Source organism: Rhododendron vialii, chromosome 2a (genome assembly GCF_030253575.1).
Source record: "Rhododendron vialii isolate Sample 1 chromosome 2a, ASM3025357v1".
NCBI classification, from domain to species: Eukaryota; Viridiplantae; Streptophyta; class Magnoliopsida; order Ericales; family Ericaceae; genus Rhododendron; species Rhododendron vialii.
In genome coordinates, this window is record NC_080558.1 from 22,944,395 (window position 1) to 23,088,573 (window position 144,179).

The window sequence follows — 144,179 nt, forward strand, 5'->3', positions numbered from 1 at the left end:
CATTTGTGTGTATGAATTTTGAAACCGCAATGTGGCCGGACTTGATAGCCCATTGTGTGTGTTGCTAATGGAGCCGGACGTGGTAGCCTCATTGGTAACGTAGCATGTCTAAAAGGTGTTTGGAAATGTTGATTTGGTAAATGAAAATGAGACACGGTCTACGATGAGTCGCGTAGGAAAAACACAGATATCACAGACACCAACGATAATTGAATAACGAATGTGGATTTGTCATTGTGAAGTGCTTTATTGAATATGCATGTGCTATTAGAAATTCCTAAGTGGCATATTATTTCTAGGGAAAATTTCAGTTTGACCCCTTATGGTTTGGGCCGGGTGCAGACACACCCCTCCTGCTTTGAATATCACCACATAACACCCTGTGGTTTGTGGACTAATGTGCACAGTTAGAGTTTCTGTCCAATTTAATGGGAGGTGTGCTTCACTCGCCAATGTGCTTCACTCACCGGTGAAAGGGTGGGGATGGCAGTGACAAGCAGGGTAAAGAGGGCATTGGGGCTGAAGATGTTACGACGGTCGCAGTGGCGGACGAGCTCGTTGGTGTTGGGCAGCCATGGTGGAATTGACTGAGGCTGCCGATTCGGATTTAGGGGCTACCGGAATTTATTTTGTGTGGTGGGGTGCAACGGTTATGGCCGGGTGGTGGCAGGTATGTGTATGGTGGTGGTGGTGGTGGTGTGAAATTTAGGGTTTTGATAGGAGTTTTGGGGAAGAAGACCTGGTGTTAAATTTCACAAGGGCATTAGAGTCATTTCGCAAGTTCTGTTAACAGAGTTGGATGTGCACATTAGTCCACAAACCACAGGGTGTTATGTGGTGATATTCAAAGCAGGAGGGGTGTGTCTGCACCCGGCCCAAACCATAAGGGGTCAAACTGAAATTTGCCCTTATTTCTATGATCTATTGTTTGTAAATTTATTGGTTAGCGAGTATAAGATTATTCTGCTAAGCTCTCGTAGCTCATGGTGTTACTTTTGGTGACCCTGATATATTATACCGGAGGCGACGCTGATATAATGTGTCAGACTTTGTAGATGATCAGGGTGAGCTGTACACCTTAGAGGCTTTCGGAGCCGAGGAGCTGGTTAAGATGGAGAAGCAGGCAGAGCTGTAAATAAAAACCCTAGTTTCCATCCCTTATGTAATGAAAGTACTTTTATGGAGGTTGTGATGTAATAATGAGTTAGACTCTATTTAGATTTTTAATAAACATTGTCTATTTAACGTTTCCAAAATTCGGGGCGTTACAAGCATAAACGACAAAATAGCAAGGCCTAATTTTTGTCGTGTATACCCTCGCCCCAATTTGAAAGTTGTGATAATTTTAAATTCAAAAATCCGTTTGCGTTGAATTGGTTAATGAAAATCGTACGTAGGTGCGAATCTCATTTTTGATTCTAACGACAGCTTACTAACTTTGACAGCCGTTAGGACCCTCAATGTAAATAGATTTTTGAACAGGACTTATTTGTAAAAAAAAGTTTTTGAAAATATAAAATCAATTTGCATTGAATTGGTTAATGAAACACATATGCCAAGGCATGAATTTCATTTTCGATACCAACGGCAGCTTACTAACTTCGACGGCCTTCGAGACCCTCAATTCAGTGCAAATAAATTTCGAACGAGAATAAGGATAATTATCTTGTGGAAAACTTTCAAGAATTCGAAGTCGATTTGCATTGAACTGGTCAATAAAAAACGTGCCAAAACACGAATCTCATTTTTAATACCAACAACGGCTTACTAATGAAATAAAGACAACAACATAAATAATTTCTTCTGAAAAATGAACTTGTATTACCTTGTTCACGGATTACAAATACGAAAGACTAATGTTTACCAAAAAATGAAACCATAATATGAGATAGCAAAAATTAATTACTATCCTGAACTATGCTAACACTAGCATATGTCCATGCCTGAAGGCACGACTCGAACAATCAGCACACAGAAACAAATACTGAACTCACGTGCAATATATGGCTCAAACAATCACAACACGCAAATTAATGTTGAACTTGCGTGTAATATACCAACCCGTATCCAACAAATTCATCTATGCTATAAACAATAACGCAACATATCCATTGATAAACATCATAATCTTAATGAAAGGGAAATAGGTTGCAAATATACAAAAAATAATGAAAGAACTCACCTAGGTGGTTTTGGTGAAGTAGATTTTGGTGGTATTGAAATTCCCAAGAGAGAGAGAGAGAGAGAGGAGGAGGGGAGAGGTAGAGAAAGTAAAAAAGAAGAATGTGAAAATCATATGAACAATGTACAGAAAATTCTATTTTCAGTGATTTCCATGATATACGTTTGATAGCCTAGAAATAGGAAAGGAGGATGCTACGGATACTGACCAAAGCACAGAAATCGTACGTACCGATCATTCGCGGGGTCCACTCCGGACCCACATGGATGATCCAAGCCGTTCAATAATTTTAAAATAAAAACTGAGTCAAATTGTGAAAAATCAGCTCCAGCCAATATGTACAAGTACTCAATCCAATCTTCTCATTTTTCATCCAATCTTTCCATTTTTTTTTCCAATTTTTCAAAAATGAGAAGATTTGATCAAGCACTTACACATATCAGATCGAACTGATTTTTCATGGGCCCACTCATTGTTGTTTTTTAAAATTATTGAACAGGTTGGATCATCCGTGCAGGGCCCAGAGTAAGCTCTATGTACCGTCAGTGGCCATGGTCAGTGTGGTTGGGTTGGTATCCATAGAGTTTTGAATAGGAAAATGAATGTTGGCTTTGATTTCGGTGATCTCAATGGCTTTGATTTCGGTTTTGTATAAAGGTTATGTATGATTTTGGTTCTCATTTGAATAATGTCTTAATGGGTGGTTTTGAATACAATGTCTTAATTGGAGTAATTTATGGGAAGAGAGAGAGAGATTCATTCTTTTGATCCAACAGCTATAACTTTATCACAAAGTACAATCGAACAGCTGTAGATGCATATATATTTGTATGCGTAGACATTTTTACAGAAAACCGTACTATTTTATAATATAGATTATTGTGCACAAAGCCATTCTCGAAGACTAGAAATAATCCTAACTCGAATTTGGAATACAACTGGAAGAACAACCTGGGCTGGGATTCCATCTCGGAATCCACTGTTCCCCCTCGGAACCTCCTGGGATTCTCTCCTACGGAATATAACTTTTCCTGAGAAAATCGCTCACTCACAAAAGAAAACTCTCGCATCTCTCTTCTCCTCTCTTTAGAATTCTTCCTCAGAAAAAGAACCCCCATCTTAGAAGCCAAAGGGGTTGTTTATATAGATGCAAATACGTATCGACTTATGCGCCGCATCCGCCCGTACTCCATCGCAACAACACACACAACGCAGCTGAATGTCCAACGTTTTTGTCACGCGCCTTTGGGTCGTCGCCCCTGTAGGCGCGACTGCCCATATGGGTCGCATGGACATGTCCCTTAAGCTGCAACACAACTTCTAAGAGCATCTTAATTTTACAAGTCCCAAACCCGGCCAGTGTCATTTTACCAGTCCCAAATGCGGCTGACGACTTCCCACGGCTGCTCACAAGCCTGCATCTCGTTAATTCCCTCCAGTTCCAAAGGCTTTGTTCGGTGCTCTCTTCATTTTTTCGGATTCCTTATAAACTGAAGCAAGACTTGATATAGGGAGATGGGGAGCTGCGGCAACATTGACGTGGAAAATTAAACTACAATTCCAATGCAACTTGGCCTTTAACTCATACACCAGAGTACCAGACAAGTCTCATGGCTTTGTTTTAGCAAGATTGGATCCGGTGCATTTAATTAATTGATCAGCATGCATTTTTGGAATGATAGAAAGATTGACGTCCGCCATCCGATTGCGTCACGAGACATGGCATTTTTCTTGTATTGGCGCGCATTACAATGGTGACGTCGTCGGATTTTGAAATATCCTTTCGTGATGAGCGACCCGCGGATCATTGCAATTGAAGTTGAAAAATATCCCTTTCCCGTGCATTGCTTCATCAGAACTTGATTTGTGGAACTTGTAATTAATCCGGAGCAGTGGGGCAAAAATGGTTATTAACATTATGCCTTCGATACCCTCACGGTTCGACTCCTTACGTTATATATATATTAACCACTCATCACGTTCTCCTCCTTACGATACAAACGGATACAAGAAAACACATAAGTAGTAAAACCCCAGTAAAAGTTAAGTTATGAAAGTCCTGCTTTTTCTCCGTCGAATCAAATGCAAAAGTAAGAACTGTAACGTGTAGACACCCCATTCTGGACTGTCCAGATAACGTTATTTGTCGATTTTTTATTACCCCAATGATGATTACAGTCGAGAACAGTCTGAGGACGAAGGTGTGTTTGAGCTTTGAGCGTCCCAAACCCCTTTTCAAACCCATTGCAAACCTTTCGAACCAGAGCTAAACAGCCCCAGCAAAACCCAACTGGCACACGCCAGTGTATTGGACGCGTACGCCAGTTATCTGCCACGTGTCAGTCATCGACCGTTGATTCAGCTATCACTGGCGCACGCCGGTCTATATGTGGCGCACGCCAGTCAAACCCAGTCAAATCAACTTTATTCAGCCACATGGACGAGACTTTTGTGCCATCCTGATGTCGGCCACAGTAGCCCCTGATGATTATATCGGCCAGGCCCGCTCCCCCTCTCTCCTACACCCCCCATCAACTAGTCCCATGCATTTAATGCATGGGAAGGCTCTCTTCTTGACCCAAGCCAGCCAAACAAGCCCTAGCACCAGACTGATCTCAGTCTCTCTCCCTTATAAATACCCCCCTTGCATTCATTTGCAAGGGGTTAGCCTCATTAAGAAGAAAAAGCTCTCTTCTTCCCTCTTTCTTGCTCTCCATCTCTTTTCTTCCATTGAAAGAGAAAGGAAAACAACCCACTTCCACACACCCTACTGATATCCAGTCACCATCTAAGCTTCCATCTCCAAGTTTTAAGTTCAATACCACCTTCAATCCTCAAACAAAAAGGTATACCACCTTTGTGTCCCTTTCTGTTTTTGGCCCCTGAGGGGAACCAGTAAGGCCCAGGCTAGTAAGTAATACTAGTCCTGGCCTCAAACTGGTAAAATACGACAAACGTATAAGATGGACTCTGGCGCACGCCAATATATATATGCTGTACGCCAGTCATGGCAGTACGAGCACTACTGGCGTGGGGATCATGGATCCTCATTTCTGTTATCTCTCATTTCAGTCGATCACCTTAGCATGCTAAATAACCAGTTTACTGCTTTCTGTATATTTAGAACTGTTTAGATGTGATAGTTATTGCCTACTCTTTGTCTATTCAAAAGGCCTCTGGGATCCTTCTGGTCATGTTCCAAAGCCCAGATGATGCAAAAGCCAAGCACTGGATTAGGGTCAAACGTGCGTACGGCAGTCCATGACTGCCGTACGGCAGTTAAAACTAGGATCCAGTGACTGGCCCTTGCATCTTAGTTTACGGCAGTTAAAACTAGGATCCAGTGACTGGCCCTTGCATCTTAGTTTAATCTTGGCCCCTTTTATATCCCCACACTGTTTTTGGGGTATTATGCTACTTTTCTTGGCTTGAAGCCATCTCTCTTGTCTGTAAATGTATATGTTATGTTCTATTAAACTGCATGGTTTGTCCTGGGTGTGCGCTGGTCCTTTTCCAGAGCCCAGAGGGTTGCAAACAAAGACTGTGAAACCAGATAAGTGGAGTACGCCAGTCTTGCTGTGGCGTGCGCAAGTCTAACCAACATGCAGTGGCTCGACCAGTGCATGCTGGTAGAACTTGCTCATGCCCCTGCGGGGCAGCGTACTGCAATTTGTCCAGTTTGCTCAGTGCTTGTTCTCAATCTATATTTAGCATTGTAATCAAGTCATCCATAAACATTTTGCCACATAAATCACAACTTGTTATAGTTTTAACCCCCGTTAACTGTTCCCCCGCCCTAACTGGCGAAAAAATGATCAAATGAGAGAAAAATGCAAACGTTTTATAAAATGCCCGAGTAGAGACCGATCTCCGGATTGGGCGAGAGGGGTGCCATAAAACCCTTCCCCTCTCGTAATCTGGCTCCCGAACTTCAGATATCGAAGGTGACGACGGACCAGTCTACAAGCCTTTTTCAAAATCAAACAAACGTGGCAAACGTTCTCGAGTTCGGTTCCTTAGGTGTTTTCACCGCTAAAACCCGAGTGGCGACTCTGAATCGAGGCGTTTCGCCGCGCTTTTCCAAACACAAAAGGGCCGCATCCAATTTCACAAGCAAAATTTCCGGGGTGGCGTGCCCACATAACGTTGAACGACTATGACACCGAGGGTAAATTTGCAAGTGAAAAATAAATACCCATCATGAATTAACAGAAAGTATACTTCGAGGGAGATAGAGAGACTTTACCAATGGTAGGAGAGAGGTGTACAATTAATAAGAGAAAATTAATGGACAGAGGGAGAGAGAGAGAGTGTGTGTGTGTGTGTGTGTGGAGACCCATGTTTATTTTTAATAATTTGAATGTTTATTAAGTACTTGAGATGTACTGAAATAGGAAAATAATGTGGATAATTGATTTAAGTGTGGTGATTTTTGTGTTTGGGAATTTGTGTGTTGTGGTGATAGTGGGAAGGTTTGAGGTTGTAAATTGGAAGATATGTATATAGGGGTGTGTGTGCGTGTGCGGCGGGGGGGTGGGTTTGGGGGAACCACACAATCATCTTTTCCTCCTCTTTCTCTCACACAATCCACTCCCACATCTACCTCTCTCCCACGGCAACACCTCTCTCTCGCTTTCACACTTTTTCAAGTCCTTGCACCTCAAACCCATCAAGATCCTCCACAAATTCATCATAAGCGCGTGTTCTAGACCTCGGATTTTGCTCGCTCAAGCTCGGAGAGGGGCGTTCTTAGTCAATTTTAAGATTTTGGAAGCTAGGGCTTATTCAATCTCTTGGGTTTGCACTTCAAAGTTTGAGGTAGGAATTCTATACCCTATTTATGTGTTTATGAGACATTTTAGGTGCTTTGATATGTTTTTGGTCCTTGTTTGAGTTCTTGCGAAATCTGCCTTATCTATACTACTTCTTTTAAATGTACAAAGGTGTTTCCTACTTTTCACCTTCCAAAATTACCCTTTCAAACCACCCAAAATAACAAACCAACCTTTGACAACCGAAGCTACACGTTTTTCCGTTTTCAGTTCTTCTGACATTGTGAATCGTTGCCACCCTAGGGCCTGTTGGTAAAAGTTGTAGCCTTTCATATTTTGGTTTTGCCTTGGAAATTCCCACCGCTTGGCATAAGTTTCAGAGAAACATCAAGTTGTACTCCCACAAGCCTTCCTCTTCCGCGATCCCACCCCCAGGCCTCCGCCGCCCCCCTCGACACCATTAGTCAAAAAAATAAAGCGGCACCGATATGCCGATTTCTATTTCCGCTGCCATCCTCTCTCCCTCACGCACGCTGTCCCCTCCTACCTACCGACATATACTTCGACTATCAATTGACCATACTTCTGCTAGTCCAATTCTGTAGACCGGACGAAAATTCTGTAGAGTGAACGGAGACGGCAAGGGTGAACAGTGGGTTTTCTTAAAATGTCACCATTACTTTAATTTTTGGATTTTCCTACTGCTTACCTTTGAAAACTACAGACCCCTCATACAAAGTTCTAAACGAAGTTCTTATTTGCCTACTAACTGTTCGATACAATGTTCCAATGGCAATTTGAAATTAATTCAACTCGATATTGCACAAATGATTCTAAAAGAGATAGAGACATGGTTCCTTTACTCCTGTGGAACTAAATGATACTTAAAATGAATGGAAAAGAAAAGGATAAGTAAATTATTCATGTTGCACAAATGATTCCTGCTGATTATGGAATAAGTAAAAATTAGATATGCCTATGCTCCTGTGGAACTAACGATTCTTACAAAGAATGGAAAAGAAAGGGACTTGGGTTATTCTTTCCTACCTTGAATGGATGACTACGTTGTATGGACTGCCTTTTGTGAATTTGTTGAATTTGGAGCGAAACAGTTGGTTTAAGAGGTTTTGTATTAACTAATTTTCACGACCAAAACTCCAGTTATTGGTAATCTAACAATATAGTTGGTTATTGCTATGTTTATAATCTAAAGTGTACAATGATGGAAATAATTCTTATGTGCACTGTCCTATCTTTCTGTATAGGAGCGGTGAAAAATGATGCAATGTTTGCCAGAAGTTTCAAGCGTCGGCGTCCAAAACTTGCCTAACAAATTGCCGTCGACCTCTCATTCCAAATTTCCCACTCCGTCAACACGCATAGCCGCCGAGGAGGAGGAGTCCACAGTACCCATAGAAGTTCCACAACCAGACTGCCAACGAACATTGTCGAGGTAATTTAAAGTTGTTAATGATTGAGGTATGGTAACGAATCAGGTTAGAACTAAAATTCATAAAATTTATGTCATGTGTTTCCAACAAACATACGTAACGTAAATAGCATTTGAAAAATATGTATTCATTTAGTATAAATACTCTGGTTGGTTACAAAGAGATTTAAATTGGACTGTTGTGATCAACACATGATACTTGATAGGTGCTTGAACCATGTTTGCCGAAATGTTCTAAAGAGGGAAAAAAACAGCTACTCCATCATATGAATATATCATTTTTTTTGAAATATTGGCACACAAAACTCTTATGCAAATGCACCACCTCTTTGATTCGTGGACATATTGTTGCAAGTAAGGTGTTTGACATATTGATTCTTTCGGGGTTGGATACAGATTTCCATTTTACTTATATATTTTGTGTTGGAACTTCATGTATTTTTTTCATAATTTTCCTTCCCATTCAATAGAGACCATAAAACTTCAGACCTCTTCTTCTTTGACCAAAATTGATTCGATCAAGTATAACCTTAATATCATATTTGTACGTATTTGTCGATTACTGCATGATTTTTAGTTCAAGTATGTGGTGTGTTGTTAAGCCTTGTGGTCTTCGTTGGGTGGGTGGATCATTATCATCTAAAAACTATTACGGAAGTTTTCTACATTAGGCTGTGTTTGAATTTTCCTTTCTTTTTCTCTCGATATTTGAAGCTAGAAATAGTCTGGACTTTGTGGTTACCACTTACCGACAAACATGAGTTTCATATTAGTATGATAGTATCTACAACCATCTGGTTATATTTGGGTTGACACCCTCAGTTTTGTAAGGCATTTTGGAGAGCTATGAATCTATGATGGGTGGAAACGAAATAACCATCATGCTCTTTGAGATTGTCTTAATAGTGTATTAGTTACTATGTACGAAAAGGTCTTGTTTAGGTTTGACTGATGTTTTCTCTCTTCAAACTGGTGACAGGAAATAGGGTAAGAGAGGTATAAAACACAATTGTGAAACTTCAATATGGGAATCATTATTTGTCAAGAGAGTCATGCATATGTTGATTTGCATTTACCAAGACTGTAGCAATTAATTGTTCTTTACTATATTGATAGTGATACTTGAATGTAAGTCAATTGTACGTGTTTTGCTGATAATGTGTTATTTTTTGCTACAGCTGATGATAAAAGCTATGATTCTATACTTGAAACCATGTAACCTTTTTGGAAACTTCTGGTCAACTCATTAATTACCATTAAATCTAAAATGTTTATTTCTCCCAATGTTAATAGGAGAGTAGCTAAGGCTTTAAGCAGAAAATGTAGCATCCCTCTCACCTTTGACCTAGAAGCTTATCTTGGTGTCCCTCTGTTGCATGAAAGAGTTTCTAATAAGCACTATCAATTTATTTTAGTAAAGAGGCAGAAAAAATTATCTGGCTTGAAGGCTAGCTCAGGATCAACCACAGCTCTTTGTATTCATGTTTGGGATAAAATTGATAAGCTTATTAGGAATTTTTTGTTGGTGAGACACTAATGATTAGAAGAAAGTCCACCTGGTTAAATGAGAGACTGTTTGCAAACCTAAAACTGTTAGTGGACTTAAATTTAATAAAGCTAACTTTGCTTTTTTGTGTAAACTCAATTGGAGGATTGATAATGAGAAAAAAACCCACGTGGAGCCAACTTATTAGGAAGAAATATTTGAGTAACCAATCTTTTCGATTTGGCCTCTGAATAAGAAAGCATCTCATGTGTACTATCAAAAAGAAAAAAAAAGAAAGCATCTTATGTGTCGAACAACATTATCCTCAGAAGTGCTATCATCATTAAGGGTATTGAATGGGTTGTTGAATTTATGGAAGATATCCACATGTGGCAAGGTTGCTGGTGTGGTGAGAAAACTTTAAAGGAGGCTTGTACAGATCTTCATGGGAATATTGATAAGCTTGGTAGGTACATTACTACTGAGAAGGCCTGGGATGTGGCTTTGGATGGTATCTTCACCCGGCGGATTTGGACCTTGTTACTATTGTTCTTTTACCTCAATTTTCTCAACAAAATGATACTCCTTGCCAGGTTGATAATGGGAATGGACAATTCAGCATCAAGTCAACCTATAATCTAATCACCCTCTAAATTGACCAGGATCCTTCGACATGTAGCTGGCTTTGGAAGCTTCATCTCCCTCATAAATTATGGCTTTGCCTTCACGCAATATGGAGGTTGAGGATCTTGATCATTTGCTTGTTAGTTGTTCGCATAGTCTTGAGATATGGGCGCATTTTCCTAATCTTCAAGTGTTGGATGAGTATGACTTTCATTGTTTAGATTGGATTGCTAAGAATAGTAAAATAAAAGTTATGGACAACATTGGATGCCCATGGAATGTTAGGTTTATTGGGTTTTTATGGTTCTTTTGGATTGGCAGAAGTATAAAAGTTTTTTTTATAACATTGACCTCCTAATTTCCATGACCGCTGGGAATATCCAGAAAAATACATCTCAAATTTCTAAAGCCTTTAAATCTGCTGTTAAGATTTCCCCGGCATGAAACTGATTAGTTGGACCTTTCTAGGTTGTGGTAAGATGAAAATGAACACTGATGACAGTGCTCAAGGAAGCTCAAGCCAAGCAGGTTTCAAAGGGTTAAACCAAGAGGAATGAGGTCTATGGGTGGTGAAATTTTATGGGCTTCTCGAAGATTGTACCAGCCTAGAAGCAAAACTTTTGGGGATTTGGACATGAAATGCATGGTGTTGATCTAGAATCAAATCCTCAGATTGCGTCGACTCTCATAAATGAAGGAACTCCAGAAAATTCCCCATACTCTTCAACAAGGAAATCGAGTAGCTGAATGTTTAGCTAAAATGCATGGGAATCAAGCAGGAGACTTGGCTGGTGACGCTGATTACTCTTCCTTCCAATCGAGGTTTTAGACAAGTTAGCCACAGATGTTCAAGAAACGAAAGTTATAGAGTATTTTATTTGTAGCATGTTTTAAAATATGTTCTCAATCTTGCACTTTATCCTCAAAATTTTAAAAGATGGTCAAGATCAATATGGTACATCCATCCAAAAACTCATATGAAGATTTGAATCCTATTTTGTGGAAAAAAATACAATATGTTAATACCAAACCGAACCTAAAATCCCAAATAAATGGGTCAATGAAACAAATGGTTTGTTTTGTTTCAATTTAAAAAAATATATATGTCTGCACAATTACATCACTACATCTAAGTGGATGTCTAGATAACGCAAAGGAAGAGCAAATGGTTCGTTTCGTTTCAAAGTAGAATTTCTTTTAATTGAAAGAACTCCACGTGCAAAGCACGTACACATCTACTAGTTTGTGTAAAATACTGAAAAATTCCCAGGTTCTACTGATAGATCCTTTTCTCCTATCGCTAGGTTTCCGGTATTGTCTCCGGTGTCTAAAATGTTGACCCTTCTGGAATCGATTTGTACCAGTAGGATCAACATCCCTATCAATAGGTCTTCTGTCATGGTTCTGTTTTAGGTACTGGGACCTTGTGTTGTGTTTCCAATAAAATTCCTTACTTCGCCTTTGTTTGGTTTCCATTTTTTAGTATTTTAATTTTGATAGTTGGTGGAGAGAGAAATAAGATAATGATTGAAAAAATGGGTAATGAAAGAGAGATAGAGAGATAAATGAAAATAATAATTGAAAAAGTAAGATAATGATTGAGGGAGAAATAAAATAATGATTAGAAAATAAAAACAAAACAAAGATAAACTTGAAAACGAACAAAGCTGAGTCAAATAGCATCATTGTATGTACGGTATCTTACACACAAATTGTTGAACTTGTATGATTCATCAAATCTTAACGCGAGGATTATGATATGTTTTGCATGAATTTGTGTATGAATAGGACACTTGAACACATATACAAAATGAGAATATTCTAGATCCACTGACGGGTTATGTGCCAGGCGGGGGTATCGGAATTCCTTAACAGCCCCAACAGAAACAATCGTTCGTAATGTATTCAGGATCCACCAATGGGTGAGGTGTCTTGTAGGGGGTATCGGAATCTCTTATTAGGCCCGGCAGGAGCATTCACTTATGACACATAACTAAAAAAGAACTTGAGATACGAGATTGATTAAATGATTGCTAATATGAGAGTATGATAGAAATGGAAGACTGTGGGATATCAATTCATCGGCTTATGATTGTTTCACTTACTAGAGTTGTTGTATCTTATTTTTCGTTCATTTTATTTGTCATCTCATTTACATGTAAGGTTAGTGTGGAATTTTTTACTAGGCTAGTGTAGCTCAATCCTTCATTATTTTCTATTACTAATCAAGGACAGTGACATAAGGTGCCGTGCACGCACGTGATCACATCTTTTTTTTTTTGGGTAAATCAGCTTTTGATCACATCTTTTGAAAGCTGACTTAGAGGAGTTACCTTTGCATCTTTGTAAATCATACTTTTGGAAGATGTAATAGTAACTATATTTACATTTCTTTCATGATGGATTATTGTAAACACTTAACCCTTACTTGGTATTGAAACCCTAGTAAAAGTTAGGTTTTGTAAGTCCTTTCCTTCATCGAATAAGCGCAAAAATAAGAACATGAACGATTACGACACCGAGGGTAAATCTGTGAAAAATAAATACCCACCATGAATTAACGGAAAGTATACCCCAAGGGAGATAAAGAGGCTTACCAATGGTGGGAGAGAGATATACAATTAATAAGGAAAAAAAATTAATATATATATATATATATAGAGAGAGAGAGAGAGAGAGAGAGAGAGAGAGAGAGAGCATTAATATGATAAATGAGAGAGGTATAAATATAGTTAGAGGGAGCATGACCCAACCCATGATGCTGACGTGGCGGCTGGGTCCCACGCTATGTCAGCAACAACCCAAAATTTTAAAAAAAAACAAAAAAAAACTCAAACCTGTTGAAAATAATTCCCCCATCTGAATCAGAGAGAGAGAGAGAGAGACAGAGAGAGAGAGAGAGAGAGAGAGAGAGAGAAGGAGAAGGAGATCACCCACCACCTCTGGCGACACCCACCACCACCAGCGTCACCCACAACAACCACCACCGGATTCACCTCCGACGACCAACCCTCCACCCATCACCCCCACATCCATAACGTCGTCGCCGCCCTTCTTCACCACTACCACATCCACCGTCGGTCCACCCTCATCTTCTCTTCCTACCTCTGCTGCTGCCTCCACCAAAACCCTAACAACCCCTGCACCTCCTCAATGGACAACGACATAACACTCCCTCAAATGCCGATGCCAACGACAACCAAAATGCCGTCGGCCTCGACCCCACCGTCATCAACTCTTCCTTAAGGGTAACAAAAACAGAGAGAGAGAGAGATGAATCTGGTGATGGTGGGTGAGTCGGTGACGACCTCATCCTCGTCCTCTCTCTTCTCTTCCTAAGATAATATCATAGTTTGAATATTTATACATAAAATTATGTGTGCTTATTCTCAAATAATTAATCACCTGTTAATACCAATACAATAAAAATACAGGTCTCTACATATGCCATGTTGTTAAAATGTTCTAACATTTATATAATGACTTTAATTAATCATGTTTTTTACATTAGTGTATGAAGACAATGCATTTATCATGTTGCAAGTCTAGTCCAAAAATATAACAAATTAATCACGTTTGTTGTATTTGTTGTCACAAATTTACCTTGTTTAGTCAAAATGTTCTCACATTCGTGTGATGCTTGTGTAGGAATATAAGATGATATATCATGTTTTTCATACTTGTCGCCAATATTGTGCATAATCGTTTATTGTTCCTGCTTTTAATAATTTGATGATAATATTTTCCTGATAATTCTACAAAAAACATAACATTTGGAGTATGATTAATTGGGATTATCTATATGATTAGGATTAGCGATTTTTGAATCTTATATATAACCAACAGTAAAGATTTATTACATAAAGTTTACAACTGAAAAACCTTTAATATTCCAATGGAATACACGATATATAGATTACCATTTAGTTTTTTAAATTTTGAAACATTACCAAGTATAAACTCGTTTTTTATTAGGTCTAGAGTCTAGAGACCCAAACAAACATGGATCAATTTCATACTCCACGGATTGAGTTCCACCGTACAAATCCATTTTTAATGGGTTAAAAATGGGTTTAATATGAATTTACATGAGTTTAGAAATAGGTTCAATATGGGCTGGATCAAAACATGGTAAGAATGAGTGAAAACGGTTCCGACCGTGTGGCACATGGAAAATCGGGTCAAGCTCTCACACCACAATTCTTGATGTATTGGGACACGTCACACTGCTGTGGTGCGTGCGTTCCATGAAGGAGCATGACTCAGCCTACCAGCCCTATCGTTCCCCAAATGTTTGGTTTCTCTCTATCAGCTCGCATGTGCGTGCAACACTGAATCATTTTTCTGTTGACAACTAAAGTACACTTCGCGCTCTCCTGTTCTACCCACCTACTCCTACCAAGCAAAGTAAAAAAAAAAGGAAGTAATTTTGTCCTTATTTAAATTTTAGCTTTTGTTAATTTTGTACCAAATTTTTGTGAACTACTGATTCGTCTCAACGAGAGAAATCAAAAAACATAAATTTTTTTACTTTTACCCAAATATTTTAGTAAATATCCACTTTTAATGCAAAAAGTCACTTTTCCCCAAAAAAAATTGTGTAATTTTTCTAATTTCTCTCGTCGAAACGAATAATAATCCACAAAAAGTTTAGTGCAAAACTAACAAAAAAACAAGTCGGGTTGGGTATGGCTTGACCAATATTTGACCCGACCCATTCCAACCCGCCTACATTTGACCCGTATTCAACCCATGACCCGTTTCAACCCGTCCAAACCCGTCCATTAGCAACCTCTAATATTTTCGGTTGACCGATCCTGTCAGAATTTCCACCAAAACAGTGCAAAACTACAGTATATTAGTTGGACACAATTTCAAACCAAAAGAGTGGAAAACCAAAAGAGTGGAAAATCAAGCTCCATTTGCATGAAAACCTGGGCATCTGTGACCTCACTAACTGGAAGGGGATGATGAAGTCATTTTACCTTCTTGTGATTCGAACTTGCAACCTACAATTACCAACAAAAGGGCAGTTAAGTATATGCGAAGCGACACTAAGGAGAGAAGGAACACTGGATAACCACAGGTTTAGAAGAAACACATGAGGACTATGCTAAACCAATTACACAGAAGCATACGTTACCATTGAAGCCCAAGATTTTCATGTAAAAAACACAGGTACAGATATTTTTATCACACACACACACACATACTAAAAAATGTCTTTTCCTCTATTGAGAAAAGAAGCCTAAGATTCAAGATACAAATGGGAGAAAAGTCAGAAGATTATAAAGTTCTTACAAGAAAATAAGATTCATCGAGTGTCGCCACTATTAATGACCTGTCCTAGTGAGCTTTTGTCCTGTGTGAGCTTTTTCATTTTCCCAAAAGAAGCAATAACAGCAATGGGAACTGCACAAAGCAAGATCAGAAGATAACCAACTTCGTAAGTTAAAAGCAACCTAGGAAGATATTAACACTTGTATGTCTTTAGTGTTTACATTCTGAAATCAGAGCACTCTGTTACCTACCTAAAAAGCAACCAACCAAATGGGTTAACCATTTGAGTAGAAACCTAACCCTCTACTCACACGACACCCGCAAAATATCCCTCTTATGAAGAGTACAATGACAATAATAACAAGAAGCTTAAGTCTGTCAACATATTTATAGATCATGAATCGCCCCTCATGATACAACAAAATGACAGGAATGTCCGACCACGAAAGTCCCAACAAGGGGTGACCCAAAAACATCTAATTAAGACTTGTAAAGCTAAGTTAAACGAAGAGAGAAGGAATAAGTCAGCAGTTGGTTGCATAATCACTCAGACAAAGCCCATAAGTTCAGCACAACTGAAACTAGCTGCACCAGGAAGAATCCAGGCTAAGCAACATGTCAGAAGTACCTGCTATACTTAATCATTTTCAACATCTCTATTCTATTTTCACGACAAAAAAACTTTAACCCCATTGCGGATCAAGTTAACATTAAACAGCACATTTGCCACTCAGTAAACCCACAATGCAGTTGAAGAACGTTTTTGTGAGTCTTCATAACTTTCAAGAACACTTCACATGAAAATTGAAGTCATATTTGTTTCCCTCTACAAAGAAATATATATGAAGCAAAAGCATAATTGGTTTAGTTCAAATCTCGTATTGGTGTTCAAGCTCTCTTTGGTAAAATCCCTCCATCCTCCCATAAAATTAAGGAGTAACTTGTTTCCCCAGGGTGGTTTTGTTCTATCCAAATACTATACACCTTATACACAATACCCACAGCATAGGATTACTTACCATACTTTAAAGTTTAAATATACTCCACCTAATCCGATATTCGTCTCCCAAGAGCATTTAACAATCGCATTAATTCCTTTTGACTAATTTAATGTGCTAGCAATCTGATTCAGTAAACTAGTTAATTAGGTGTGGCCTACTCCCATACAGGCTTAATGGGCTTTTTTTGGTGTCAAAATGGATATGCATATAGGTTACTCAACATATCCGCTAGTATTGCCCTCAACACATGGGGATCCTATTGCACCTATGTCAGGGCGACTATGGACACTTGAACTCAAGCATTGAGCGAGGAACCCCAAGTACTTGCCCCCTCAATCAGCCACATGGGGGTATACCGGCTTATTGCACAAGTACTAAACAATGTTAACAAAAAGGATTACCATACATCATTCAACATGTGCTTATTATACCCACTAGGTGGAGCGCGCGTGCTAGCACGCAAAAATCTCATGCCTGTGAAGTTTGTTTAGAGGGCAATAACTTGTATGACAGATTGGACTAAAAAGACTGGAAGTTGATCCAATGGATGGAAATTATACAAAGCAAAAGATTTGTGAATAGGTGAGCGCCTCGTGTTTGCCCGAGAATTGTCGTGCCCGTTGTCTAGGTATGTGAATATATGGTTGATAGTTTCTATTCACATTGATTTAGAGTTTAACAAACTTTAGAAGTCAAGAAGCAAATTATACAAACCAAAAGATTTGCTCTGAATGTTATGGTTTGATACTCTGAGAAAAATAGACAAATCACACACCAAAATCAAAGTTACGAAAGAGGAACGAGATCCATGTCTATCTTTTGGTATGAGTGATTATTCAGTGCTCTTGGAGCACCTCCACGACTGTATATTCAAGTGGGGTTCGTACACTTGATCTTGGGCCCCGTGCAAATGTGTGGTGGTTAAGGCCTTCGGAGCACCAAGTGGCATTGCTCCAAGAGAATAAAACAGATTGTAGAATAAAATACCTTTGATGTACTTTAGAACGCTCAATAAATTCAGTTCCTATTCTCGTCCTTGATAACACGCCAATACTGGTCATATATCAGCTGGTGGATGGCAGGCAACATCTGCATCAAACTCAGATTCAATAATCTATAAGCGTTATACAGAATACAAAAAATATATAAAGAGTACAATAATCTGCAGAAGCAAAGCATACTGATCAAAACCATATTTGAACAATGCACACTCGAGAAATGTAATAAGATCCACGAGTGCAGTATCATCTGCCTCAAGCTTCCACGGCTTGACAGGAACACAATTCTCCGGCTGGAGGCTGGATTCTAGTGCATGTCCACTCACATACAGAATTCTTGAAGAACCTCTCTTCAGCTTTGAGAAGTCCTGCCAGAATAATTCATATTCAACATAACCACATTGTACAATTGTATCGTAATAAGTTTGATGCACGTAGTCTACACAACACAGTTAATGCTGTGGGAACCTGAACAGTAACTTCAAGAACATATTATCCTTTCCAATTGGAGTTCAAGAACATGTTATTTCTTGGCATAGCCCATCTATCAAGTTTTATAGAGCATGTTTGGAAAGTATTATAGAATTTCCAGCCAATTTAGTTCTACTGGTAGATGACATCATTACCGGGCATTTCTAATTAGTCAAAGGCAAAATGAGCAGATATATTAAAAAAGTTACAGTAATTATCAGGTAACATTGGAAAAAATGAACGAAGTCAGAAAATACATGCACAAGGGTAAAATGCTAAAAACAAACCGTTGTGTTCGGTTCACATTTTAGTTTAGTTTTAGTTTAGTTTTCCAATCATTACCCTATTTCTTTCTAATCATTACCTTATTTCTCCAATTATTACTTTCTCATCTCTCTCTATCTCTCTCCAATCATTACCCCTCTCTTCAATCATTACCCTATTCTCTCTCCACCCACTACCAAAACTAAACTAAACTCCCAACCAAACAAAGCCCCATGTCAACATAAACAGTCAAGTGTTGTCAATCACCAACACATAATAGGTATGCCATGGTCTGTTTAATCTATCTTACCCTGTAATGCTTTCCATCTCAAAAGTTAGTTTCAGTTTTAGACAATCTGTAATGACAAACGTAAGTAGCAGAATACATCATTCACCTCTTGATGATTGTTCAAAGAACTCAGCATGAAAATAAATGAACCGATGAAAAAAGGCCGTGGAAATTTCAAGGACTTGAACAGTTCAAGGGAATTTAAAAACAAAGCTAATCTGTTGAACCAATGGTGTGATCATGAGTTAACTTATCAACAAAAAGTATGCTCAAGGAATAGTAGTCAGCCACATATTTGTGGATGGGACACTATTGTATGGTGACTGAAAAATAAGCTTTTGCAATGAATGTTATAGACACAACAAACACAAAGAGAGAAGGGAGGCGGAGGATGCAAGAGCAAAGTAGGGATCAAGAAGAGAGTACCAAGGTTCAAGATCTCACCTGTCATTGCAGCAACATGAAGAAAACCTTGAAACCTCTACAAGGAGGATAAAGGAAAACATCAAAACAACATTGTTATGTAAGAGAAATTCCCATCAGAGTTCTAAATAGAATACTACACACTTTTCTATGAACCAATCCTATTCACACAAAAAAAGGCTTTTTCCTCTATGTACTTTTCTCGTGTGGACAGTAGTCGTACACAACTAGGAAGTAGGAAGCACTTCTTTATTTTCATCTAATCAAGCAAACAGGGTCCTTTTATTTCCAACCGAAGCAACAAGCAAATTTCTGGATCAATAAAATTGAAACAATTCTTGCAATGATGGCAACATTAATTCAAGGCAAGAAATACTCATTGGATCTAGTACGTAAGCTTTGATTCTTATCAGACCAACACAAAATTGATTCGAGGCAATAAATACGTTTCGGATCTAGTATGTAAACTTTGATCGATAACTGATGTTACATTGTATCAAAACTTTCAGAGGTCTTATTACTTAGTGATCAGTAGTCTTTACACCTACTAGGAATCACTATTTGTTTTTCACATAACTAGTAGTCAAAACACCAACTAACCATTGTGTGTTTACCACTATTTTTCCTTCACACGTGACTAGTAGTCTAAACACCTAACCATCATGCATTTTTCTCGTGTGGACAGTAGTCGCGAAGTTCTAGGAAGTAGGAACCACATCTCTATTTTCATATCATCAAGCAAACATGGTCATTTTATTTCCAACCGAAGCAACACGCAAATTTCTGGATCATTAAAATTGAAACAATTCTCTCAATGATAGCAACATTGAATCGAGGAAACAAATACTCATTGAATCTAGTATGTAAGCTATGATTCATATTAGACTGACACAACATTGATTCGAGGCAACAAGTACATTTCACATCTAGTACGTAAACTTTGATCGATATTGAACCTGCGTTACTTCGAATCAACACTTTCAAAGTTCTTATCACTTAGTGATCAGTAGTCTTTACACCTACTAGAAATCACTATTTGTCTTTTACATGACTAGTAGTCCAAACACCTACTAACCATCATGTGTTTACCATTATTTTTCCTTCACGCATGACTAGTAGTCTAAACACCTACCAACACCTTCATGTATTTTTCTCGTGTGGACAGAAGTCGTACACTACTAGAAAGTAGGAACCACTTCTTTATTTCCATCTTATCAAGCAAACATGGTCCTTTCATTTCCAACCAAAGCAACACATAAGTTTCTGGATCATTAAAATTCAAACAATTCTTTCAATGATGGTAACATTGAATTGAGGCAACAAATACTCATTGAATCTAGTATATAAGCTATGATTAATATTAGATCGACACCGATACAACAATGATTATAGGCAACAAGTACGTTTCGCGTCTAGTACGTAAACTTTGATCGATATTGAACCGGCGATACTAAGAATCAACACTTTCAAAGTTTTTATCACTTAATGATTAGTAGTCTTTACACCTACTAGGAATCACTATTTTTCTTTCACATGACTAGTAGTCCAAACACCTACCAACCATCATGTGTTTACCACTATTTTTCCTTCACACATGACTAGTAGTCTAAACACCTACTAGCTATCATGTATTTTTCTCGTGTAGACAGTAGTCGTACGCTACTAGAAAGTAGGAACCACTTCTTTATTTCCATCTCATCAAGTAAACATAGTTCTTTTATTTCCCACCGAAGCAACACACAAATTTCTAGATCAATAAAATTGAAACAATTCTTGCAATGATGGTGACACTGTTTCAAGGCAACAAATACTCATTGCATCTACTATGTATGCTATGATTCACATTAAATGGACACAACATTGATTCGAGGCAACAAGTACGTTTCGTGTAAAAAATGTAAACTTTATTCGATATTAAACCGGCGTTACTTCGAATCTACACTTTCAGAGCTCTTATCACCTAGTGATCAGTAGTCTTTACAACTACAAGGAATCACTATTTGTTTTTCACATGACTAGTAGTCCAAACACCTACTAATCATCATGTGTTTACCACTATTTTTCCTTCACACATGACTAGTAGTCTAAGGTGGTGTTCCGGTTTACCCCCTTAAGAAATAAGTACTTATTTGTAATTTTCAAGCTTAAAAATAATAGGCTTACTGAAATAAAAAAAATATGCAATATGAATCTTGTTTGATAATGAGATCTATCAAACCTTGCAAAAAAAATTGAAAAATAATTTTCGTAAATCCATTATTTTTAAGTTTGAAAATAGGTCCTTAATTTTAAGTACTTATTTTGGAACGTGGAATGGGACCTAAACACCTACTAACCGTCATGTATTTTTCTCATAAGAATTAATTCTGGTACGGCTGGATTGACAAGAACAAAATACTACCAGCTTTGAAAAACGCGGGGTGCAAAAATATCAAACGAGCCCCGTTTGACATGACACTAAACTTGTCTGGAGACCTTAAAATACCATAATATAACTGTGCATGATGTTTGGTGGGGTCTAGAAAAGATTTGGCTTGATCAAGATATTTTGAGTTCAAATCAGGTGCTTTATCGGTAGGCAATAAAGGCCTGGTGACAATCCAATGGTGAAACGCCATTGAATGGCGACAAGACTTGGCACATCACCTATGAACGACAAAATAAGCACATGTGACGGTGCCGATATTGGTTTGGATGTTCCAAAGTATATTCTGATTTTTTGGCCCAGATTAGGGTTATCAAGACCCACTTTCTGACCGTTAGCCAGAGAGGAGATTATTTTAGTCCAGAAATGGCATGCCTCATCGCTAGGCTATGCATATGCAGATGGTTTATGATACTTACCAAATGAAATGACCATGTGAATCTTCGTGAGAAAACCTCGTCCATTCGATGTTGTTTTTGTACTTATCGGGACCTGCGCACTCCTTTTTGGTATCGATTACATCAACATGATAAGGGCTGATGTTCTTGTTCCATAGAGTAGTGAAACAAAGGGTGGGGCAAAATTTGGTGTTTACACATATTGTGGCAAATAGTGGCAAGTAGACTTATTAACCTACTAGGAACCACTGTTTCCTGATTTTATAATTGAAATGCACACTTTCAGAATTCCTATCACGTACTTATCAGTAGTTTCTACACCTACTAGAAATCACATTTTTCCTCACATAACTAATAGCCTAAACACATACTAACCATCATGAGTTTATCACTATTTTTACTTCACATAGTAGTCTAAACACCGACTAACCATCATGTGTCTTTCTCGTGTGGTCAGCAATCATACACTATTAGAAAGTAGGAACCATTTTTTTAAGTCTAAACATGGTCCTTTTATTTCCAACCGAAGCAATACACAAATTTTTGGATCTATAAAATTGACCAATTCTTTAAACTAGGGCAATATTGATTTGAGGCAACAAATACTTAATGGATCTAATACGTAAGCTTTGATACATACTAGACCGAGGCAACATCGATTCGAGCCAACAAATATGTTTCAGATCTAGTACGTCAACTTTGACTGTATTAAACCAAGGTAACATCGAGTCCACATGCTCCAAAACCAAACGAGGCAACAAATCAATGATTAAATTGGCACTTGTAAGTTGAATAAGAAATCAAGGATCCACTCAGTACTCCTATTTTGAGGTTAGAAAAACTCAAAAAGGAACGGTTTCATGCTTTTAGCTTTTTTTGTTTTTTTAATATGTTCATTTTTGCCAAAAAGCTCTTGTAGCATTTCCCTTTAAACAGACTTTTACCATGAAATGAATAGCCAGCAGACCAAGTACCAACTTTAATAAAATTTTCAGACACTAAGCAAATATGAGACATTGAGCAAATATGATAACTCCTGACCAATGTTGTCAATTTCGAACCCTACCAGCCAGTACATACCGGACTGGACATAAAACGGTATGCATAAGTAGGTATTCCATACCGTCCTAGATATTGGTCTGTACCGGTAGATATTGGATTTTTACCAAAATCTTGGACGGGAAAAAAAAATTGTGCATTTTTTCTTTTGCATAAAAAATGCTTGAATTTTAAAATAATTCAACAAAACTTGGAGTCTATATGTTAATCATCTTAATTTATTATTAGGACCAATTTTAAGGTATATCAAAGTGTTAGAATTTAGTTTATATCTTTACTTTTGAGTTTTTTTGGGTTTTTTTACATATATAAAACTAGATAAAATATATATTACGGTCAATCCGGAACGGTACCGAGAGATATACACCTGTACCAATATGTAACGTTCCAGTAGAGATAATCGTATGCTTGCCGGTACGGGATTGATAACTTTGCTCCTAACAAACATGTGTTAGCAAGAAAACCAATGCCAGCAAATAAAATTCTAGTGCAACCAAATTGCTACACGTTAGAGATCATCTAATTTGAATTCTTACCTTAACACTCAGCAGCTTCTCCGCTATTATGTATTTTTGCAGCTCTCTAACAGCACGTGGATCACGGATGCAGATATTCTTTATGCTGAAATTTCAAAATCATTCGAAAGCTGTTTAAAATAAATGTATTAATTGGAGAAGGATTTAAAAAAAAAAAAAAGACAAGGCAACATGAGAAAGAAACTGGGAAAATAACACATACTTTCCAGCTTCGCCAAATATTCTTTGAATATTTTCTGTTGACTGATCCTCTGGTAGATTTTCCACCAAAACAGTGCAAAACTACAGTAGACTAGTTGGACACAATTTCAAACCAAACGACGTCAGAGTGGAAATTCAAGCTCCATTTGCATGAAAACCTTGGCATGTGGATCACGGATGAAGTCATTTTACCTTCTTGCGATTCGAACTTACAACCTGCAATTACCAACAAAAAGGCGGTTGAGTATATGCAACGGCGACACTAAGGAGAGAAGGAACACTTGATAACCACGAGTTTAGAAGAAACACATGAAGACTGTGCTAAACCAATACACAGAAGCATATGTTACCATTCTATGCCTGTATCTCACTTACAATAAGCTGTAGTCAGAAGCCCAAGATTTTCATATAAAAAACACAAGTACAAATATTGATATCATCAAATACTAAACACACACACACACACACACACACGTGTGTGTATATATATATATAGAGAGAGAGAGACACACACATACTGAAAAATGTCTTTTTCTCTGTTGAGAAAAGAAAAGTCATAAGATAATAAAGTTCTCACAAGAAAAGAAGATTCCTCGAGTGTCACCACTATTAATGGCATGTCCTGTGTGAGCTTTTTCATTTTCCGAAAAGAAGCAATAACGGCAATGGGAACTGCACAAAGCAAGATCAGAAGAACACCAACTTCAGAAAAAAGCAAGTTGAAAGCAACCTAGGAAGATATTAACCCTTGCATGTCTTTAGGGTTTACTTTCTCAAATCAGAGCACTCTGTTACCTACCTAAAAAGCAACCAACCAAATGGGTTAACCATTTGCGTAGAAACATAACCCTCTACTCACACAACACCCGCAAAATATCCCTCTTATGAAGAGTACAATGACAACAAAAACAAGAAGCTTAAGTCTGTCAACATGTTTATAGATCATGAATCGCCCCTCGTGATACAACAAAAAGACAGGAATGTCCGACCATGTAAGCCCCAACGAGGGGTGACCCAAAAACATCTAATGAAGACTTGTAAATCTGAGTTAAACGAAGAGAGAAGGAATCAGTCAGCAGTTGGTTGCATAATCACTCAGCCAAAGCCCAGAAGTTCAGCACAACTGAAATTAGCAGCACCAGGAAGAATCCAGGCTAAGGAACATGTCAGAAGTACCTGCTATACTTCATCATTTTCAACATCTCTATTCTGTTTTCACAACATAAAAACTTTAACCCCATTGCGGATTAAGTTAACATTAAACAGTACATTTGCCACTCAGTAAACCCACAATGCAGCTGAAGAACGTTTTTGTGAGTTGTCATAACTTTCAAGAACACTTCACATGAAAATTGAAGGAACAGTCATATTTTTTTCCCTCTACAAAGAAATATATATATGAAGGAAAAGCATAATTAATTTAGTTCAAATCTCGTATTGGTGTTCAAGCTCTCTTTGGTTAAATCCCTCCGTCCTCCCATAAAATTAAGGAGCAACTTGTCTCCCCAGGGTGGTTTTGTTCTATCCAAATACTATACATCTTATACACAACACCCACAGTATAGGATTACTTTCCATAAGTTTAAATATACTCCACCTAATTCGATATTCGTCTCCCAAGAGCATTCAACAATCGCATTAATTCCTTTTGACTAATTTAATGTGCATGCAATCTGATTCAACAAACTAGTTAAATAGGTGTGCCTACTCCCATAAAGGCCTAATGGGCTTTTTTTGATGTCAAAAAGGATATGCCTATAGGCTACTCAACATATCCGCTAGTATTGCCCTCAGCACATGGGGATCCTACTGCACCTATGTCAAGGCCGAAACCACAAGCACAAAAGAGTATTTTTAGCCCCACGAAACGGCTATGGACACTTGAACTCAAGTATTGATCGAGGAACCCCAAATACTTGCCCACTCAATCAGCCACATGGTGGTATACAGGCTTATTGCCCAAATACTAAACAATGTTAACAAAACGGATTACCATGCATCATTCAACATGTGCTTATTATACCATATAAGTCTGCTCATTTAGATAACTCGAGAAGACAGCAATAAGATTGTCCACAATGACTCCATTGACTTCCATAAGTTGAATATCCACATTTCAAAACCTACTTAAGTAGATTAACCAGCGGAGCACGGTACTTTTTAATTGCACTGAGTCGTGAGGTAGGGTTAGCTAAATTTTGATAATGGTCATGCATTGCCTTGCATGTGAGCAATAGAAGACACAACAGATAACAAAGGAGAAGAACACATAAGCAGTTGCAATCCCCATTGTAGCTACCCCTTTTATAAATATGATTTTTTCACACAAAATCTACTAATCAAATTAAGAGGGCTCTTTACGGGAAATACAAATATTTTCATATGAGTACTCCCATGTTAAAACAAGGAAAAAATGGAACAGAACGACGGCACCATGCAGACAAGAGGAACACCAACAGGAGGGTCCAAGTTAACATTGCAGAAATAAAATACAGCCTCTTATTAAAAAAAAAACAAACAAAAATATATATAGAAATATATATATTTGGGATTTGAAAATGCACGGATTCCTATAGGGGACATTTAAAGTGGGACGAAGGGAGAAACATAAGAAAGATATGGCCAAAAATAGTACCGATATTCTAGTCTAAAAGTACAAAACCAATTTACTGACCTTAACACTTTCATAACCAAACGTATACAAAACCTCCAAAACAGTAAACCAAACCAGACAACTGAAATACTTACCAAACCCTTAATCATTTTGGGTCACATACTTCATCAGAAACTTGTCAGTTGGAAGGATTAGCTGAAGTAATACTCAACCTGCATGACGACAATTATAGTACTAAAATTAGAACCTTTTATACTCATTTAACTGGCGTATATTCTAAAAGCCATAAGCAGGAGGAAATATTGTATCCACTCACGGAACATATCATTGGTGGTGGTTATGGAGGTTGTGGTGGTGGAGGAAAGCAATGACTGGATTTTTAGAATAATGAAGGGATAAAAAACTCCCCACACAAACTATCATCAGCTAAAAAGAAGACAATCTTACTTATCAACACACCACTACCGGCTGGATTAAACAGACAAAAGAGAACTGCAAGTATGTATGTAAACAAAGCACAAGCATATGCGAAAATCACCTGAAACATTTCAGCAAGGTTCTTCTGTTTCCCACCCAAGTCCTAAGCCAAGTAAGCCAATCAGTACATAACCACCCCACTCCGATGAAACACGGGCTTTTTCCAACTCACTCTCACTCTCTCCTTTTCTCAAAACCAAACACTAGGGGCTTTGAAAACTGTGATCTTCCACCACCAACGCTGACGTTCCAACTCAAGCTTTGATTCATATTAGACCGACACAACAAATATTCAAGGCAACGAATTCGTATTGCATCTAGTACGTTTGAATGATTCAAAGCAAGGAGTATGTTTTGCATCTAGTACGTTTGAATCGATATTAAACCGGTATTACATCGAATCAACACTTCCAGAGTTCTTATCACTTAGTGATGAGTAGTCTTTACACCTACTAAGAATCACTATTTTTCTTTTACACGACTAGTAGTCTAAATACCTACTAACTGTCATGTGTTTACTACTATTTTTCCTTCACACATTACTAGTAGTCTAAACACCTACTAACCGTCATGTATTTTACTAGTGTGGACAATAATCATACACTACTAGGATGCAGGAACCACTTCTTTATTTCAATCTCATCAAGCAAACATAGTCCTTTTATTTCCAACCGAAGCAACACGCAAAATTTCTGGATCAATAAAATTGAAACAATTCTTGCAATGATGGTGACAATGATGTGATGCAGCATATACTCATTGGATCTAGTACATAAGCTTTGATTCATATAAGACAAACACAAAATTGATTTGAGGCAACAAATACGTTTCGAATCTAGCACGTAAACTATGATCGATATCAAAACCGACGTTACATCGAATTATTTCTTTCAGAGTTCTTATCGCTTAGTGATCAATAGTCTCTATGCCTACTAGGAATCACTATTTTCCTTTCACCTGACTAATAGTCTATATACCTACTAATCGTCATGTGTTTACCACTATTTTTCCTTCACACATTAGTAGTAGTCTAAACACTTACTAACCGTCATATGTTTTTCTCGTGTGGACAGTAGTCAAACAGGAAGTAGGAACCACTTTTTTATTTCCATCTCATCAAGCAAACATGGTCCTTTTATTTCCAACCGAACCAACACACAAATTTCTAGATCAATAAAATTGAAACAATTCTTGAAATGATGGCGACATTGATTCGAGGCAACAAATACTCATTTGATCTAATATGTAAGCGTTGATTCATATCAAACCGACACAAAATCGATTTGAGGCAACAAATACGTTTCGGATCTCGTACATATACTTTGATCGATATTAACCGACGTTACATCGATCGACACTTTCAGAGTTCTTTCTTATCATTTAGTGATCAGTAGTCTTTATACCTAGGAATCACTATTTTCCTTTCACATGACTAGTAGTCTAATACCTACTAACCGTCGTGTGTTTACCACTATTTTTCTTTCACACATGACTAGTAGTCTAAACACCTACTAACCGTCATGTGTTTTTCTCGTGAACAGTAGTTGTACACTACTAAGAAGTAGGAACCACTTCTTTCTTTCCTTCTCATCAAGCAAACATGGTCTTTTTATTTCCAACTGAAGCAACACGCAAATTTCTGAATCATTAAAATTGAAACAATTCTTTCAATGATGGCGACATTGATTCAAGGCAACAAATATTCATTGGATCTCGTACGTAAGCTTTGATTCATATTAGACCGACACAACAATGGTTCAAGGCAACTAGTACATTTTGCATCTAGTATGTTTGATTCATATTAAACCAGCGTTACATCGTATCAACACTTTTAGAGTTCTTATCACATAGTGATCTGTAGTCTTTACATCTACTAGGAATCACTATTTTCCTTTCACGTGACTAGTAGTCTAAATACCTATTAACCATCATGGGTTTACCACTATTTTTCCTTCACACATGACTAGTAGTCTAAACACCTACTAACCATCATGTGTTTTTCTCTCGTGGACAATAGTCGTACACTACTAAGAAGTAGGAACCACTTCTTTATTTCAATCTCATCAAGCAAACATGGTCTTTTTATTTCCAACCGAAGCATGGTCTTTTTATTTCCAACCGAAGCAACAAGCAAATTTCTGGACCATTTAAATTGAAAAAATTCTTTCAACGATAGCGAACATTGATTCAAGGCAGCATATACTCAATGGATCTAGTACGTAAGCTTTGATTCATATCAAACCGACACAAAATCGATTCGAGGCAACAAATACGTTTTGAATTTAGTACGTAAACTTTGATTGATATCAAAACCGAAGTTACACAGAAACATCACTTTCAGAGTTCTTATCACTTAGTGATCAATAGTCTTTACACCTACTAGGAGTCACTATTTCCCTTTAACATGACAAATAGTCTAAAGACCTACTAACCGTCACGCAGGGGAGGCTAAGGTAACCACGGTTGTGGGTCAGAAACTTTGCGCGAGGGTAGAGTATAAAGAGGAGGAATGAAAGAGTACATAACTGTGGTAGAGACAAGCAGAAAGGGGGTAAGGGGGAAGAGGACAAAATTAGGCAAAAGAGAAATAGCATTGATTGGGTAAGGAGTTCCAAATCAATGCTCGAAGTAGAGTGCAATAACTGACTTACCATTCAATGGTCTTTGTTGATGATGAAAACATCAGAGGGAGATGAGCCATGCCCTTGAACAATCGCCAATCATACCTAGAAAAAAATATTGGTGTCAAGAGCAAATTGTTTCATAAATTTCCCCTCAAATTACATGTGAAATAGAAATATCAACAACACACTCAGCAAGGGAATAGAAAAGGGGGTCATAACTTTGGTTGGCTACCCAAAAACAAAGGCTGAATCGCCTCATCAAAACGAGGCAATGGACACCAATTTATATGAAATTTTGACTAAATGTCCTTCTATCAAAAAATTTAGCCACAAACCCAGGAAAAAGGCATAGTTTTATTACAATATCTATTGAAGTTCATGATAAAACAATAGTTGTCAAAATCGTCCGATCATGATACGATTCGCAATTCGATTCACGATTCACACAAAAACGATACGAATCTATAGGTGAATCAAGGTTTATATAGAATTGGTGGTGAATCGTACGATTCACGATTCACGCAAAAACGATACGAATATATAGGTGAATCAAGGTTTGTCACAATTATTGCGTTTGACTAATATGAAACCACATTTGCAATTCACCTTTGCTAGATGGTAATTATAAAAGTAATTGTGAATATTGTTAAGGATAATATCTATATGGATGTGCTGTCTCACAAATCGATCTTTTTTCAATTCATGTAGGCAGCTGATTTTGCCACTCCCTTTTTTGTCAACGCCACTCCCCTGCAAGTGTATTTTTGTGCAAAAATACACTTGCAGGGGAGTGGCGTTGACAAAAAAGGGAGTGGCAAAATCATTTCCCTTCATGTATCCTCTAAATCATAGATCGGGATAGGCTTAGAGCTTTGAACCAACCCACATATGTTGCCATACAAGCTATAGTTTAGTTTAGTACCTACGAAGCTACAAACTTTTTACTTAGTTAAGGCTAAACTTTCATTTTTGCAATGAATCATTAACACCTATACGCACATATCCATTTTACTATAGTATCTATTTTCAAGTTATGCACAAGTATTTCCTATTAGGCCATGTGATAATCAATTAATAGTAGAAAACAAACTTTAATATAGATTTAAGCTTAAATTTCTTAATGTTACAATGTATATTTATTATGTAGGTGCATATATATATTTTTTAATGTATTTTCGAAATTTGGACCGAATCATTACGATTCATGATTCAATTCGATTCACGATTCGGAAAAGGGTCAATCTAATTCTTGATTCGATTCACGATTTGACAACCTTGATAAACATGCAAAGTGCTAACCATAGTTTGATTAACTTATATAATAGAGCTTAGCTCAACCAATTTTGAAGGTGAAAGAAGCCTTGAGATCATCCTTTCACCCAGATCACCCCTTTGGCCTTTTCTCCCACAATAATAATCCTTTTGCTCTAAGTAAATAAAATTCAGTCCTTCTTAGGGACAATTCCACCTGCACATTACTTTGTAACAAACCACAGGACATAAAATATATATTCAGCCATTCAGTTGTTTGTCAGTGCAGAGCAAAAAACATGCCTATTGGTTGGTGGAACCGAGAGTCTTGCATAGCGTTATGGGACCGGGAGAGAGGTTTGAGATCCAACTTTCTTGCAATTTCCAAGTTCTTACACCAGCAAAATGAACATCTTTGAGTAGCATAGTGGATCCAAATGGATGGAGCACGTGTAAATGAAAGTAGATGATGGGTTTTTGAATGGTATCCGAATTATGGTTGTTGTGTCACTGTGTGCTTTATCATGTCTTAGGAATGTATACCTTTTTGGTACTGATTCTAAAACCCAAAAAATCAATACAGTTTTAGCTCATTAATCATTATACATGCCATTTCTAGCATCGAGCACTTTAGGGGGCAACTGCTGCCATTGCAGTCTTGAAGTTATTACAGCTACTCCAAAGTATTATCGCAAGTGACAGTTGTTGCCTTTGATCGCAACCTCTTCAGCTCTCGGGAGCCTGCTCTATAATTGACCAAACCAACCAACTTAATATGTAGGTCATCTCAGTGCATGAGCCTCCATCCCTTAACAATAACAATAGTTAGTACTTAGTACAGTTGGATTGACCACAGTTTGTAAAACACCATTGATTCCTATACCTTCATATGATCAGAGAGGAAATACAAAGCAGATTTTCCCATTTGGATCATGCTGGCTTCATACTGAAAAAAGAAAAAAGAACATTAACTATCAATTGAGATGCATAAAACAAAGAATACAATCAATCTGACCTTAAGCGTCCAGTAACAAAAAAAAACCATACATTAAAATCTGACCCAATAACAAATTAGATGGTTAGGGGCCTCTACAAAGTCTGACCCTGAAGGCACCGCACTATGAATGATAGTGAACAACTGAATTCCAAACCAAATATTAATATATATTGTTCGTAATGTAGAACTGTTTCATTGTGATCTCATTTCCAAGTTAAATGCGTTTCATTCTTTCAAATATCAATGTGACCAAACCTTGAGTTCTCTAAGAAAGCTAAGCATTGAAGAGGACAGTTACACAATTAATAAAAACACTATCTTATGTGAAAGCCGAGTTCGAATCCGTTACTTTTATGCTCTCCTTGTTGTCCCCATGAACTTCCTATCCTTGCAATCACGGAACTTTAGCAAACTAACTTGTAGAAACAACACCTAATAGAGAACAAATGAGTTGACAAATAGGTTCTCAAATGTGAGCGTTTGATATTAAAAAAATACAGCCAAAGAGGGGGAAAAGATTAAAATGTTGAAATTGTTACCTTTGGGCTATGCGATATGGAAGAGTGGGTTGTGGTGAGAGAGAGAGAAAGAGAGATTCCCTTCAGAATATAAAACCCTAAAGCCATAGTAACCTAACCTATGAAACAAAATCGCAGTGAAAAATCTAATGAAAATCCCATGAAAGAGAGCCTGAGATATCAAAAGGCAGCGAAATCGGCAGCGGTTGGACTCACCAAACGCACTTCACTCCCACAGCCCTCTCCATGGATGGGTTGAGACTGCCTTGTAGAGAAGAGGGATGTGGAGTGAAATTTGAATACACCAGTTTTGAAATTGGACCAGAAATGTGTGTAATAAATTTAGAGCTGCATCGAATGCTGACATAGGGACTCAACTGACCACAGCTTGGGAATCAGAATCTTCTTAATTATGAGGGTGAAGGTCGGCGGCAGCAGGGATGGAGGGTGTAGGTCTGCGGTGAGCGATGGCTGTGTGTGTGTGTGTGTGTGTGTGTGAGAGAGAGAGAGAGAGAGAGAAAGAGGAGAAAGCTACGCCTGAAACCAGCAGTACCGGAAGGAAGAGAAATCGCCAACGAGAGAGGGAAAACAGAGGGGAGAGAGAGAAATCGGAAAGGAGGAGAGAAGAAAGGCGATCGGCCGGTGAGGGCTGCCAGTGGTGGGAGAACGATGGTGGCAACTAGGTTTGGACAAGCAATGGATGAGCAAGCGCCGAGATAAAAGCGAAGCCGGGGAGAGATGGGCAGCGCTGGGAAAGAGCAGAGAGGAGAAGAGGGGCGAAGGAGATGGGAGCAGGCGGCCGGCGAGAATCGCAGGTGATGGACGGCAGCAGATGGCGGCTAGGATTGGGGGGTTTGAGGGGGAATCGCTTCTCATGGTTTGGGGGTTTGAAATTTGAATGCTTATGTTTACAACAACACAAACATGATTTCCAAATAACCCTAACAAATTAAGGTAGAGAAAAGGCACGGCTTCACATATAGGGCCCCTTACCCACGGTGATTTCATTCCAGTTCTCAAAAGTGCACTAGTATCTACACACAAAGGTTGAGGAATCAAAGTAAAAAACAGGACAAAACTCAAATTACGTCCCCATAGTTCCGGATTTTTTTAGGGTTTTCTTACAATCAAATGTACATTAAGGAAGAGGGAAGCAACAGACTCAAACCTGTGATAGAGAATCCGGTTGGAAAGTACGAAAGAGAGAGAGAGAGAGAGAGAGAGAGAGAGAGAGAGAGAGAGAGGAGTTGGTGGTGGGGCGTCGTTGGTAGGGAAAAATCCAGTGGAGGTGTATCAGTGGTTTTCCATCGAGTTGTGGTGCGGTGGTGCTGGGCCGGTCAATCGGTGGGGGCTCCGGTGATGGTGGGCCGGCGTATGTGGGAGCTCCAGTGGCAGTCGATCGGTGGTGGTCCGGCGTATGTGGGAGGGCGTTGGTGCTGGATCGTGGCGAGAGAGAGAGAGGGGGGGAGGGAGAGAGACAGTGCACTCCACTGAATCCCAATTTTTTTGAAATGGGTTTATTATTTTCTTTTCGCAAAACTCGCGCACGTTTGGGGAGCAAAAATGTTTTCCACGCAAAAACTCACACATCTGCTGGCATCGTGATGACGTCAAAATGACATCGGTTTGCTAAAAAAAAACCACAGGTGCCTTCTCGTTTCCACAATCACCCGCGACCACTACAACCCAACCCTATAGCAAACAACAGCAGTAGTCAACAACAAGACAAGTCCGAAAAACCAGAAAAATGAAACCATAATTTTCAAATTCAAACCCTAATGAAGAAACCCTAATTTTCAAATTAGGGTTATTTTCCCATCAACTTAATATAGAGAGAGAGGCAAAGATGATACATGTTAATCCTTAATCCGGAAACGACTTCAATATAATATTGAAACAAGTCCCGATTTCAATATAATATTGAAAACTACGGTTTCATATTTAGGCAAGAGATGATACCCCAATTTTCGAATTCAAACAGGTCCCGACTTCAATATTTTTTGTCTCTTCTCTGCAAAAAAACGAATATTTTCTCTCTACCTCGGACTTTATTCTTCTTCCTTAATCATCTCTACTATGTTTTCTTCCCTTGTTTTATTTAGAGAGAGAGACCATCGTGGTGGTCAAAGTGCCCAGAAGCCCGGTGGTGGCGGCGGTCAACGGCGGTGGGGGAGCGTTGGGGTTGGGTTGCGGTGGTCGCTGGTGATGGTTGCTATGATAATAATTTGAATAGTTTTTTTGAAAAAAATTAATTAAAAAAAAAAGATTTTAGTGAAAAATATTAAAAAAAGTTTTTCAAAATAACAGCTTTTTTAAACTATTTTTTTAAAGTTTCTAAAAAAATAGTTTAAAAAAATTATTTTTTGAAAACATTGTTGAGAGAGAGAAGGTTTTGTGTAATGATAGGTGTACTTGATTAAGAAAATGTGGCGACCATTAAATTTGATTATATTCAAATGTCAAAATTTGATGAGTTGCTAAGAGATTGCTAAGTTTTTTTTTTTTTTTGAAAGGATCAAGGGAGCCACAAAACCAACAACGAGAGAAAGAAAACTACAAAGAAAGGGACTCTCTATCTAAGAGAGACCTAAGACCGGGCGGAATACAACCCGTATTAACCAAAATTTTCCTATTTAGACAGTTAGAAGCTAGCCAGTGAGCACTCCTATTTTGTTCCCGGCAGCACCACACGAAGGCCCATTGTCTCGTTGCAGCCCAACTCTTAATATCATCTACCAGAGCAGCAATCTCCCAAGGGCACAACTTCTTTGGCTCGTTGATGCAATTTATCAGAATTTTGCAGTCCGATTCGAACGTAACCACCGTAAAGCCCAGCTCTAATGCCATAGCACACGCAATACGCAAAGCCCAAGCTTCAATGACCAAAGCTGACCTTACCTCCACTTTACCGAAACGCCAAATGAGAGCTGTTCCACCACTATCTCTAGCAATAATGCCAAAGGCAGCCTGGCTGCGGGAGGAAGAAAAAGCTCCGTTGATATTAAATTTGATAGCAGAAACAAGGGGGGGAACCCACCCCATCACACGACTCACTCTGTCTTGGTTCCCATTAGTATTTGGCACCATTGCGCGTAGGTAGTCTATATTAGCGCCATTGGCTTTCCGAATTGTGTCTTCCGGATTAGGTGGCTGCTTATTGAAAATAAAGCCATTCCTTGCCTTCCAAATCGCCCAGCAGAGTTGAAAAATCAAGCCTACATCTTCCATACTTGATTCTTTAGCAAGATCCCCACATAAAAGCTCCTCCATCCATTTGTCGGCTGCTCCAATATCTTTTTCCAGAACCCAGTATCCTTTTCCACTCCCAAACCAAACAGCTTTTGTCCAAGGGCAACGAAATAGAATGTGTTCGATAGATTCTCCTTCGTTATCACAAATTGGGCAAAGGGGGTTGGAGGCACACTTTTTTCGATAAAGGTTTGCTTTACAAGCCACCCAATTGCGAACAACTTTCCACATGAAATGCTTGACCTTTGGAGCAGTGGGGATAGACCACAGGCTGTTCCACATCTTCATTGGAGGGGCATAAGAAGAGGATGGGTGAGGCTTCTTTCGTTTAGAAAAGTTCAGAACCCATTGAGCGTACCCAGATTTGACAGTATACTTCCCAGAGTTATTGTGGCTCCAAATAAGCTCATCTTCAGAATTGGTTAAGCTAATAGGAATTTTACGAATGGACTGGACCTCTTCCTCAGAAACACAACTCCGTAGCTTAGCTTCATCCCAAGACAGGTTCTTCATATCGATGAAATGAGCCACCTTGGACTCGTCCCCTAGATGAGGAGAAGAAGAACTAATCTTGTCACCAAGAAGGCCATATACCCATTTATCCTTCCAAAATTGCAGAGATTGCTAAGTTTGGTTATTACAATGTGAGCACTTTTTTGAGCAAACATTGCTAACTTTAACAACCTTTTGGTTTTGATTATTACATTGCGGATGCTCTAAGGCCGCGTTCTACAACGGGAAAAAAAATCCTTATTTTTTAAGAAAGCAATTTCAAACTCAAAAATTATGGACTTATTGAAATCTAAAAATATGCAATATGGATCTTATTTGAAAGATTTCATCGAGATCTTTTATATGATGTAAAAAAATTGAAAATTTATTTTTCATTTACATTATTTTTGAGTTTGAAAATATAAAATAAGCTGCTTATTTTTTAAAAAAGTTTCTGAAACGGGGTCTAATACTTCCAACATAAAGCCACGTGCACACACAGCACAACAAAGTCCTTTTTTACAACAAAGCATTTGTAAACCCACAAACAAATAAAAGAAAGGCTTAATTGCAAGATCACCCCATAAACTATCACTTGTTGACAACTTCACCCCATTAAGTTCAAATTCGAGCAACTTCACCCCCTTAACTACCAAATTCGAGCAACTTCACTCCCTCCCCCTTTCTCCGTCCAATTCTGTTATGAATTTGGATGGAAAATTTCAGAATTGGATGGAAAAGTAAATCAATGTACAAAAATGCCCTTACACCCTTTTTAAAAACTCTCTCCTCTACACCTCTACACTAGATACACCAGATAAAACTCTCTCTCTCTCTCTCTCTCTCTCTCTCTCTCTCCATACACGATCTCTCTTTCCTCTCCTCCGCACCTGACCTCTATAACTTCACCAGAAAAACCCTAAACCTAAAACCCATTTATACTCCTCCTCCTACCCTAGATTACCCCTTCTCATCACACTACCCCACACCAACACCACTTCCACGAGATCTAAACCTCGTCTTCCTCCTCCCTCCTACTCCCTCCTCCCCTCACCACCCAGGTACACCACCCGATTACCCTCTTCTCTCCTCCTATTGAAACTGATTAATTTGTCCTCCTCCTCATTCTCCTCCATTTCCTCTCCAACACCTAGATACATAACAAAAACAAAAAAAAACAAATTATCCTCTGTACACCCAGATAGTTGTCAAAAAAAATGATTATTCTTTTAAATCCCCAACCCAAAAAAAAAAAAGAGTAGCAACTCTAATTACACCAACAACTACTTGCAGCACAATGGAGATGAAAGATGTGATTGTGGACGGAAAGCAGTAATGAGACCCTCATTAACTGTGAAAAATCCAGGTAGAAGGTTCCTTGGTTGTGTAAACTACAAGGTAATTTAGTTGAATGTTTTGTTGTTTGTATAATTTGTCATTGCTAATAAAAAGCCTAAATGCTATTGTTTTGTATATTTACTGATATTTCTATCTAAAAGGCCTAAATGCTATTGTTTTGTATATTTACGAATAAGTTCGAATTATTTAGAAAAACAATGGCTGCAATGTCTTCATATAGGTAGATCCACCAACATGCGAAAGAGGGTTAGAATATGCTAAGATTATGCAAGCGGAAAAGGAAGAACTCGAGAGACAAATTGAAGATGATGAATAAAGAGTTGCGAAGAGGAAACCAAAAATTGGAAAAAGTAAATGATGTGTTGTTCGTGAAGATAATAGAGTTGACTGAGATTAATGTCAAGTTAGCAGCACAGACTGGGCCAAGGAAGACAATAAATATGACAACACTTGTAGTACTAATAGTAGTCATTGTGTTTGTGGTTTGTGTGCTATTGTCAAGTGTACAGCACACCCATGGTAAAAAAACTTTGTATTTGGTCTGAAGCTATGTTATGAAATGCATGAGAGTATTAGCATTATAGCCATTGTAATAGAGAGTCCATAAATCTACTGTAATATATTCTTTAAGTATAGTCTTTGAAGCTTCAAAAACTATCCAAGAATTGCAATTTTGAATCACAATGCCATGCAGTTTTGAAGGAAAAAAACTTGCTCTAGAACAAGGAAGTTAACAACTACAAGCTTTGATCGAAAATAAGAGCTTCTATCTATTCACAAACTGAAATATAGCTCTAGAACAATAGAACTCATTAAAACAACTAACGACAAAGCCATTGGAGAGTTGAGGGTGAGGAATAAAGCCGTTGCAATCCCACTGATCTGCAGAATCTGCAGAGAATTTGTGCTACCGGTCGTCCGCCCGGATGTCCGGCTCTCAGCCAGTCTTGTCCAGTTGTCATGCCCTTCTGTCCAGATAGCCGGCCTGTCAATCTGTTCGTCAACCTGTGCCTCAAAACTTCATCTCAATAAATACTTTAAAGCATGTTTTGAGCTAGCTAAATCTTTGTAAGTATTAATCGTTGAATCCAAGAGACTATAAGCAAAATTTTCAAGGTTGAGAAAATTAGTCCGAAAATGACATTGCACAGATTCTGATCTCTGGCTACGGGTAGGGATTTTTGGGCATTACGGGTAGCAACCGGGTAGAATTTGGTTCTTGCTTTGCATCCCCCGAATCCACTTCCAACCATTTCTAACACATCCATAACACTCCCAAACCACCTCACAACATTAAAAATTGCACTTTTGAAGGTCCCCGTATAGCAACTTGGAAGCTTTAAAACAGTTCACAAACTACAGTTTTGAAGCACAAAAAAACCTACTCTTTTTTAGCAAAAAAATCTGCTCATTTTCAGGTCCAAAAACAACACATTTAAAGCTTCAAAAACTGAAGTTTTAAATCACAATGCACTGCAGTTTTGAAGCTAAAAAACTCTATTTTTTTAAACACCATAACCTTGGTGTTTGTAACCACCAAACTGAGCTCTTTTTAAGCTTCAAAGCCTGCATATTACACAAATGTATTTCCAGATTACACAATGTATTTTCAGATTACACATTTAGTCCATAATACCTATAAGGCACCCCAGAAATAATGAAGGACACAATTCCATTGATTCCAAAATATTACAGATTGTCAACAAAAGATATCCACAAAAGATTAATACACAGTACCCATTCATTACATTAAGAAGAGCAGTGTTTGCCTATAATTTCTGCGCTGCATTTGCAAATACCAAATGAGTACTTTCAAATAAGTCAATATAAAGTTACAACTACTATTGCCAAAGTAAGATAAAGGTTCCGAAAGACTACTAATAAGTCAATAAGGTTCCAAAATACTATTAAATTTGGTTTTCAAGTGTTAGACTTCTGGGTACTGCCTGGGGTTGATGATTCTCCTTGGGATAACTGCCTGGGGCCAGTACTTGGCATTGTTGGGCTGCTAGTGGTACTGTAGAGACCCTTAAATTTCTCTTTATATAATTTTAATGTTTTGTAAAGAGATAAATGATGGTTTAATGTGAAAATTGTGGTTGTGGGTTAATGTGCAAGAATGTAGGAAATGTGGGTGTTAGTGTAATATAGTGCATGTGTGTATATGTGTGTGCCAGGAGAGAAAATCTCATTTTTCTCCCTCTCTCCATCTCTAGGTCTCTCTCTCCCTTCTCTCGGCTCTCTCTATCTCATTCACTCCTTCTCCCAAAAACTCATCTCCAAATTCAAAACCCATAACAATCAACCTCCACTCCATCTTCTACTTGCGTATTGGAGCTCGTGTCTCGTTGGATAGAGCTTAGTTCGGTGTATTTAGCTCGGTTTGAATTCTGGAAGCTAAGGCTTGCTTAATCTCTTCGATTTCGGCTTGGATACTTGAGGTAGGAAATTCTACCTCTTTTTATATCTTATTTGAGTGTTCTTGTGCCATCTTTGAACTTGTATTGGTTGTTATTGAGATTGGATCAAAATTTGAAAATTTTGTCAAAATCACCAAAAAACGTGCTTCCCCTACCGGTAGGAACTTTTCATCTACCGATAGGACAAGTGAGAAATTCTTCATAACCAGCTCAAAGTTACTCATTTCCTACCGGTAGGCATTTTTCTTCTACCGGTAGGCCAAGTACCAGATTTTTACATTCAAAATGTTGGCCTCTCTATTTCCAATTTCTACTGGTAGGAACTTTCACTTACCAGTAGGTCAAGTGTTGAATTCTTCTCTTTTACTGGTAGGACTCATTCACCTACCGGTTGGCACAATGTCTATGAGTTGCTTTTCCCATGTCTTCCAAATCACTTTTTGGAGCTTCTCACCGACTCTAATGTGTTTGTTTATGCATTCTTTCAAGTGTTTTGGAGAGTATTATTTGTTTCACACTAAAGTGGTATCCGATGGACTTGAATGGATTCGTTGAGTTAAGAAATGAGAAATCTAAGTTATTGCACGTTGAAATATGAACGATACACATGAGTATGTGAATAACGCGTGAACACTCGGGGCCCATCAACAGGTCGGTGTCTGGCAGGGGATATCGAGACCCCATAATTAGCCTGGCAGGAGCTAATGCTCATATTGAACACTTAAGGCCTAACCTACAAGGTGAGTGCTTGGCAGAGGATATCGGGATCCCATAATTGGCCCGACAGGAGCTTCGGCTCAAACACATAAAGGATACGAGATGTTGTGACACGAATAGAATTAACAAGACTTAAGAGTATGTCGAGAAGAGAGATTGGTGATAGTTGGACACTTTGATCATGATAAGTTGTGCTTACATCCGTTGTCGTTTGATTTCTATCATTTGTTCATCCATATTGCTCATTTGCATATAGAGTTTATGTAGACTTTTCTACTGGGCTAATGTAGCTCAAGCCTTGTATCATTTTCAGGTGCTAACCCAGAACCGTAGCTTGCATGACTGGAATGCTTGGAGAGTGGACATACTTTTTTGAAAGCTAACCAAAGGAGTTACTTATTCATCTTTGTAAATTTCTTTTTGAAAGATGTATTTGTAACTTAAGTTATAATTCTTTTGACTATGGAATATTTGTAACTCTAAACTCTCTTGAGACGTGACACTTGTGTTAATTTGGGGCCGTTGAGCTGATGATGTAATATTTGGAAATCTAATGGACTTGGAAGCATAATTATGGGAATGGAAGTACGGTAATCTTTTGGGTTTCGTACGGAATATTGTGAGGGTTTATTTGTGGAAATTCTTTTATATTTATGTTTAAAAATCGAGGGCGTGACAGGTAATACCACTCCCACAAGATGTTGCAGATGACCCTGCTGGTTGACTTCAAAAAATAGCATTCATTATCCTTGTCGATCTCCTCCATCCCTACATTTACACACATGTACATGCACCTTTTCAAATTTTTATTCATGCATAATACTATGGACAAATTTGTAAACTATTCCACCCATTCACACATTCATTACTTACTCTCTCCCCCTTTTCATCAACAACTGGTTCTTCTACATGTTCAAGTCCCCTTAATTCACCTTCTCTTATTTGTAAGTCACCTCCTAATTTAGTTAATGAGCTTGGGTCTGCAGTAGTATTTCTATCTCTACCTATCACCTCCACCTCTGGCTCACGATCCTCGTCAGACTCTACCACATTGGGACAATCAAGATATACATCAATAACCATATACTTCTTACCACAAGAATGCACTGCAAACATTTCAACCATGTCATAATGAGAAGTCAAGTTAACTAATCCATCATTCATGTCATACATTGGAAGTTTATAAAACACAGTTACGTGTTCTGTTATTCCATTATTATCTATTAGTCCATACCCCATTTGCCTAATTATATCCATCAATCGATAAAAGTTGAAGGAATCTGGATTTACCTTCGTTTCTGCAATAACCTCATTCAAGTATTTAGACTGCGAATCCCTTACTAGTTTACCACCTACGCGTATGAACAATGTACACTTGAGCTCCACCATGGTTTCTGTGCAACAAATAACTTAGATTAATAACAGGAGAGGTATAATTGCATGTGAGACTCATAATATAGCTTATAATATCTCCATACAATTAAACTGTCCTAGCGTTGTGCCCGGGCAATAGAAAAAGTAGGTTCACATTGGTTTTTTTTTCCGTTTTCGTGCATCAAACGGGCACAATGCTAGAACGAGTTAATAGTATGGAGAATGTCCACGATTAACACATCACGTATGTTAATCTTGCCCGTGCATGTTAGTTTTGCCCGTGCATAGAACGGGTTGAACGCTAGTTAGAGAAACGAAAATGGAAAAATTGGAGGATGTAAGTTAGAAAGAAAACACGACCAAGGGGATAGAATTCAATCAATATGAAACTTAGTCTGGATTCTGGAACTTGACTACTTAAATCATTCCTCTACTATTGCTTTTATTCCAAGAATCATAGACAGTAAAATGCTTACAAGAGCTCAATAACAATGAGAAGAAAAATATTCAGTAACTGTTTCTCTTTTCCTTTTAAAAATCCTAACCAAGAATTGTTATAGCTCATAATGGCATTGGATTTGTTTTTCCTTTTCTAAAAACAAGGTGAAACTATAAATGCCTACAAGAAAGCTCAATACACAAGCAGAAAATGGTCAGTAGCTGAATCTCAACCATGAACAACAATATTTTACTCTACCACTACAACACAAGAATTTTTTAATCCCTTAACTGAATACAACTATTTTGAACCCTACTTTACTATATTAACAACAATATTCTACTATTAAATGACAGGAATTTTTAAATCCCTCAATTGAATACGACCTTTGTAAGCCCTAATTTACTATATTAGCCGTAATCCCTAATCCCCAATTCTTTTAAACCAAATCTCTCAGACCTGCAGATTTGTAGGGGAAATCTATCTTTTAGTATTGAGATCTTGAAAATTTAAGGCATATTAATTTACAATTAATAATTTTTTACACAGATTTCCCCTAGATGCATGTCAATAAACAACAATAAATATCAAAACACCCAATTTTTTAGCCCTAAAATGCGGAAATTTAGGGCTTATTAAATTCAAAAACAAGAAACAACAATAAACAATTTTTTAGCCCTTATGCATGTCAATAAACATCAAAACACCCAATTATTATGTCCTAAACCAACTTAACTAAATAGAGAACTTACAGATGGGGAAGAAGCAGGTCGTCGACATTGTTCTCTGGCGAATCAGGTTGGCGTCGATATCATGCAGGCCGTCGTCGACGTCATCTGGATGAGATGTCTGGATGGAGGAAAGGAGAACGAGGAGAACTACATTGGTTGGGTTTTGATCTCTGAGAGAGGAGGGAGACAGAGGTGGAAGAAAGAGAGAAGAAAAGATGAAAAATATCGAAGGAAGAGAGAGAGAAGAGATATCAACGTATTTTTTAACGGAGAATGGGTACGTACGTAATTTTTTTTTTAAAAAAAAGGGTACATACGCAATTTTGTTGGTCTCCGTCCATTTTTTTAACGGAGAAAGGGAAAGGGGTGAAGTTGCTCGAATTTGGTAGTTAGGGGGGGTGAAGTTGCTCGAATTTAAACTTAAGGAGGGTGAAATTGTCAAAAAGTGATAGTTTAGGGGGTGTCTTGCAATTAAGCCTAAAAGAAAAGAAAAGAACTCTTTTTAATGTTCTACTTCTTTTTATTACAAGAGCTGGGTCTCACACCTTCTCCAAAGTCCAAACCATGCACTCATCCTTGTGAATATCATTTTTTACCTCTCTTTTACACGCAATCGGAATTTGTGATACAACATGCATGCACAAAATTTAAGATCACATTGGCCAAATCCGAACAAAAACGGCAAACATGTTATGGGTTTTGTGCAGAAAATATATCAGATATTAGTAAAGCTCATGGCAATTACATAATTGGACAAAAATATGACAAGGAACATACTATTTTACTACAAAAGGTGTGAAAATCATTATTTTTTTCCACATTAACAACTCCTATTCAAATACATGATGATGAAGAAGGGGGCTTTAGTTTATGGTGCAGCCATGCGATCTAAGGTTTTGCTTGGTGGTACATGTTCTGGATAACCAAAAGATTAACCTAGATATATTAATGTGTCAATAGATTGCTTTTTTTTTCGGCATGGGAGAAAGTAAAACTTTTATTTGCCATAAGGTACATCAATGTAAGCTATTGCACAAAGTGTGCGCTTCTCATTGAAGTAGTGCATTCCTTTTCAATCTTGAAGAAAATGTTCATTCCCACTTTCATCCCCTTCGCTTGCACTCACAAGGAGCTATACATTGGAGTTTTGCCCATTTGATTTGTTTTAGTAGATAAATCTCTAATAAGGCAAGCTCTTAGAACTTGAACTAATAACCAATGCCTTTAGCTTAGAACACGAATTCTCAGCAGTATTGGCTCGTTGAGTAATCGTTTCCATATTCTTGTAAAGACTTTGCTTCACCAACTTCTTCATCATTTTCTTCCCTTCATTGGCCTCTCTCTGAGTCACCGGTGACCCTATAGCAATCCGTCTCGTTTGTGGCCCAGAATGAGGCCCCATTTTCATTTGTCGTTCATCTTTAAACCATTGGAGTAGTTTCAGTGCCCGTTTTTGAGCTAATGGGCTACTCAATAACGCGACTTCAAGAAGTACAGGGACAATTCCTGAATTAGCCATTTTTTGTCTCTGGGTGGAACTCTGGTGTGCCAGAATCATCAAAATGTATGCAGAAAGTTCTTGGGATTTGGGTTTTTCCTCCCATGCCAAAATCTCTATAAAGCTTTCTGGCACCATGGAATTGCTTTCCATTGCTTTCTTTCCCTGGAGGGTCACCACCACATTCCCTAATGTTGCGAGGGCTTTATCCGATGTTTGTTCTACGGAAGAAAGCCTCAAGAGGATGTAAACCACCTCATTGGTAGCCAAGTTTCCTGCATTTTCTAGCATGGTCGAAAGATTGTACAATGTGCACAAACAAAATTCTTTGGTTTCGATGCTTGAATTAGACTCCAGAATCCCAACGAGGAATGGAAGAATTTGCGGTGAGGAGAGAGGGAAGTTGCTGTTCGCTAGTGATGATATGGATAGGAACAATTGTGCCAGTTCATGCGTTGTTGATTCGTCCAATATGCTGATGTTTTGGGGTAATTTTGACAAGATCCCAGCCTCAACAATCAGTACCTTGTTCCTGAAAAAGAAACACACAGATTTAGAATAGGCAAACCCAAGAAATAGTTGAATTTATCAGATATGATCGACATGTAATCTGACTTTGAAAGCTCAAAGTGGTGAATCAACTAAACAGAGACGCTAAATTATGTTTAGCTACAGAAAGAAGAGTGACATTTCATTGCTTTGACTATTTGCTAAAGAATGGACTAAAGGGACCAAGACATTCTTGATGGGTCCAGTATTTTAAGGGGAGCAAAACACCAAATAGTGCCATTTCGTTGCTCTGACTGCATGCTAAAGAGTAACAAACTAAAGGGAACTACTTTATATCAAGCAGTTGATGGGTTCAGTTTTTTAAAGGGCACCGAACCAAAGGGAGCCACTTTTATTGCCCTTTCTTTTTTCTTTTTTTCTTTTCTTTTTGGGTTGCTTCAAAAAACATGGCAATTCCTACATCTAAGCTAGTTTAGGAGGTAAGGGGAAGGTGGGAGTCGAATCAGGGCCGAGCCAAGAAATTCTGCTAGTGCAGTCACAATCTCATCTGAAATCATCTGTAACATTTTTTTTGTGTTAATTATTCGGGATACCATTTAATAAAAAAAAAAAAAGTACAAACACTTGAAATACACATAGAGAAGATAGAAATTTGACTTAAAAAATACACATATAGAAATTTGACTTGAAATGCGAAAGAGTAAGATGTCTTTTTCATTATGGATGGGGAAGGAATTATTCATCACTTTGTTCAACTTTGTAACAATATTGTACACAATCTACATAGGTCCTTCTTTGGGACTCCAACTTCGTTTTGAGACATAATGATTACATTGTACAAATTTTTACTTTTCAGAATTGCCCTTAGCTTTTATTTTTTTACTTGGTTGTAAATTTGTTTGGGTGCTAAAAAAAGGGTAGAATGAGAAATGTATCAAATTTTAGACTTTGAATTCCGTAAAGGGACATGAATTATGAGACATCCAAAAATGGAATAAGAATAATAGTATGATAGAGTGCTAGTTTCTTTTGTATTAGGGTCAAATACTTGGAGCATTATTTAATGGGTACAAAGCCACTAATTAAGTTACAAACCTTCAACAATATTAGGGATTTTAATAAAGTAGTCCCACCTGCAAATATGTCCCCCGTCTCTAAGCCATTCATGTTCACTTTAAGGGTATTTTCTTTGTCCATTTTCTTTGCACTTAGCATTTCTCTTTATACAATGCTAGTATCACAAACACTAGTGTGTGAAGGCCCTACACTTGATGTGAGTGGTTTGTGTGATTGCATGTGTAAGTGTTTGTGGTTATAAAATAATTGCGATTTATAAAGGCATGCAAAACCATGCATGCCGGACCTCACCATCTGTTTTCTATTGCTTTGACTACCTTGCTACATAACAGAAGTGACACAGCCATTTCATCAAGAAGTTTATCGGTTCAACTAACCCCAAGAAATTGAATACATCATGCCAAGGGAAGGTGAAGATGATCCTGAAACTAGAGTCTTTTTAGGTCAATTATTGGGTACTTCCCGCAAATAAAAGATCGTCACCACACAATGTGTGTTATTTTTTGTTTTCCAATCCACCCAAAAAAAGTGAACGAGACCCATAATCTGTCGCTATGTAAATGGTAGAGAGTATCACGTAATCAATGCCACAAAGTACGTACCGTTACGTGGTACTCCGGAAACGCTAAATAATTACAGCTGTATGAGATTGTAAGGTCAACAAAAGAAGGCTATCGCCATTGGTATTTTCGAAGGATATTTCAAATCTGAACAACTGCGTGATGATATCTCATGGGACCATCATTCACATCTACAATGCTTCACTAGTAGTATTATTATTCCACTACCCAATTAGTCTTAACCACCATTGGAGTCTAGTGGACAGTCAACCCACCTTCAGGCCTCATTATTGGATGTGGTTTGGTCACTTGGGTCTCGGCTTGTTCTGTTGGATCCTGACCGTGCTAACTGCTAAAGCTTCAAAAGTCAACAGAAAATAGTGAAGTCAACAAGAAAAATATATAGTTATTCTTCTTTAGAGCAAGGATCCTCAGAGATAACAAAATTTGAGTTGATCCTGGTGGATGAAGTATTCGATCGATTTGTACACAAAATTTGGGGTTCACTGATCCTGACTTACAGAAAAGGGTGTTTGGGAGAGATTGTAGACCCTAATTCTAGATTGTGTTTTTGGATTATGGAAGCGTTTGGCAAGAATTCGGAGAATGAATTCTGGCTAAATATGCACTAAAGAAAGAGAGTCACTCTCTATCAGTTCCATACTTTGGTTAACTCATGGCCTGAAGTTCGAGACCTGAAACTTAAGTCCCAATTTCAAATCGTTCTAGGTCTTGTCAATTATTGTTCATACGAGCCTTTGTCCAAACTTTAGTCGGATCCTACATTTGAACGGTGAAATTGTTTTTGTTTTTTTTAAATTAGTGAGGGTACGTGTAAGCTGATTTGAGAGGTTGTATTTTATTTCTCGGTGTCTCTTAAAATGTCTATCAACCTCTTCTAGATATGCAATTATGAAACATATACGAATTCTGATGGAAAGCATTAAACAAGTAGGTTCACAGTTCGCTATAGTTTACCGTTGCGCTCGGTTCCCAATAAATTTTCTTTATTTATCTCTGTCTACCCATTACTCTCAAAAAACCTCCCTCAAACCCAAACGCAAAACAGGGTAAATTCTCCAGTTGACTACATAGGGGCCATTTCAGTTTTGTTGTGTTTTTTTATTATTATTAGTTATATATATAACTTGATGGTGCGATTATTTTAGCGTGAGAGACTTGATTTTCGTACTAATGATCCATTTGTCATACTCGATTCGAACAGCCAAGGTGGGGACTGACTGGACAATCTAACCCAACTGGAAACAGGAGATGAGGAAGCTAAGGAGCAAGGATCATCGTGGAGTTAAAATTGTGGTAGATTCTATTTTGCGTTACATACGGTAGGAAATCACGCCAGGAACCTTCTTCACACAGGAGCTTGAGAAGTGGAGAAATAGAGAGCTGTTTCTCTCATCATGGGGACCTCTCTCTCTCTCTCGAGAGAGAGAAAGAATAAATTAGGATTAGCTGTGTACCACCAGTAGTGGGCAAGAGTCGGTTAAAGGGTAGATACTTTGGACATACAAAATAGACAAGAGAATCAGGGGGCCCCCGAACCCGACCCCGATCCTGCCTATTTCTGGCAGAAAACCAATTGCAAATGGGGCGGCCTATATATATTTTTTTACTTTTTGAAATTGAATGCGCCATATTATACTTTCATAATATATTTAATTCTCTGGACAAGTCAACGGTGGCCTCTGAATTCCATGTTGGTTAGATTCCACTATTAGCTACTTTGGTTAGGCTCCCATCCAAATCTTGCCACGTCATTAATTAACTAATTGGCAATTGTTGCTTCTTCGATTAAATAGTTTTCACCATACAGATCAATAACATTTTATTATACAAAAAATAAATGACTTCTTTTGGATATTTTATTATTTGACTTATATTTCAAAATGAATGAGAATGAACGAAAGTCTAACTAAATTTGGATAATCAAATTGTACAACCAGACAACAAAAATAAGCTTAGCCCAATAATGAAGCTATAAACTCAGTATCGATAATTTTGAGAAAAAAAAACATATTTAGTGGTGTTGATAATGAAGCTATAATTTAGAGCTTTCAAAATAGGAAGATTCAACGATGATCTATGAGTACAAAAGGGTTATATGTTGGAGTATATTTTCGTGAAACAGTGGAATAATAAACATATTTTCCTTTTTTCTTATAATATATCTCGCAACACTATTTTTTTTTTTTATAGAGTTTTATTGTCATTAACACTATATTTTTGTCACCCAATCCTGAAGTCACCCTTGGATATCAATAAATAAATAAAAAAACGCAAACAAACTACGAAAGGAGAAATCTTAAAACAAAAAACATGAAAAATTATTTATTTTTGTAATATATAACCACCAAAACTACGCAAATATATATTTTAAGGCAAATCATGGAAAATCATTACTCCTACTGAAAATCAAACTTACGTGTAACTTCCATTAGCAAGCTCGATCAAAGCCTGAACCGCCACCGTCCGCCGCCGCCCGCCGGCCTCCAAACCAACCATATCCACCAACGGCGGCACCACCCTGAGCTCCGCCATCTCCTTCTTCATCTTCGAATCCATTCTCGCCAACCTCCTAATCTCCTCCGCCGCCGCCTCCTTCTCTTCCCACCCCCCAAAGTGAAGCCTCTTCACCGCCCTCTGCAAAGTTACCAAGCCACCCTCGCCGCTTTCTCTGATCTCCATTTGATCAGTACTACTGCCCTGTTGTTCTTGATCGAAATCGACGACTCTCGGCGTGTCGAAGCTATCGGACCGCGGCAGGTGTGGCTTGTTGGAGCGATGGAGGCGGAGGAACCGTCGCATGCGGGAGAAGAAGCGGGGGTTTATGCAGGGAGAGAGACAAGGGGAGGGATCAGACATCTGTGATGGTTTTGAAGGGACAGAGAGAGAAAAACAAGGAATTGGCCGATCATTAAAAAAAAAAAAAGACAAGGGAATTGAGAAAGACTTTTGTGGCTATCTGTCTTTTAGAGAGAGAAAGAGAGAGAGACAGAGAGAGAGATTCTCAGTAGGGGGAGAAGAGTTGGTGGGTTTGAAACAGAGAGAGCAGAGAGCACATGCAGATTATGAAGATTGTCCGTGTGTCTTTGGTTAACAGTGAAGTTGTGACAGATTAATTTATAAGATGGAGAACGGAGGGAGCAGCATTCTTATTATGCCCACGTGTTGGTATTGATATTGCTAAAACAGAGCTGCTAGGGGTACAGCAAACGTTGTACAAACAGCATACAGAGCAATTTAGGATCCTTCTTTGGTCCTAAAAATCATCGAATCCGTTCATTTTGTTCATAATATTTTTTTCGAGATTCTTGTAAAAAATCATCCCCATCCGATATCGATAAAAGTGTTTACGGAGCATCTAACTTCACTTCAGAATTTGGCCTCTGAAGGAAAGTTGGATGCTTTATAAACGTTTTTACCAATATCAAATGAAACTGATTTTCTATAAGAACCCTAAACAAATTTTTTGAACAAAATAGGCTGCTTCAATCATATTTGTTGGACCCGAGACGGGTTCTAAATTGGGTTGTACATGCTGTCTGTAAAGCGTGTTTGCCGTACTCTATATTCTTTCCGTAGCTAAAATGCTACTTCCAATTTGATCTGTACCGCTATGGTACATGACCATGAGATGGCTATATGAGTCCAATAACAAGATCACTAAAATATACTAGTACATGAAACCCCCGTGCCCTTAATTTTCAATTAGGATCTTTTTTTCCCTGTCCGTATAGTATATCAACCATGTCAAAGGGGGACAGAGAGAACTCGGGGTTCCTGTTGTCTCCTAAGGAACAACATGGGTGTTGTCTCCATCTGAGCCGTCTATGCTTGGCAATGAACGACTCAGATTTCATCTATTGAAATTCAAATACTTACCCAATTAACCAACTAGGTAATTGCTAGTATTCCACTTTGATCGGTATGCATGCTTACACAGACCACAACATGGCTACACATATCATATCAGTCTTGCAAGTGGAGTGATAGCTTATTAGTAGGCACTATGTACTCTTATGCATTTGACAGTACTCGAACTTCGATAACTTTAAATTAACAATGTTAACTTTCACCGTAATAAATAAATAAAATATAGAGATGCGCTGATAGCAAAATTGATCCATTTTCTATGGTAATTTTCATGCAGCCCGTTTTAGGTGAGGATCAACCAAGGAGAACAATTTTGAGTTCCCCTTTCCAGTGCAAAAGTATAATACTAATAATTGAGTTCCCCTTTTTTCTTGTTTTGGGGTAAGTAATTGAGTTCCCCTTTGAAACACTGGTCACAAAAAATTGACCCCTTAGTGACCTAGGGCCTGCAGTGACACAGATATTGGCTCATCCTAGCCCATAAGTGTAATTAAGGCCTATTTTGGCTAAGTAAGCAAAGTATAGTGGCTCTTTTCTTTTTTTTTCCTTATTAATTTTTTTTTACATTTATTAGTTTTGCGTCAATTTTTTTTTGATTATTATATCGTTATGACAAGAGAAATTTAAAAAGTAAAAAATTAATATCAAAACTCAATTTTTTTAAATAAAGACGAAAAATTGGTTTATTGGCTTATTTTTATCTTTATTCAAAAAAAATTGGGTATCGATCGTAATTTTTTACTTTTCAGATTTCTCGTCACGACGAAGCAATAATTCATAAAAAAACAATGACGAAAAACTAACAAATGCAAAAAAATTGAATAAGAATCCAAATGAATTATTTAGCCAAAATAGGCTTAAATCCGGGGTTTTTTTGTTTTGTTTTGTTTCACTCGTCCAGTTTGTCGACTGTACCAAAAGTCACATTGATTGTCGGACATTCGGGGCGGTTTCGGGGACATGAGCACCTTTAAAATCACATTCTGCACACATTGAACGGTTCAGATACATAAAAATTTGATCGGGAACTATGACCTTAAAATTTGGGGTGTTTTTTTAGATATTTAATAAGTTGTCCACGGAACCGTCCCGTCAAATATTTTGGCGACAATATATCTTGACAAAATTCAATAATACCTAAAACAAAGGTCAAGACAAATGTGTCTCAATCATCAGTGGTTTTTTTAACATACGCAGTAAACTAGCTAGACAAGCAGATCAAGAGTTGGAAAAACTTTTTGGACAAAAAAACGTAATAGGACCCAGATCAAGAGCACCTCAATGCATGTTGTACGCAATCACAGCACGCCCCAGTCTCCTTTCCAATCTCTATATATTTATAAATTATACCCACACACATGTGGATTTTATTTGTATGTGAGTTTTCTTTGTGAAAATTGAGGCCTAATCCTCCCTGGAAATTTTCTATGGTAATTTTTTATTTAGCTTATCGTCGTAATCTTTAAATTTAGTCATTCGTCTCGACGGAAAGAACAAAAAAACTATAAAAACGTGGACCGAAGTTGAAAAAAAGTTCATTTAAGACGATAAAAATACCAACTGTTTTGATATATATATATATATATATATATATATATATATATATATATATATATTTGTCTCCATAGAACTTTTTCTTACTTTTGGTCAAAAATCTTTGCTGTTTAGGCTACTCTCTTTGAAATCGATGATTAATTCAAAAAATATATATATAACAAGAATTTAATAAAAATTCAGGAAAAACGAACAACAATACCAAAATAAAAAAGACAAAAAATTTAGGGAGATCGGAGAGAACATCTTTGTGGCGTGGCGAATGGACGTCAGTATCCATTTTGAACCATCTGGCATTGATTTCTCCCACATGTGGAGCAGAGAGCAGTGGCTTTTGGCAAAAAACATTTTTTATCGTTTTGTTTGTGCCTTGTAGGTTCACGGAAACGACTAGAGCAGTGGGTGCTTACTTGAGGTTGAGGTGTACCACAATTGAGAGACTTGAAGCTAAAACTAGTGCAACACATGTGAATAACAAGGAGCTAGTAATAAGATTTACAGTATCTTTATCTTTGACCTTAATTGGTCATTGAACTGCCAAAGTGTCTATGGATTGCCTCATCAATTAAACCAACAACTATCCTTGATTTTAATATTCTTTAGGCCAAATATGCGTCTAGATCTATAAAATAAAATAAAAAATCTAGTTACTGGTCTAAAATTCAAGAGTTTGGGTTGGACCTAAAGGCTTCTAGAGTTTGTTGTTTTGCTATATACGACGTCTGAAGTTCGGAATTTCTTAAGTGCACACTATTGATTTTTCTGTGGTCAATTTATTTGAAATTTTGTTTGATTGGCTTTTTATCGAGCCCTTTGTTAGTGGACGGTGAGATTAGTTCCCTACGAATTCAGACACCATAAGTCTTCGGGACAAAAAGTCTCGATCGCCAACCGGAGTGGTTGGTCGGCGAGGTTTTATTCTTCGGGGCATATAGTTTGGGAAAATGACGGTCAATGACATGTTTTGATAATTAATACCCGTCAAGGACGTTTTCAGCATTAACAATTGTTCTTAGCATGTCCTTAGAGGGTATTAATTATCAAAATACGTCCTGGGCCGTCATTTTCCCTATAGTTTTGGTAGATTCGTGATGGTTGGTCTCCATCCAAACATTGGAATTGATTCAAATCAACTATAGAAGACCCGCTTGGACTAGTTTTCGAGCCGCCACTTTTAAGTGGTTAAGTCCGTTAAGATCACAATATGATAAAGAAGTAGTACGTCAATTTTCACAATATGATAAAGAAGTTGTACTTCAAATTGACGGTCCATCACTTTATTAGGCGGCCTAAATATTAGGCATTCTTTTGAACGCCGTAAATGGAAATACTCCTTCACATGTCATGTTCAAGTGTGACCAAGCTATAGAACTTCCAAGAACTTTCCACTGGCTAGCTGCTATTTATTCCTCCCCAAATCATATAAAGAAGAATCAAAATCCACTTCATACTTGACGGTCATATAATTTGAGATTGTTAAAATAAATAAAAAATAATATTGCAGTCACCATATACAGCCCACTTGAGATTTTTGAAATTGCCAGTAATTAAAAGCAGCAGGGTCAGTCCTCAGATTGTAGGACCTATGATGGACTTTGAAAAAGAGGCCTTAGTTTTTTTTTTTTTTTTGGGACTAGGGATGGTAATTCACTCTGTCCTATCCCGAATCCGCCCCTACCTGGCCCAGAACGGGACGGGTACTAGGGGAGTTTGGGAGAAAATATTAAAAAACCCGATCGGGACGGGGCGAGTTCGGGTTGATGTTACCCTGCCCCGAAATATTTTTCCATACAAAATTATATTTTTAATCTAATGCTTTTATCATTAAACTTAAAAAAATATATTTATACCCCACTATTTTTCTCATTATTCTAAAAAAACCTATTTTTTCCTTTATAGTTCATCATTATAATAAGATAACACCTTATACATATAACCGTTTTCTTCTTTTTTGCCTTTAGTTTTGATTTTTTTTCTTCTTTTTCCCGGGCGGAAACGGGGACACCCACGAATAACCCGGGCAGAGTCGGGGTCGGGCCATAATTTTTGGGTTAGGAACAGGTTATGACAAAACCCGCCCCGTTGCCATTCTTTATTTGGGACTTGTATGCTTGGAGAGCTTATATATATGCTCGGTACTAAAAATAGTTTGGGATTCTAATTTTTACACCTTTCTTAAGGGGCCCACGGAGGCCGCCTCTTGGATCATGGGCCAGGAGGCTAGGACCGGCATTGACATAAGGCAAGCACTTAAATTTGAAATGAAATAAATACAATGATTTTTTTTGGTGTTCATTGGACGTGCTAGATTGGTAAAAAAAAGCTCGTTTAGTAGAGCAGAAATCTAAAAGCATCAAAATAGGTATCAAGTTTTGACTAATTTTTAAATTGTATTTGACCGAAAAGCAGACACAAAAATTGTGCCAAATAATTTTTTGGACGGTCATGGAATTGATTTTTCAAAATTAGTTAAGCTACGTATAAGTTGGTCCGAGCATCTGATTGTAAAAGAATCTTTGAGACGCCGAGAATCACAAAGCTGATCTTTTAGAAGGTTTCCATTTTTTTTTACCTAGGCCGGTTAGCCATACATTTTTGCCTAAAATTGTGTACAAAAAATTGGGTGCAAATTGAAAAATGGTATGTGATTGGGGAAGGAAGAGTTCTGGACCCCCCTGCCCTGGCAACCTACAACGTGTAATGTGTAACACGTGGTGGATGATGAAGCAAATGGAACTCAAAATAGGCATTCCACTAGCTATAGAGCCGTGAGATATATTAACAAGGGCTAGCTTAATGTCCACAATAAACAACTGCATTTCAAAAATGGGATTAAGATTATTGGATTTGGATAGTTACATCCGCAATTGCCCATGGCTCGTCTCGTCATGATTGTTTTGAACAACTTTCAAGATCATTAATTTTAATTTTTTTTACTTTTGTGATTTGAAAGGTTAAGTTGGTCGGTTTGAGGGACCTTGGGATCCTGTAGCGTCCCCTAGCGCGCTGCAAGTTGCAGTGTTTAATTCTGTTCGTCCGTCTCGACAATCAATGGTTTCGATTTAAAAAAAAATATATTCAGGACTTTTCCCCGAAATGTTTTCCTAAAATCTGGACCGTCTAAAACACTTTTGGATGATAAGATGCAACACTGCAAGGTGTAGCGCTTTTGAGACACTACACCAACCCGCGTTCCGGGTTTGAGCATCAATGGGAGGTGACGATTGCAAATTTAATCCTGATGATGAAACCCTTTTATCCGCAGCTATGCGCCTATGCCCACTAATAATGAAAACTTGTACAGACAAATCAATAGGGTAAATTTCACTGGCATCCTTGAGATTTGCCCTAGTGACACATGATTATAAATCGAATGCGGTTTTAATGTTTATTTAATTCTCTGACACCTAACCAATAATTGTTCGACTAAACACGTGATAGAATTAGCCAAAAGTGGGAAAATTACATTTAATTGAATAAATAGTATAAAACTCTCAATTCTCAATTTTTTGATCCAAAAGTAACAAATTTATCATTTGAAAAAACATGACCCTTTTGAGTAGTAAAAAATAAATAGTTATTAATAAAATTTACCCTTTCTAATGAAAACAATTCCCCCGATAAAATTCATATTGATTCAAATAAGTGAGAGTTAATAGTTTTTATATTATCAAAAAGGGTGCATTTTTAAATATAAGTTACTTATGTCTAATTCCATCACCTCGCTGGACATATAATTGTCAATTGAGAGTGTCAGTAAAATATACATAGAATTTGCAATGGGTTCATTCACTTCATTGATATTTCTCATACGTTACGGAAGTATTTGTGATTAAGATAAATTGCAGGAGGTGTTTTCAAATTGTTTATCGAGTTAAAGTTGGGAAACACAAAATACCTTGTACTAGAACACTCGGAATGCGGAAAAACATTTGGGCACGGAGCCTTCTCCGCAAGCCAAGACTGGACCGAAAATGCGAGGTTTAAAATGTGCGTAGAAGAAGATGGGAGGGAGCAAAAAAATGCACCAGCCGGGAATCGAACCCGGGTCTGTACCGTGGCAGGGTACTATTCTACCACTAGACCACTGGTGCTGTTTCCTTACACGGAGCCGCACATACATAATACTACTATATCTTACCGTAAGGTGGTTTTAGAGTAGAGTTGTATAAACAAAACAATACTCTTGGAGCCTAGGAGTATTTTTGTTAGCTTGAGATGATTATATACATGGTTTGATAAACTATTTCCCGCACTAGTTAATCTGGTGTGCAGCTCGCACACTTACCCGAACTATTACCAATTCTCCACCACTAATTACCAATTCTCTAAATTTTCTGTCAATCTTGAAGGCTGCAGATTTTATCACTCTCTTTTTTGTTAACGTCACGCTCCTGCAAAAATACACTTGTAGGGGAGTGGCGTTAACAAAAAAAGGGAGTGACAAAATCATTTTCTATTTTGAATTCTGAATGAAATATGAGATGATTGAATCAAGTACTTAAAATTATTCAATTGAGCTGATTTTTAAAACAAATTATTTATAAAATAATTAACAGTGTGAATCATTTGTGTTAAACTTAAAGTGAATCTAACCGAGCGATTGGTGCACTGTCGGTACAAGTTGGTCCGTACCCATGGTCAGATTGGGATAAAAAAAGAAAAGAGAAATCATTTTTCACACTTTTTTTTTAATTAATAATACATTACACTTTTTATCTTTTAATAAAAAAATTACACATAAAATTTTCAATAGAAAACAAAAAATATACTAATGCATTTATAAAAAAGAAAAAAAGATTGTGAAAAATCAGAGCCGAGCCCTGGAACAAAACAGATTAGAATTTGTTAAACTATACGGAATTATCTGTATTGTGTCAGCCCCCTAAAATACAAATCAATCAGAATCTATAAACCCTCACCAAAATCGATCAAAGCGGAGCAGCTCCGGCACCGATTGGCAACGATAAGACCAGGTCTCTCTCTCTCTCTCTCTCTCTCTCTCTCTCTCTGTTTGTTTTTTTTTTTTTGGTCATGGGTGATGGAAATTTAGATGCTCAAACACACTCCATATTTGTTGGAAGACATAGTATTTAAAAGTACTAAACTGAGGAGAAGAATACCATTTGTGCCTTAATGCGTGGATTGTTAGGAATCTAGGTTAAAATAAAAATACTGGTCCAATATTACTTTTCAGAACCAAGCGATTTAAAACATATATACTGTGGTTCAGCTGGTTGAAGATTTTTTCTTTTAATTTTTTTGAACTTTAAATAGTGACCTAATGGCGGCAACTGAACCAGTGATTTCTTGTTTGTTGTTACATTAGTAATTTATATAATGTATATATGTGGGGTTGCGTCATTGTGTGTGTGTGTGTGTGTGTGTGTGTGATTTATAATGTACAATGTAGAACTTATAATATATATGGGGGCCTTTCGTGCAGCATTGCCAGTGATGAAAAATTCTGTTTACAGTTATATGTCTACTTTTAGGCCCGTTCTGTTCCCTATTTCACTTGGGGAGGATAAGAATTTGAAGTAGATCTCACCAAACTACAAAGGTTTTTGAATGTGGAAGAAAATAGAGTCTATTCTGTATGTAATTGGGTTCTCTTCATTAATTTTATGGTAAACAAAAAGCACTCATTCATACTGATTTCACCTTTATGCAATAGAAGTTTGCCAAAATGATGAAATATATTTTGAAGATATCCTGAGAAGAAGGTTTTTTATATTTTTGTTTTCTGGAAATAGTTTTGATCACACAAAAATGATATCTGTTTGTTTCAGAGAAATCTACAACAACAATAATAATAGAACCCATCTAGTCGCCAACCATTGGGGGTATGGGCGGGCAAGGATTGGAGACAGGCCTAACCTTTGTTTCGGAGAAAATGAAAGAAAAGATGATACCAAACTGGTTAATGTACCAATTATTTGAACTTTTTGTGGAAACAATTAGACGGTGCATCATTGCATGATTTTGGTTTCTTTCTCAGTGTGGTGGTGAGTTTTTCTGTGTTTCGGGTCAATGGGCTTGTTCTCCTTAGAAAGTATCGGATAGACTGTAAAATGGTTTGATGGAAGATGAAGGAATGTGGAAGCTCTTGTTATTTTAGCTAAAAAATGAGTTGGATCTTAGACATTGAAAAGGGCTTAAGATCGCCCTGCCTCAAGCTGCCTCGCGACCCACCCTTGAAAATTGGAGCCGTCATTATGGAAATTCTGTCACCTCGGGCATTGTGACGAAGCTTCAGGAGAACTTAGCCTCACCGAACAACCAATAGCAGCACAGTGTTCATTGCTAAGTATTTTAAGCTTTCTCTATACATAGGATTTGATTCTACAAGCCAAGGTATGAATGGAAGTCCCCCTCCTTTACACTGGCGAATACCCTCACGAACATAATGACATGATGGTCATCTCTCTCTAATTGAGCTATCCTCTCCTCATCAACTGGATATCAATTTTTAGGGACCGGATACAGTGAATTGGCTTGTGGTTGGAAACGACTCTCCTTCTTAGGATACAATGTCTATTCTCTTAGCACAATTTTCAATAGCATACTCTCTATTTCATTGACCTGTTATTTTTGTTGTCTATTGTTCATCTCTTATTTGCAACTCTTGTCTCTCTTGTTCTATCTTTCTCACTTCTCCCCTAAAGTCGCATGCCTCTAACCCGCTCATGAGATCCTTCTTCACCTTGCCAACGATTCTTGCCAAATCCTTCTTCACCATTGCAACCTAAATGTTGCCTCCGTCACACCCACATCTCTCTCTCTCGAATTCCTCTCATAAAATCACTGACATAATTTCACGATTACATTTTTTGAAGATTCCATTCTCATAATCCCTTACCAACCCATCTTTTTGGATTCAATCAACCAATTGAAGGCTTGGGTAATAAAATTATCGTGGCAGGCAGGTGAATTTGAGATTGGAGATTGTAGGGGTTGATGGATTTGCCATTGTTGGACCATGGTGTTGGGTTTTGGAGTACACAATGGTACTTATAGCTGTTAGCGAAACAGGTTAGGAAAAGAAAGCACACTGTTTTGTCTAGATGTGTAAAAAGACTCACAAAGGTATGTTGGAAGCCACACGCATTTTGCCTCTCAAGAAGCTTAATATATTTATGCCTTGAGAAAGTCTATGAAATGACCAACTATTTGTATTATCTATATGTTACTTATCAAAAAAAGAAAAAAGAAAAAGTATTACATATATGTGTTATCGAACCAGGTAATGGAGCTCAACTGATGTATGGATTATATCGTAGCAGTAAATGCTGAAACATACCAACAGTTCTCTTTTGAGGCCACCGATCAAGTACACTAGATCTAGAATATTTGATGCTAATGCTTTTGAATGATATTGGCATACAGACACAAGAAACAGCTAAAATAGTAAGGTACCAAGCCGTAAATGGTCAATATTTGTGTGTGTGTGCGCGCGCGTTACACCATTAAAGTTTAGGTTTTGAAACGTAAAAATATAAACAATTGTCAAAGGCTTTTGAAGTCAGCAATCTAAGAGCATCTCCAAGGGAGGTAGCAAATTTATATCCACAATTTTGCTTTGGTGACAGATGTGGCAAGTTGAAGAGCCATTTTCATCAAGTCCACTCCAAGGGACTCTTCGACCTTTGCAATTTTTTATTACTCTTTTGACTTTAAGGGACCCACTTTGTAAAAAAAAAAAACTCAATTAATTCACCAATTATTAATTATTATTTTTGATGATGTGTCAATTTGAATAGCCATTTCTCTTTTCAAACTTGAAGAGTGAGAGAGCTACACCAAAATGGTGTAGTAAGTTTGCTATTTCCCTTGTAGTTCTTTTTGCTGACGTGGCTCTTCAAATGTAGTTTAGTTCTCATTTTGTTATCACCCTTGGAGATGCTCTAAGGCTTTGTGCGATGGTATGGGGTTTTGCCTTGTATCTTGTATACTTTTTCCTCGTGCTTTGTGATGAACTTACTATTTTGCCATTGATTTACTAATCTTTCATTTTTCTTTTTGTTTCTGCTGAATATATTAGCACAGTAAGAGAAGAAGGAAGCATCAGAGGCAAAGGCATAGACAATTGACCTTGTAAGCAGGCAAGAAATAGCCAATCTAAAATGGCAGCACCTAATATTTCTGATTTTGGATCTGAACCAAAACCTCAACTGATTTATCGCTGTAAGAAATGTCGAAGAATTGTTGCCTCACAAGAGCATATAGTTCCCCATGAGCGCGGTGAGGGTAAAAAATGCTTCAAATGGCGAAAGAGAGACAGCGACCCATGGGAAGACGATAAAGAGCCTCCCCAATGTTCATCCATTTTTGTGGAGCCCATGAAATGGATGGAATCAGGTCAGTTGAAATAGAAAATTCAACTTAATACTTCCATTTGCTGCCCTTCTCTTTCTCTGAAATAATGATGATTTTTTCTCGAACTGACAGTACAAGAGGGTGGTGTGGAAGAGAAGATTCAGTGCATGGGTTGCAAAGTGCGGCTGGGTTCCTTCAACTGGGCGGGCATGCAGTGCAACTGTGGAGCGTGGGTTAATCCTGCATTTCAGCTTCACAAAAACCGAATAGATGAATGCAATTTATGAGTCGATGTCTCAGGAAACTTCAAATAGATAGTTTAAGTGACAGCCGAGGAGTATCTTTTCAGATGTCCATTGATTGTAGAGAGTACTCAAATCAAAATGTCGATAATTCAAGTGCTTAGCTACTTGTGGATGTGCTTGGACTTGTGATGCTAAGTGGCTTCCTTATACTTTTCATTTGAAAAGTAAAAATAGATTAAATTATTAGATACAAAATACGAGCTTTGACCACTCGCAAATTGTGCAAAATAATAACATCTCGAATTCATCTTTGTGGATCTGTTTTAAGAAGCACTTTTGAAACTCCGTGCATTTCAATTCTTTTTGAAACTTCAAATAATGCAACTTTGACGAACCAGTTGTTGATATTTCATCTCATTAACATTTGCAGCCCAGAAGACTATGTTATTATGGAATTTTGGTATACAATTTCTGTCTAGAATGATGCAGTTGAGGGATTTCTATAAATCTAAAGTTTGATGGTACCTGTTGTGTTCCAAGACATGTAATCACTTATTGTGTCTTCATTTTCTGCAACTTAGCAGTGGAGTTTTATCTGGATGAGGATAGAGGAAAGGAAGAGAATGAAGAAATCCATAATTGCTTTGTGCTCCGGAAATAAATATTGCTTTCCTCACTTTTGTACTTACCAAATCTGATGATACATTAAAGTTGCTGAACATTTTTATCAACACAATATTTGAAGGAAACAAATTGATAAACTGTATTGGAAAAGCATCAGTTCAATTTGCTAGCTGCAGATGCTGAGACTGGAAATATTTTGGTAATACCAGCGAGATATGAAGCACTAAGGCCCCGTTCCGCAACGCCAAATAAGTACTTATTTTTTAAGAAGGCAATTTCAAGCTTAAAAATGATAGGTTTATTGAAATCTAAAAATATGCAATATGGATCTTGTTTGAAAGATCTCATTGAGATCTTTAATACGGTGTAAAAAAAATTAAAAAATTATTGAGTTTGAAAATTTGAAATAAGTACTTATTTTTTAAGAAGGTGTTCTAGAACGGGCTCTAACACTCTTAAAGGCTGGCGTGTCCCTGTGTACGACACGGGGACACTGCAAAATACGTATGGGACACGCCACGTGGTGTGTCCAATAAATGTAATTAACTTTTTTAGGGGGACACGTGAGGGGACACGGTAGGGGTTAAATATGCAATTTTTTAAAATTCTTTTTGGAGTAAATGTCTATTACTTCAATTATTTTGGGTTAAAAGTGTAATATGATGTATATATAATGCTCCTATATATATTTATTTATTTATTTTTGCCGTGTCCCCGTATCCGTGTAACATAGCCGGCGATGCTCTTGAACTAAATCTTTCCTACAAACCATTGCTCGACTGTGATTTCAATAACCGGGGGCTGCAACATGATCCCCTTAGCCTTCATTCCCCATGAGCTCCTTAGCCTTCATTCCCCTGAACTTCTTTATCCTCTTCTTATCAAACATGTCAGGTAGTTCAATATTGTATCTCACTAGCTTTGCTTATAACTTTGGAATTGTGTTCAGCTTTCTCTCACAAAGCTTTGCTTATAACTTTGAAATTGTGTTCAGCTTTCTTCTTCTATGTGATCCGCATGGATCCGGTTGCTTTAACAAACCCTACTACGAATTACATCAGCAAGGGGAAGGAGAAGATGCCATTTCAATGTTCAACTTCCTCCTCCTCCTTTTGAAGTAGTTGTGACATTATGGTATGTGTACACAGAGTTGCAAACTTAGGCGTTACCTTAGTAACTTAGGGTTTTTGTTTTCTGCTCAGAAAAAAATCGACATCATGTTTTTCTATTTTTGGAACCCAGGAATATATATCTCATTTGCAAGTTTCCAGAAGTTGTACAGAAAACAAGTTAGAGGAGAGTTGTCGATTAGAGACCATGGCTGAACGTGGGGGGGCAAATGGTTGTGGGGAAGGAAGGAGAAAATTAGACTTGTTTTCAAACAGAGTCGGGACGTCTAGCAATATTGAAAAGTAGCTGAACCAATAGAGCCCTTTTCCACTGCGACAAAAGTTTGATGTTGAGCCACTTTCAAATTTCACCAAATCTCGTCAATATGATAAGATTCTGGGATGTTCCAAGTCCTCTTTATACTCTTTCAAGTGACAAAGATCTGCCATTGCGGATTACAACATTGCCAGGTAGCACAAAAGACTCAAGTTAATGCCAAAAAGTTCGATGATCTACAATTGTACAACGAAATAAATTGTTATTGGGGGCCATTTACATTTTTTCTATTGAATATCATTTCTCAACAGTACATCACAATCCCAGGCCGAAAAAATGAATTGTGTAATCAACATAGTCTCATTTTTTCAAGCGCTAGAAGACAATTGGGAGCTACAAGCTAGCGACAATGAATGAATTAGAGTCTTGAAGCGTTTCTTGTTGCTTTAGGCTATCTGCAACATGCGCCACCACTCCAGCTCCAGCATTATGAAACCATTCATTTTTAACCTGTTTGCAAACGATGAAATTAGCAAGTCCAAAAGTAAATAAAATCCTGAGTACACATGAAACAGAAAGCACTTCGAAATAGAAATTGGCGATATAGTACATGAATATTGTTATGGGCAAAGAATGGCCAGATTGCTGAGTGAAAGCTGACATCAACTTTTTTCCATCCCAACTGTTGCAAGCCACGTATCATTTCCTCTGTTGAGAAAGTGAAAACCCATGTTTCAGTTTGCTACTGGAAACAAATGGAAATCAACATATGAATTTCTAAAGAATTCATATCAAACGAGAGCGACTCGTGAGAAGCAAGGGATTCTTCAACACTAACAGTATTTAGACTTTCCATGTGAACTTCTGAAGACTAAAAATGTTAGCTGCATCTTTGTTAACGGGATTAAAAGGTGCGAATGTACTAGTTATCTGTATGAACTGTTTAACCCGCAGTAGGTTGTACAAGTTGTACAATTTAATTATAGGATAGAGTGGCAGGAAAGGATACTACATCCAATGAAGGTTGGATAACTCAATCCCATGGGGGAGTTGGGATAGAGTGGGAGGAGATAGGATAAAAGCAATCACAAAATAGTTGGTTCAATGGGTAAGTAATTGTAGCTCCTTGCTCAATACTTGTCCATACTCTTGTGGCACGGGGTGAGACCTAAATTTTGGCCCTGACATAGGTGTAGTGGAGTTCCCTGCAGATGGTTGTGGTACTGAGGCCAATAGTCGCTGGCAGAGCCTATATGCATATCCACTTTTAGCACGAAAGAAAAAGATAAGATAAAAAGCTGTAAGAACAAAAAATATCTTGAAATCTAATCTCAACCAACCATGGGTTAAAGTAGTATATGATATCCTCTGTAACATTATTCATCCCACAGATACACCATTCCATGATTATCCCAAGAATGGTCTCTATCACTCCCTATCTTGTCCGGTATCCAAACGAGCTGCTCTGGATAGTGCACTCGTAATATGTACCTCTTGTGATATATACAGCTAAGGTACATGCATCAAATTACCTTCCATAATTTCATGATACTCAACAGTATTCTCTGTGTTGGGTGCATTCTGTGCTGCCGCCTTTGCTTTAGCTGCTTCTGGAGGAAAATGGGGACCGTCGGATGAAACTGGTGGATAGTACTCAACATCAACAACATGCTTGTAACCATTGAGAGATTGAAGAGGGGGCTGCCAATTTGTTTAGGAAACATCAGAATGAAATAGGAAGTTCCAAGAGTACACAATGAGAATTGAGGTATGCGCTACACATTAGAAAAAATCCACTGCTCCCAAAAAAGATCATGTTATAATCCTAGACAATGGAAAAGAGAGGGAGAAGCAACAAATGTTGTGAGAAGAGGCCGAGTTTGAACTATGTAAAAATGGTACGAGTATGCGTCTCAGCGTCAGATTCAACCAAGCCTAATTTGAAATTTACAGAAACATGGCAAAATATTGAAATTTCTCAGCAACTTCCTGTATTTTCTTGGGTAAAAATGTGTTTAGAAGGTGATAGAGCAATTCATGCATAATGCGGGAGTTTTATGCATAGTTCCAAGGTAAACTGAATTACAAATCTTGGCTGGGTGAATGTTTAACGAAATATGCCAAACACGCGTGTCATACGTTCATCCAAGTGTTGAGATCCAAGAAATAAGAAGAGTCCAGGTAATGCAGAAAAGAGAGAAGGGAGAAAAAAAAAGTTATGTGAAGGTCCCACAGGTGCCCCAGTTGTTACAAGTTGAAGCAACATCAATTCGTTATACCTATGCTGCAATTAGATTGGCGTCTCTTTGCTCATTCTTAAACCTTCTCCTAAATCCGGCACTGTGCACAGAGAGTCTAAAACCAAATGTTTATCCACAAATAATCTCTTAAAGATCTCTTTCAGGAGATGAGCTAGATTTAGAACCATAGGCCTGAACCTGAAGGCTGGTCATTATTGAGTTGCAGTTTCCATCCACACCAATATTTGGTATTCTCATCTAACTCTAATTGGATTCTCACAGCTAGAATACCTATTCATCTTAGTCAACATTTGAAGCGGTTTAAAAGAAGAAACCGCTTAAGTCACCTTAAAAAGTTCTGTCTCCCTTCTTATAGAGGATGTGCGCCAACCAACCATGTCTGTATAGTGTCAAGGAAAGCGAATAATTTGAGAATATGTAAACAGATAAAGAAACCCGAAAAGAATCCACTCCTTTAGAGCAATAACACATTGATATGCAGCAGGATACGGTCATATGAGACGTTGGCATAAAGAATACGGCATCTAAACGCACCAAGGGCTGATCTGCCAGATTAAAAAAAAGGATACAAGAAGTTTCAGAATCCTGTGACCAAACAGGGAGCCAGTTATGAACATCATGAAGAAGAAAACAAAATGAAAAACTTTGTACTTACATAAATTTTCCATCTTCACAATCAGATGCCATTCTTAATAGAAGAGGTGGCTTGTTGGGTTTACCATCGGTGAGGAACAACTGGCTACCAGTTCGGCCAACAAAAATGGAAGCGATTGATGGAGCAAGCTTTTCTAAGATTGGAAACCCCAAGAGAAGTGGAAGCTGAAAGAAGGAAATCGAGTCTAATCATTATCCACAAACAATGACAAAGTCTTCATTATTCATCTCGAAATACAAGAACCACTAGCATAATCATTGGTTTACTCTATTTTTGGAAAAACGAACCCTCGAATGCTTTGAGAACGTTTAAACTGTAAAATAGTCAACGGATGAAAATTAATGTCAACGTGTTATCAGAAAACATAAAACTACTCACCATAGGATAATATATTCAATGACAGCCATGAAAGATGAAATATAGATGCTCAAAATAAATGGTAGAAGGAAAACATTCATTTCTTCAAGAAGTATGATCTTTATCATAGACGAGGAACTGTTCTGATGTACTCTTGAGTACACATAACATAACGGAGATAAAAAAAAACCAATTGATGCAGAGTATGTTAGCAAGAAAAGGTGAGAATTGGGGATTTAACATGAGACCCTCTTGTGACCTCACTTAATCTACCTTTGATTAGTGTTGATTTTTGAGTTCTGAGGATTTTGTATAAGTGCTTTGAGTGGAGCTATATAAAAGCGACGTACTGAAAGAAAAGGTAAACTACACCAAGACTATAAGTGTTCACATAATACTGGACTTCCGTAAGTGTTAACATAAACTATAAGTCCGCTACTTGGAGTTTGATAATTGTCTGTCATGCTTCAGGACTCGGGGACTGCTCGTGCTGAATTTGGAGCTCAAACAATGAATTCTAGACGGTAGAGGATGAGTACAAATCATGATGAGTTGGGAGCCAAAATCTGCCTCAGGCATCTGGACGGATTGCCTTAAGCATCCGAATGGGTATTTTAGAATTTCTGGATTTTAGGCCAAGCTAAGTGTCCAAACAGATACGTTTACAGCTACTGGTTTTTTGTCGGGGCCAAGCGTCCAAAGGAATAACCCGAGCGTCCGCACCCACGTCATCGGATCTGATGTGCAAAAAAAGGTGATTCATCAATACTTCTAGGGGATACTATGAGGGCTTGCAAATGCTAACAGTATCCAGGAGATTTGACGTTACCGATACATACTTATTGTTACGAGTGGTAGAGTGAATTTGAAACCCTGATCTCCTCTCCATTCATTCACTCTTAATTTTAAATTTCTTTCATCTCATTTTTAAGAACTTTAGAAATCAAACATCAAAATCCCTTTGCTCAATGCAAGTTAAAAGTTAAATGAAATTGGGGTAAGTTAGCTTCTTAGTCCCTAAGAAACAATACTCGGATATCTTCTACACTTCTCTTGAGTGGTAATAATTATCGTGTTTTAATATTTATTTTTGGTACATCAATACAACGATCGCCTCCCATGTCTAGTAAAACAAGGTGGATTCACTAAAATACTCTTGCTTGACATACTGAATTAGCTCGAATAACCTATTTTCCGCTCTCCCATTCTTGCAAGCCTTTCTCTCCTGTTTTTCCACATACATTGTCTTGTCCGCTCTCCCCACCAGTCTCCCTCTCTTCTTTGAGCACAACATGCCTCCACAGCTGACCGCAACCACAATCCTCACAAGGCATGAGAGAAAACCACTTCCAAATGCCATCGAAACCACTGCAATGCAGCCCTGCACCCATTGACACAGCTACCAATTACCAAAAGCACCAACCTGTGAGCCACTTGGAAACACCCAAGACAGTCCCTGAAGCATCATCCTGCAATTTCATTGACCGTGAAAGCTCCTTCGGGAAGAATGTTGGTAAAAATCCGGGCATTAATCAACCATTTTTGGGTGGTTGATGAGACCCTTATGAAACCTAAGTTCTCACCTGTCATGGTGAAATTATGCACTGCCTAACATGTCCCCCACAACAACTGAAAGCCCAAAACTCTCTCAGCCCAATTTCAACATGATCAGGCAATTTAAGTAGACTTGTCCTTTTTACTTGAAACAAATCCATTCATGAGTTTAAACGTGGTTTGCTGTTGACATGACCTCTCAAGTAAAACCATTATTATTGTCTCAATGCAGGTCTGCTATTGCTTAAACTTCTAAAGGTTTTGCAGAAATTCATATGAGCAAATAAAAGCCTGCAAAAACCTTTAAATAATTGTGAATGAAATTCAAGACTGAAGATATGTAGCTGTCTGTAAAGTGATGCATGCCACATGCTGCACAGAACATCTAAAAGTGAAAAAAGCGTAGGCAAACCACAGATTGGCCCAATGTAAATAGCCGTTATGCAGCAACCATAAATACAGATTAGTCAAAACCAACAAGAACGAACCTGCTTCTTCCCTCTCACCCCAAGATGTGGAGTTGCCAGGGTAATAAAATTGACTGGCTCCAACCCTGCAACCAAACCTCTTCTTGAAGGGGATGCTGTTTTTGACTTTGAATTAGTAGAAGCAGGGACTTCATCACACTCATCAGTGCTTAAGGCAGCTGGTGAATAAAGTTCGGAAATTGCATATCTGGCAAACAATCCACCAAGAGAATGGGCTAAAAAGGAGATCCTTTTTAAGCTGTCAGTCCTTTTAACTACTTGCATGACCTGTTTACAACCACATAATAGATAACAAGGAATTTGTTACCACACGCACAGGCTGCAAAATCGGAACTAAAGCTGGAAAGTAAGCGTGTGTTGGTTTCTACAATGTTTAGAAGAAGCCAAAAAGAGGAAAGATAATGCGTTGGTTTAAACTTGTAATCTTGTTTGCACAAAGAGACTGCCCAAAATGCAAACCAAACTTTTCCTTTCTCAGCCTGAGCATAGACTGTTAGAACAGGTACTCGCACATGCACACGGATACGCATGGCACACACACACTCACAAACATTAGTAGAATAAATTTGTGAGACTGATTCAAAAACACACACACAAACGTAACTAGTTATACTCACTTCATTAGCTAATCTTTTTCCAGCCCCGTCAATCCCAGCAAATGTTTTTGTAAATGTGTTGCATGAACTAGCTGCGCAGGAATAGTTAAACCTTAATATAGAAATCAATTAGCCCTTTTTCATTAGCAATGTGTGACTCCAAAACTACAATGCACACAAGCTAGAGAAGTTAGAAACAACTTTGAATAAGAAGCCTGCCACTTCATTCTCATTATTCGCTTTGTTTGGTTGAGCTTTTAGAAAGTTATTTTTGAGAGTTGAGTGGTAATGAGTGGAGAGAAATAGAGAGAAAGATTTATTGAAAACTGTGCCGAGAGTTAAAGTTACTCTCTAAAAGCTCAACCAAGCGGAGTGAGACGTCTCTCATGAACTTTCTATTTCAATGAACACAAACTAGGTCGTTCTTCAGTCCACCAACAACCGTGTGCTTAGTTGTATAATAAGCATCAGTGAAGTCATTAGAGCACCACTAGTCATCACAATTGAATATTAGCCGGGACACGGAAGACAAATCATGATGAGCTGTGTAGGTGAACATACCGTAGATTAAAAAGTTCCTTCCAAGGCGCCTCTTCAACTCTGCTTCTACGTATATCCAATCACTTGGACTGCATTACTTAGAGGACAATTATACTCAAAATCAGTTTGGTCAGTTGGATCTATGGCTGTAACAACCGTAACCATAAAACATAAATTATGGTTCCATTGCACATCGTTATCCTCAGTGTGGGAATCAAACAATACAGTTAAATATGCAAATACCAAAATGAACAATTTTTCCTTTTTCCCTTGGTGATAAGTTATAATCAAGCCATAACACTAAAAAGAGAGTGAACCACCATCTCCATATTAGAATAACTATGGAATCTCCACATTCAAGAAATTGAATTTTATTTTGTCAGTACTTGTAGGGATTAAAATAGAGGGGTGACTCGAAGGGGGCGGAGTTGGTTAATACCAAAAGGGAAGCTTTTGTTTTTATTGTGGGGATGGGTGTAGGAGGGGGTAGTTAGCATAGAAGTGGATACTAAGTTCTGGTAAAGAAGACACAGATACCCGATGTCAGTCTCCTACTTCATAATTGATTCAAAAAACCAACACCCTGAAAAAGGGATTAACCAAGGCAACCAAAAGGCCAAATTGACGTCTACATTATGTGCAAGGATATCTAGAACTGCTTGTAATTGGCAGGGGTGGTCTGGGTGGATCCAGAAATTTTGACAAGTAGGGGCAAATTTTTAGCTAAATATCCACAGTAACTTCTCTCTAATTAGACAATTCAAATAATTATACCTTTTAGAGTGGTAACAATACAAACTGTAATTTTCAAAAAGAGTTTCATTTTTTAGTGGTTTCTTTCGTCTCTTATTTGGAATCAAAATCTTTCGATCTTTGTTTCGCTTTTTGAGGAGGTGTGTACCTGCTGATCCGGTTATAAACTTTGAATCTGTTTCTCATAGTGCTTCTCCCTCTCTTCTTTTCAACCTTCTATACAATAGCTATGGTCCAAACAAGCCTAATGGGGGCAGGTGGCCCCACATGCCCCCAGGCTCCATCTGCCCTTGGCTATGGGGCAGGCCAACACCACTTCACTCAACAAAGTAAATACAACTCTTCATTTTCTAACATCAAACGCAAACCCAAGCAATTTATTGAGAAAGAAGACTCCTATAGACTTGAACTGATAGAACCTGCACACTGCAAGCTACAGCAAACTGAAGAAGAAACATGCTAGAACGCAATAAAAGCAGATAGACCTCACTCGAAAAAAGGAAAATACTACAAAAAAAGGAAATTACCAAAGCATGCAACGACAAATTGGTTTCCCTACCTTCTTATGTACTTCTCCTTTCTCTCTCCCTCATGAGAACTCCTTATCACGAATAAATTCTTAAGTAATTATTGATCGATACAAACCTCGCCATGATGCCATGAACAAGGACAAGAAGATGATCAGGTTCATCTTTCACAAGAGCACTGGCCCTCGGTGATGTACCATTGCCTTGAGTGGTACCCATAGCTTGAGCTCTAATGCTTTGTTGTTTCCAAATATTGTTAATTCCTGGGCAAGTTTAGTTAACAGCCTTAGACCAAAATCAAGAAAGCGACTTGAGAAAAATCAGAGCAGAGAGAGTTGCTTAAACAACGATAGAATACAGATAGAGGACTCTTAACAACGATATCAGGTAAGTTTGGTTCACATGTTACGTGTCTAAATAAATGGGAGCAATCCACTGTGTACAAAAGGTGAACTAAAGGCATTAGTTATGGATATTGATACTCAGATCTCCTTTATCAATACCAACCTGGAGAACACATGGATATAATAGTTATATGACCTACTTGATTTAGTCTACAGTTTCTTCTCTATGTGTTGAGGGCAGTTATTAAGGTCGGCTGTTTTGTACAATGTTTTTCTTCTAGTAACTGAATTTTACTATAAGAGAATCTAAGGGGATGCAACCATGTACACAAGGTTGAACTGTATGATAACATATGCCGCCCAAGGAAGAGAAGCTTGTACACTCAAACAACCAAAGTACCCCATAGCTTCAAAATGAAAAAGACGCTACAAAATCAACAAAATGATCAAGACTAGGCAAAACCTCTCTTGTAGCCCAGCTAATCAAAATGGACAAGAGAATAGATGGTGACCATATGAAGAGCATATCCACCCTTCAAAAGGTCATCCTGTTCCACTTCCTCTAGTAAAGCCCCCATCACGCACAACGGAGCTAGCTGCAATGCCTTCCCGTCCATGCTTCCCAAACCTACATCCCTACCATTATTCAAACAGGCATATGACAAACTGTCATCACACTACATTCACAAATGCAGCACCATTTTACTTAATCTTGCAGTCAGATTATCAATTGTAACAGTCTTTTCAGGGGCCTTATTCCACACCAAGAAAGCAAAATTGGACAAGGACCCCAAAGACCAAATTTCTTTCCCCCCCCCCAACAATGCTCATAGGAGGACTTCACATAAAACCTTCCTTTCCTGTTTACAGTCAACACAAGGGATTTCACCACCTCCAAAGCGCCTATACTCAAAATGAAGGTGAAGAAGGTTAGACTCCTCAACAATCCACCATCCCAGAAGACATCAGAGCCCTATTGCCTGCACATGATCTGCCATCGAAGCTTCTCTATTATTGGCCACAAGAAGAAAAATGGAAGGAACCAATCTCTCCAACTCCTCAACCACCATCCATTAGTGGGACAAAAACTTCATTTCTTCGCTCCTCAGCACCTATTGTGGAAATTTCAGAAAGGCCTTCCAAACTGACTCAATCCCTTCTCTAAAGCACCCTCCCCTGCCTCCCCTGAAACATAGCCACCACCAATAACATCTTGTAACCCCATGAAATGCCATTATTTTCCTTCATCCTCCAACACGTTCTTCAATATTATCCTTCTCACAAGCACGCCATCCCGAGTAGAGCCTTATTAAATATACCCAGCTACCTAATCAATCAGTTTCCTTCCATTAGAAGAGAGCATATCGTACTTAAATTCTCATTCCATGATGCCCCAGAAAAAACTTGCTGCAACTTTCAACTCTCTTTGCAACAGAGACATGGATAGTGTGAACAGACATAATGACGGTTGGCCAGCTCAATAAAGTACTGACAATATCGGTGAGCTGCCTACTTTCAGCAGAAATTACTGCTCCCATCTTTCCAATCCCCCTTGGAATCATTCCAGAATGCTTTAGGATTAAATGAGGAGCCAAATTGTAAGCCGAGATAACAAATTGGAAGGATAACAAAATCATACAAATACTGGAATCCAAATCCCCAATTTGTGGCACTCCAGTGTAGGAATGAACTTGGAACACGTTGATACAAGTGCAACCTTAATTGAATCTATACCTAACCTCCATTGGCAACAGTGTTGTGGCTCCTATACTTCTTATTTACACCGAATACTAATACAACCCTTAAAACAGACACAAGCATTTTCAGTTGCAACAGTATCTCTGAAATCCATTCAGCCCTCGATATATGCATTGCAAATGCTTCCCTAGGCACTTCCAACCTCAGCCTCCGGCCCTCTTCTATGTATCCCACCCCCTCTTCGTGCAAATGAGGTCCAAAACATGTGTTAGCCGTAGTGAGCAATTGTATAAATGCGGAAAAGTCTAAAAGGATACCAATGCTCTATCAGGATAAACAAACAAGACCCAAAAAAAACACACCTAGTCCGTACCATGAACAGGTTCTAGGAGGGCCAGATTGGTACATATCTGACTTTCAAGTAAATGCATAAAGAGTGTCAACAAACTTGAACTCAGAACCTCTGAGAGTCTGAGTACAGTAGCTGAGTTTTTAGTTTTTACCACTGAACACAAGAATTTGAAACCTTTTGACTGTATTCCTATACCAAATAATCTTAAGTGAAAAGGCCGTTTATTGCATCAATGCATGATAAGTTTGGTACCTAAAACAGGGGCAGAGCTAAGTTGATACAGGAGTTGTTAAAGTATATCCCTTTGCATATGAATTTAACAGTTTTCAACAGAACTTTCCACTGAAATCTAAATAAAGTTTCATTGCCACCACAAATTGCTGAAAAATATAATATGTGAGTGTACTTGTAGTTTTTCATTCATTTTCCTCAATGATCCTTAATTTTCGCCTGTAGAAATCAATTTATTTCGATTATATATCAGAATTATTTTCTGTTTACACAGTTGGATAAATTTTGCCATTGCTTAAGAATCCAATGATAATCAGAAATGTCAATTAGCTTACAAATCATATTTACGTGGCTGGAAATAAGCACCAGTGAATCTTGTAATTGTGGTCCCCTGAAGGCACATAGGGAGCTCCTCAATCTATTCATTTTTAGGTAAATAAGAGCTCCTCAATTTTGTTACAATTATTGAGCAACTTACCAGTTTTAACTCCTCAACAGAACCGCAGATCGCTGTAAACCTTATACCTTCACGAAACGAAAATACAGGTCCAAGACTCGAACATCTGGGCTAACACACGATTCTAAACTAATGTACAAGGGGTGACTGATGAGGTAATTTTCACGTGAGGAATACTGCTTTATCTTCTACAAAATAATTTGGGGTGGCTAACCAACATATCAAGAGACAATTCAGATATACTATCACCACTCTGCAAATCATCAAAACTGGAGTAGTAAATTTGTCCCAATTTCTCACCTCTATTTACATGTTAAAAAGCATGCATGGAAAACTACTCGTTATCGATTTGAATCACCACGAATTAAATTGGGAATTAGACTCACTAGATTCTGCTTTTCCCTCAAAATTCTAAACTAATTACGAATTCACCTCGGTTAAATGAACAAATCGAAAAGCACAAGTGCCAAATTTACCTTACGACGACACCTTTTCTCTCTATTCCAAAAATCGATCCAGGCGGCCGACTAGTCGGTGCCTAGTCAGGCTCTTGGTGCTAGGCGCCCCTCTTTCGCCTTACTAGCGCCTAACGACTTTTATAGACCACTGCATTTTCTTTCTACATTATTGCACGGGTATTTTTTTGATATTATTTACTTTTCGTAATCGGCCGTTTTTTTTTTTTTTTTTTCATAATTTTAAGGATTGATCAGTATTTAAAAAAATGGACCAAAGCTCGAAAAAACTTCATATAAGATGAATTAAGACAAAAAAAAAAAGACAGTTTTTTCAAACTTTTTTCGACCGATGATTCATGGCAAGAGCATATAAAATCAAACGAAAACCAGAATTTAAGACGTACAAAAAAACCAGAACAAATATTAGGAAGAAGGGGGGGAGTAAAACTAACCGGAAAAATTAGAGAAGTTGTTCCAATTCCAACCAAAAGCGTGTCGATTATCGAAGGACGAACAACTAGGAGAGGAAGACGAAGCAGCGGCAGCAGCAGAAGAAGAATTAGGGGAGGGTAACGAATTAGCGCATGTGATTTTGAAGCCCGGAGAATAATGCAGCCAAGGTGCCGTGGATGCCATATGTACGAACACAACCCTCTATTTATGGTAGAAGTTTTTAGAGAGAGGGTGGGCTTTTTTCTCGGGGTTATGTCAGGGTTGATGTCATTGGGATTGTTATCCTGATGTCGAAGCCCATGACCATGACCATGACCTCGCTGCTGCTGCTGCAGCTACTTTCAGTGTCGTGGATGTCATCAGTGATAGATAACTCTACTCGTACGTGCGGATATGAAATTGCGTCAATCCCTATGTATGGGATTATGGGGTATGGGATAGGGATAAAGGGAAGTCCGCCTGACTGTTTTGAATTTCTTCTAGGGAGGAGAGAGGTGGAGTTATGGTGGGCTTGAGAAGAGAGAGAGAGAGAGAGAGAGAGAGAGAGAAAAGACAAAATGGTGAGGACACCTGTGTGATTGTCGAGGGAGGGAAGGAAGGAGAAATTTTTTAGTGCCGGGTACCACGTGGTGCTAACTCGGCACATCCGAACTGTCTAATACGGTTTTGAATTGCTCGGATTTGGAGAGAGTGAAAGAGGAGGGGTGAGAGAAAAGAAGATTTCAATCTGAACCATTCAAAAGAGTATTGAACGGCTCAAAAGTACCAAGCAATACCACATGGAATATATTCGCTCTGGACTGAAAAATTTCTCGAGAAGGGAGGGATTGGGGGAAAATCTATTGAAGTGCGATGGGGACAATTACTACAATTCTATTACAAAGCCCAACCAATGGGGCTGGGGCTGGGGCTGCCGCTGCCGCTGTGGCTACGTAAAGAGTAGTTACAGTTGGTAACCAATTTAAGTAAAGTTTCGTTTCTTTTCTTTGTTTTTACGCAACTTGTGTAAAGTCAGCCGTATCAAATTAGACTTTTACTGCGGATCAAAAAAAAAAAAATTAGACTTTTACTTGCTTGGCTTAGGCCCCGTTCCAGAACACTTTCTTAAAAAATAAATACTTATTTTATATTTTTAAACTCAAAAATAGTATAAATAAAAAATAATTTTTCAATTTTTTTTGCACCATATTAAAGATCTCAATAAGATCTATCAAACAAGATCCATATTGATAGGAAAATAATTTGCGTAAGCACATGATTTTTGAGCTTGAAATTACATTCTTAAAAAATCAGTACTTATTTTCCTTTTCGGAACGGAGCCTTATTCATAACAAGCGGTTCGGTTTAGTTCAGTGTTTTACTATATTTAAAGTAAATTATGCTGAATTTTTCTAAGAGCATCCACCGAAAGCCATTTTATCCATTTTATCGTTGTCATTCTCATTTTTGACTAATGAATAATGTCATTTGGCCAACAAAATATTAAGGGTGCTACCTCCATGTATTCCATTTTGTTCTTGTTATTCTCATTTCTCTCTCTCTCAATCAAAAATATTCCATTTGTCTGGATTTAATAGTCATTTTTTGGAGTTCGTGCCATTTTTCAATCGAGAAAATTTGAGAAAATTTTGAGTTTGTGGGTGCGGGGTACTATTTGCTATTTCTTTTGCCATTTTTGAGAAATGACAACAAATTGTGCCAAATTTAGCAATTAATGTGGTTGCTCTAAGGTTTCTGATGAATACACAGACCCTTCCTATGGTTCAAAAAATTACCGTCCCCTGTAGAGATCGGTCATTTATTTCTTTTACTTCATAATTTTAATACATGATTGAGCCTTTTATTGTAGATAATATTTTGGGGTTATTGCGTAATTGCAGCGTAATTATGGGAGTTGATGAAGTGTCCAGTAGTTGAGGAGTGTGTGGTGTGAGTTGCACTATATAAACCAAAACCAAGATGAGGATACCCATTTCTCCTTTCCCCTTTTCTTCCTTTCCACCTATGTTCACTCTTCTCACACTCTCTTATCTCACCCCCTCTTGACATATCTCTCTCGCTTGGATCCTTCGCAAATACTTCAAATCCATGAAGATCCACCTCCATTTTATTATATTCTAGCGACAAAGACTTGGGAAAATGCGTGATCAAGCCTGGAAGGAGTTTTTCTTGGTTTGTTTCAAGAATCAAGGTTGGGATGTTTTGGATTTTGCTGAAAACTCATTTGGTAAGGATCTCTTGTAAAGACCCGAAATTTCGTTTAATAAAGTTAAATTGTTTCGTGAATGAAAAAAAAATTACGAATATTATTTGGATAATTGTTTGAGGGGTTCAATGTGTAAGAGTTTTAAAGATTTGGGTGAATGAATAATATGCATTTTTGTGAGTATATAAGGGAGGAGTGTGAGAAACACACTCACACCCCTCACTCCCTCACTCCCGTCCATCTCTCTTTATCTCTCGGCTCCCTCACTCTCTCTTGCTCCCACTCTAAATTTCTCACACTCAACTCAAAACCCATCCAAAGCAGCTTTCAATCTTCCATTCCTTCACACATTGTAGCCCGTATTGCGTTGGATTAGGCTCGATGGAGACGTATTCCATTCGGTTTCAAGAATTGTGGCTAGAGCTTGGAAAACCCTTTAAATTCGTTATTCAATCTTGAGGTAGGGAGTTCTAACTATCAATATATGTTTATGACTTGTTTTCTATTGCTTGATTTGTGCCATTGATTGTAGTTGTTGTTGTTGATATCGTTGTTGTTAAGAGACCCATGAAAATCTGCAGAAAATCTACTCGAACAGCTATGTTATCGATACTTTTTGTAATCGTTATCGATACCTTTACGTTATCAAGCCCAGAAAACCCGTTGTTATCGATACCATTTTCATAGGTATCGATACCTTTGAACTCCAAAACCCAGAAAATCTATTGTTATCGATACCTTTGGCCCTTGTAATCGATACCCTTGCGTCTGGAATGATTCTGGACCAAATGGTATCGATACCATTTCCCTTGGTATCGATACCTTTGGCTTATCTTCAGCTTTTACTGTTTTGCTTCAAACTTCACCGTTTTGGTTTTCAATCACTTCCAACCCATTCAAACACCTCCCAAACGATCCCTAACTTGATCATTTGTATTCATAGACCTCATTGAACGTTCCCATGACTCAAATGTTCGTTTGGACATGATTTTACAAAAATTGTTTTATGAATCAAATTTGGATTGAACGGTACAAACGTGATGGAAAATGGATTTTGAAACCTTGCGGACACGACGAGAACATATCAGGACATCCCGAAAGGGTAAAGAGCCTGGCAGAGGACATCGGAGTCCTTAAATTGGCCCGGTATGAGTTATAAGCTCATAATTGATATTTCAGGACATCCCGAAAGGGTAAAGAGCTTGGCAGAGGACATTGGGGTCCTTTAATTGGCCCAGTTAGAGCTTCGGCTCATAACACATGTACGAGACACGTCTTGACATATGTAGGGGGATGAAAACAATTGACGCTTCGGATCAACTGGATTGCAACGGCTTATTCGTGCCTCTTCACCGGAACCCTAGCTCGACGTCTGAACCCTAATCTGCAAAATAGACAGGGGGTGAGTGCACCTTTGCCTCTCGTGGCAAAGGCCCTCCGATGCCTTTGTTAGTATCACGTACTAGAAAACTCAGCCCTAGTTATCAGTAGGAAAGCAATAATAATGCAACGTATTGCGTACCTTTTACCTCTAGGTTTACCTTATATTTATAGATTTATGGATGCTTGCTGTCCAAGCATCCTTATTGCCATAGGATTCCTAACTCGTATAGGAAACCCAGGATATCAAGGAGTCTCGTTTCCTTTATCAGTTTATGGAAAAGAGTCCTTTCAGGATTCTTTTCCTTTAAGAGCCGAACATCCCATACTCGTTGGGTATCTTTCTCAGATCCTATATTCTTGGGATCTTTTATCCCTATATGGGACATGACTATTCTGGAATCTTCCAGAGTATTCCCTTTGCTCCCATCTTAGTTGGAGCTCAATCTTTGTTCGGCCGTCTCATAGCCGAGCAGACGGCTTGAACCAACTACCTCACATGTAACTGGTCCTTGAGCCCGTTCAACCTTCCTGGACCATTGACTTCTCATGTCACTGGTCCATATTGCCGAATACTTGTTTAGCATGACTGTCCTGTCTATATTCAAACTATGGTCCCACGCACCATTTATTCGGATAGCGATTGTATTGCTTTCAGCCCGTGATCACTCGTATCACGTGCTAGGTTCTTTATATCATCTGTTCGGCTGTATCATAACCGAACAGTCTATTTATAGCCATGACTTCTCATATCACTGGTCCATATCGCTGTTTACCGAACTGCCCGGCGGTAGGTCCTGTCGTACTTACCACGTGTTCCCAAACATCACGTGTTTGGTAACTAAATGTATCTGCTCGGGAATACCTCCCTACAATTGCTCCCCAGCTTCATGTATTTACCACTATTCGGGGGTAATATATGACGCTTAGAAACAGAATTCTATCTAGACCAAACTCTTTTGATCCCGTGCAGTCATAATTTCAATACTTCATTGATGCCTTTTGGCGCCTATGTCATTATACCATTTCGGGGTAAACGACTCCACGTGGCACGTTTTTGTATGCCTAGCATTAACTTCGAACTGACGTTCGATGAAACGGCGTCAGAACGGTTTCTGCTTTCCGTTACTTTTTCCTGTAATGGTGTGAGAGGAGACGTTTCGTCTCCGTCTCTCACCCTTAAACCCCTGAAAGGGCTCTTTTTGGTTTTTCATCCAAAAATATTCAAACGTTCAGTTTTTCTCTTAAAAGCTTTCTGCCATTGCCGCCGTCTGCAAACTTGATTGCATTTCAGGGAATCGTCACAATATTCTTGTAAGATTCTCGCTCTCATTCCCCTTCTTCTTCTTAGGTTTCTATCCGAGATCTCATTCTCAGATTTGGTGGGTCGTTTCTAGGGTTTCAATTCGTACCCATTCCCATCTTTTCTTCTTTTCTGAATATACTCATGGCGGATGACAACCCTCCTAGACCCAGTAAGTTTAGGAAGCTTTGTGATACCCCTGCTGCCATGGCGGCATTTAGAGAAAAATACAATATCCCTGAAAACGTAGGGCTTGAACTCGCTCCATTAGGAGCGGATAGGGATGCTGGATCGTGGGATAGAATGTGTATCCCAATCGTGTCCATTGTCGAAGGCGGGGTCCGTTTCCCCCTTCATCCACTCCTCCGCCAGATTTTAAGCTGGTACCGTCTTACACCCATGCAAGTTTCTACGAACGTTTTTAGACTGATAATGGGGACTATAGCCCTAAATGGGATTCTAGAAACCAATTTAGGAATCTGGGACATCCAGTGGTGGTATAGTATAGTACTAAACCCTGAGTATAATACTTACTACTTCAAAGTTAGGAGAGCAGAGAAGCGCTTCGTGCTCAATCTGCCAGATTCTGCTCGTGACCACGAAATCGACTTCCTCTATGTGACTGGAGCATTCGAACCTTTAGGGGAAGATGGCCAAGTGCTGGGGCTCCATTGCCCCCACATATGGGGCTATCCACGTATGCTCTTGATTTTACCCTTTTACAATTTTTCATTTACTGCTTTCTCGTAGCCTTTCCATGTACTAAATTTGTTTTGTTGATTTGAATTTTTGCAGCTGAAAACGTTAATCATCGTCCCAGACGCACCCCAAGCAACATCCGAACAGAGGACATTAATAAAGTCCTCAAATATAAAGGTGTGCCTGGTACCCGAACAGCTGGTCGGGGTCGTGACGCTGACGTGCTGCTGGGATACGATCCTGCGTACAGAGGTGTCATCGACAGGCGGCTTGCTCATCCTAGCACCAGTGCTGCCTCTACATCAACTGCTCCTCCGACCAGGAGCACAAGAGCTAACGCAGGAGTAACCATAGCTGGTCAACTGGGTGAAATCCCAATTTCTGAAGGAATTCCATTACCACGAGTGAGAGTTCGAAGATCCTCACGAAGTCAGGCCTCCTCTCTTCAACCCGAACAGCCAGTAGTGAATCCTGACACCAGTCAATCATCCTCTTCAGGTTATTCTCAATTTTCTCCTAACTCTAGCACCATGACACGTCAGCCTTTAAACCTCAGCTCTCTCCTCACCGTCTCTTCTCGGGGACGGGGATCTGGTCGGGTAGCTTCCACAGGGAACGCCCCTCCTGCACCCCGTCGTAACAGAGGCGGTTCGAGCCGCTCCACTTCATCTCGTGAAGTGGAGACTACCATAGAGGCCAGTGATGCTCACAGAGACAAACGGCCTAGATCAGAAGACCCTACTGGTACTGCTTCTCAAGCAGACATCGAAACACATCACCCCGTTTCACCAACTACCCAAGTACTTCCTCAAACATGGACTCCTCTATTCACTAGAGGAGACCGTCCCGTTCACGTCGGGGATAGTGCTAGTTCGTCGGAGACAGCACTTGCTCTGGCCCAAGGGTTGCTACTCCCTGTTGACTTACAGAAAGAGTCATTGTCTCCCCCTGATCGGCTTGTGTCCACTGGTCTCGTCAGTGGAATCAAGGTAATAAAAACTTCTCTTCTTTAAAGCTTCATCTTTATAAGTTTTAAGAAAAAAGTTACTCACGATCTGGTATTTGCTATAGTTTATCCAAAAAATGGTCGTACTGGGCCAAAAATTCCAGGAAGCTGAAGCCGAGAGGATCAGGCTTTTAAATGACAACACCAGGTTGATCTGAACAGTCACGAGATTAGAGAGAGAGAGAGATAAAGCTAAAGCTGACTTGTCTGAGACAAAGGGCAAGCTTGTGACCACGGAGGAGAGTCTGCATCAAGTCTTGGCCGAGATGGACAGCACCAAAAAGGCATCCTTTGAAGATGGTTATCAGAAGGGGTTTGACGCCACAACATCAAGTTATGTCGAGCAGATGCCTGATATTCAAGACCAAATCTGGGTTGCTTGCTGGGAGGCGTGCCTTACAAAGGCAGGAGTTGCTGAGGATTCTCCCCTATGGGTTGAGAATGATCTACCAAGTCGCCAAGTTGCAGCTCCAGCAGACGACGTTGATCAACAGATTGATGATTTTGCAGATGTTGATGAAGAAATACAAGTTGAGGCACAAAATGACGTTGTGCAATCATCTGTTCTGGAAGTGACCACTGAGATCGTTATCCCAAAGGTACAAACTGCTACTGTTGTTGATGAGGCTGATGTCCCTTCTGAGGTTCAGAACCTGGATTAAGATAATAAACAGGTAGTTTTAAAAATCATCTGGCTGGTCTTGCATGACCATAGCCTTTTTTACCCTGCGTGGTACCAGTACTATCAATACTTTACTTTTAAAACAGGTATTCGGCCCTTCGTGGCATAACTTTTATGGTTTGCTCGGCTTCCATGTTTGCTGCATTTGTTCGTATGCAATTTCAATCTAAGTATTTCGTACTGTTTAAGCATCGTTTATGTATCATTCGTTTGCATAAGTATTTCGTACTTTTTAGCAAATCTTTCACGCCTGTTAAGTTTCACGTACTTAATGTTGTTTAAGTTTCACGTACTTAAAAACATTTGTTTCCCAGTGTCTCGTACTGTTTTAAGTTTAGTAGTTTACAAGTGTATTCATACTTGTTAAGTATCACGTACTCACACAAAATCGCCTAAGTATCACGTATTTAGAACATCACACAAGTGTTTCGTACTTGTGTTTAAGTTTCACGTACTTAACTAAATGTGGCTTACATTTAAGTCAAGCCAATACAGGTTCTCAAGTATCACGTACTTAAAACACCATATAAGTATCTCGTACTTTGAACGTCCATACAAGTATTTCGTACTTGTATTTGTTAAAAGAAAACACACAAGTATTTTCATACTTGCTAAGTATCACGTACTTTAAGAAAATACATACAAGTGTGTTCATACTTGCATTCAAATTTATACCCAGGATTCACATACTGGGGATTCTATACAAGTGTTTCGTACTTGTATTCGTTAAGTGCCACGTATTTAAAAATGTATAAAACTTTTAAGTTTCACATACTCAAAAAGGTATACCCTGCTCCCCAATACGAATAAGGAGAACCAAACTTGTAGTTCGTATTTAAATACCACAATAGTTATTCGAAAGAAGTGATTTTATTCATAATCTGTAAAACGCAAGAGGGCGTTTACTCGTACCCTTTTTTTAAAAAATAATCAAAACTAGAACAAAGGAATTATATTCGTAATTCCCACACAATCACGTAGTGTAAATCCAAAACAGGATTTAATACTTCTAAACAAAGAATTTTCGTAAATTATGAACATTCCAAGGCCTTGGAATTGGATCACCATCCAAATCTGCCAATCGATAGGCTCCTATGCCTATAATCTCAGTTACTCTGTATGGGCCCTCCCAGTTGGCCCCCAGCTTGCCTTCGTTAGCCACCTTGGTGTTGCCGAGCACTTTTCGTAGCACAAGGTCCCCAACACCAAATTCTCGAGGGTGAACATGCTTGTTGTAGCTTTTCATCAGCTGTTCTTGGCAAGAAGCGAGATGTACCAAGGCTTTTTCTCTCCTCTCCTCGGCAAGGTCAAGCACGATTTGAAGGGCCCTATCATTGCCTCCACTTTCAACCAGAGCTGTCCTGTTGGTCGGCAGACCCACTTCCAGAGGTATGACGGCCTCTGTTCCAAATGCCAACGAATAGGGGGTCTCTCCCGTAGACCTCCTAGGCGTTGTTCGGTGAGCCCACAAAACTAATGGTAACTCATCAGGCCATTTTCCCTTTGCTTTGTCCAGCCTCTTCTTTATCCCATCTAGGATAGTTTTGTTAGACGCCTCTGCTTGCCCATTACTCTGAGGGTAGGCTGGGGTGGAATAAAAATTTCTTATTCCATATTGGGCACAAAAAGCCTTGAATTTCTTCTGGAATTGGGATCCATTGTCTGTAATCAATGAATAAGGGACCCCAAAACGAGTGATGATGTTTTTCCACACGAACCTTTCTATCATAGGCTCAGTGATTTTGGCCAGTGGTTCTGCCTCAATCCACCTTGTAAAATAGTCAGTTGCAACAAGCAGGAATTTTCGATTCCCAGTTGCTTTGTGCAATGGACCCACGATATCCATCCCCCATTGAGCAAAAGGCCAGGGACTTGTTAATGGCACCAGATCTTCGGCGGGTGTTCGAATCATTGGTGAGAACTTTTGACACTTCTCACAAATCTTTACATACACCTTTGCATCTTCTTGCATGTGTGGCCACCAGTAGCCTTGAGTAATTGCTCGGTGGGCAATAGATCTGCCTCCAGCATGGCTCCCACATGTTCCCTCGTGGATTTCATGAAGGAACTTCTGTACCATCTCAGGATGTACGCATAGCAAATAGGGACCCGTAAAGGATTTCCTATACAACTTACCCTCTGGGGACAGCCAAAACCTAGCAGATTTGACTCTTATCTTGTGGGCCTCCTTTTTATCAGAAGGGAGTATCTCGTCTCGTAAGAACTCCATTATTGGGTCCATCCAACTTGGTCCTTGGTTCACGTCCAAGACCAAGTCTACACTCCTCCCAATGCTCGGCTCACTGAGGTATTCTACTGCCACCCTTTTTTTAAACTCTATTGGTACTGCTGCAGCCAACCAAGCTAAAGAATCTGCATGAGCATTCTGTCCAGAACTTATTTGCTCAATATATACCCTCTCGAAGGTATCAAGCAAGTCTTTTGCTGCCTGCACGTAGGCTACCATCTTTTCATTTCGAGTCTCGTACTCGCCGGACAGTTGATTCACAACAAGCTGGGAATCACAATACACCCTTACCCGCTCTGCTTTAAGGTTTTTCGCACTTCTCAGTCCTGCCAAGAGTGCTTCATATTCAGCCACATTATTGGATGCACTAAATCCAAGCCGAACAGAGAGTTCAATCAGAACTCCTTGAGGAGGAAAAAGGACAATTCCAATTCCAGAACCAGTATTACATGCTGATCCATCAACGAATAGCTTCCATTCTTTAGGATCCTGTTCGGCAAAAGGTTGATCCTTCAAGGATGATGTGTTAGCCGCCTGCTCCTTTCTCGTAGGAGGCAAGGGAGCTACAGTGGGGGAAAACTCTGCCACAAAATCAGCCAACACTTGGCCTTTAATTGCTGTTCGTGGCTGATATTCGAGATCATACTGGCTCAGCTCCACAGACCATGTCGAGATCCTTCCCGAGAAATCTGCCTTTCGAAGCAGTGATTTTAATGGATACTCGGTATGAATCACAACCTTATGGCTTTGGAAGTAGTGTGGCAATTTCCTAGTTGCTGTCCTAAGTGCCAGGACAAGTTTTTCTAATGGCAGATATCTCGTCTCTGCATCCAATAATGTCTTGCTAACATAATAAATGGGGATTTGCTCGATCCCCAAATCCCTCAATAAGACTGCACTAACTGCGTGCTCGGAAACAGCCAAATACAGAATTAAGGACTCACCTGGCTGTGGAGTTGACAATAATGGGGGTTCGGCCAAGTACTTTTTCAGGTCTTGGAAGGCCTGCTCACATTCAGCTCCCCATTCAAATCCCTCCCTCTTTTTCAGTAACTGAAAAAAGGGTCTGCACTTGTCACTTGACCTGCTGATGAATCTGTTCAATGCTGCTGCCATTCCTGTCAGCCTCTGGACTTCCTTGGTAGTTTTGGGACTCTGTAATCTCTGCAAAGCATCAATTTGTTCGGGATTTGCCTCTATCCCCCTTATGGTTACCAAATGGCCCAAGAACTTTCCTGAACCAACTCCGAACGCACACTTCGAGGCGTTGAGTTTCAACTTGTATTTCCTCAAAATGTCAAAGACTTCTCTTAAATCAGTGATATGCCCTCCTTTTTCTCGACTTTTCACCACCATATCGTCAATGTAAACTTCTAAAGTTTTCCCAATGAGATTTTTGAACATGATGGTTGCAAGTCTTTGGTATGTAGCCCCAGCATTCTTCAGTCCAAACGGCATGACACTGTAGCAGTATAATCCTCGAGGTGTGATGAAGGAAGTCTTCTCTTGATCAGGTTCAAACATAGCAATCTGATGATATCCTCGATATGCATCGAGAAAACTCATTCGCTCGTAACCAGAGGTTGCATCAACCAACTGGTCAATCCTGGGCAAAGGAAAACTATCCTTAGGACACGCTTTGTTTAGGTCTGTGAAGTCCACACAGACACGCCACTTTCCATTCTTCTTCTTTACTACAACAGTGTTGGATAACCACTCGGGGTAATAGACTTCTCGTATTGCTTTGGCTTCCAACAAACGATCTACCTCCTCAATCACTGCATCTACATGCTGCACGGCTGCCCTTCGTTTCTTCTGAATGATCGGCTTGTGTTGAGGGTCAATGTTTAAATGATGACAGATCACGTCTGCATCCACCCCGGGCATTTCCTCTGGCACCCATGCAAAAACATCAATATATTCATTTAGAAATCTTATTGACTCAGCTTTTTCGTTTGCTGATAATGATTTCCCAATCAAAAAATATCTTTCAGGATCAATCTCGTTGATCTGAATCTTCTCCAGGCCCTCAACCACTTTTTCAGCCGGGCTTCTCCCAACATCCTCGATGGTTGGTTGATCTGGTACTTCTAGTGTGAGAACATGGTGGACCTTTGGGGTTGTTTTGATGATGGAAATCAAGCATTGCTGTGCTACCTTCTGGTTTCCTTTAAGGACTTCAATCCCATTTGATCCTGGAAATTTCACCATCTGGTGATATGTCGAGGAGACTGCTCTCATTTTGTGCAACCATGTCCTCCCTATAATCGCGTTATAGGAAGATGGGACATCGACTACCAAAAAGTCTGTCTTTAACACCACAGATCCAGCCCGAACAGGTAAAGTCACCTTTCCTAGGGGCCAAACTGCTCCTGCACCGAACCCAATTAGAGGTGTTGTTGATTGTTCTAAGTCTGATTGGGCCAGGCCCAGCTTCTTGAATGCATCATAGTACAACACCTCTGTACAGCTCCCCGAGTCCACTAGAATTCTTTCGATGTCGTATTCCCCAACTCGTAGGGTTACGACCAACGCATCATTGTGGGGTATTTGGACCTCCGCCAAATCATCGTCACTGAATGCCATGCTCTCGTTGCATGCATTAGTCTCTCGCCCTCTCTTGTTTCCCAACCGCATCACGTGCTGATCATGCTTGACCTGTCTTTGCAACAGCCTCACCTCACTCCTCGTATAAGGTGCAGCCAACCCATGTATCATATGGATCACGCCTTTAGGGTGTTGCTCGTAACCCAGTTCCATGGCCTTCCCTTTCTCTTTAGGGTCCTCCTGGATAAACTCTTTGAGATAGCCCCGAGAGACCAAATCATCAAGGTGCCTCTTGTATACCTCACAATCCTCGGTCATATGGCCCCAATCTTTGTGATAACTGCAGTGCTGATTCGTAGCACGCTTTGCATCTTTGTCTCCGCCTAGACTTGGGGGCCATTTGAAATATGGCTGATTCTTTATTCGATAAAGAATCCTGTATATTGGCTCCTTCCAAACCGTAGTGATAGAGAAGAAGGACTTGGGGTCAGGAGCTTGCTTGTCCTTGTATGGCTCTTTCTTAGCCTGCCCGTACTCCCTTCTGTCTTTGTAAGACTTGGGTTCAGGCTTATCCACCTTTTTGGCAGGTGCCTTCTGCTGTTCGGCAACCGTCCTGCCATCCTCACGGAGTATGTCATCCTCCATTCTGGCATGTTGCTCTATCCGTTCCATCAATTTAGCCAAGGTGGCTACTGGATGTTTATTCAATGAACGGCGCAGCTCTCCCCGAACAGGCAGACCAGTTTTGAACGTAGCAATTGCATACTCTTCACTGCAACTTTCAATTTCGTTAAAAGTTTCCCAGTACTTCTTTGCATAATCCCTGATCTGCTCGTTCTCCTCCTGCTTCATGGTGGAAAGACTCTCAAAAGTCTTTGGGGCCTTTCTGCTCGTTAAGAACCGAGCAGTGAATTCTTCTGCCAACTGCCTCCATCCTCGTATGGATCGTGGGGCCAACTTATGAAACCAAGATAAAGCCACCTTGCCAAGACTGGAGGGAAACATCTTGCACAAGATGGAATCATCCCCCTCATGCATAAACATGGCCTGTTGGTAATGCTGTATGTGAGCTACGGGATCCGTATTTGTCTCGTAAAGTACGAACGCACCGTGCTTCACTCTGCTCGGCAACTTTGCTTCTTGCAGCCTCTTTGTAAAGGGAGAGGCTGCAATATTACTCAGGGCCTTGCGTGCTGCTTCTCGTGCGGTCACTGTCCCATCCTCTTGCTCCTTTGACTTGTGGGCCGAAGCCTTGACCCAATCAGCATCAGGTCTCTCGTACCTGTCTCGATGATGCTTTCTCGTGTCCTCTTCCTCGGGGGTAGAACTCCGGTCTCTGCTCCTCCTTTTTCGTGAAGAAGTCTTTCTCTCCGGTGTTCGGCTTCTACTTGTTCTTCCCTTTTTTCGTGGAGAAGCTTCGTGACGCCTTCTAACAGGACTTCTGCTCCTTCTTCCTCGTGAAGGATCTTTTCTGTATTGTACCATAGCATACCTACTGCCTCTAGAATTTCCTCGAAACAGGCCAGAATCCTCCGGATGCTCCCTAATTCTTTCCAATTCTCTGATCTCATGCTCTCATTTTTTAATCAGACGAGCATATTCCTCGACTTCTTGCCTCTTCCTATCAAGAACGTCGTCACTATGGTGCACACTCCTGGAGTGCGCGATTGATTCATCCCTTTGATGGGATTTACTCCTTCTCGTGGATCTTGAAGCCGTCTCTCCATCTCCTCTATTTTTGGAGTTATGATGCACGGTAAGGGGGCGGTCCTTACTCGTGTTCCTTCTGTGCCCACCCTGGGGCTTTCTCGGAGCCCCGGGTGGTGATTTGTCCCTTCCCTCGTCTAACACATCTTTTGGTTCATGCGGCGTTGCTGGAGTTACTTCCACCATGGTCGTATTTCAAAAGGGAATTCCTTCGTTTCCCACAGACGGCGCCAATTGTAGGGGGATGAAAACAATTGACGCTTCGGATCAACTGGATTGCAACGGCTTATTCGTGCCTCTTCACCGGAACCCTAGCTCGACGTCTGAACCCTAATCTGCAAAATAGACAGGGGGTGAGTGCACCTTTGCCTCTCGTGGCAAAGGCCCTCCGATGCCTTTGTTAGTATCACGTACTAGAAAACTCAGCCCTAGTTATCAGTAGGAAAGCAATAATAATGCAACGTATTGCGTACCTTTTACCTCTAGGTTTACCTTATATTTATAGATTTATGGATGCTTGCTGTCCAAGCATCCTTATTGCCATAGGATTCCTAACTCGTATAGGAAACCCAGGATATCAAGGAGTCTCGTTTCCTTTATCAGTTTATGGAAAAGAGTCCTTTCAGGATTCTTTTCCTTTAAGAGCCGAACATCCCATACTCGTTGGGTATCTTTCTCAGATCCTATATTCTTGGGATCTTTTATCCCTATATGGGACATGACTATTCTGGAATCTTCCAGAGTATTCCCTTTGCTCCCATCTTAGTTGGAGCTCAATCTTTGTTCGGCCGTCTCATAGCCGAGCAGACGGCTTGAACCAACTACCTCACATGTAACTGGTCCTTGAGCCCGTTCAACCTTCCTGGACCATTGACTTCTCATGTCACTGGTCCATATTGCCGAATACTTGTTTAGCATGACTGTCCTGTCTATATTCAAACTATGGTCCCACGCACCATTTATTCGGATAGCGATTGTATTGCTTTCAGCCCGTGATCACTCGTATCACGTGCTAGGTTCTTTATATCATCTGTTCGGCTGTATCATAACCGAACAGTCTATTTATAGCCATGACTTCTCATATCACTGGTCCATATCGCTGTTTACCGAACTGCCCGGCGGTAGGTCCTGTCGTACTTACCACGTGTTCCCAAACATCACGTGTTTGGTAACTAAATGTATCTGCTCGGGAATACCTCCCTACAACATATGGTGTTTTTTTTTTAGTTTGTTCGGTAAAACTCACGATTGGTTTTGAAATGGAGTGTTGGATTCAAATTGGAGTGTTGGATTCAAATTGCTATTATTGTCCATCCGTTTGATCTTGCTGCCATTGTACATCTCGTGACTATTTCTACATTTCATATGCATACGTTGTTAGATTAGAGCTTTCTACTGGGCTAGTGTAGCTCAGACCCTCCATCATTTTCAAGCACTAACACAAGGCAGTAGCAACATGTCTGGAGTACTTGGATGTGGACACGGTTTTGAAAGCTAACATTGAAGAGTTACTTAGCCATCTTTGTAAACCTATTTTTGGAAGATGTATTTGTAACTCCATTTGATACTTTTGTATATTTTGGGGGCCGTTGAGCCGATGATGTTCTTTCTGTAAACATTTGGACAAAGAAATGTAATTTATGGGAATGGAAACGTCAAACCCTTTTGGGGCATGGTACGGTTAATCGTGAGGTTTTATTGTGGAAAACCCCCCTTTATATATGTTGAAAATCGTGGGTGTGACATCTCTCCTCACTCTCTACATGTTTATGTGTAGTTCTTGCATTGGGTCTCTTGTTTCTTGAATGATAAGAATCGAACTGTGTTTGACTGAAATTTTTCTCCGAAATTCCAAATTCTTACCGGTGCCACATATTTCTTCCTACCGGTCTCAACACTCTAGAACTGAAACCCTTGTTTTGCTCCTACTGGTACCACATTTTTGCTCCTACCGGTAGCCAAGTTTCTAAACTGCAAAACCCCTATTTGATTTCTGCCAGTAGCAGTTGCTTAGCCAATAACCTTGCCTTCAAATAAGGTTGAAATACCCCAAGCATAGGGCTAGATCGTCGTCAGCATAATAACCGGTAAGACCGAGATCGTACCCACAGGGAAGTTCCAATATAGCTAGTTCGTATTGTAGAGTGAAAGGTTTGCGGTGTTTAGTCGGCCAACTTTTGGTTTTGCTATGAAAGGTGGAGAGTTCTCTCTGAAAGACTAGAAATAAGTTTAATAAACTAAAAGAGGCAATTCGAGGGATCATCCATCCCGTGACTTAGGCCGTTATCGATTCTCGAATATGACTCAAGTGAGAGCGCAACCGCGCACTCACGCTGGAAAGATTTAGATTTAAAGATTACGTTTAAACAAATGATATGATTTACAACAATCAAACTAACTTGTTTGTACTAATTAATCGAACATGTAGGAGGACAAAGTTCTAGGTATGCCGTGTGGCAAGACCGCTTGTCAACACGGCATTCCAAGAAGTTAACACCCCTAGTTAATACCAAAAATTGCTAGGTTAATTCAATTCTGAAAATCATTCTTTAAGCCTGAGAGTTTCGAGAACAAATAACAACCTAAATCATTTGGGATAGATTAGCCCAAGATTTAGCCAATCAACTACTCAACCATACTTAATGAACAAAGCATAGAGATAAATTGAGACATGATTTTTAACCGATAAAAACGAAAAACAAACTTGATATTATAAAGGATCCAAGCCGTAGCTACAACATTAACAAACGGGAAATTAGCGTATGACAAATATTTACTTGAGTTCTTAAGGAAATTAACTTCAAAAGCTTGAGAGCTATGGAGATAACTTAGCTAGGAAGAAAAAAACCTAAAGCAACTAATATCTATATCAACTTAACTTAGCTAGGAAGAAAAAAACCTAAAGCAACTAATATCTATATCAACTTAAAGGGAGGAGAGGGGTGTTTATACAAAACCACCTTTCTCTTTCTACAAATATCCAAAAACTTGCCAAAAGTAGCAAATATGCTTTAAAAGGAAAGGTGAAAAAGGTGGAAAAACGTAGATATTTTCCCAGGCGGTACCAGTACTGGCAATTTCATAGTACTGGTACCAAGCTTCAACAGGCTGGTTCTACTTCTCTCTGATTAGCGGGTATTGGTACTGGCAACTTCCCAGTACCGATACTGGGTGGACAGACCCCAATCTTGTTTTGCACTTGGTCCAAATGGCCCTTCGACGACCCGAGCACTCCTCGACACTTATTAAAACACCCCTTAGGACTTAGTGGGGAGTCGCCACGCAGCCTCGGATACTGATGCAGTAGCTACAGAGGAGGAGTACCACCTTAAACATTCCCAGACCTAAAAGTTGGCATTTTCGTAAATAACTGACCGAGGAATTTGTGTTTGGGCCCACTTGGGTTCGATCTAAAACGGCCCAGCGGTCAAGACACATTGGTTACAACCATGTGCTGCGTGTTTTTTAGCCTTCTGAGGCCGTTTGGGCCTCCGAACAGGCCTTCGATCAGTTTTTGGGTTATTTTTGTTTTGATTATAACTTTTTGTAAGAAATTCCGTTTCAGCCCGTTCTTTTTTCAGAACTCTTATTTTTTCCTCTACTTTACGCTTTCTAAGGTTAGGGTTACGTCCTTTATATTCGGTTGTTTGCCTCTGGGCTGAGGGTTGTTGATTATTGAATATTGAAAAGAGTCTAGAGAGAGTTTCTCTAAACTATCATGTTTGTGATTGTCCTTGTCGCATCGTTCTTCAATTTCTTATACGCTGCGTTGCATCAGATACTTGGATGCTTTCAAGAATCATCTGTGGCGCTAACGACCGCCTTAATTCCACGTTTTACCTAAAACTAACAAAACACAACCATATGTTCAATATCGAATAAAAACGATAACATATATGTACAAAAGCTACAAACAAGAAGACTTAAGCACCAAGATTATACAATCTTGAACGCTTATCAGTAGCCTTCCCAGACTTGAAATCCAGATATGCCCCTATCGGTACCACATTTTTCTTCCTACCGGTAGCAACTGCAGAATTTTTTTGAAAAATTACTATTCTGTGGATTTTAAGGCCGTGATTCTCATAAATTGGATTGTTTTGACTTGCTTTCATGGAATTGAGTTCTTAAATACATATTTGATACATTGTGGTATGATATATTGATTTCGATGACGAATTTATTGAGGAATGAGAGGAAAATGGTTGGTTTTTAATAAATTGGAATGTGAGTACCCAATACATGGAGAGGAATCACTATGTCCACCTTTGGGTGTGTCGCTAGACAGAGTGTAGACACCCAATTTGGCCTAACAATTATTTCAAGTCCCACCTTGGGGACCATCTCGATGATGAATGGATACAGTGATTGCTGATTGGCTTCTCCTGAACCCATGGACTTATGGTGATTACTTTTAGCCACTTATAGGACCCAATCCAGAGCCATATAGACTTTTAGACAAAAATTCAGCATTTTAGGAAAATCTATCTTTCGGCCGTAACATCGATCTCATGGCCTCAACATCATTTCTTCACCTGTTAAACTTGTTGCTTGAAAATCTCCCTGAGAGATTGATCTTCAGCCGCCAAGTCTATCCTTCGGCTGCTTAATCGTTCACTCAGCCACTAGATCCATTACTCGGCTGCCAGATCGTCTATTTTTCAAATTCTGGAATGTTCTGTCATACGTTTGATCCGATCATCAAAACCTTAGCAGCCAAATTCTGATGCGTTCGGGCTACGTAAGGAGATTATCATGAGGAGTTAGAGTTGCCCTATAATTTCAATTTTAATCATGCAATGTGATTGGTTGGAGTGATGTCATCTGGTGCCTATATAAAGGGGCCTTTGGTTCCGAAAAAATATACAATTGATACATTCAATCACCCCCAAAAGCCACAAAATTCTGCGTACATACACTCTCAAATCCCCTTTGCAAAACCCCTAACCTTTCGAAGGCAGCCGCAATCCAACGATCCAAACCCCGAAGTTCAAACCCAAATCCTAGGGTTCTCAAGAAGCGAAATCAGTCAATCACCCTCAATCTAAAGCAATCAAGCCACTGAGGGATCAAGGTGGTGAGGCCCAGGGGCCTGTGGTTCGTTTTATTTATAGTTTATACATATTAATCGTATCTTTTTGATTATCACTTAATTGTCTAGTCTAGTGTGAGCAAGAACATCGGCTGGGGAATCAATCCATCGGCCATGACATTCATTCACCGGCCGAGAGATCCATTCTTTGGGACACTTGTTTTGTTATTCTGCTTTCTAATGCATATTTCAATTACTGTCTTGGCTCACCATATCAAATGTTAAAGGCTAATAATCAGCTTATGTGTTTAGAGTTAAATAAAGCAAATATTAATCATATGTCGAACAACTATGGGTCGGTCTTATGACTGGGCAAAAAGGGGTGCCTAACACCTTCCCCTTATTGTACTCTTGGCTCCCGTACCCGGAATCTCTATCCGTTTTTCCTAGTTTTTATAAACTAGGGGGCGACTCTGTTTTGATGATAACCGTTATCGTGTGGCGATATTCCTAGCCATGGGAATATCCACGATTCTGGTTTACGAAGCAAACAACCAAACAAACAGCAACGATCAATCTGTATGGCGATGCCCCGCTTTGGGAGGTGTCTACATAGAGGATGCCACAAGGTCCCAAATGCTTGGACTATTACTAGGTCCACCTTCGGGTGTGTCACTAGATAGGGGACACCATAAGGTTCCAAATATCAAGACTATTACTCGGTCCACCTTCGAATGTATCACTAGGTACCAATCAAAGTTCTTACATGGAATGCTTAATGTGCATTACTGGTCACTTTTTGAAAGCTTAACTTTTAAGAGTTATTTTATCATCTTGTTTAAATCATGTTTTGAAAGATGAAAATGTAACTTTATTCATACCTCCTTTGACTCTAGACAAATGTAAACACTGATCTCTTTTCTTTCTTTGTTACTTACGAAAGATGGGGTTGTGACCCCTTTTGACTATACATTTGAAAGGACGACAGTTTATGGAATGACTTGGCTTGTCACCTATAGGTATTTATGTATGGAGGTAATGATATCTTATTTATGAAAAAGTTATAATTATTTATGTTAAAAATCGAGGACCAGACATTACCTTCCTTACTTTACAAACTAATATATACCAATTTCCCATGTAATGGTACTTCCGCTTATCAAAAGAAAAACGAACACAGTTTATAGACATAGATATTGAAAATCTTGGGCGTGAAATGGATTGACCAACTTTTGCATTGAAATGAACCGGTGTCTCTCTCCTTCGCACCAACAACTACTCGAGTGAGAAACTAGAAACGCTGTTTTTAGAAGGACCAAACTCTTTAATGTGGAATATTACTCGAAACTCTTCTTTTGAGTACTTCACTGCAGAACCCATCATAGCCAAACCAATGTAAAAGCAAACACAATACGGACAGTGAACAAAAGACTGGTTAGCCCAAGCGTAGTGTACTAAAATATCAAAGGGACTGACAGGCAATTGAGCTTGCTCTTTCAAATAACTCTAAATTTTGTGAAGTGGTTGTTTCGGTAGCTTTGCAATGACAACTAACTGTTATAGCATAATGCCCTCACAATTGTGCGTCCAACAACCATTTCGGGGACTGCTTGCCATTCAAAACATCACAAATGCAAAACAAGGGTTGCATTGTGTATAATAACCCCCTAATTTTCTTTTGGCTGCATTAAATCCATCAGCAGGAAACCTCTGTTGGATAATAACACTATGCACATGCCAATCAATAACATGAAGTCTTTACCAATTTGGGAAACGTGGGAGCAAAACTAATCTTAGGACACTGTGTTAGAAACACACCTGATAATGGTCAACGTCTCTTTAAGCTCACTCCTGAAAACGTGAACCAAGATATTTACATAGTTGGCCATGTCGTCGTTGATAAACCACGTCCCCCCCAAAGGAATCACACCCTGAAGGCCTTCCATTGATTATTTCTCTACTAAAAGGAAGGAGCGAAATAATTATCAATATATTGAAAAGGAAATGTTTGACTAGATAATGGTGAGACTGAAGATATAGAATAAAGGTTAGCAGTTAAAATTACTTTAGCAACCCTGCAGAAGAAAGAATTTTTATTAAAATTTTAATATCACAGCCTCCTACATTTTGTAAATTCTTTCGTCGATCATGTATTTCAAACATACGAAAAATCTGTAATGTATTAGCATGTGACATATTATGTACATTTTAGCATTATGTAACATACCAAATTAGTAATACCATTTCAACATTCTATATTTTCTTGTTCTCATCTAAAAGAAGTAAAAGTAGCTTTATTATTGATTATAACCTGTGTCAAATAATAATCACCTTAAGATTCTAGCAAACAGCAGCATGCTAATTATATAGCTCAAAAACATGAAATAACCAGTTATTGATTCATCTTATTGATATCTTTGCAATGAACTCAGAAATTATCAATCATCAAAAGTGAACTTTTTTGTGCATGCTTTCTACGGCACCCCTAAGCAAACAGCAACATGCTAATTATATAGCTCAAAAACATGAATAACCATTTATTGATTCATCTTATTGATATTGTAACGCCCCGAATTTTGGGTACGTTAAGAAGACAATTTATTGATAAAAATCTATAACGCCCTGAATTTTGGGTACGTTAAAAGGACATTTTATTGATAACATCAAAATGGAGTCTGGCTCTTATTACAACAAATACTCTTACAAGAGTTCAATATTTACACAATGAAGGGGGGGGGGGGGGGGGGGGGGGGGGGGGGGGGGGGTTCCTAAGGTTCCTAACTACAGCTCCTCCTTCTTCTCCATCCTAGCCAGCTCCTCGGCTCCAAAAGCTTCCACGGTGAACTGCTTATCCTGATTATCTACAAAATCTGACACATTATACCAGCGTCACCACCGATATAATATGTCAGGGTCACCAAAAAGGCAACACCGTGAGCTACAAAGCTCAGCAGAGTAATCCCATACCCGCTAACCCATAACTTAAAACAACAGGAAATAACACATCGATTTCCACATGATACATATATACGCAGTTAACAATGACACATCCACATTCATTAATCATCTATCGTTGGTGTCCAAGAGTTTCGTGTTTCTCCTACGTGACTCATCGTAGACTGTGTCAGCTGTTTCATTTACAAAACAATCTTTCAAAATCATTTGTTTACACACCCAACCTTTTAAAAATCATTTGCATTGGCTCCGTACCGCGGATAACCAAGCATACACACCCAACCTTGGTTCCGCCGCGCCGGGTTCCCAAGTATCCTCACAATGGTTCCGCCGCGCCGGATTCCCATTGGCACACAAAAATATTTGCATTGGCTCCGTACCGCGGATAACCAAGCTACACACCCAACCTTGGTTCCGCCGCGCCGGGTTCCCAAGTATCCTCACAATGGTTCCGCCGCGCCGGGTTCCCATTGGCACACAACCTCACAATGGTTCCGTTTTTCCCGGATCCCATTGGAACACACACAAAACACACACCACACAACGGGCTACCACGTCCGGCCACATTGTGGTTTTCACAATCCACGCAATGGGCTACCAAGTCCGGCCACATTACGAGTTTTTCATACACACAACGGGCTACCAAGTCCGGCCACGTTGCGGTTTTCAAAACAGTTCAACCTTTTCAAACGTTTCTTTTACACACGCACACGACTCACATAATGTCTCCCAAAATCGGTCATTATGTAGTTTCAAAATATTTCCTTCCTCGGAAAACATTTATTTTAATTAACCACACCCTAGGTGTCATGTTTCTACTTTCTCGGTTCTCGTGTCTCGTTTACATACAAAGACTCCGCGGTAGGACAAACGTAAGCAAGAATCATCCTAACAAGATCATCCAATTCTATATTACTCATCACGCTCAATTACTACTTATAGCATAACGCCACATATACGGACGCCTTTGGAGTGTATCACTTATGCTTTATTCAAAGCACAACGCCACATGTACGGACGTCTTTGGAGTGAAATCACTTATGCTTTATCACATACCACAAGTAATACAAGCAACTCATATACGCATGTTCATAACTATCTTAAAGATCAAGATACGATTACTTCTAATCAAACGATAAGTACGTAAGGATGAACTACATATAATTAGGAGTAGTAGATAGGGATAATCTACCGTTCTTCTTGGCGGTAGTCGGCTACGGAAAGTACGTCGGTGGTCGGGCGGAGTAACTTCCTACGGTAGGCCTTCGGTAGCTTCGAAAGAGAAAGGTTTCTCTCGAAACTACTACTACTTTTGGATCGAGAGGGTGGTCGAGTGGTGGTCTAGTGGCGGCCTAGGTTGAGTTTCTTGAAGAACTCAAGAACACTCAAGAACAAAGAAGAACTAAAGAAAGAACAAAGAAAGAACAAGATTTTTCTAGAGAGAAGGAAGAGCAAAGCTTGAAGGTGTGAGTTCAATGCTTGGAATGGGGTGCTATTTATAGGCAAAACCTTGGCTCCTTCTCCCTCTTCATGGCCGGCCCCCCTCTCTCTCTCTCTACCTCAAATTTTGACACATGGCAAGCAATCTTTGAAAGATCAAAGCCTAACCCTAGGCTTGCATGGCTAAGATTGTCCTTGGATGGGATTATGGGAGATTTGGTTGGAAGATTTGGAGACAAAGGTACAAGATTTGTCTTTGAACAAATCCTAGAAGTACAAATGGGAGTTAAGTTTGGTTAGGAGAAAGATTCACCAAGGATTTTGAAAAGATGAGAAATGTCACGCCCTCGATTTTTAACATAATAATGATAATAACTTTAAAAAGGAAAACCACCGCGGAATACTTATAATAACCCAAAAGACTTTCTCATTTTCATTTATTGAGTACGATCCAGTTCGAAAGATTACAACAATGGCACTCCGGCCCCAGAGTTCCAAAGTTTAGACAAAGATAAATTAAATAATTACAACACTTTTGAACCAAGGATTTAAATGAAAATTACAATTTATGTCTTCTCAAAAGAGTTTACAAAGATATCTGAGTTGTTTCCTTGATGTCACTTTCAAAATGATGAGATGATATGCACGCCAAGTACTCCATGCTAATACTCTTGAGTTGTACCTGAAAGAATGATAGGTTTGAGCAAAACACATGCCCAGTAGGAAAATCTCTACAAACGTTATATGCAAATGAGGAGATTTGAACATAAAAGAATGAAGTCGGAGACAATGATAGAGAATGCAACCATCGTAACTTCATGAGGGAACTTAAGAATTCAAGGGACACTTCACTGGTCATTCATCGATCTACTAGCCATCTTTTTCGTGTTCTTATTGACCAATTTCAGTTTATACACTTCTGCCGTTATTAGCTTACATTCCGGGTCTTAAGGACCCCGTACATCTCTTATGGACTTCCAATATGAGCTCAAGTAGTTCTTCTTCAATTAACATACCGAATAGTGAGCTTAAGAACTCTTCCGGGTCTTAGGGCCCCATATACCCATAATACCTTTCCGGGTGCTTCGGACCCCGTACATCCGTTCTACATTCCGGGTACTCATGACCCCGTACGCCAATTCAAGTTCCGGGTATCAAGACCCCGTATGCCAATTCAAATTCCGGGCATCAAGACCCCGTATGCCAATTACCACTCATCTGTATTACCTTTCATCTTATGTGTTTCTTATATTCTGATTTCGCGACTGTCGGTAAAGGGAGATTGATTTTAAGTGACAGTCCGCATAACAATTCATATTTCCATTTTATTTCCAAACTTGTTATCTTCGTACGATATGGCATCAAGTGTCAAATTCTCGCATTTGCGTCTCCTGATCTATCCATCCTCCTATCTAACATTCAATCTTATCAACACCCACATTTAGCTCAAGCATGATCACTCCGTCTATCTTAGCATCTCACATTACCACTAATAGTTAAACAAACGCATCAACAAAGCATTAGGACGATAATCTATTCCATTTGATATTTGTGCTCAACGCGATGAGAACCAACGAATGAGGATGACCAATGGATCATTAGAGTGCGAAAGACTATGTTTGGAAGTGGTTTAGAATAGTTATAAGTGATCGGAAACCAAAACGGTGAAAAATGAAGCAAAACAATAAATGCTGGAGATAAGTAACAGGTATCGATACCAAGGCCAAAGGTATCGATACCTTTTGGTTAAAAATCATTCCAGACGCAAGGGTATCGATAACTATGACAATGGGTATCGATAACAAGTAAATTTCTGGCTTTTAGAGCACAGAGGTATCGATAACTATACTGAGGGTATCGATAACAATGGGTTTTCTGGGCTTGGTAATGCAAGGGTATCGATAACAGATGCAAAGGTTATCGATAACAAGGCTGTTCGAGCAGAATTCTCAGCAGATTTTCATGGGGTTTTCAACAACAAACACATCAACAACCACATCAACGATCAAAAGCGCGATTTCATGCACAAAACCAACTCAAGAACATATATATAGAGAGAGAGAGATCCCTACCTCAAGTGCTAAAGCTGAAATCAAATGATTACCCAAGCCCTAGAACTTCAAACCCCGAACCGAGCCGAATACGAGTCACCGAGCTCCTACGAATGCAATACGAGCTCCAATACGTGCAAGGATGAAAGATTGGAAGGTGTATTGTATGGGTTTTGAGCTTTGGTGGTGGAATGAGTGAGAGAGAGTGAGAAGCCGAGAGGGAGGGAGAGAGAGTCGAACGGGAGGGAGAGAGTGAGAGGAGGACTTTTTATCCCCTACACACACACTCACCCTATATATACTAACATATACACTAATCACACTTGCACCCCCTCAACTTCCAATTCCATCACTCAAACCCCAAATCAAACAAACTTAGTAAATTTCACATTTTCTCCAATTTTTAACATTTGTAAACCTTTAAATAAATCAGAAAAATACGGGTCCTTACAAGAAAGATCAAGGAAGTACAATCCTATCTTCTACTCTCCTTCCTCCTCTCTCTCTCTCTCTCTCTCTCTCTCTCTCTCTCTCTCTCTCTCTCTCGGGTCTCTCTCTCTCTCCCTCTCTCTCTCTCCCTAGTACACTACACACATACACACACACAAGTATATATATATAAATATAAATGCAAGAAAGAATAAGAAAAGTACAAAGGTACAAGATTTTCTAAATCCAAATCCTATTTAAAGAAATCCAATTTAGGCACATGTTGATTAAATAAATAAACTAGGGTACTTTTGTAATCTAGGTAGATCACACCTCCCATTTAAACAAATTCAATTGGGTACAAAATCCCAATACAAAATAATAAAAAAAGTACTAAGGAGGATATTAGGCCTTAAAGGCTACAAGGGCTACTAAGTACTTTCAAAATAAAATTTTGGTACTTCATCACATGGGCAATTAGGAAAAATGACTAGTTTAATAAGCCCATGTGCTTGGTGAAAAAATAACTCTATTACCCAATGGATAATAAATCCCCTAACATTTATTGTCCAATGGTCAATAGCTACTAGGAAACTTTTATTAGGAAAAAAATAATTAAAAGTACTTTTCAAAATATTTATAAATGTCAATCATAGTACTTTGTTTAAATCTTTCATTAAACCCATTTAATATAAAGAATTGGGTTTCTATTATCCAATGGATAATAGTTCCCCTAACTTTTATTGTCCAAAGGACAAAGAATAAAACCAAATTAATAAAAAGAAATAAATAAGTAATTTCTAGGGTTTGAAAAGTTTGACTAGTCACATCAACTTTATTGGAAGGTTCCCTAGTCACATCGGTACTTTATTTGGTCAAAAGACTTTATTACCCAATGGTTACTAACTTCCCTAGCGGTTATTACCCAATGGATAATAGTTTCCCTTGCGGTTAATAACCATTGGACAAAAGAGTACAAGTACCTTTTATTAAAATAAAATTTTGAAAAGACTACATGTACTTTTATAATAAAAAGTTTATTATCCAATGGACAAAAATTACCCTTGTGGTTATTAACCAATGGATAATGGAGGGGTGGGGGAATCCCCAATAAACAATGCATATAAGTACTTTGCACATGTTTATAAACCCATTAAAATACTATATCCTTGTACTTATCAAAATATTTTAAAGGAAAGCTTATTGTCCAATGGATAAAAATTACCCTAACCATTATGGACCAATGGGTAAAAGCAAAGGTTCAAAAGGTCCAAAGGTCAAAAAAAAATTCATCGAGTAACTAGGTAAGTCGGTTGCTGGGTTCCTCCAAGTAGTCGATTGGAAACTAACTAAATTGGTCACGTAGAGTTTCTAGTCGAGACCAAAATCTAACTACAACGAAATTTACAAGAAAACATATAGCCACTCAAAAGAAAATAAGTAAATTAAATAAAATTCAAATTTTTAACGAAATTTTTATCGACCAAAATTCAGGGTCGTTACAGATATCTCTGTAACAAACTCATAAATTATCAATCATCAAAAGCGAACTTTTTTACGCCTGCTTTCTACGGCACCCCTAAGCCAAAGTTTCTAGCTTTGTCGCAGGTAGTAGATTAATGTATCTAGTCTAGTCACATCATTTCTTTTCTTATTACTTATTTTCCCATTTCCACTTCATTCGCAGGATATAGAAAAATCTTTTTTTCCTGACTATTCTGCAATTTAGTTGTGCACACCACAGTCAATGAAGAAGGAAAACCAGATAACACAACTACAAAGATCTTCTTTATCAAAAATCTCTTCTACAACCTGAGCCCCAGCAAAGCCAACACAAGAATACATGGAACTTTCATCAATTTTCAACTGATCATAGGCAAGGTAAATGTCATCGACCGTGACAACTTCATATAGAGAATTTAGATCTTTAATGCATGATATGTTCTGGAAGCAAAAAAAGAATTCGGAGATACTATTAAGAAACAAACTACCTTTTTCCCAAAATGAAAGGCTATTGTGGCACATGTGAAAGTAGACATTGTTCAGTGATATAGCGAAAACTAGTATGTGTCAAACTAAGAAGAGAACATGACTTTTAAAAAATGCAAGGTTGAGCTTTTTGTTGTTTTCCTCATTCACCTTCCCCGGAACAGAATGTAAAGACCCGTAAATTATTATAATTTCGGAAATCGTTTAATACGTGGAAGAATCGTATTATTAATAAAGTTGTACGTTTATTTGTGGGGGTGTACGGATCTACGTCTACCGTTGTGTATCGGACATTCGGAGAATAGTTGAATTTTGAGTTTCGGTGTTGAAATGATGTGTGGAAGTATTGGTAGCAATCGGGGTTTGATTCGATGAGCGTTGGCAAAAATTTTAAATCTGTCCTTAGTGTACAGGTATAGCTTTTCCCAGTACAGGTACACCTCGACCAGAAACAGTTAAATGCTGAATCTTCTAGCTACCTGTACCGGTACTGTCATTTCCCGGTACCGGTACACTATGCAAAATTTTGAATTTTCAGCATGAGATTCAGACCACTATATATACTCTCCTTTACCATTTTTCACACTCAAACCCTCGAAATAACCCTAGAAACACCCCCTCTCACCCATCCCACTCCAATCTCACCCAAAACTCTTGATTTCTACCTCAAATCTTCAAGATCCAAGAGTTTTCAACCTCAAAATCACTTGAATCTTGCATTTGGAGAACAAGGGGTAAGTTTTGTGTTCTCGCTCTCATCTTTGGGCTCTCACCCATGTTTTTCTCTCTCTCCTCTCAATCACTTATTGATCTTTATTCATTTATCATGTTTTTAGGTTGTATTCACTCTAGATCTTGTATCTAAGCTTGGATGGAGCTCGTTTTTAGTGGATTCAAGCATATAGCTCTTGGTAGACCTAGGGTTTTGATCAAAACCCACTTAGTTAGGGATTTCTCTCATCCTCTACATGTTTTGTGGTGATCGAGTGTGATAGGGATGTTTGTTTGCTATTTATGATTGAATGGTATACTTTGTGGCATTGAGAGTTGCTTATTCTTTTGAAAGTGGTATTGTAGTCTTGATTGTTATGATCCATGAGCTATTTGTGATGTGTTTGATAATGTCGGTGTGTGAGTAATGAATTATGGCGTCAGTATTGACTGTGATGATAGTGTGGTTGTCGTTGTGAAGCGATTGTGGAGTCTATAGTGACGCAAGGGGTGGGAACACAAATGACGCAAGGGGTGGAGTCTATTATGATGCAAGGGGTGGAGATTCATTGGAAGAAGTGTGCGTATGCGTGCGTGTGTGTGTGTATGAGAATGCTATGATACTTGCAAATGGTGTTGACGTACATTGTTTGGATTTGTCATCTAATTGATTCACTGTATTCATGCTTACCATCTCATTACATATAGATTTTGTAGAGAATTTCCTACTGGACTAGTGTAGCTCAACAAAATCCTTCTTTTCAGGTCTTAATGCTGGGCAATAGATTGCATGCTATGGTGTGCTCGGACACGAAGATTTTTGGAAGCTAATTTGATTTAGTTACTCACTCATCTTTGTAATCGACTTACTTTTGGTTAAAGATAGCTTTGTAACTAATTTACTTTTGAAATATCTTTTGACTTAAGTTTGTAATGTTCTAAACACTTTATACTTGTATCAAAGTTAATTTGGGCCGTGATGCCAAGGTTGTAACTATTTAAAAATGGGGACTTGTTTGTAAATTGAACAGGTGGGAAACCATTTTGGGTATTATTTATCTTATGCGAGGATCTTTTATCGAAATGGTTTATTTATTTATGTTGAAAATCGAGGGCGTGACACAGAAGCAGCTTGCAGGTGAGCCAACGATTCCAGCCAATATGCATTCAACGTACTTTCAGCCTCATGTCTCATCAACAGGGTCCGTTTTGCCTGGTAATGTTGAAAACAATTTTCATGTAAGAAAACTCAAGGAGTTATTCAACCCACAATTTGCAATGTTAATTCTTGTCTCTACATTTCATAAATCACTTCAATGGGCATGAAAACATGAGACTACATGCTTTATATAGATAAGACGATGCATACAAACCGAACTTCAATATCAAACAAGTGCAATACCTTTCGGGAATCTTTCTTAAACGGAAATCCCAACAAAAAAGCCAAAACTACAAATATGATATAGCAATATATTCTAACTTCCGAAACTAACAAACCCAGTCCAACTCTGACTGGGCAATCTTGTTGCTACGCAAATCTCTGAGGACATTCTTGCAAGCATCAACAGCTCTACACACCTGGAAGTATGGCAATTAATACTAAAAGCAGCCATAAATGAAAGAAAATCACTGTTTGTAAAATCAACCGGAACTAAAAACCATACACCTACCTTTCCGGGTGTTGATGTAATTGAGATGACATGCCACCCAAGCTTTAGCCGATCAAACAGGTTTAATTCAAATGATACATCATATGTTAACCCAAGTGAATCCCTCACCGTTGTAAAAAGCCTGTAGAAAGGCCATGGAACAGTTCAAAACTTCAAATGTGCAGATATGATCAACTTAATTTGATTTAAAATGGAATAGTACTTATGGATAACGACTATCACAAGTGTAACAGTAGACTTCAAGCTTTGTCTTGGTCATGCCCATAACTCACAGACGAGTGCAATTTAATATCTTAAAACTACAAATCTATGGAAATTGTTAAGTAGATTGAATTGTTTCAAAAATAAAAGTAATAAGACACTGCTAGTGTTCTCATGTGAAGAACTTTGAAACTGCACCCTTTTTTTCCCATCTCAGTCCAAAACACTAAATGATAACATAATAACTCCATAATACCTCTATAGTCCCAACAAGCTGGTATGTGAATGGACAGTCTGGCTTCCTTTTCAACTAATAATAGAATAACTGCATTCCTCTACTCTCAATGTAAAATCAAAGTAAGTTCATCTGATTCATGAAGTTTTCTGTCCTTGTTAGAATGCTCAAGTCTCAACTAAAAAACCTTTGTCCACGTTACTTGAAGAACTTGTCACATGGATGTATTTTCTTAGTTGGCTCTATCAAGACGACCAATTCTAAGTTAAGTCCAAGTAGAACTTCATCATTTCTTAAAGTTCTCACCCATGACCTCCTTGAGTACACCAGCAGGGATAAAGTAAGTCTCACGTTGCAGTCATTGCCCACAACAAAATCATCTCAAAAAACTTCTCTCATTTTGTACCACTTCTAACATCCCCACAATGTCTTAATTTTAAGTGAGGATATTTATCATGGAGATATGCAACAAAAGTTGTTATGACTGTTCAACACCAAGAACTTCTCTTCCTGATATTAAGCTCCACATGTAATTGTCTTTTATTTAATTTCATTCCTTTGTGATTTCCTCATTTTACACCAACACCTATGAGCCGACCTCATCCTCACCAACACCTGTGAGCCCTCATCCTCTATACACTTGATAAGGGAGGTTGGCATAAGTTTTTTGTAGCATAAGGAAGGTTATCGTCATTTACCATTTTGCATCAAAAACAATACTGACAATGTGACCAGTAAGAAAAATTCTACAACTAGAACCCTAACACTGAAGTTATGAATGAATCGAAAAGCCTCCAATAAACCACTAGATATGGCAATTCAGAGCTTTTTACTTTGTATACAAGTAGCTTTTAATTTTTAAACATTTTCAAATCCTTTTTCTCAACATTTCTTACAAGAATACAATAATACTTTGTCACCATACACATTCAACGGTTCTTCATTGAAGCCTCTCTCAACCATCATTCATTTGAAGCTTAAGATTAAGAAAAAAAGTTAAGGCTGAAGATAGGGCCCGTTCTGGGGTGCTGAAAATTTATTCCTGCCTCTTCAATGAATGTACAAATTGCAAATGCAATGTATTGGAATCCGAGGATTTTTCCAATTATACATAAAAGTTAAAGACATAATTTCGAAGACTCTTTTTCCCAGTCCTGTGTCGAGTCAGATACTAAACGAGTCCACAAGGTAATAAAGTACAGAATGACGAACAAAATAGCAGATCCCAACAGTATATTCTTACTTAAACAAATGATGTTACGTATCCTCACTCATAGACTGTAATCCAAGCTGCACTTCGAGTTAGAGATAGAAAGCCGGTTATAGGTATAAAGCGCTCCACGGACTGCTCATGGACGAAGCGATGAAGGATTCCATTTGAAAATTGTAAATCCTATATTGATTGCAACATTGGTTTAGACAGATCCAACACATAATCGACTCGAGGGTCCCTTCGGATCTATTCTATTGAAGAGATCTTTCCTTGCGTAAATTATCGATTTCGGTCAAGAAACTACTCTACTCGACACGAACACAACTTTAGTTGCTAAGTTGGGTTGGAGAACCATGCAGAACCAGCATGCATTGTAGCACAAAATGACGAATAAAATAGGATATCCCAACGGTTTTTTTTTTTACGAATGGTCCACAATGTATTAGCAAAATGTCAATTTGTTCCTCAATATATAAATCGCGTCTATTGCGTCCCCAACATTTACAATGTGTATTTAAAAGGATCCTACACTAACTCTGTCCATGCTCACCATCAAATGCAGGGGTATTATCGAAACTTTATCTTGAAACAAACATAATCACACACAACTTCATCTTCAACCTCAAACCTCCAAACCTAGCTCCCCACATTCTCTCTCCAAACTTCATTTCTCTCCCTACAAACTCACTTTAAATGCACAATAATGAACCCCAAAAAATAGTAGCACAACAATCTCTCTCTCTCTCTCTCCCCGAATTTTCAATGGCACAAAACAGAGCTCTGATTGATTTTGTCCTCTTGCTCCATGTCGCTGAAAATCGAAAGTGGCAGAGTGCCTCTGGGCTTCACCCTGGGCATCTTTCCTGACATGGCGTCAATCTAGATTGATTTGGGAAAAACCCAAATGGGTTCGAAGGTAATGGGGGTGCAGATCAGAGCGAGGATTTGATGAAATTGCCTCAATCGGAGGAGGAGGAGGAGGAAAGGGTGGGTTTGGGTCATTGATCTGATCGGAGGTGGAAAAGGAGGAGGCAAAGGTGAAGTCACTGAAGCCCTTGTCATCCTCCTCCTCTGCTTTGGAATCCCAACCATTTTAAGAAAATATAAATTGGCATTGAAGCTAGAACCCTTCATTTCTTTTCGTCAATGTTTGCCCAATAAATAACAATTAGATAAAATTGGTGTACATCATTTTCTTTGTGCTAAATCTCTATCTAAAGGTCTTTCCAGACGAAAGAATAAAAAATGGAATTTGTGGTATCAAAACCAAATGTATCCACTCCAAAATTGGTCCTCTAGATTCAGGTATAGTCTTGAATATGCACGTAAGCTCCACTGTCACCTACATGGGAGAGAGAGAAAGAGAGCAAGAGAGAAGAGGCTACGATAGGGTTGAGGTTGAAGATGGGGTTGTGGGGTGATGCTTGTCTAAAGATGAAGTTTCGAAAATACCCCTACGTTTGACGGTGAGCATAGATAAAGTTAGTCTTAGGGACTTTTTAAATACACATTGTAAACGTTGGGGGCACAATAGGCGCGATTTGTATATCGGAGACCAAAATTGACATTTTGCTAATACATTGGGGACCATTCGTACAAAAAATTCGATCCCAACAGAATATCCTTAATATTGTTATTGTTACTGCAATGAGTCAATGAATGAGAACAATGCATACCTAGTGGTTTGCGATGGTGGTTAAGAGATTGATGCATCATGCAGTACATAAAATTGGAAGAAAAAAAGATATTAGATGGAGTTTCTCTTATGATTAAAAGCTAAATGCAGTATTGCACTTAGAAATACCTTGAATTTATTATCTGACCCAACAACCCCATTGTAATGTCAAAGAATAGTGGATGACTGTGAAATCTTCTTTGTAGTTTCTTTTTGTGCATCCTTTATCTCCAAAGGTGATTCCTCAGATTTTGGTTGTTCATCTGCAAATCAATTTTCCAAGTGCTCACTTTGACTGGCTTATGGAACAGATATTTTTCAATCCAATAACCTGCTACTAGCACACAGTGTGAAACCTAAAGTTATTCTTTTCATAGTAAAACTATAAGCTCAAACAGTTCTACAATAGGCTTGGATGAAGTTAGGTCTCCACTCTCCACTATATCACAGCTCCACAAGTGAAACCTGAAGCTCATAGTCAAAGGCTCCCTATCACCTAAATTCCTTTTTACCTTCTTTAAAAAAATTGAAAAGAAAGAACCTCAAACTTTCCCCAGAGAGGACTTAAAGTAAAAAATGGCAAAAAGACACCATAGTTGACGAGGAGGAGGAGCTAAATGCTAATCTTGTCCACTTGCACATTTAGTAGCACAACTTTCTCCCCTTCTTAAAGCAAAATAAAAGTTCATCCAAACACAGTTTCAAACAATTGTAAGGAGCTTCGGCTACCGGGATATATCAATTTTCCGAGAAGATAGAGCATTGAGAACTCAAACTGACATTGTCCTCTGTGTGTGGACCAAAAATCTCACCTTTGTAAGGGCTTAATAAAACTGAAAAGAAAGAACCTCAAACTTACCCTAGAGATAAGAGGACTTAAAGTGAAAAAAGAAGAAGAAGAGAGAGGCAGAAAGACACCATAATTCATGAGGAGGAGCTAAATGCTAATCTTGATCACTCGCACGCATAGCAGCACAGCTTTCTCCCCTTCTCAAAGCAAAATAAAAGTTTATCCAACAAAGTTTCAAACAGTTGTAAGGAGCAACGGCTACCAAGATATATCAATTCTCCGAGAGGATAGAGCATTGAGATTGAGAAGTCATACTGACATTGTCCTCTGTGTGGACAAGGTTCTGAATATCGTATCGGACAAGGTACTAGTTTTGTAACTGGTACCGGTACGATACGTACCAGTGTACCGGTACCGGTTTAATACCGGGTACCATTTTCGATTGCTTGCTATAATTTTTTTAAAAATAAAGTGCTTATAGGTACGTCAAAAAAAAAAACAAAAACAAAAACAAAATGAGTGTGTTGTGTTGTACCCTATCAAAACTCTAAAAAGTTAGAGTCCCAACCCCTTTTCTCTCAGCCGTTCAAAATAGCCCTCTCTCTCTCTCTCTCTCTCTCTCTCTCTCTCTCTCTCTCTCTCTCTCTCCATTAATGAGGAAAAAGCTTCACCATCTTCCACAATACCAAGGTATGGAGATGGAACAGCCGTTCTAAAGCTTCTGAGTACATTCGGATCTAGTTGCTCTGAACTCATATTTTGATCCGATCTTGTTCCTTCCTTTTTTTAATCTGCGATTTGCTTCCTCTTCTCGCATTTTTCCTTCTCTCTCATCACTAGTACACTACCGAAATTTTAGGTACGGCCGGTAAACAAATGAAACCGGCTTGTACGTCCGAGATAGGGCAGAAAGTTTACCGGAACGGAATTGAGGGTTCAGTGTACCGGTTTACTCCCAAAACGAGACGTACCGACCGATATGGCCCGATATGGAACAGTATTAATAGCCTTGGGACCAAGAATCTCAACTTTGTAAGAAAATTTTGATAGCCTCAAGGCAACCCTAAATATAAAACACATAATTCTTTATTCTATTTGAAGAACATATTTACGAATAAAAAAACACAAATGTTTTTCAATTTGTAATATACCCCATTTTAGGGGAAAAACAAATAAAAAAGAGTCCATGAACCGGAAGGTTCACATTCAGCCATCCTTGGAGTTAAATAAAATTGAAATAGCCTACTCTGCTAATTCTCTACATGGTTTACCATAAGGGGCACATAATAATGAGAAGTACATCAAATTGAAACTAAGAATCCAAAAATGAATGCTTAGGTATCAAGGAAAACAAATCTAGTAACCATCATTGTGTCACCCTTTAAGACACTCTGGCACCACATGCACATGAGAGCATATACTTTTAAAAACTTTGGGTACCTTTTCGAAGCGCCAATAAATTGTACATGATCCACTATAAATGCAAGTTGGATAAGTACAATTGTGCTAAAAGATGCCTGCCCAACCCCCCCTCCTCCTCCTACACACACACCTCCTCTCCAACACAAACACATAATATACTGCCAAAAAGTGGAATTGCGTGATAAATGGGTAGACTTAAAAATTGAACACAGATCTTCTTCTTGACATTGTCCATTTAATTCTGTCTTGCAACATTTTTTCTTTAAATAAAACCACTGAAATTCCTATACTAATTGTTCACCATTTATGGAGAAACATTAGGAATTTTCACAACTTCAAGAAATTGTTGTTTAACAAATTAAACTAAGATGCAAAACAGTATCCACTTACACCGTTATACGGTCAGTGTTCTTACAGTCCTCGCTTAGGGCTGATTAGTCTCCGCCTAAGTGGGGGTTCAATGCATAGGCAATTAAGCGGCCGACTAGTCCCCTGCCTAGCTAGGCTGTATCTAGCCGCCCTGGGAGCGCCTAGCGTCTTTTAGAACCTTGTATATGGTTATACCCTTGTAGGTTGGTCTCTTCCATTTCTTTCTTCTTCGAATCTCTTTTCCTAGAACACCATAGGAACTATGTTTTTCGTTGATCTACTGCATGGGGAGCAGTGTAGGGGGATGAAAACAATTGATGCTTCGGATCAACTTGGATTGCTATGGCTTATTCGTGCCTTTTCACCGGAACCCTAATTCGTCGTCGGTACCCTAATCTGCAAAACAGACAAGGAATGAGTGCACCTTTGCCTCTCGTGGCAAAAGCCCTCCGATGCCAAAGTTAGTATCACGTACTATAGAAACCCTAACTATCAGTAGGAACGAGATTAGATCGTAATAAACTGTGTACCTTTTGCCTCTAGGTTTACCTTATATTTATAGATTTTGCTTATGCTTGCTGCCCAAGCATCCCTGTTGCCCTAGGGTTCCTAACTCGTATAGGAAATCCTGGATATCTTGGATTCTCGTTCCCTTATCAGTTTATTACTTAAGAGTCCTTTTAGGACCCTTTTCCATAACTGGCTGAACATCCCATTCTCGTTGGGTATCTTTTCTAGATCCTATTTCTTCGGGATCTCATTCCTTTTACGGGACATGACTTCTCTGGAATCTTCTAGAGTATTCCCTCTGCTCTCACTCTTTAATTGGAGCTCTTTTTGGCTATCTCGTAGCCGAACAGACTACCTGGACCTAGCTACTTTACGTGTAACTTGGTCCTTGTTTAACTATTTGGACCAATATAACGGTATGTCTCTTTCTGCCGTACAGTCAGTTTGTGCCAATGACCTCTCATGCCATTTGTTCGTATCGCTGACCACCGCTCATGGTGGTTTAACCCGTGATCTCTCGTATCACGTGCTTGGTTATTACTTTATCTGTTCGACAATACCTCCCTACAATTGCTCCCCAGTTTTTCCATTTTGCCTCTGTTCGGGGGCAGCTGGTAAAACTAAAATTTAGACTTCGAGCCGAGCTCTTTAAGTTCCATGTAAATATAATACCCAAACCCATAGATGTTTTTTGGCAGTTTAATCATCATTTTCTCAAAGTGGTGACTCCACGTAGCATGTTTCGTATGCCTTGCATTTAATTCGAACTGACATTCCTTCCAAACGGCATTTGAACAGTTCCTCTGGTAGGTTAGCTTTCCGTTACTTTTCATGTAACGGAGTGGGGAGGTGACGTTTCACCTCCGTCTCCCCCTTTAAGCCTATTTTTGGGTCTTTTGGGGTTTTCCACCTAAAAATCCAATTCCATCTTTTTCCCTTTCCCAAACCAGACGAAAGTTTTCTCCTTTTCTGCCATCGCCGCCTTCTGGAACACGATCTCGTGCCTGGGAATCATTGCCACACTCTCGTAAGATTCCTATTCCTTTGTTCTTGTTTTGTTCTGAGATTTATCTTTCTTAGACTCACCTGCCACTTAGGGTTTCATACGTATTTTTTTGAGTTTGTAGAAATTTCCAGAATATCCATGGCGGATGAAAATGAAAATCCCCCAAAACCTAGCAAGTTTAGGAAACTCTGTGAAACCCCTACTGCCATGGCGGCATTTAGGACCGAATATAGCGTTCCTGATAATGTGGGGCTTGAACTCACCCCTCTAGGTGCGGACAGAGATAGCGGTTCGTGGGATAGAATGTGTATTCCAATCGTAGCCATTGTCGAGGGCGGAGTTCGTTTCCCCCTTCATCCACTGCTTCGTCAGGTCCTGAATTGGTACCGTCTTACTCCCATGCAAGTTTCGACCAACGTCTTTAGACTGGTAATGGGGATTGTAGCCCTGAATAGGATTCTGGGAACCCAGCTTGGGATTTGGGACATCCAGTGGCGGTATAGCATAGTTCTAAACCCTGAGTACAACACATACTACTTCAAGGTTAGGAGAGCAGAAAAGTGACTCGTGCTGAACCTGCCAGATTCTGCTTGTGATTACGAGATTGATTTCCTCTATGTTACTGGTGCATTTGAACCTATAGGGGAAGATGGCCAAGTGGTGGGCCTTCACTGCCCCCACATATGGGGTTACCCATGTATGCTTCTAATTCACTTTACCTTTAACCTTAACTGTTCTCTGCTATTCTTCTGAATTTTATTTACTCCATGCTTGTATTTCAACATGCAGCGGAAAACGCCAACAAGCGTCCCAGACGAGAACCAAGTTATGTCCGAACAGAGGAGATTAATAGACTTTTGAAATACACTGGTGAGCCCGGTACCTCAACAGCTGGTCGGGGTCGTAACGCTGACGTGCTTTTGGGATACGATCCTTCTTACAGAGGTGTTATTGATAGAAGACTTGCCAACCCAAGTACCAGTGCTACCTCAACTTCAACCATTCCACAGCCGAGGAGTTTAAGATCCAATGGTGAAGTGACAATCGCCGGGCAGCCAGGTGACGTTCCTATTTCTGAAGGCCTCCCCATACCTCGTGTGGTACTTAGGAGATCCTCTCACGGGCAAGCTGCTTCTCATCAACAGCCCGAATAGCCAATTACTAATCGTAATACGAGCCAATCATCTTCTTCTGGCTATTCCCCATCTCCTCCAAATTCAGGTACTATGACCCGTCAACCACTTAATCTTAGTACCTTACTCACTGTCTCTTCACGGGGACGTGGTGCCTCCGGGAGGGCATCATCAACTGGCCGAGCCCCCCCGCCATCCCTTCGAATCAGGGGGGTTTCAACACGGTCCTCTTCCTCTCCACGGGAACGTGAGAGTTCCCTTAAGGCTACCGATGCTCATCGGGATAAACGCCCTAGGAATCAAGAAGGTGGGGATCCTGATGCTCAAGCTGCTGCATCAGTTTCAGAAACTCCCCCTTCAATTATTATTCAAACAATTCATGAAACCTAGGCCCCTCAACTCATAAGGGGTGACCGTCTAGTAAATGTTGGAGATAGTGCTAGTTCCTTAGAGACTGCACTGGCCCTAGCACAGGGCCTACTATTGCCCGTTGACATGTAGAAAGAGTCCTCATCTCCTTCTGATCAGCTAGTGTCCACTGGACTTGTTAGTTGAATTAAGGTGAGTTAATGTTATTTTCACGAATTTTAAGCTTTGACCCCTTTTCCTGTGGAATTGTAGATCTAAGCTATATTTGATATTTCTTAGTTCATTCAAAAGATGGTCACACTGGGCCAAAAATATCAAGAGGCTGATACTGAAAGAATCAGGCTGATGAATGACAACACTCGGTTGCTTCGGACAATCTCTAGGTTGGAAAGAGAAAGAGACAAAGCCAAGTCTAACTTTGATGGAGCTAAGGGCAAACTCGAGATTGCCGAGGAGAGCCTCAATCAGGCTTTATCAGAAATTGACAGCACCAAGAAAGCTTCCTATGAAGAGGGCTATCAAAAAGGCTTTGACGCCACAACGACCAGTTATGTTGAACAGATGCCAGCCATACAGGACCAAATCTGGATTGCATGCTGGGAGGCATGTTTGACAAAGGCTGGAGTTGCAGATGACTCTCCCCTCTGGATTGAAAATGACCTGCCGAGCAAACGTTTGTCAAATACTACAGAGGATCTGGAGGACGATGTGGACCAGCAAATTGAAGATTTTGCTGAGGCTGATGAGGAGACCCCCATGGACACCCTTGGTACCATTGTTGAACGTTCACCTGTCCGAGACACAACCAATGAACCTATCATCCTGGAGGAGAATCCAGATGGAGATGGTGCCGTGGCCGGGACCAGTACTGACGTTCCACATGAAACTCCTCCAGAGTTCCAAAATGTGGACTGATAGGTAAGTGTTTGACATGAACTATTTTAATGGTTTGGAAAAGTTTGGTTGGTCCTGCGTGACCGTAAGTATTTGGCCCTGCGTGGCACCAGTACTATTAAAACTTTTGATGATACAGATATTCGGCCTCTTGTGGCATAACTATATAATTTGCTCGGCTCCTCCTGTTTTTTGCATGTGTTCGGATGCAAACAGATTTATCTAAGTATTTCGTACTTCGATCTTTTAATCATATGCTTTGCTTATGTATAAGTGTTCAGTACTTAGCAAATCCTGTGAACATCATTTCTTGTACTCTTTCACGTACTTAGAAACAAACTTTCTATGTTTCTTGTACTTTTAAACTGAATTTAAGTTTCACGTACTTAAAAACTTTCTAAGTTTCTCGTTCTTTTGAACTGAATTTAAGTTTCACGTACTCAAAAACTTTCTAAGTGTCTCGTACTTTTGAACTGAATTTAAGTTTCACGTACTTAAAATCTTTCTCAATTTCTCGTACTTTTGAACTGATTTTAAGTTTCACGTACTTTTGAACTGAGCTGTCTGTTGAACTGAGCTGTCTGTTCCCTACTCCCCAATACGAATGAGGGAAACCAAGCCCGTAGTTCGTATTTGTAAGACAAATACCAAGAACGCAATATTTATATTGCAAAAAGTGATTTTATTCATAATCAGTGAAACTCAAGAGGGCGTTATTCGTATCCCTTGCAACTAAAATAATAAAACTAGAACAAGGGAATTATATTCGTAATTCCCACACAATCACGTAGTGCAATCTAAAACAGAACTCAATACTTCTAAACAAAGAATTTTCGTAGATTATGGACATTCCAAGGCCTCGGAATTGGATTACCATCCAGATCTGCCAATCTATAGGCCCCTATGCCTACAATCTTGGTTACTCGATACGGGCCTTCCCAGTTGGCCCCCAGCTTCCCTTCGTTGGCCACCTTGGTGTTGCCAAGCACCTTCCGTAGTACGAGGTCTCCAACACCAAATTCTTGAGGATGAACGTGCTTATTATAGCTCTTCATCAACTGTTCTTGGTAGGAAGCCAGATGGACCAAGGCCCTTTCCCTCCTCTCCTCGGCGAGATCAAGCTCAATTTCAAGGGCCCTATCATTGCCCCCACTTTTGACTAGTGCGGTTTTATTGGTCGGAAGACCAACTTCCAAAGGAATGACAGCTTCTGTTCCATATGCCAATGAATAGGGGGTCTCTCCCGTAGACCTTCTAGGCGTTGTTCGGTGAGCCCACAACACTAATGGTAACTCATCAGGCTACTTCCCTTTGGCTTTGTCCAGCCTTTTCTTGGTCCCGTCAAGGATAGTTTTATTAGACGCCTCTGCCTGCCCATTACTCTGAGGGTAGGCTGGGGTTGAATAATAATTTCGTATTCCATACTGGACACAAAAAGCCTTGAATTTCTTCTGAAATTGGGATATCCATTGTCTGTAATCAATAAGTAAGGGACCCCAAAGCGAGTGATGATGCTCTTCCACACGAACCTTTCTATCATAGGTTCAGTGATTTTGGCCAATGGTTCTGCCTCAATCCACTTAGTGAAATAGTCTGTTGCAACTAGCAGGAATTTTCGATTCCCAGTTGCTTTGTGTAGTGGACCCACGATGTCCATTCCCCTTGAGCAAACGGCCAGGGATTTGTCAAAGGCACCAGATCCTCGGCTGGTGTTCGAATCATTGGTGAGAATTTTTGACATTTCTCACAAATTTTCACATACACCTTTGCATCTTCCTGCATGTGTGGCCACCAGTAGCCTTGGGTAATTGCTCGGTGGGCAATGGATCTGCCTCTAGCATGGCTCCCACAGTTCCCTCGTGGATTTCATGAAGAAATCTCTGCACCATCTCAGGATGTACGCATAGCAAATACGGGCCTGTGAAGGATTTTCTGTATAACTTACCCTCTAGGGACAGCCAAAACCTAGCAGATTTGGTCCTTATCTTGTGAGCCTCCTTTTTGTCAGAAGGGAGTATCTCATCTCGTAAAAACTCCACGATTGGGTCCATCCAACTTGGTCCTTGGTTCACGTCCAAACCCAAGTCCACACTTCTCCCAATGCTCGGCTCACTCAGATATTCTACTGCCACCTTCCTTTTGAACTCAGTTGGTATAGCTGCACCCAACCAAGCTAATGAACCTGCATGAGCATTCTGTCCAGAACTTATCTGTTCAATGTATACCCTTTCGAAGGTATCAAGCAGGTCTTTGGCTGCCTGTATGTAGGCTACCATCTTTTCACTTCGGGTTTCATATTCCCCGGACAGTTGATTGACCACAAGCTGTGAATCACAATACACCCTAACCCGTTCCGCTTTTAGGGTTTTTGCATTCCTTAATCCAGCCAAGAGTGCCTCATACTCAGCCACATTATTCGATACACTAAAATCGAGCCGAACAGATAGTTCGATCAGTACTCCTTCAGGAGGAAAAAGGACAACCCCAATTCCTGAACCAGTATTACATGCTGATCCATCAACGAATAACTTCCATTCCATAGGGTCCTGTTCGGCTGAGGGTTGAATCTTCATGGGTGATGTCTTAGTCGCCTGTTCCTTTCTCGTAGGAGGAAGATGAGCCACCGTAGGAGAAAACTCCGCCACAAAATCAGCCAACACTTGGCCTTTGATTGCCGTGCATGGCTGATAATCGATATCGTACTGGCTTAACTCGACGGACCACGTCGAGATCCTTCCCGAGAAGTCTGCTTTTCGTAGCAGTGATTTCAATGGAAACTCAGTATAAACCACAACCTTGTGGCTTTGGAAGTAGTGTGGCAATTTCCTTGTGGCTGTCCTAAGTGCCAGGACAAGTTTTTCTAAGGGCAGATATCTCGTCTCTGCATCCAGTAGTGTCTTGCTAACATAATAAATAGGGATTTGTTCGATTCCCAAATCCCTCAACAGGACTAATAAATAGGGATTTGTTCGATTCCCAAATCCCTCAACAGGACTGCACTTACTGCATGCTCAGAAACAGCTAAGTACAAAACTAAAGACTCACCTGGCTGTGGAGTTGACAAAAGTGGGGGCTCGGCCAGATACTTCTTCAGGTCCTGGAAGGCCTGTTCGCACTCTGCTCCCCATTCAAATCCCTCCCTCTTTTTCAATAATTGAAAAAAGGGTCTGCACTTGTCACTTGACCTGCTGATAAATCTATTGAGTGCTGCAGCCATTCTAGTCAACCTCTGGACTTCCTTAGTGGTTTTGGGACTTTGTAGCCTTTGTAGGGCTACAATTTGATCAGGGTTAGCCTCAATCCCTCTCATGGTCACCAAATGGCCCAGGAACTTTCCTGAACTGACTCTAGACGCACATTTCGAGGCGTTGAGTTTCAGTTTGTACTCCCTCAGGATTTCGAAAGCTTCTTTTAAATCAGCTATATGTCCCCGTTTATCTTGACTTTTTACCACCATATCATCTATGTAAACTTCTATAGTCTTTCCAAGGAGCTTTTTGAACATGATGGTTGCAAGTCTTTGGTATGTTGCCTCAGCATTCTTTAGCCCAAACGGCATAACGCTATAGCAGTACAACCCTCGTGGTGTGATAAACGAAGTCTTCTCTTGATCAGGCCCAAACATAGCAATCTGATGATATCCTCGATATGCGTCGAGAAAACTCATTCGCTCGTAACCAGTGGTTGCGTCAACCAACTGGTCAATCCTTGGAAGAGAAAAACTATCTTTTGGACACGCCTTATTTAGGTCTGTGAAGTCTACGCAGACACGCCATTTCCCATTCTTTTTCTTCACCACAACGGTGTTGGATAACCACTCTGGGTAGTAAACTTCACGTATTGCTTTGGCCTCCAGTAAACGATCGACCTCTTCAATTACTGCATCCACATGCTGCACGACTGCCCTCCATTTTTTCTGAATGATTGGCTTATGCTGAGGATCAACGTTTAAATGGTGACAGATCACACCTGCATCCACTCCGGGCATTTCCTCTGGCACCCATGGAAATACATCAACATATTCCTTCAGAAATCTTATCGATTCAGCCTTTTCGTCTGCTGGTAATGATTCTCCGATTAAGAAATATCTTTCAGGATCAGTCTCGTTGATCTGAATCTTCTCCAAGCCTTCAACCACCTCTTTTGCCGGACTTCTTCCAACATCCTCGATAGTTGGTTGATCTGGTATTTCTAATGTATGAATGAGGTGGGCCTTTGGGGCTCTTTTAATGATGGAAATTAAATGTTGTTGGGCCACTTTCTGATTGCCTCTAAGTATCTCAACCCCATTCGATCCTAGGAATTTCACCATCTGGTGATAAGTCGAGGAGACTGCTTTCATCTTGTGCAGCCATGTCCTCCCTATAATCGCGTTATAGGAAGAAGGAACATCGACAACTAAAAAATTTGTCCTCAACACCACTGATCCAGCCCGAACAGGTAGTGTTACCTTTCCAAGAGGCCAGACTACTCTTGCACCGAACCCAATCAGGGGTGTTGAGGATTGCTCTAAGTCTGTTTGGGCCAGCCCCAGCTTCTTGAATGCATCGTAGTACATCACCTCTGTACAACTCCCTGAGTCCACTAGAATCCTCTCAATGTCGTATTCCCCAACTCGTAGGGTTATGACCAAAGCATCGTTGTGGGGTAGTTGGACTTCTCCCAGATCATCATCTGTGAATGCTATGCTTTCATTGCACACATCGTTCCCTCGCCCTCTCTTGTTTCCCAATCGCATTACATGCTGATCGTGCTTAACTTGCCTTTGTAATAGTCTAACCTCATTTCTTGTATAAGGTGTGGCCAACCCATGTATCATGTGGATTACTCCTTTAGGATTTTGCTCGTAGCCCAGTTCCATGGCTTTCCCTTTCTCCTTTGGATCCTCCTGGATAAATTCCTTGAGATAGCCCCGAGAGACCAAATCATCAAGGTGTCTTTTGTACATCTCACAATCCTCAGTCATATGGCCCCAATCTTTATGGTAACTGCAGTGCTAATTCGTAGCACGTTTTGCGTCCTTGTCTCCGCCTAGACTTGGGGGCCATTTAAAATATGGCTGATTCTTTATTCGATAAAGAATCCTATAAATTGGTTCCTTCCAAACCGTAGTCATAGAAAAGAAAGATTTGGGGTCAGGAGCTTGCTTATCCTTGTATGGCTCTTTCTCAGCCTGCCCATACTCCTTTCTCTCTCTATAACTTTTGGGCTCTGGCTTATCCACCTTTTTGACAGGTGCCTTTGGCTGTTCGGCAACAATCCTGCCATCCTCACGGAGTATGTCATCCTCCATTCTGGCGTGTTGCTCTATCCGTTCCATCAGTTTAGCCAATGTAGCTACCGGATGTTTATTCAATGAGCGACGCAGCTCTCCCCGAACAGGCAAACCAGTCTTGAAGGTGGCAATTGCATACTCCTCACTGCCGCTTTCAATCTCGTTGAAAGTTTCCCAGTACTTCGACTGGAGGGGAACATCTTGCATAAGATGGCATCATCCCCCTCATGCATGAACATAGCCTGTTGATAGTGCTGTATGTGAGCTACGGGATCCATATTTGTCTCGTAAAGTACGAACGTACCGTGCTTCACTCTGCTCGGCAACCTAGCCTCTTGTAGCCTCTTTGCAAAAGGGGAGGCTGTAATATTACTTAGGGCCTTGAGTGCTGCTTCTCGTGCAGTCACTGTCCCATACTCGAGCTCCTTCGATTTGTGAGTCGTAGCCTTGACCCAATCAGCATCAGGTCTTTCGTACCTGTCCCGATGATGCTTCCTTGTTTCCTCCTCTTCTGGGGAGGAACTTCGATCTCTACTCCTCCTTTTTTGTGAAGAAGCCCTTCTTTCCGGTGTTTGGCTTTTACTTCTGCTTCTCCTCTTTCGTGGAGAAGCTTCGTATCGCCCTATGATAGGACTCCTGCTCTTTCTCCCTCGTGAATGAGCCTACTTATGGACTACCAGAGTCCGTCTGTCCTTCTGGGAATTCCTTCGAGAGAGTCCAGAATCTTCTGGGTGCTCCCGTGCCCGCTGCAATTCTTGTATCTCGTACTCTCGTTTTCTAATCAAACGAGCGTACTCCTCGATTTCCCTTCTCTTTTTATCGAGGACATCGTTATCATTGTGTATATTTCTTGAATGGGTGACTGATTCTTCTCTTCGATGAGACTTACTCCTTCTCGTGGAGCCGGTGGCAGTTTTGTCTCCTTTTTCTTTGGAGTTATCTCTGTCATTTCTACCAGTGGGCTTTCATCTTTTCCCCCACCCAACTGGTCCTTTGGACTAAACGGCGTAACTGGATCTTCTTCCATCATGATTATTTTTCAAAAAAATTTGGTTCGTTTCCCACAGACGGCGCCAATTGTAAGGGGATGAAAACAATTGATGCTTCGGATCAACTTGGATTGCTACGGCTTATTCGTGCCTTTTCACCGGAACCCTAATTTGTCGTCGGTACCCTAATCTGCAAAATAGACAAGGAATGAGTGCACTTTTGCCTCTCGTGGCAAAGGCCCTCCGATGCCAAAGTTAGTATCACGTACTATAGAAACCCTAACTATCAGTAGGAACGAGATTAGATCGTAATAAACTGCGTACCTTTTGCCTCTAGGTTTACCTTATATTTATAGATTTTGCTTATGCTTGCTGCCCAAGCAACCCTGTTGCCCTAGGGTTCCTAACTCGTATAGGAAATCCTGGATATCTTGGATTCTCGTTCCCTTATCAGTTTATTACTTAAGAGTCCTTTTAGGACCCTTTTCCATAACTGGCCGAACATCCCATTCTCGTTGGGTATCTTTTATAGATCCTATTTCTTCGGGATCTCATTCCTTTTACGGGACATGACTTCTCTGGAATCTTCTAGAGTATTCCCTCTGCTCTCACTCTTTAATTAGAGCTCTTTTCGACTATCTCGTAGCCGAACAGACTACCTGGACCTAGCTACTTTACGTGTAACTTGGTCCTTGTTTAACTATTTGGACCAATATAACGGTATGTCTCTTTCTGTCGTACAGTCAGTTTACGCCAATAACCTCTCATGCCATTTGTTCGTATCGCTGACCACCGCTCATGGTGGTTTAACCCGTGATCTCTCGTATCACGTGCTTGGTTATACTTTATCTATTTGGCAATACCTCCCTACAAGCGGGAGGAGTGTTTGCACTATTATACACTTGATTCATTTCAATTTAGAATTGAGATTCAATGAAAGGGAAAAATTAAACAAAATTTAGAGGTAGTTCTATGAAGGTTGGGAAGGACATCCACCATTTCAAGTCAACACATATAGAATAAAATGTGAATGATAAGAAAAAGATTATAACTTCATAAGTCAAAAACTCACCATAATCGAAAAGGTCTATGCCTTCGAAATTAAAGCCCCAGCGGTTTAGAGCAGGGCTTTCAATTAATGCACATGCTATCTCTTCAGTGTTCTCCAAGAAAACCTGACCAGCAGCAACTTACCAATGAGACACACATGCTAAAGCAAACGTTGGAGGAAAACACCAAGAAATCAACCTTCTAGAGAATTATAAAAATTTCAATTTCCAAAGTACTACCACAAAATAGACTAGCATCACTTCTCACTTATTGAAACTACAGATCAGATGGACATGGTCTATATGTGATTGGGCTAAAGTCATGCGCCATCTTCAAATCTCTTGTTGCCCAAACTGTACCCAGGTAATCAAGTATACATGTCTCCAAATCCTCCTCTGAGAAGTCCCCGACAATGCTTACATGATGAAAAAATAGACGTATCAAGATGAAAAGAAAATCTGTGTTTCAGATGTGACAATCCTTACAAACTTAAATAGCAGAGAACTACATACCTCCATATTATAAGTGACAAATTGATTCATCACTGCATCTCCAACTGATTCCAATGTTAAGTTCTCTAATAATTCTAGCATAGGCTCTACAAAATGCTCATCTCCATTCAACATTGCTAGAAGAAGCTTATGAGCGATTGATTGCTCTAAGCTTTTGGGAATGGAGCGATAGTATGACAGATATAACTGTCTTGCATGATCAAATGCATCATCAAGCCATACACTATGTTGCATGTCAGCAACAATGATTGATCAATTGATGGAACATTAGATGATAGCACTCACAACTAAATAATGTCGCATAGAAAGACGTTGTGACTAAGGACAATAAAAATTAACTAATCCCGAGATGCTCTCAAACACGGGCTTTTTGAGTTGAAAACTTGGAGTAATCTACAAGTATATCGCAACTGAGTTAAGGTCTCTGATGATTGCTGGGTGAACAAATACGAATATGTACATATACACCCACCCTTTGGGGTGCAAAAAGCGGCTCAAAATTTATAATTACAAATTCTAGATTTTGCTACAAAATATTTTGTCACTACTTGTTAGTTTTTCGTCACAACATTGTTGCAATGACAAAATATTTTTGTCGCCATTTCGTCACAACAAGCCCGTAGTAATAAGTTTGTTGTGACAAAGTTTCCAACCTGTCACAAGAAACCAAAAGTTATGGTGACCAGAAGAGTTTGTCACAAAAAGTTTTAGTAGTAGTGACAAAATATTTTGTCGTACTATGAAATTCTTTTGTCACCATTAGGTTGACGATTGTCACAATAAGTTATTTCTGTAGGGTATAAAAATCTTATGATGACAAATAATTTTGTGGCAAAAACTCAAACTGTCATTAGAAAGTTGTTGAGGCAAAAAAGTTTTGTTATTATTGGCAAGGTAATTTTGTCATCATAAGCTTGTGGTGAGAAAAGACTCATTCATAACAAAAATAAGACAATAGTGACAATTATTTCGTCACAACATCATTATTAATTTCATCACCAGAATCACAATTTTGTCAGAAAAATATTTGTCCAGACACAATTTGTGACAAAAACAATTAGTTCGCCACAGCCAAACTATACAAGATATTTCATCACAAGAAGAGGAGCAATTGCGACGAAGTGATTTTTTTTTTTGGGTAAATTAACTTGAAATAAAAAAGAGGATAACCAAATATACAGTCTACAAGGGGCATACCCCAGGAGGAAAAACAAAACAAAACAAAGATTTGAGGAAATTGAAGATCCAGGCCAAGTGGCTACATGGAGGATAATACTATAATCTAGCAAACTAATCCAGCAAGTGAACAACTGGGAGGAACCACCAAGGCGGAACCAGCAACGGCTGCTGCAAAGGAAGTGACAGTAACAACTCCTAAAACAAATGTAACCACAACAGATTCAGTATAACTGGTGCAGCTTGGCATACGGACAAATTTAATAGTTGGACAGATTGAGTAGCTAGTGCAGATTGCTATTAGTGACTGTGCGATTAATAGGCACAAAACAGCTCCTGTGATGGTGATCCATTATTATAGTCAACGAATTCCACACAGCAACTGAAACAAACAGCACATCAACACAACAACAACATCAGCAGATCAGCAGAATAGCAGAACGACAGCAACATATGAAATATCAGAACTACAACAACATGGCAGTATCTTTAGGAACAAAACAGCACATCAACAACATAACAGTACAGCTGAGCAGGTAACTGGAGCTTCCATTACAGCAAGAAGCAATATCAGAACATACCAAAATGCAGAAATTACAGCAGCAAGCACAAATTTCATTAACCAAACACAAATTAACCATGTTAAACAAGTATTTCCTAAGAAAACATTTGTAAAAAAAGAGATCACAAGCAAAGCAAGCTATGACATAGTCATTTGTCTCAATCATAAACAATACGATACTGCCTTTTAGCTACTAGTAAAAGAAATATTGTTCAAACCAAAACCTAAGACACCAAATCTAACATAAGGATTTGAATCCTTTGCAAATGGGTTTGAACATGTAGCCATCCCTTCAAAATTTTCAACCACCTGCAATAGTAGGAGTAAATCTAAAATTAGTTAAGAATATTTTCTTTGTTTAATCGGTAAAAGAATATATATAGAATATAAAAGAAAAGTACATATGGAAAGAGAAATAGTGGGTTGATGAGTAATCAATACCGAAAAAGTAATGCCAAAAAGCCTAAACTAAAAGAGAAAAAGGCCAAAAAAGTAAGGCAAATGACTAGTACTGGTAGACAACCAAAATACGTCAAAGCTAGACATTCAATTAGCATCTTAGCAAATTATGAATTGCACATGGCCTATTTAACTTGATTGATAGCCAACTTGAGAAGCTGTAATAAAGAATGAAGAAGAGGAGCAACAACAACATGGTTGGTGATGGATGTGTGTGGCAGTAATGAAAAAATAGCACATAATGCAAATGTGTCCAAAGCATAACATATGACATAGTCATAGCAGCAAAGCTAACTAGTATATTCATTTATGAGCTCAATTCTGAACCAAACCATTAACCTAACTTTGTAACTTAGCAGCATCACCAATCTAGAAAGAACAGCAGCAAGGGAAACCAACAGTCTCGAACATGAATACAATAGGACACTCTTCAGCCACACCTAAATGCATACCTAATTCGATATGATATGTTGCTCAATAATAGTGGAAAGTGACCAATAATGAATACCACACAAGCATGTAGAAAAGTCCTACAATTGAAATCCTTGAGATTATGTTCCATTGGATTGTATGTCATTGAATTTTCTCACAAAGTACCCATTTAAAAACTCCCATAGAGTCGGCATACTATTCCTTTTGGTGGACCTCTGCCAATCTTAAAACCAGGGTTAAGATTTCAAGATAGCATAATTTAGCCTTCAAAAACTCTAATAATGTTTTTAATGAAAGAAATTTAAGTGGCGATGGGCCTTGTTGAGAGATCAGATATCCATCCTACCAAGAAAGCAATGGACCTTGGAGGTTTTGTGGAATTGGAGATCAGTACTATGACAAGGTAATCTCCTTGAAACTTAAACTCCATCCTCTCTCTTTTATTAGGAATGGTCTCAAAAGTTTAAGTGGTATGGAAATTGGCTCAATAATGTCTATCAAGCTACACCCTCGTACATGATGGTGCACTAATTTGACTTATATATTAGTATAACATGAACTGATGGCCGACAATTTATATACTTGGCCAAGAGGACCATTTTTGTTGTAGACAATTAACAAAACAATTTAAGGCAATGAGCAATGCTTTTTATATATAGTTGTTCAGATTCGTCAGCTAATTCAAAGTTTCGGAATAAAACCTCAAAAAGTAGTTACCTATGGGCTTCTTCCACCAAATCGTGCAACGAATGTCTTGAAGGCCTGTTGGAGCTCTAGTTGTGATTCCTCTAACTTTGTAATTGTGCTTCTTTGAGCTTGTAACTCCTCCTGACATTCTTCAGCCTGCCTTTCGAATTCCTCAGCACACTTGTCAGATGCGTCAGCACGCCTACCAGCCTCGTCAAGCTGTTGTGCCAGCAATCGAGCCAATGCTCCTCTTGAAGTAGATTTACTGGGCTTCACGCCATAGCCAAAACCACGGGCATAACCAATCTTTGTTTTAAGAACGTCCTCACGAACCTCATCTTCTATTTTCTTATTACCGCCTTCTTGTACTGGTTGATTTTTTAGGATTTCCATCTTCTTCTACAATTACAAGGTTTTGACAACGTAAAAAATTCGTATATCTACTACTAAATGTACTAAAAGAAATAAATACTTATAACTACTTACATGGTTCTCAGCAGCTTGCGGGTGGACCCATGTACCATCTTTCTTTAGGTGAGTCACTTTATAAAGATTCAATTGGCTAGGCTCTTCTCGCGTCACTAAGTCTTCTCCTGACTCTGAGTTTTCCTGTTTTTGTTTAAACATTATAGAATAAAAAGCAATTATGATTAAGTACAACAAAAGTAGAAGTTAAATAAGAAAGGAGCCGTGGATGTAATAGAGACGATCTTAGTAATCATACCATTTCATATAGCCGCTGTATGAAAGACTTTGAACCTGACGTGTGATTCACTTCCAATTCCCCCCTATTCTCTATGCTAGCTTTACTTTGTTTCTGTAATTATTTAATAATTGGACAATATTACATGAGATATACAGCTGGGATTCTACGATAAAGGAAAGGATAAATCAAACCTTAAAGTCATTAGTCTTGAAATGCTCACACAAAGGAATTCAATCAACAGGCTCAACATTTACTGGTGGATGTTGAGGTGCCACCTCGGGGCTAAACTTCTTGTAGTGCAAATGGTAACGATGCTTGAACTGCCTAAAACGCATTGCCATTATCTTATCAACCACATTTCTTGTATGTGGGTCCTCAAACTTCACATCAAATTCACTCTGCAAAGGTAGAAATGTAGTCACAAAGTTGCAGTATTTGTACCCTAATTAAAAGGAGAACACCAATTTGAATGCTTAACAATGATCCATACATAGCTTAAAAGTTTTAAATAATTAACATGTAGTAAGACTATATAGAAAAAATGATTGAAATACTTATAGATCAAGCTCAAGACTTTCCATAGTAAACAAAAGAGAGTGCCCAAACCAAACCAAAATAAAGCCTCCAAAAAGGTGCACAGAAATAGCCAAACATGTGAGTCATGTCCATCATAGCACAAGCATAATTATAAATTTCCCAATCCATGTCAAATTACAATATTCTATCTTTTCCAACAAGTAAGAGAATTTATGAAATTCATGTCCAACTCAACCAATGGGCAAGTGATAGGTAAGAGAATCACCTCACCAAATGACCACTGACATAATGAGAACTCTACTTTGCGTGCGTGAGAGAGAGAGAGAGAGAGAGAGAGAGAGAGAGAGAGAGTTGAATTCAGTTCATATGGATGAAACTGAAAAGAATAAAAAATATCACTCTAAGTACAGAAAAGAAAAGTTCCAGTGCCAGGTTATGTAGATCATTGACTGATTGAATATTTCTAGGAGCCTTGCGTTTTATAGTACTTTAAATACATCTACTAAATCTTCAACTGAGTATTCCATAAAGTTTTTTCAAGCCTTAACCCAATTAAGTGCATAAGTAAATAGTAAATAAGAAAAAAAGTGTTGATTTCATAAGAATTAAGTTACCTAGAGGCGTTCAAAAAGGGGTGCTTTTTGAGCAACAGTCACACGCTTCCAATAGAACACATGAAGTGGGGCAAGTAAACAAGTGAGGATGCCTATCTCCATTTTGAATATTTTTTCTGCAGGTCCCACAGGTAACCATTTATCTTCATCGAAAATAACTCATTTTATCTTCTCGCCAGTCTTGACCGCCTCTTAACCTCGAAACCTCGTGCGACACCACGACCTCTTTTAACAACAGGGGCTGCCTCAATCTGCGGCTCAGCATCAAGAGTTGGTGGGGGTTGGGTAACCGCATCTGGATTTGGTGTCGATCGAGTCACCTTATCAGCAATGGGGTTTGCCTCATGTTGGTTTCTAGAAGGGGCTCGCTGGATATCCGATATTCTAGGCTGCTTCTCAGGTAACTCTAAAGCCTAAAATAACAAGAGACAATCCAAAAACATGCATGAAGAATAACTACAAGAAGAAACTTTGCCAAAAAAAATTAAGTAGAAAGTGTAACACCCCATCGACCCAAATTAAGCTCTGATGATACCCAACCGAATCAAACATAGGAATTATTAGTGCTTGAACAAAATCCCCCATCCCTCTTTGAGCAACATTTTATGATTTTTTTGTTCCTCACATCATTCTTGAAATGTATACCACCACAACTTTCCATGTTAACCTAAATAATCTCTTAATTACAATTTTCTAAAGTATATTACACTAATCCATTTAGTCATCATGCTTGATATAGTAATCTATAGACATAGAACCTTTTCACTTCTTAATCTCTCATATCTTTTGAGGGGAATATCACATAACGGCACGATAAAAACAAGGATAACATAATAAATCAGCCACATAGTACCTCCTCAAAAGAGTCAACAGAGTCATCATCATTGTCATCCTCACCATTAGATGGGTTATAGTCACGATCCTCCACATTAGCCCTATGGCCCCTATCAGCCCTGATTCATTTTCCATTCCCATTAGAATGAATCGAACGCGAAATGAAGTTGTATTATGCTTGAACCCAGTATCTTTCAGCCTCCTATCACTCGCCTTGACTTTCTTGTTTCTTTTCCTCTCATAATCAGTTTGCTTCTGATTTGCTAGGAAGCCTGGTTTCAAGAACTGTTTCCCGCTTTTGGACATGTTGTGCAACTATTCTATAAATCGATGTAGATTGTAATGTAGAGAAAGAAAATAATTGCAACAATACGCAAATTAATATCTGTTCACATTACCAATAAGTACATAACATTAAGACTTGCATCAGTAGATTCATGAGTTCGAAGAATATTCATCCACACATAAGGCATAAGAGAGAAGTTACATATCACAATCCATAACATCATGACATATATAGCAGCCTGTGGATGTCTTGCGTTGACACCAAAACTAATAGCATAAATTGACTAAAATCTCATCATTCATTGAACATAAATTTGATTGCTTACCTATGTTCTTCGACCTACTAATTTCATCTAATATAAGCATTGAATCATTGCTGAGCAAATAAGTTTCTAAAATAAACAATCAACTCCAAATATCACAAAACTAAATGTCAAAAAAATTATCAAAATTAAGTCATATCATGCTATCTTCTATTAATAAGTATCATCGTTGCTATCATCATCACTATCATTATCACTATCCTTGACATCTTCCTTCTCGCTGCAGTCATCAGTGTTGTAATCAATCATGGTATCATCTTCCTCGTCGACCTCATCATTGATAAAATCATCATCCAACAAAGACGAGCTTCCCATTGAAAGTATGACATCGGCATCAACATGGTCTGAGTATACGTCTGTTCGATTCAACGGGCTCAGACCTCTAGCATCAACTTGTTCAACTTCATTAGGATCGTTAGGCACAAATTGCTGATATATAGGGCTCATCATTGAAAATCAACACTTCAACATCGTCATCACCATCTTCTTTTTCTTCTTTCTCTGAAACATCAAACAAGTTTCTAGGGCATGTCTTTTGCACTACTTGCCATGTACCACCATTCTTTATGTCATTGATGTAGAAGACTTGTTCTGCTTGAGTCGTTAGCACAAAAGGGTCATCTTTATACCATTTGCAGGATATATTGACACTTGTCAAGTGACCATCTTTCTTTATTCTAGTCTTTTTGTTGCTAGTGTCCCACCAATCACACTTGAATAGAAAAACTCGATTTCCATGGCAGTATTGTAGCTCAATAATATCAACTAATATACCATAAAATTCAGTTTCCTCTCCTTTAACAAAAATACCACTATTTTGTGTACGTCGACATCCGTCACGTTCTTTGGTTTGAAACCTAACCCCATTCACAACTATACCCTTATATCTTGTGATTCGACGATCAGGACCTAACCTTAGTACATAGAGTTTATTTGTTGATCCAAGAAAACCAATCTCACGCATGTGTGCAACCTAGTATGTCAACAAAAGAAAAAAGAAGAAGGAATAAATAGTTGTCCTTACGATTGAATTAAACATAAACATAAATAATCATAATGGCGTACACATTTTCCAAACCAAGAAGCAAAATTTTGTTCATACTTCTGTTGTACATTAATATGGCTTTCTCTTTCATGCTCCTCCCTATGTGCACTAAATACAGATACAAAGATCACATTAATAGAAATTTGTATTTATAAAATTACCTCAAAAAATATATTTATACTATTTCTCTCATAAACCATTAGTTGAAGATAACTTACGTCAAATGAGCATCTATTTCCCGACAATTATTCAGCACATACCACTGAACCTTTTTGAAATCAGATTTTGACAACATATCGTAAGTTGAAGCTCCTAGAGGTCTTGCCTTTTGTGTGAAAACTGAAAACTCACCACCAAACTCTGCTTGACATCCATCATAATTTCTTTCTTGTTGGTTGAATCTTGTCTCAATACCACGCAAGTACATAGAACAAAATGTCATGCATTCTTTATCCATGTATGCTTCGACAATTGAACCACTTCGACAATTGAACCTTCTTGGCGGGCCGGATTACGCACAAATTTCTTAAGGGTGCCTAAGAACCTATTGCATATAGTATCCAAATGTGAGTAAACTATTTTATTAAAGGTCTTTCAAGAAGAGAATTATATTGAAAAACTAAAACAATAATAATAAATTACCTTTCAACGGGGTACATCCACCGATACTGAACTGGACCTCCTAATTCCACCTCATGAGGCAAATGAATTGCCAAGTGGACCATAACAACAAAAAATGATGGCGGATATATCATCTCAAGCTTGTATAATATTAAGGCAATATCCTTTTTCAATTGTTTCAAGACAGCTTTATCCACTGTTTTTGAACATAGCTGTTTAAAAAAATAGCTCAACTCAGATAAAACAGTGTGCACATCTTTTGTAAAAACCCATGTGATGCAATTGGAAGTAACCTTTGTAGGAATACATGGTAATCATGGCTCTTCATCCCTGATATTTTAGTAGTGGTAGCATTTACACAACGAGACAAGTTTGATGCATACCCATTTGGAAGCTTAACAGAGCTCAACCATTCACAAAATTTCCTTCTTTCTGGCAAAGCTAAAGTGTAACATGCAGGTGGCATCAAATACCTATCACCAACTCGTTGTAGATGCAATTCCTGTCTTATACCCATTAACTCTAAATCCAAGCAAGCCTTCACTAAATCTTTAGTCTTGCCCTCTATATTCAACAATGCCCCTAGCAATATCTCCATTATGTTCTTCTCGATGTGCATGACATCTAGATTATGCCTCAACATAAGAGTGCTCCAATATGGCAATTCAAAAAATATACTTCTCTTTGTCCAATTCAACTCTTGTTATGTACGCTTTCGCTTCTTCTTATTAGGTGGCTTCCCAAATATTATATTTGAAAAATGGGTCAGTTGCCTAAGGACATCCTCCCCTGACAATATTTCGGGTTTTGACCTATGGTCTTGCTTACCATCAAACTTTTTACTTCTCCGCCAAACATGGTTGTGATCCAAGAATCGACGATGGCCCATGTAACATTGCTTTTGTCCATTCTTTAGTGTCAGAGAACATGTATCGTTGTTGCAAACTGGACATGCCAATTTCCCCTTGGTGCTCCACCCAGACAACATCGCATAAGCAGGAAAATCATTTATAGTCCACAATACCGCGGCATGTAACTGGAATGTCTCACCACTATATGCATCATATGTCTCGACTCCAGTTTCCCACAATTCTTTCAGCTCATCGATTAATGGCCGTAAATAGACATCGATATCATTACCTGGAGAGTCTGGTCCAGGTATAAGCAACGACATCATAAAGAATGGTTCTTTCATACATTTCCAAGGAGGCAAGTTATAAGGCATAAGAATCATAAGCCACATGCTATAATTGTTACTCATACTGCCAAATGGATTAAATCCATCACTTACAAGTCCAAGTCGCACATTGCGAGGATCTTGAGCAAACCACTCATGCTTTTTGTTAAAATCTTGCAATGCCTTGGCGTCTGCCGGATGCCTAATTTTATTCTCTTCTTGAAAGCACTTATTTTTATGCCACCTCATATCTTGCGCAGTTTTTGCGGACATGAATAACCTCTGAAGCCTAGGCTTTAAAGGAAGGTATCTTAATACCTTTTGAGGAATCTTTTTACGCTTACCTGGAGCATGTTTCCATCTAGAAGCGCCACAATCCGGATTCGGACATTGTTGCAAATCTTTGTTTTCCTTCCAAAATAGGACACAGTTATTTGGACATGCATGTATGGAGATATAACCAAGGCCAAGCTCGCGCATTAACTTCTTTGCCTCATAATAGGATTTTGGAAGTGTCTCACCATTTGGAAGAGCATCCTTAAACAACTTTAAATTACTATTGAACAGTTTGTTGGAAGAATTATGAGTTGTTTTCAAATGAAGCATCTTCAGTAGGAAAGACAATTTAGAGTAATTTTCGCAACCCGGATACAACTCACACTTTGCATCTCTCAACAATCTCTCAAATTTGTCCACTTCTCTTTCAGGGACATTAGGCGGATTACTACTTGATCCTTCAGCCGCCCTAGCATTTGCAAATGTCCCCGTCTGTAACTCATCTAACATTTCGTGAACATCATTATACGGGTTCTCATCCCAGTCACCTCGCCCGTCCTCTTCACATAATTCATTAGCTTCATTTTGATCACGCGACTATGAAGGTTCACCATGATGTATCCATGGAGAGTAATCCTCCAAAATACCATGCAAAAACAAATGTTGCTTAACTTCATGTGGTTGTCTAATGTACACATTGTTGCACTTTTTACATGGACATTGGATTTTGCCACCCTGACCAGCATAAGTGTTTGCAATTCGCAGAAAATCTCTCACCCCTTCAACGTATGTCGAACACCATCTGTCTTTAAGTTGCATCCAACTTTTGTCCATGATCTATCCTAATTACCAACAAAACGAATATAATAATTTATACACTAAGCCATTGGCCAAGAACTTGGGGTACAATTCTAAACACAAATCTAAGTCGAATGAGGGAAAGTGGAGAAACATAAATAATAAACTAGTGCATAAATGCTAGTATCCAATAGAAAAAACTCCAACCGGTCAATCTATTTGACTAGATAGCAAATAATCACTAACTAATATACAAGATTCAAAGCATGGCACTCACTTAACTACTTTTTAGGGGTTTTACAAACTATCTATGGTATGTCTCACAAGGTAACCACTTAAGCATGTGGGCGCCTTATTGCCACAACAAAAGCAGATTTGGATTTTTTTTTCCCGTTGGCCATCATCGGTCTAGTACTTTATTTTTATTCTACCAGTCTAGTACTTTTAGTTCCTTTTCAATAGGAAGAAAGTTTGTTGATTTGGCATCTCAAAAGTCCAAAATCTATTCTAATGTATAAAGGGGAGCACATGTTTGGTGTAGACAAAAAAGTGCCATTGTGTCAAATTTTAACTTTCCCTTATTACCAACTTGAATTACCCTTAACATTCTATAACCGAAAGGGCAAAAATCTATTCTATCCTATAAAGGGAGAGCAACTTTTGGTGTGGACTCCTCTTTGAGGCTAACTCACATTTTGCTCTTCCCAAATTGCCACAAACAAAAACAAAAAAAAAGATTTTACATTTTACAAACCCTCTATATCTAATAACTGTAAGGGCAGAATAGTAAAATATCATAACACTACCCCACGATCATAAAAGACTTGCAGTTACATAACTCTACCAGTTATTTGTCCTTATTTCCTAAATTATCCATGGCTGCAAAAAGCTTCATCACTTTCCCCATCTAGTAACTCCAACAAATAATCTAACCTCACACAAAATTAAGAAGGTATGTTTTGTCCTCTTCCGTGTTTTCCTATATGAATGCAATTTACTTAATTCACCATTGCTTTTTCCCCACATTACACAGATTCAATGAGTCAAAAAGTAGAAAGATTAGCAATAAAGTAGAAAGAGTTTTTCCCTTACAGTAGCTTTATATGACAGAGTTGTTTCAAATTTTTATGTACTGTTTTTATTAGAAAGTAGTTTTCAATTGAGGTAGTTTTTTTCCCACATTTACTAAACACGGATTCAATGATTCCAAGAAGTAGAAAGATTAGGAATTTGGGCATTGTCTGAAGTCAAAAGCCAAAGAATGTTAGTAGGAATTTGGTCTTTCGTCGTCGGTGTTTGTACTCATAGATGTTTTTCTTTTTCTCCTACCAACATATTTAGTTTATTGCTAACTAGAGGCCGGCTGGGCCACACGTGATGCGTGTCCAAGTTGAATTTTGACAAAATATGGATCAAACTTTGACAAAATAAGTAAATTTGATTTGCGTACGCATCGTGTGTGCCCCGGCCTCTAGTTACAAATTAAGCAAACAATACACGTGGTAACTGCTCCACCTACACAGAAAATACAGTTTCCTTCCTCAACCCACTGAACAAAATTGTAACGACTCTAATTTTTAATGAATAAAAATTTCATTTAAATTTTGTTATTTCTTTTAATTTCATAATATTGCTTTTAATATTTCTTTTTAATTCCTATAATCAGTCATAATTAGATTTTAGCCCTTTAAAAATTCGTTTCTTGATTAAAAGCCCTACTTGGCTAATATAGTTAGATTCCAACCGATTAGTTGGAGGAACCGAACCAAACTATCAATTCACCTAGTTATAATTTCCTAACCTTAGATGAACCTTTTAACCTTTACCCATTGGACGATAGAAGTTAGGAGAAATTTTATCCATTGGACAATAGAAAACCTAGATTTTCTATCAAATATATTTTGTGCTAGATTTGATAAAGTACTCATATATAGTTGTATATAGACTTATATAAACATGCCTAAAGGACATTTGGTTATTTTAAATATTTTTCAAATATATATTACCTTATTCCTTTTATCCATTGGATAATAAGTTAGTCTTACTAGATGGTACTAGGATTTATTAAATAAATCACATCCTAGATTTTCCATGTGATTATATCTTTAAAGATATGTATATATGTACCTTATAATATATTAACCTAAGATACTCTAAGTACATAATCTAGTATTATAATGGAACATGTGCCAATTAGGTTATTTTAATAGGAAATTTTGACCATAAAATTTTTTATTGGATACTTGTAAATCTTACTAGATTTCATAGTACAATTATATATATACTTGGACATGTGTGTGTGTGTGTGTGTCTATATATATATATATATATATATATATATATATATATATGTAAGAGAGAGAGAGAGAGAGAGAGAGAGAGAGAGAGAGAGAGAGAAAGAAAGAGAAAGGACGAGAGAGAGAGAGAGATTGGATTGTAACTTGTCATCTTCCATAATCTTCTTATATCCTTTCAATCTTTGGTTATATACTTCTCCAAGCAAGATTTACCTTCCATTGTCCTTGTTAATCACTAAATCTTTGTACAACCCTACTTTCTTTCACAAAATCTTCCAAACCAACCCTAGAAGTACTAAATCTAGCCATGCAAGCCTAGAACTAGGAAGAAGATGTACAAGCAACCCTTGACCTAACCCATCAAGCTTTCAATCAAGCATGAAAGGTGAGAAAAGATGAGATATATATATATATATATATATATAGAGAGAGAGAGAGAGAGAGAGAGAGGGAGGGAGGAGAGCCTTGGCCTATAAATAGCAAGTCATTCCAAGCTTAAACTCACACCTTCATTCCTTGCTCCAACTTCTCTCTAGAAATTCTAAGCTTTCTAAGTACCAAAGTTCAAGTTTCTTGAGTTTTCTTGAAGTTCTTGAGAGCTACCACCAAACCACCTCCAAAAACCACCCCTAGATCTTTAAAGTAGCCTAGTTTAGTTAACAAAGTTGTTTCTAGGAAGAGAAAATCCATCTCTCTTCCTTTCGAAGCACTTCGGAGCCGTTACGCCGCCGATTCGCAAAATCGACGACCTATTCTCAAAACCGACCAACCGCCAAGAAGTAAGGTAGAGTCCCATATACACTATCTCTAAGTATACGTAGAATCCCTTGACCACTCACTCAACGTATAGCATAGAACTGTATGTTGGAAAGTATAACGTAGAATCTTCTTATACCCTATCTTTAAGTATATAAGGTTATCTATCGCCTTTGAGGTTTGAAATGCATGATAGTTAGTAAACTTATTCTCGCTAATGGAAGTATGAGCATGTTGGAATAATCAACTTCTACTCTAATAAACATGTGTTGTTTTGAATTTCCCACAAAAGAAGAAAGAACGATTTTTCAAAAGATAAGACTGTATCGTTGATAGAAGTATTCGTATTTTGATCTTTAAATGGTTATGAGCATGTATACATGAATTGCTTGCATTACTTGTCTTGTTGTAAAGCATAAGTGATTTTCACTCCAAAGGCGTCCGTACATGTGGGGTTATGCTTTAAGTAGTGGTTTGAGCATGATTAATAATATAGAGTTGGATGATCTTACTAGTTTAGTTTCAAGATTACAATGAATGATTTATGATTGTGTATGTGAAAAGTTCTACCGCGGAGTCGTTGCATGAAAACGAGACACAAAAATCGAGAAAGTAGAAACATGACACCTAGGGTGTGGTTAATGAAAAGGCGTGTTTTGAAAAGGTGAAATGTTTTGGAAACCGCAATGTGGTCGGACGTGGTAGCCCATTGTGTGGTGTGTGTTTTGTGTGCCAATGGGAACCCGGTGCGGCGGAACCATTGTGAGGATACTCGGGAGACCGGAACGGCGGAACCTAGGTTGGGTGTGTGGCTTGGTTTTCCGCGGAGAGGAGCCAATGCAAAGTGTGCCATGGGAACCCGGTGCGGCGGAACCATTGTGAGGATACTCGGGAGACCGAAACGGCAGAACCGAGGTTGGGTGTGTTAAAAACAATTTTGAAAACGTTGATATGGTTATGAAATGTGGAAATTGGTGACACGGTCTACGAGGAGTCGCGTAGGAGAAACTCGAAAAATCCTGGACACCAACGTTAGTTGAATAGTGAATGCGGATGTGTCATTGTTAACTGTTTTGTCGAATAGGTATGAACTATGTGCAAAGCATTGAATTTATGATCGTTTGCTCGTAAGTTAAGGGTTAGTGGGTATGGGTTACTCTATTGAGCTTTTGTAGCTCACAGTGTTACCTTTGGTGACCCTAACATATTATATTGGTGGCGACGCTAGTATAATGTGTCAGATTTTATAGATGAACAGGGTGAACTCTACACCTTGGAAGCCTGTGGAGCCGAGGAGCTGGCCAGGATGGAGGAACAGGCGGAGCAGTAGATAGGAACCCTAGTTCCCTCCCTTATTTGAATAAAAGTACTCTTTTGAGATTTATGTTGTAATATTGAGCCAGACTCTATTTAGATTTTCAATGAAAATGTTTATTTAACGTTCCTAAAATTCGGGGCGTTACAAAAACACTTATGAGAAAAATTACTCATCACTGACAATCATGTTCTAACACTCTGATGCAAGGATTTCTACTAAAAGGTATGTAGATTCTATCTTTTTCCTACTTTACTGATCACCTTCCCTTTATGGGCTCTCCCTTTTAATTTTCTAATGAAAAAAGTTTACAGAATTTACCTTTGCTTAAACTAACGCCTTTTTTTTAGGGCGAAAGAGAGTATCACAGTGTGTTACTCTCACCAATAGTGAGAGGTTTAAAAATACATATATATTAAAGAAACTTTAGAGGGTCTATTCTAAATTTATGGTCTGTTCAAATTGGACCCCAAATTTCGTAGAATTAGTGTACTCAAATATCAAAAGGAAATCGAAAAACACAACCCACTTTGAATGATGTTTAAGTACTTCACATATTTATGGTACTACCAGACGAAATCATGCACCACCTACTTTCATTCCTGCCAATGAAAATAGCAAATCAAACAGGCATTTGATCAAACATGTGGCTTTCACCTCTCTGCACATTCAAACCGTTGTCAAATTCATGTTCTAAAAGTGACCTAGTCCAGATTAGTATAGGGTGTTACTTATATTAGATGGGCCTTGGTCATGCTCCAATTTGTTACTGATGGAGAGAACATATTAGGAAAAGCCCCAAATTTGAATCAATAAGACAAACCTTCAATTATGATTTACTAAGATAAAACTCAAACCAATAATGGATTTGCCATAAACTATGTATTACGGACACGGCCACATGACACGACACGTCATATTAAGGGACACGTTTCCTGGAGCAATTAAAATAAGAATTTATAAGAATTATATCAAAGCCACTAGGACTCCACTATTTCCTAGAACAAGATCAAAATCCAGTGCACCTAAAAATGATTTCACCGGTCTCTTTTGGGATTGCAGGGAACAATACAATTCTACTACTTCCAGAAGCAAGACCAAACTATAATGCCCAATGAATTGAACAAAGCAAACCAAGTAGGAAGCAAATATGAGATCAATTATTCACGCACAAAATAAAAGAAAGAAAAGGAAACACAGAATCCCTTATTGTGGCACTCAAACCCATAAATAGGAGCAAACATATCTATTAGATGTGAAGAATATGGAGAATATGATTACCTTGAGATGAAAACTCCTCTCAAGCAAAACTTTTCTCTCTGAAATCCGCCGAAGCTTCAAAACCCTAGACTGAAGAGGTGTGTTAAGAACGAATTAAGGGGAATCGTGGGTGATAAGAGGGAGAATATGATTACCTTGACCTTGAGATGAAAACTCTTCTCAATCAAAACTTTTTCCACTAAAATCCGCTAAAGCTTCAAAACCCTAGACTGAAGAGGTGTGTTAAGAGCGAATTTAAAGGAATCGGGGTTGATAGGAGAACCAACAGAGCAAAAATCGCTAACTCCTTTAGCGCGCAAAATTTTAGTCGGTGATAGGAGAACCGATAGAGAAAAAATCGTCTAACTCTTTGACCGCGAAATTTTTTAGTGTAGCTTATAGCGTTCAATTTTCATGGGAAAAATCTGAAATTAAGGTTTTATTGATCCAAAAAAATCTGTCAGTACATACACAATGGTACCGCTGGGTACCGCCCGAAATACGGGGCCCACCTTAAAGTACCGCACAAGTGATCCAAACCGTTCATTAACTTTTAAATATTTTTTTGAGTGGACTTGTAAAAAATCAATTCCGTTGGATAACTGCAACTACCTTATTGAAACACTTTTATATAGAAAAACTATGAGTCTAATTAGTTTGCATGACTAAACTATTCCAATGAGGTGTTACGGGTGTCCGATAAACTTCATTATTGGTATGAATGATCTCCTCTACAAGATTCAAAAGATAGAAGGTTCCAATTGTAAAGAAATACCTTGGGCGGTGATCAGGTGGTGCATTACAAGACTTTAATAACATCGGACACATTGAATGTCCTCTGATCACATGGTTGTCAATTTCTAATGATCTTCAATTTAGGGTACCAATGATGGAATTGGTAAGATAAGAAATTCTAACGGTTTAGATCACCTATTATAAGAATAGACTCAGCAATGACCTTTGAAATCTATACGTTCAACTTACTTGGTAGTAAACTAAGTCATCTAATGTAGTTGAATGTGTAGTAGCCACGCGACTATGACACAACCATGACGATCGATACCGTTGATTTCCTTGTACTTGTCGATTAAATCATTCATGTAAATTTATGACTCGATTGGGTTCAGAAAGCTCCTTCATCTGGATTCAAATAAATAAATAAAATCATATTTTCTGTCCGATCAAGTGTCTAACTATACCCAATTACCCTCATCATTTCTAAGAACTATCTAATTCATATTATGTAACAGATAGACAGTTTTGATTGCAAAATGTAAATTTCTAGAGACTAATATCTGTTGGTCGCCAAAAAAAAAAAAAAAACTAGTCACAACATCCCTAGTTTGTTGTAGTGTACACCATGAATTCATATAATCAAATACCTCATACGCTACTCTTTAAGTTTTACACATTAATTATCTGTATGTTATGTCCACACATTCATATATCAAATATTTGTGTCACAATAAAATTAAATATTTGGTATGTGATTACTTTTTGTTGTTTGTGCAAAGAACTATTCTCTAAAATGTAGAAGATAAATGGTTGACATCGCAAACAAAGGTCTTGGGTGGGGCACTATAAGCAGGGTCGATCAAAGTATTTGGGGGCCCTAGGCCAATTTATTAAGTAGGGCCTTAAATTTTTTACAAATAAACAATAATAAGAGATAATTCTATATATAATTATATAAATATACTGGACAACATTTCACAATTGTAACATATGTTTTGGTTCAGTTGTTTGGGTGTTCGCTTGTGATCTATTAGGCACAAGTTCGAATCTTATTAGCCACAAATTTTTCCACAAACCTATCTTTTGCTAAATAAAAATTTAAAAGAATGTCTAGAATGGGAATCAAGCCCAGCCAAGGTGTGCGATCAATCCTCATTTTAGTACCATTGAACCAAGGAAGCTTATACGATTTGTATTGCAAACAAGTAATATATATAACTTCCTTTAACGGGTGGGCCCTCTTTTGGGGCCAAATTTGAGGGCCCTAGGACTAGGCCTCTTAGGCCTTGCCCTTGGGTCGGGCCTGAGTATAACGGTGTATTGCCTATAAACCTAAATGTGTCCAATCATGACGATTTTGTTACAAAATATTTTGCAGTAATAGTAATTCATTGTTGTGACCAATTATTTTGTAACCTTAATCTAAATAAAATTTTATTGCCACAAATTTATGGTGACAAAAATATTTGGTAGCAAGACTAAAACTATTGCGACCAACTATCGTGACGAAATCAGTATTGTCATCATAGCTCTCTCTTGTATCTTTGTTGCCACACATGAAATTTTGTCACAACAATTAAATCTCTTGTGACAAATAATTTTGTTGCAAGTACCTACAGCAATAGCAAGCAAATTTTTTTTGTCACTATATGTGCAATCGCAAATCTTTTGCAACAAAATGAATTGTAGCAATAATAATTTAATGTTGTGACAAACGATTTTGTCATGGTATATCCGAAACATTCCTTTATTGTGACAAACTTCTCGTGACAAAATTATTTCGTGACAACATCCAATTCCGGCCGGCAAGAAATTTTCCCGCCATTCTTGTTGTGACAAAATATCATAACAAAATTGATTTTGTCACAACAACTCCACTGTCGGCGACTTGATACTACAAAATTATATTTCGTCACAACAAGTGAACTTATTGTGACAAAATTAATTTTGTCAAAATGAATTTCGTAGCAAGAACTAGAATTTGTTGTAGTATATATAAGTGTGAATGCGTGTACATAAGTGCGAAATGGGCCTTGAAGTCTTCCCTTTTTTTGGCATGTGAGTTGTATTGTCGACGGTTGTTAACCGATGGTTAGAAAAATTCTAGTGTTAGGTTGCTTGCAAGAAACAACAAAAAAAAGTCTAGAATAGGTTGTCATGTAGTACTTAGGTTGAGTGTGAGGGTGACTAAAAGAGATGGCTTGTTGGAGTGAGCAAAATCACATGTACTTCTTGGATTTTGGTAAGACTTATTTCTATTACCCAAGGGATAAAATTTTCCCTTGTAATTATTGACCAATGGTTAAGATTTTCCTAGAAAGCCTATTTGTCCTTTAGACATATATAGACATGCTTAAAATAACCTATGAGGTACACATACATATATATATAAGTACCTAGAAAAATCTAGGGAAGATATGGTCAAGATTTTCCTAGAAAAATAATAGGCCAAAAGGTACATGTACCTATATATAAATATATTTGTGTACTTAGAAAATCTAGTAAAATATTTTACAAGGTACATATACCTTTTTATAAATATATAGGTGTACCTAGAAAATCCATGGTAATAAATTTATATGGTACATATACATATCTTTAAGTATACAAGCACATGGGAAATCTAGGAAGTGATTATTTAATAAAATCCTAGTACTTGTTGGTAGACTAACCTTATTATCCAAGGGGTAAAGTTTACCCTAACATGCATTGACCAATGGTTAAAAGGGTGAGGTAATATATTCTAGAATAATACCTTGAAATGACTATAAGTCCTTTAAGCATGCTTATAATAATCTATGAAGTACATATGACTATATATAATCTTATATATGTACTTTAACAAATCTAGGATGGTACCTTTGGTGGAAAACCTAGGTTTTCTATTGTCCAATGGATAAAAGTTTTCTAACTTTTATTATCTAATGGGCAAAGGTTAAAAGGTTCATCTAGGGTTAGGAGAAAGCAACTAGATGAATTGGTAGTTCGATTCTTCCAACTAATCGGTTGAAAATTGATTCTACTTGCCAAGTAAGATTTCTAGCCAAGAAATGTAATTTAAAGATTTTATTTAACTTGTCAGGAAAATATACAAGTGTTTTTATAAGCATACTTGTCTTTAGAAAATGACTAAATTGTTCGGTGCGAAAAGATAAAATTTTATAAGTCTCAAATTTAATTATGACGGATTATTAGAATTAAAAATGAATTTTTAAAAGAAATCAAGTAATTAAAAATAAAAATTCAAATATTTAACGAAATTCTTATTTTCCAAAAATCAGGGTCGTTACAGCGATGCTTATATCTTTAAACAAAAAATGTGGATGCAAGTGATCTAGTGAAGAAGATAGTGATTGAGATGAGATTTTGTATCAGCTCAAGAGAGAGGATACACGGTACAACTTTGAATGTCCACTTATGTTATAACTGCCAAATATCTCCTAAAAATTTTAGGGGGCCTGACCTCTTGGTTTTAGGATGTTTTTGTGCTGTAATGTACTTGTTTTGTGCTGTGTTTTTTTTTTTTTGTTTAGGTTGTTTTTTCTTGTACTGGTATATTGAGTTTAGGCTGTATGTTTTTGTTTCAGGGGTATACACCGGTGCAAATATGTTCGCTTGGTTTTTTCAATAAATCTATACTTACCAAAATTGGCAAATTGTCTTTATAAGTTGTTACAATATTACAGCTAATTACATACTAGAATATGACATGGATTTCCTATTTGAATAATTGTTCCAGAATGTATGCTTGTCTTTTCCTTTGTGTAAGTATTTTGCGTTATTTTAGAATGTAAGATAGTCCCCCGGCTATAAATAACCATGTTCGTGAGGGCTAAGTGTTGAAGGTAAAAAAGACCAAGTTATTAATTAAATAATATTACATTTAGTGTCCTTGAGGACCATATTGTAATTTAAAATGGAGCACGTCATAATTTTTGACAAGTATGAACCGTGGAAAGTTAGGTGAGGCATCTACCATTCCACCTCAACCAACCTTCACCAAGGCAAAAAAGAGCAAGTCGACATTACCAAAGACATATTTTTTTTACTTGAAGACCATATTATAATTTCAAATTGAACGCGTCATAATTTTCAGAAATTATGAACAAACATTTTAATGGCCGGTTCAATAATTAATGGTCCAATATAAATAATTATTTGGATGGAGGTGGGATATGTAAAAAATGGATCCAAACTTCCCGTTTGGAAGAAGACTTGAAATTGGAGAGAGTTCTCATAGAGGGCCATCAGCACCACGACACCCAATCCATCGTTGGTCTTCGACATGGTTGGATGATTCCCAACTTGAAAGAAGAGTGGAGAGAGTCCTCACAACAGATGGGGTTGTTATGGAACAACCCCTACAGTTGTCACCTGCCCGATTGCCAGCACCATCGCCCCTAACAATCGAAACTGATATGGCAAACAACTCTCGTTCCCGACTATGAAGACAGATTGACAGAGGCAACAATGACAACTCTCCACATATGCAGTTTTCCCCTGTGGATGCTTGGTTGGCCCATCACAAAGCAAATACTCGTGATGATTTGCCGGTAATCCACATGCGTGGGTACCGCGGGGTGATGTCGCGCAACTCATTTCGAAAATGGCGTAGAGCTGGTACTGAACCACCACCGGCGAAGGTAGGTCGACGTGAAGATCAATGGCGCCTCCTTAGATTAGATTACACCCTTGGTTTGTACGACAGCCAAAGCAAACAAACGTTTATCAAGCCTACATTGCAGTATGATGCAACTGAAGATGCTTTTTTCATACTAGATTGGAACCAATCTTCGTTTGAGGATGATACTGCTGCCTTACTTAATTGGCCTCTAATGTTTGAACAGAGGAACAAGTTGGAAGCAAAATGTCATAAGTACCTACTGAAAGTGCCTAAAGCACGCTCTGCATAACTGATAGATGGAAGAAGGCCAAACTGTCTCCACAAAGACGTTTGCGAAAGGCTCCAGTTGGAGATTAATGCTATGTGTGGGCGGCTAATCCGTCAAGGATTGATAATAAAGGCTATGAGGGCTACTGAAAGAGATAGGTCGGACCCATACAAAACAATTAGAGC

The 144,179-nt window shown here is 38.8% G+C and overlaps 7 protein-coding genes, 2 long non-coding RNA genes and 1 other non-coding gene across 25 annotated transcripts; 2 read left to right on the top strand and 8 right to left on the bottom strand.

Annotated features, from left to right (window-relative positions):
• The first annotated feature begins 7,608 nt into the window (after positions 1-7,608).
• Positions 7,609-12,504, top strand: LOC131316155 (uncharacterized). The gene is made up of 2 exons (XR_009197014.1): positions 7,609-8,407; positions 10,983-12,504. It is a non-coding gene; the product is annotated as an uncharacterized LOC131316155 (long non-coding RNA).
• On the bottom strand, positions 11,576-29,680 carry LOC131316153 (la-related protein 6A-like). Of its 5 annotated transcripts, XM_058345431.1 has the most exons (12): positions 29,602-29,680; positions 29,375-29,475; positions 26,606-26,685; positions 24,659-24,723; positions 24,437-24,531; positions 24,052-24,075; positions 23,861-23,909; positions 23,659-23,743; positions 19,244-19,298; positions 17,987-18,161; positions 17,783-17,884; positions 11,576-15,523 (listed from the first exon to the last, which is right to left on the bottom strand). In XM_058345431.1, exons 4-10 carry the CDS (start codon positions 24,688-24,690, stop codon positions 18,049-18,051), a joined length of 453 nt encoding a protein of 150 aa, XP_058201414.1. In that variant the 5' UTR covers positions 24,691-24,723; positions 26,606-26,685; positions 29,375-29,475; positions 29,602-29,680; the 3' UTR covers positions 11,576-15,523; positions 17,783-17,884; positions 17,987-18,048. The 5 variants fall into 5 exon arrangements, 3 of the variants coding, with proteins under 3 accessions (XP_058201414.1, XP_058201415.1, XP_058201416.1); XM_058345432.1 differs by lacking the exons at positions 24,659-24,723; positions 29,375-29,475 and having other exon boundaries at positions 23,861-23,940; positions 26,608-26,685; XM_058345433.1 differs by lacking the exons at positions 24,437-24,531; positions 24,659-24,723; positions 29,375-29,475 and having other exon boundaries at positions 23,861-23,940; positions 26,608-26,685.
• LOC131316156 (uncharacterized) lies at positions 20,335-23,647 on the bottom strand. The gene is made up of 2 exons (XR_009197015.1): positions 21,561-23,647; positions 20,335-21,324 (listed from the first exon to the last, which is right to left on the bottom strand). It is a non-coding gene; the product is annotated as an uncharacterized LOC131316156 (long non-coding RNA).
• Positions 29,681-44,133: 14,453 nt separating the features above from the next.
• Positions 44,134-49,875, bottom strand: LOC131316572 (U-box domain-containing protein 7). Its single transcript, XM_058345985.1, has 2 exons — positions 49,207-49,875; positions 44,134-45,151 (listed from the first exon to the last, which is right to left on the bottom strand). Exons 1-2 carry the CDS (start codon positions 49,644-49,646, stop codon positions 44,302-44,304), a joined length of 1,290 nt encoding a protein of 429 aa, XP_058201968.1. The 5' UTR covers positions 49,647-49,875; the 3' UTR covers positions 44,134-44,301.
• A 6,359-nt stretch (positions 49,876-56,234) lies between these two features.
• Positions 56,235-56,305, bottom strand: TRNAG-GCC (transfer RNA glycine (anticodon GCC)). Its single transcript has one exon. It is a non-coding gene; the product is annotated as a tRNA-Gly (tRNA).
• A 725-nt stretch (positions 56,306-57,030) lies between these two features.
• Positions 57,031-61,045, top strand: LOC131316589 (probable inactive dual specificity protein phosphatase-like At4g18593). 3 transcript variants are annotated; one of them, XM_058346009.1, is made up of 3 exons: positions 57,031-57,187; positions 60,256-60,572; positions 60,663-61,045. In XM_058346009.1, the coding sequence occupies exons 2-3, from the start codon at positions 60,338-60,340 to the stop codon at positions 60,815-60,817; spliced, it is 390 nt and encodes a 129-aa protein (XP_058201992.1). In that variant the 5' UTR covers positions 57,031-57,187; positions 60,256-60,337; the 3' UTR covers positions 60,818-61,045. The 3 variants fall into 3 exon arrangements, with proteins under 3 accessions (XP_058201992.1, XP_058201993.1, XP_058201994.1); XM_058346010.1 differs by having other exon boundaries at positions 57,045-57,187; positions 60,261-60,572; XM_058346011.1 differs by lacking the exon at positions 57,031-57,187 and adding an exon at positions 60,119-60,136.
• Positions 61,046-62,980: 1,935 nt separating this feature from the next.
• Positions 62,981-75,072, bottom strand: LOC131315852 (lipid droplet phospholipase 1). Of its 2 annotated transcripts, none has more exons than XM_058345064.1 (11): positions 74,509-75,072; positions 70,635-70,779; positions 69,258-69,325; positions 68,718-68,788; positions 68,101-68,367; positions 65,702-65,865; positions 65,536-65,591; positions 65,373-65,425; positions 64,318-64,486; positions 63,396-63,493; positions 62,981-63,295 (listed from the first exon to the last, which is right to left on the bottom strand). In XM_058345064.1, the coding sequence occupies exons 1-11, from the start codon at positions 74,690-74,692 to the stop codon at positions 63,179-63,181; spliced, it is 1,392 nt and encodes a 463-aa protein (XP_058201047.1). In that variant the 5' UTR covers positions 74,693-75,072; the 3' UTR covers positions 62,981-63,178. The 2 variants fall into 2 exon arrangements, with proteins under 2 accessions (XP_058201047.1, XP_058201048.1); XM_058345065.1 differs by lacking the exon at positions 74,509-75,072 and adding an exon at positions 71,324-71,649.
• Positions 75,073-101,919: 26,847 nt separating this feature from the next.
• Positions 101,920-108,860, bottom strand: LOC131317325 (stromal processing peptidase, chloroplastic-like). The gene is made up of 5 exons (XM_058346883.1): positions 108,018-108,860; positions 104,565-104,685; positions 104,392-104,472; positions 104,018-104,107; positions 101,920-102,138 (listed from the first exon to the last, which is right to left on the bottom strand). The coding sequence occupies exons 1-5, from the start codon at positions 108,107-108,109 to the stop codon at positions 101,920-101,922; spliced, it is 603 nt and encodes a 200-aa protein (XP_058202866.1). The 5' UTR covers positions 108,110-108,860.
• A 15,033-nt stretch (positions 108,861-123,893) lies between these two features.
• Positions 123,894-141,085, bottom strand: LOC131316841 (uncharacterized). Of its 9 annotated transcripts, none has more exons than XR_009197296.1 (9): positions 138,529-141,022; positions 138,389-138,452; positions 128,234-128,599; positions 127,381-127,793; positions 126,421-126,627; positions 126,248-126,340; positions 126,010-126,132; positions 125,554-125,922; positions 123,970-124,254 (listed from the first exon to the last, which is right to left on the bottom strand). XR_009197296.1 is itself a non-coding variant. In XM_058346305.1 (3 exons), the coding sequence occupies exon 3, from the start codon at positions 132,449-132,451 to the stop codon at positions 131,192-131,194; it is 1,260 nt and encodes a 419-aa protein (XP_058202288.1). In that variant the 5' UTR covers positions 132,452-132,778; positions 138,389-138,452; positions 138,529-141,085; the 3' UTR covers positions 130,704-131,191. The 9 variants fall into 9 exon arrangements, 3 of the variants coding, with proteins under 3 accessions (XP_058202288.1, XP_058202289.1, XP_058202290.1); XR_009197295.1 differs by having other exon boundaries at positions 128,234-128,529; positions 138,529-141,018; XR_009197294.1 differs by having other exon boundaries at positions 128,234-128,534; positions 138,529-141,016.
• On the bottom strand, positions 128,768-130,324 carry LOC131316843 (uncharacterized). The gene is made up of 3 exons (XM_058346308.1): positions 130,086-130,324; positions 129,888-129,975; positions 128,768-129,795 (listed from the first exon to the last, which is right to left on the bottom strand). The coding sequence occupies exons 1-3, from the start codon at positions 130,322-130,324 to the stop codon at positions 129,238-129,240; spliced, it is 885 nt and encodes a 294-aa protein (XP_058202291.1). The 3' UTR covers positions 128,768-129,237.
• Positions 141,086-144,179: the final 3,094 nt, after the last annotated feature.

Coding starts and splice junctions, on each gene's coding strand:
- LOC131316841 (XM_058346305.1), bottom strand. CDS start 132,451: ATGTTAGATGAGTTACAGACGGGGACATTTGCAAATGCTAGGGCGGCT.
- LOC131316153 (XM_058345431.1), bottom strand. CDS start 24,690: ATGGTTAACCCATTTGGTTGGTTGCTTTTTAG. Junction 23,744..23,860: donor ATATTTGGCGAAGCTGGAAA/GTATGTGTTATT, acceptor TTGAAATTTCAG/CATAAAGAATATCTGCATCC. Junction 18,162..19,243: donor AGGTGAGATCTTGAACCTTG/GTACTCTCTTCT, acceptor TTATTCTGGCAG/GACTTCTCAAAGCTGAAGAG.
- LOC131316589 (XM_058346009.1), top strand. CDS start 60,338: ATGGCAGCACCTAATATTTCTGATTTTGGATCTGAACCAAAACCTCAA. Junction 60,573..60,662: donor CATGAAATGGATGGAATCAG/GTCAGTTGAAAT, acceptor TCGAACTGACAG/TACAAGAGGGTGGTGTGGAA.
- LOC131316843 (XM_058346308.1), bottom strand. CDS start 130,324: ATGGATAAAGAATGCATGACATTTTGTTCTATGTACTTGCGTGGTATT. Junction 129,976..130,085: donor GAAATAGATGCTCATTTGAC/GTAAGTTATCTT, acceptor ATCTGTATTTAG/TGCACATAGGGAGGAGCATG. Junction 129,796..129,887: donor CTTCTTGGTTTGGAAAATGT/GTACGCCATTAT, acceptor TTGACATACTAG/GTTGCACACATGCGTGAGAT.
- LOC131316572 (XM_058345985.1), bottom strand. CDS start 49,646: ATGTCTGATCCCTCCCCTTGTCTCTCTCCCTGCATAAACCCCCGCTTC. Junction 45,152..49,206: donor CTTGCTAATGGAAGTTACAC/GTAAGTTTGATT, acceptor TTTCTTTTTCAG/GAACAAGGTACTGATTGTTG.
- LOC131315852 (XM_058345064.1), bottom strand. CDS start 74,692: ATGGCATCCACGGCACCTTGGCTGCATTATTCTCCGGGCTTCAAAATC. Junction 65,592..65,701: donor TGTGAAGATGGAAAATTTAT/GTAAGTACAAAG, acceptor TTAATCTGGCAG/ATCAGCCCTTGGTGCGTTTA. Junction 63,296..63,395: donor TTGCCCATAACAATATTCAT/GTACTATATCGC, acceptor GTTTGCAAACAG/GTTAAAAATGAATGGTTTCA.
- LOC131317325 (XM_058346883.1), bottom strand. CDS start 108,109: ATGCACAAAAAGAAACTACAAAGAAGATTTCACAGTCATCCACTATTC. Junction 104,686..108,017: donor GGTCAGATAATAAATTCAAG/GTATTTCTAAGT, acceptor GCCTTTCTACAG/GCTTTTTACAACGGTGAGGG. Junction 104,473..104,564: donor TTACATCAACACCCGGAAAG/GTAGGTGTATGG, acceptor CCATACTTCCAG/GTGTGTAGAGCTGTTGATGC.